This window comes from Ahaetulla prasina, chromosome 2, assembly GCF_028640845.1.
Source record: "Ahaetulla prasina isolate Xishuangbanna chromosome 2, ASM2864084v1, whole genome shotgun sequence".
In the NCBI taxonomy this organism is placed as follows: Eukaryota; Metazoa; Chordata; class Lepidosauria; order Squamata; family Colubridae; genus Ahaetulla; species Ahaetulla prasina.
In genome coordinates, this window is record NC_080540.1 from 104,013,222 (window position 1) to 104,157,400 (window position 144,179).

The following is a 144,179-nucleotide window of genomic DNA, read 5'->3' on the forward strand; positions in this document are numbered from 1 at the left end:
ACCTCCTATTAGCCTGTAGCATAATTTTTGCTTGTAATGAGAATTCATTAGCATTGCTGAACTATGCAGACCTGACTAGAAAAATGTCTATTGGTTATAACGGTCATTTTAATCATTTTGCCTTAACAATAAGGATCCGACAAAGTGGGTGGAGGGAGAAGAAAAATATTGACTGAAGTTATTCTTTGCATTTTTTCCCCCCAGTGATCCAAAATTATCAGCTATCTGAAAGGAAAACTATACAGAAAGTAGTCCAATTTAAATCTCTCATCACAAAAAACAAAAAGAAAAAGCACACTGCTATGAGGGTGAAGGTTCGTTCTCCGAGCTCGTGGGTTGGTTTCCGAATGTTTCATTACCAGGTGAGGTAACATCTTCAGTGGAGTTTAGGGGATGCATGTGTCTGTGTTCTTCTGAAATGCTGAAGTTGTTACCTAGCCTGGTAATGAATCGTTTGGAAATCAACCCACAAACTCAGAGAACGAACCTTCCCCCTCATCCTACACCTGAGCTACAGATATTCGTCACTATTGCAAAACATACTGCTATTTCCTTTGGTATACAATGGACAAATATAAACTTATCACCAACCTTTTACTAACATTTTTTTCAATTGTAAAATAAAGGTTAATCGTATCAATTTTCAAAGTGGTCATGTTGTAATCCCACTTAATCTGCAGAAGAAAGTTTATCAATTCTGAGTCTAACACTGAACCATTCAGATGGGCCTTAGGCAAGAGAGGAACATATAGAAATATACCCATACCTGTGGGAGGAACATATAGAAATATACCCATGCCTGTGGGAGGAACTTATAGAAATATACACATACCTGTCCTTTTCATACTGCGGCTGTCCTTGGTTTGAAGAAGTGTCCAATCCAGACTTCTGTAGAATGAACTTGAAGAGGGTCTTGGAGAATGGTTCTACCTACATGAATGAGAGTGCACACACATATGTACATGTAGAAGGTTTAACAGTAATAGAGTTAGAAGGGACCTTGGAGATCATCTAGTCCAACCCCCTGCTCATGCAGGAGACCTGTACTAGGGATTCGAACCACCAAACTGCCAACCTTTCTGATCGACAAGCTCAGTGTCTTAGCCACCGAGCCACCTAGTCAGGTGAGATGTGTTCAGGTCAGCGGAGAGAAAAATCCATTCCATTAGTTGATTTCCTATGGGTCTTTCCATCCTTGAGCTGCATGAGACTAAGGCTGCGTTTTATAATATTCTCCTGACTGAAAGTCATGCATATAAGAATACAAGGAAAATGTTGACTTCCTCTAAGGCAATCTGATCTTAAAACTAGTTTGTAATCAAGTGTTAGAAGATAGGATGTGCTACAGAGTGCAAAAGAAAGAGATAAAGGTGTCTGAAGTTAAACCGCTTGGACCCAATGGGTGAAAAAAATAGAAATATTTTAATAGCCCTTCTAAACCGAGAAGGGTAATCCCAAGAAGCAGAGAAATAGAAAACAAAATTTAAGAGTTAGGAATGGTATTAAAGGGAGATGTGAAGCTGGGAGCAAAATAGCTTCTCCTCAAACTTCTCCTTGGGCGTATCTGTGCATCCCATTAGGTCAAATAGAGTGGGCGCGCTCCAGGTCTCTTTGTTTAAATGCCGCCATCTAGTGGGACCTAGAAAATGTGTTTTTCCTCAGCAGCTCCCAAGTCTGTGGACATCCTTTCCTTGGAACCAGCAGGCCCCTACCCAGGGGTGAAATCTAAAAATTTTCCCTACCGGTTCTGTGGGCGTGGCTTAATTGGTGGGCATGGCTTGGTGGTCAGATGACTGGGTGGGCGTGGCCAATAACAATAAATAATAAAAATAATAAATAAAGTATACAAAACAATAAACCAACTTTCACACTTTACACACACACACAATACAACACAACTGATTCACACACAATGTAAAAGCAGCTGCACTTCACCAAAATGGCCCCTGCAACAAGCAGGAACCTCACACTTTCACACTTTACACACACACAACACAACTGACTCTCTCTATCTCTCTCTCTCTCACACACACACACACACAATGCCACATACATTTGTGAGATTTTGTGTGTTTGTGCAGTTAGAGTGAAACACTACAGAAACACACCAAATCTCAGAAAGCTGCACAAATATTTTATTTTATTATTTTTATTTATTTATTTAGATCAGGGGTCTCCAACCTTAGTAACTTAGTTCGTGGACTTCAACTCCCAGAGTTCCTCATTCAGAAAATCAGGAAGTCAAAGCAAGCTGTAATCAGTAGCTGAAGAAAAGTATGCCGTTGCTAGCCTGAAAGGAGCAGTAATTATAGGTAAGTGAGGAGGGGGCATTGGGTGGGCATGGGTGGGGGCTCTTGTAAGTGGGGGCTGTTAAAAAGTGAGTTTAAAAGCCTGTGGGGATCAAGAAACTCCTCTGAGATCGCCAAAGGAGGCTTTTAAAACCTCTTTTTTTTCCCTTTTCCCCCCCCTTCGGCTAAAGAGTTTTTTAAAAAAAACTTTTATAGAGTTTTGATGATCTCTCCTCAGCCCCGCGATCATCAGAGGGTTTTTTTACTCTTCAAGGCATATTTCAGCTGAAGAAAAACTGCTTTTAAAAGTAAAAAAAAAAAAACAACCTCTGCTGATGGTGCAGCTCAACAGGGGCAGGGGGCAGGGACCAGGGATTTTTGCTACCAGTCCTCTGAACCAGCAGCTGCCATCACTACCGGATTGGCCGAGCTGGTCCGAACTGGGAGCATTTCACCCCTGCCCCAACCCTTTTAGCCAGAAAGCCAGAAAAAGCTGGCTCTTTCCTAAAGCACTTTACCTGAGGTAAAGTGAACTGGGAGCCTCTGGATGGTTCTGTGGGATGCATCCAAGAAGGATGAAGGAGGAGGCTGATTTTTGTTTTAATTGTTTTCTGATGTTTTTCTCTCTTTCTCTCTTTCTCTCTTTCTTTCTCTTTTCTCTCTTTCTTTCTTTCTTTCTTTCTTTCTTTCTTTCTCTTTCTTTCTTTCTTTCTTTCTTTCTTTCTTTCTTTCTTTCTTTCTTTCTTTCTTTCTTTCTTTCTCCCTCTCCCTCTCCCTCTCCCTCTCTCTCTTTCTTTCATGGTTGTGATGGATGGCTGTCTTATAAATAAAAAATAAAAATGCCTGAAAGAAGAATAGAGTGGGAAAGGTTTAGTTTGACATGATAGCTAATGGAAAAAAATAAATAAAAAGCAAGGACAGAAAAAAAGGAAAGATTAAAAACAGGCAGCCCAGAGAGATAATGGAATTAAAGATTAGGCTGGTGACTTTCTGCTCCCTGAAATAAGAGAGAAAGGGGGAGTATTCATGAGAGAGAGAAAAGTAGAAAACGTAAGACATTTTCTCTTTCTCGCCAGCTCACTCCAGACAGGATTTCTCTTCTTAATGTAACAGGAAAAAAGGAACAGTTTGGGGAAAAAACAAGGAGTAAGGAGATTCAGTTGACTGTGCTTAGTCAATAGAAAAGAGAGAGGCTGGCAGCTTCATTAATAAGGGAATTGCCCAGTGAGACAACTGGAAGAGAATGAAGGCTTGCAAGAGCCAAGATGAGCAGAAGGAGAAGTGAGATGGACCGGATCAGACAGATGGAAGGGATCCAGCTCAGGAGCAGGCAGAGGAGAGTGAGAAAACAGCTGTCACCTTGGCCATTTTGCAATGGAAGGGGAGAGAGTAGGTTTCTTTTTTTAAAAAAATGCTACAAAAATATTCTGTGCCAAAATGTCTGTTCAGTTGACAGATGGAAGAGAGATGGTCAGATGGGGAGGCTGCTTGTTTCAATAAGCCATCCCTGCAGGGCAGTATCTTTTACTGTAGTGAGTCCATAACTTAATGTTGTTTGGAGCTATTTTATGTTTGTGTGCGATCTTACTTGTATGCTCCTGTGTTGTCTCTTAATACTGGCAGTAAAAAAAGTATAACTATTCACAAAATGATAGAAATATCCTGGAACTGCAAAGAAGGGGAGGAGAGATATTGCTTTCCGTCTCCCAAAACTTATTTATTTTATTTATTTATTGAATTTATATTGCCGCCTATTCGCCCATGGCGACTCAAGGCGGCTTACAGAATATAAAATCTCATTTAAAACAATAAACCAAATAAAAAAGAACCAAATAAATTAATATAATATAATAAAATCACACACACACACACACACACACACACACACACACACACACACACACCCTCTGCCCCGTTGACAGCAGATCACACAAGTCATTTAATGGGCTCCATCCCGCTCTGGATTCCCCAGGCCTGCTGGCATAACTAGGTCTTCAGTGTCTTCTGGAAAAGTATTAGAGTGGAGGCCATTCTAATCTCTGCGGGAATGATGTTCCAGAGAGAGGAAGCCACCACAGAGAAGGCCCTTCCTCTGGTCCCACCAGGTGTATCTCCCTAGGGGATGGGATCGCAGCATTCCTAGCTCTGATGGGCTCGGTAGATGTGATCGGCAAGAGATGGTCCCTCAGAGAACCTGATCCCAAGCCATGAAGGGCTTTAAAGGTGACAACCAGCACGTTGAATTGCACCCGGAAGCAAATCAGCAGCCAATGCAGCTCCCGCAGGAGAGGTCATACATGTCCACACCAGGGTCTGCACAAAACCATGTGGGCCGCTGCATTTTGCACCACCTGGAGGTTCCGGATGCTCTTCAAATGCCAAGCTTTTTAAAAACAAACTGCAAAAATGCTGCAGAGGTCTAATTTGCAGATCTTGGGAACATCCATTTCACGAAAGCAAGACAAAACATTATGTGGATCAAAACAATGGCTACACAGATTAAAAAATATACAGTATATCCTTATTTCCTTATCTGTGATGGATCTAATGCAACAGTCTAATTCATGGCCATCACCAAGTATCTACATCTATCCTAAACAGAATATAATAATACAATTATATAATATAATTATATAATTATATATTATTCATAATAATAATAATATAAAATATAATTTTGAATGAGAAACCCCCTCAGAAAATGTCTTTTTGGGGGGGGAAAAAGAAAGAAACCCTGCTTTATTTATGTATCAAATTTCTACATCTAAGTGACTCTGTGTAGAGTTATAGATATGAATATGATAATACATATAATTGCAAGGATCAGGCAGATTAATAAAACTTCCCCATCCCTGAAACTTTGATCATAAGCCTGTGGCCAGAGATTTGAGATTTCCACATTTCACACAGTGCCTAGTTATTTTATATGCTTAATTAATAAGAAAAATGATCCTTTTATAAGAGTTATGATTGTTATATAAGAGTTAGGGGAATGTGCTAATACCAAGAAAGAGTATGTATGAGAGAGTTGCTGATGATAAAGAACTGGTCTCAACTGATTTTCCATGCAAAGCATACATACTCAATTGTATTCCTCTGATAACTGCACTTGGGACTTATTATTATACCGCAGTGTTCCATAATAGCGATCATAAATTTTAAAACGATGCCCTTTATGTGGTAATACACCAGGAAAGCAATCCCTTGTTTAGAATTAGTAATATAGACCACTCTATTTTAGATACCACATACAGAAAGAATGCAAACCTGCTTGAAAATCCTGTCAGCCTGAACTATCCTCTGCTAACACAGAAGAGGCTGGGTATGTGAATTTTCTCAGCCCCGCCAAGGTGTAGCTGTTTGTTGCCTTGAGTTACTTATAACTTAATATAAGGGGACTTTAAAAATTTAAATAAATAAGGGGATGTTCCTACCATATGCCTTTTGAGAGAGAAAAAATCGTGGGATAGACAGTGCTGCGTTTGAGTCAGGGGATGGATGAATTTTATTGTTATGGAAGGTAAGTGGGGTCATTGTTTATTCTTGGGCTTCAGAAGGGAGCGGTTACTTGTTAAAGTCATTTGTGTGAGATGAGCGCTATTTAAATTATTAAAATAAACTAAGGTTAAGGCCTGAGTTGAAGTCCAGACTCAGTCATAGATATTAGTCACATATTTCTATAATTAAATTATACTTCTATTATTATATTATATGAATATATAATATTAATGGTCATATTTCTATGACCAACATATTGATCACCATATCCTGTCTCACAATGTTGTGGTTGAGGACAAAAAATAGAGGAAATAATATTCTGCATGCCATCTTGAGCTCCAGAACAAAAGGAGGCCTATAAATTTACCAAATAAGCAAAAATGCACCTAAAATATAGGAAACAATATTCATTCGTTCGTTCGTTCGTTCATTCTTTCAGTCATTCATTTTCTTCTGACGATCTTACCTCATTCTCCATTTTACACATTCAGACATGCTTACGGAAAAGTTCATTTTGTATTAAATCACATCCACGCACTTCCATGCCCCAATCTTTTACAATGCATTACTAATGGGAAAAGAGTCTGCTCATAAAAGCTCCAGTCATGGCAATTCATAGAAGGATTGAATTCAGTGCTGTGATTTTTGAATAAATTAGAACAGTCAGAAACTGGAATGAACAAAGTTCCCTAAAGTAGAACAATTGGATTCCACAGTGGTATGGAAATGTCCTTAGAAACTTCTATAAATCCAGTTGGCTGCAGCTGATGTTACATAACCAAGAAGTGGGTAAAATGTAGCCTTGTCAGCAGTCCTGTACATGCTAAGAATTACATCTAAATATGCAGAGATATAAGTGAACTCTTGTGGTCTTGATGTAATGTCTTAAGGAAAACTCACAGAGCCTCCCCTAACCTCCTTGACCACCTAATTTGTCATTTATCAAATGATGTTTTTCAACCAACCAATCAATCAATCAGTCAGAATAGAGCTGGAAGGGACCTAGAAGATCTTCTTGTCCAACCCTCTGCTCAAGCAGGAGACTCTATACCAATGATGGAGAATCTTTTAGGCAATGAACGCACAGCCCACGCCCCGCCCAAACTGCAAGGCATAGGCACATGTGTGCGCATGCCCTGTGCATGTGCGGCAGCGATCTAAAAACCAGCTGGCCGACAGGAGGCACACGTGCATGCATGGCAGAGACCCAAAACAGAGCTGGGGCAAAAGCAAATCCATTTTACCCAATGGGCTTTTTTACTAAAAATTAGAAGCAAGGGCCAGAAACTGGTAAAAACATAGCAAATCACGGTCATGTGATCGTGGGATACTATAAATGTCCATACAGCCAGTTGGCAAGCACCCAAAATGTGATCACATGAGAGTATACATGTGTGTCTGTTGTAACTCCATAAACAGGGCTTAAGTATTACAATCTATTACAATCTATTAGAATGTCCTTCCTGTCGAAGACTACTTCAGCTTCAATTGCAACAATACACGAGCACACAACAGATTTAAGCTTAATGTTTTTTGTTTTTATTTATTTGAATTTATATCCCGCCCTTCTCCGAAGACTCAGGGCGGCTTACACTGTGTTAAGCAATAGTCTTCATGCATTTGTATATTATATACAAAGTCAACTTTTTATTGCCCCCAATAATCTGGGTCCTCATTTTACCTACCTTATAAAGGATGGAAGGCTGAGTCAACCTTGGGCCTGGTGGGACTTGAACTTGCAGTAATTGCAAGCAGCTGTGTTAATAACAGACTGTCTTAGTCTGCTGAGCCACCAGAGGCCCTTTGGAGAAAAAATGTTAACCGCTACAATCTTGATTGTAGAAAATATGACTTCAGTAACAGAGTTGTTAATGCTTGGACCACACTACCTGACTCTGTGGTCTCTTCCCAAAATCCCAAAAGCTTCGATCAAAAACTGTCTACTATTGACCTCACCCCATTTCTAAGAGGTCTGTAAGGGGCGTGCATAAGAGCACAAGCATGCCTACTCTTCCTGTCCTATTGTTTCCTTTCGTTATATCCAGTTAATATAGTTATTACATACTCATATACTGTATAATTATTTCATGCTTATGCTTATATATACTGTGTGACAAAATAAAATAAATAAAAATAAATAAAATAAAAGTAGCTCTGGGAAGATCTGTCATAACATTGAACAGTTGTTGAGCAACCAATCGTAAGCGGAGTTTATACTTTATTCAACTTGAATGCTGCGCAATTCAGAAAAACAGAGTTGAAAGGGACTTTGGTCCAACCCACTGCTCAACCCCCTGCTCAAGCCAACTGCCAGTTATCTCAGATTTTAGGTGAAGACTCAAAAGAATAGAATTTTTAATTGACCAAGTGTGATTGGAAACACAAGGAATTTGTCTTGGTGCATATGCTCTCAGTGTACATAAAAGAAAAGATATGTTCATTAAGAATCATAAAGTACAACACTTAATGATAGTCTTAGGGTACAAATAAGCAATCAGGAAACAATCAATATCAATATAAATCGTAAGGATACAAGCAACAAAGTTACAGTCATACAATCATAAGTGGAGAGGAGATGGGTGGTGGGAACGATGGGAAGATTAATAGTAGTGCAGACTAACAGTTTGACAGTATTGAGAGAATTATTTGTTTAGCAGAGTGATGGCGTTTGGGAAAAAACTGTTCTTGTGTCTAGTTGTTCTGGTGTGCAGTGCTCTATAGCATTGTTTTGAGGGTAGGAGTTGAAACAATTTATGTCCAGGATGTGAGGGGTCTGTAAATATTTTCACAGCCCTCTTTGTGACTCGTGCAGTATACAGGTCCTCAATGGAAGGCAGTTGGTAGCAATTGTTTTTTCTTTTATTATCTATAGATAATATTCATTCATTCATTTCATTCATTTATTTGATTTTTATACCGCCCTTCTCCCAAAGGACTCAGGGCGGTGTACAGGCAGATAAAAACAGACAAGACAATAATCTATAAAATGCAAAATTAAAAAACTTATTATACTTTGCCTAAAATTTTAAAATATATAGAAATTAAAACCCCGTTTAAAATTAATAATAAAACTATACAATCCATAAAATTTAAGCCAGCCCAGCGAATAAAAGATGCGTCTTCAGTTCGTGGCGAAAGGTCCAAGGTCAGGTATTTGGCGTAAACCGGGAAGTTCGTTCCAGAGTGTGGAGCCCCACAGAGAAGGACCTTCCTGGGGCCGCCAGCCGACATTGCTTGGCGGACGGCACCCTGAGAAGTCCTCTCTGTGAGAGCGCACGGGTCGGTGGGAGGCATATGGTAACAGTAGGCGGTCCCGTAAGTACCCAGGCCCTAAGCCATGGGCGCTTTAAAGGTCAAACCAAAACCTTAAAGTGCACCCAGCGACAGGCAGCCAGTGCAGTCTGCGCAGGAGGGTGTTACATGGGAGGTACGAGACCCTCCTCTATCACCCGCGCAGCTGCATTCTGGACTAGCTGAAGCCTTGGTGCACCTTAAGGAGCCCCATGTGAGAGCATTACAATAATCCAAGCGAGAGGTAACGAGTGCATGAGTGACTGTGCACAAGGCATCCCGATCAAGGAAGGCGCAACTGCCGAACCAGGCGGACCTGGTGGAAGGCCCCCTGGAGCGGCCGCCAAATGGTCTTCAACGGACAGCCCCTCACCCAGGAGGCCACCTAAGTTGCGCCCCCTACCCTTTGGGGCCAATACCTCGCCCCCAACAGTCAGCTGCAGCTGCAGCTGACTGAATCGAGATGCCGGCATCCACAGCCACTCCGTCTTGGAGGGATTGAGCTTGAGCCTGTTTCTCCCCATCCAGACCCGTACGGCTTCCAAGCACCGGGACAGCACTTGACAACTTCATTGGGGTGACCTGGGGTGGAAGTACAGCTGAGTGTCATCAGCGTACTGATGGTACTTCACCCCAAAGCCACTGATGATCTCACCCAGCGGCTTCATGTAGATGTTGAACAGAAGGCGAGAGAATCGACCCCTGCGGCACCCCACAAGTGAGGGCCCTCGCGGTCGACCTCTGCCCCCTGTCAACACCGTCTGCGACGGTCGGAGAGATAGGAGGAGAACCACCGATAACGGTGCCTCCACTCCCAATCCCCCAGCCGGCGCAGCAAGATACCATGGTCGATGGTATCAAAAGCCGCTGAGAGGTCTAATAGGACCAGGGCAGAGGAATAACCCCTGTCCTTGGCCCTCCAGAGATCATCCACCAATGCGACCAAAGCTGTCTCCGTGCTGTAACCGGGTCGGAATCCGAACTGGAGCAGGTCTAGATAGACGGATTCTTCCAGGTATTGGGGTAGCTGACGCGCCACAGCACTCTCTACAACCTTCGCAACAAAGCGAAGGTTGGAGACTAACGATAGTTTCCCAAAATAGCGGGTCCAAAGAGGGCTTCTTAAGGAGGGTCTCACCACCGCCTCTTTCAAGGCGGCAGGAAAACCCTTCCAACAAAGAAGCATTTATAATCCTCTGGAGCCAGCCTCGTGTCACCTCCTGAGTAGCCAGCACCATCCAGGAGGACACCTAAGTTGCGCACCCTATCCTTTGGGGCCAATAACTCGCCTCCAACAGTCAGCTGCGGCTGCAGCTGACTGAATCGAGATGCCGGCATCCACAGCCACTCCGTCTTGGAGGGATTGAGCTTGGGCCTGTTTCTCCCCATCCAGACCCGTACGGCTTCCAAGCACCGGGACAGCACTTCGACAACTTCATTGGGGTGACCTGGGGTGGAGAAGTACAGCTGAGTGTCATCAGCGTACTGATGGTACTTCACCCCAAAGCCACTGATGATCTCACCCAACGGCTTCATGTAGATGTTGAACAGAAGGGGCGAGAGAATCGACCCCTGCGGCACCCCACAAGTGAGGGCCCTCGCGGTCGACCTCTGCCCCCCTGTCAACACCGTCTGCGACCGGTCGGAGAGATAGGAGGAGAACCACCGATAAACGGTGCCTCCACTCCCAATCCCCCAGCCGGCGCAGCAGATACCATGGTCGATGGTATCAAAAGCCGCTGAGAGGTCTAATAGGACCAGGGCAGAGGAATAACCCCTGTCCTGGCCTCCAGAGATCATCCACCAATGCGACCAAAGCTGTCTCCGTGCTGTAACGGGTCGGAAGCCGGACTGGAGCAGGTCTAGATAGACGGATTCTTCCAGGTATTGGGGTAGCTGACGCGCCACAGCACTCTCTACAACCTTCGCAACAAAGCGAAGGTTGGAGACTAACGATAGTTTCCCAAAATAGCGGGTCCAAGAGGGCTTCTTAAGGAGGGGTCTCACCACCGCCTCTTTCAAGGCGGCAGGGAAAACCCCTTCCAACAAAGAAGCATTTATAATCCTCTGGAGCCAGCCTCGTGTCACCTCCTGAGTAGCCAGCACCAGCCAGGAAGGACACGGATCCAATAAACATGTAGTGGCGCGGAGCCTCCCCAACAACCTGTCCACGTCCTCGGGAGCCACAGGGTCAAACCCATCCCAAAACAGGCTCAACAAGACGTGCCTCCTCTCCCTCGCTTGGATCATCCCAATTTCGGTCCAGACCATCCCGGAGCTGAGCGATTTTGTCGTATAGATAACCACTAAACTCCTCGGCACGTCCCTGTAACGGGTCATCCCGCACCTCCTGATGAAGGAGGCGGGTCACCAAACAGGGCGGCCGGGTGGTTATCTGCCGACGCAATGAGGGTGGAGGCATAGGAGCGCCTCGCCTCCCTCATTGCCACTAGGTAGGTCCTAGAATAGGACCTAACTAGTGTCCGATCAGCTTCGGAACGGCTGGACCTCCAAGTGCTCTCTAGGCGTCTTCTTCGGCGTTTCATCTCTCTCAGCCTCGGAGAACCAAGGGGCGGTCGAGATCTGCGCCGGGTCAGAGGTCGCAAAGGCACGACACGGTCCAAGGCCCCAGCCGCGGCCTGTTCCCAGGCCGCAACTAGTTCCTCAGTCGTGCCGCGGGCCAGATCCTCAGGAATGGCCCAAGCTCCGTCAGGAACCTCTCAGGGTCCATCAGGCGCCTGGGACGGAACCAACGTAGAGGCTCCGTCTCCCTGCGATGGTGGGCGGCGGTTCGGAAGTCTAGGCGAAGGAGAAAATGATCAGACCATGACATTGGTTCTGTTACTAAATCGTCTAGTATCAGATCATTTAACCACTGACCAGAGATATAAATCAGGTCCAGCGTGCCTCCCCCCATGTGCGTAGGGCCATCATTTACTCGTATCAGGTCCAAGGCCGTCATGGAAGCCTGGAACTCCCGAGCTGCAGTCGATGATAAGCCAGCTGATGGCAAGTTGAAATCCCCCATAACTATAAGTTTGGGGGTCTCAACTGCCACAGTGGCAAATAACTCCAGCAGCTCGGGCAGGGCTGTGGTCACGCAGCAAGGAGCCAGGTACGTGATCAACAAGCCCAACTGATTCCTATGGCCCCACCTCACATAAAGGGATTCACAGCCGGCAATCTGAGGAACAGTGGCCTCCTCGGCTCTAGATCTACCTTAGTGACAACCGCCACCCCTCCACCCCTACCCTGGGCCCGCGGCTGATGGAATGCTCGGAAACCTGGGGGGCATAGTTCAACGAGGGGCACCCCCCCTCAGGCCCCAACCAGGTCTCCGTAATGCCCATAAGGTCCGCGGACTCCCCCTGAATAAGATCACAGATCAAGGGGGCTTTATTTACCACGGACCGGGCATTACATAACATCAGCCGAAGATCCAGGCTCTGGGGGTCACGGCCGCCCGAGGCAGGTAGGGACTAAGGGCGGAGCACGTGATCGCTTTTAGACATCGCGCACGTGCACCCCAACCTCGATACGGCCCCCCCCTCCGCCATATCCGCCTCTCCCACTTACCGTACAGATTGAACCACCCTCTAGTCCTGGAACAAACCCCTCCCCCCCTGCCTTCAGACCAGATGTAGTAATGCCGCGAACTGGCACCGGGGCTGGATCCCTCCCCGACGGGTTCTCCCCCCCACCCGTCTTGTCCCTCCCCCCCTTTAAAAAACCCTTTTTTAAAAATCTATTTAAAAAACCCCATACATTCTTCTTAGCAGCATGCCACCTCTCTGGGTCCCAAAACCCTTCGTTGAGGTAGGCCCTCGATAACTTGGAGGGCCATTCCTGCGAGGTGGGGGAACCCCGCAGTTGTAATAGGTCGGTGGACGAATATCTCATGAGAATGTCAAGTTCAAGACAGCAGAAAGTGTACATCCCAAGCCGGCATAGATGTTAAGCAAGTTCTAGGCCCGCAGACTTAGCCACTTCGTCCCTGTCCTCATCACAGACGGAGAAAGGGGGCTGAAATGTCAAACCCACAATCTGTTGAAATCCGGGGAACATAACCGGCCCAAGTCCAGATGATCCAGGAAACAGCCAAGGGGACCAGAGGTCCGGCCAAATCCAATGGCCTCCCTCCTAATAGTTGGTACAATAATATCCTCCTCGGTTGCTGACCGCTAAGATGACATAAAGTCCCCCGGAGACCCGGACTGAGGAAGGGGCTCGTACAGTTCGGTGGTCAGATGGAAAGCCACACGTAATACCGTTGCCGCTAATGTTGCCACTGCCGCCACCGTTCCTATGGCCGCCATTATTCACGCTGGATCTATGTTAAGTTCATGATCCAGCCTGCCGCAGGTGGAAATCCTGAGCATGCCGCCAGTGATGAAACAAAAAAGCCTAGGCCGTTGATAGATGTTACGGCGCAGGCTAGGCCTAGCCAAGAGTCAGCTGAAATGGCGATCTTGGGCCCTCAGAACCCAAGCCCGCACGGCCCACCACACTGCCGCCAACATTATGCGCGGCCAGGATCAAACCAGGGCCTGTCCGGCGGCTACCCCACCCGAGATGGCGCCGCCATCCGCTGACTCACCGGTCGATGGAAATGCGGCCCAAGATCTTGCCGCTGCTGGAAACTGCGGCAGGGGCTAAACATGCCGAAAGTCAGCTGGGGGGGGGAGAAACGGCCGATCTTCGGGCCCTCCAAAACTCCGGCCCGGACGGCCCACCACACTGCCGCCAGCATTCTGCTCACGGCCGGGGATCTCCAAGCCAGTCCGGGACGGCCGCCCCAACCCCAAAATGGCCGCCGCCATCATCCGCTGCTCACCCAGGACTCCGACCCCGCTCTCGGCAGCCGAGACCCCACCGAGGCCCAAAGACCTCGCTCTCGGCTGCCGGCATGTTGATCGACCTGGGGCCGAAGTCCATGCAGCCCGGCAAGCGGCACAGCGGCATCACGGCCGGGAGCACCGGCCGCTGCCCTCATGAGCCTCAAAACGCTGCCGCCGCCATTACACGCATGCGCAGAAGAAAAAAAAAAAGAAAAAAAGAAAAAAAAAAAGAAAAAAAAATTAGAATTATCTAATAATAATATTATAAAATAAAATAATATATTTTATTATCTATATAATTTATTATTTATAGAATTTTTATTATCCAGTTGACTGGAAGATACAGAGTCACACTTAAAGGTGTGAGAATAGAAGAACCACTCTAAGCTTTTTTATATATAAAAAAACTTTAAAAAATGGATCAAGAAAAGGTTTTCTATCAGAGGAGAACAGGATTTCATTTCCAGATGGTTGGCTAATTGTTCTTGGGGAAAAATGTTTTCTACCCTATTCGTCCAATTATGGGCTCTTCCAAGGCATGTTATTACTGTGTATCAGCTCAGATAAATGAACGTGTCTTTTCCAGTTGCATCCTTTAGTTATGGAGAGAGGGGGAAGAGGAAAATTGCCCTCTTTTCTAACACTGTTTTCCTAACACTGCTTGAAATGTCACATTGAGAAGTGCTTGTGTGCCATGTAGTAACTAAATAAACTAAATATGCATTTTTAGGAGAAGTGATGTCAAATTAAAAATTCTGTATTTTTTTTTGTCTTGCGGCAGAAGAGACAGCTAAATATACCCTTAATAAATGAGATAATTTGATATGGTGTGCATGATAGGGAATTTTATTATCTCAATCTTTTGAAGGACAAGCATAGTAGACACACTTACAATTTAAATAATCTGTAGGAGGGGAAAAGAGATATTTTTATTTGAATTCATTGCAAGGAATATAGTTATGCTGGATTTAGCACCAGTATAAAATTAACTGTAAGTTCATCCATCTTTTCCGCTCTGACACCAGATTTCAAATCCATTTGTTCTCAACAACATAGGATTGCTTCAAAGCTTTCAGAGAAAAGCTGTATCAAACTAGTAGTAATGGAAATAATGCCTTATAACCAAAGTCAAGGGGAAAAAAATATACAAAATTAAATAGAAGTTAGGTATCCTGCAGAATGTGTGCATGTATGTGTGCATAAAATAAATGAAAGTGAAATAAAAAGTACAAAATAATACTTGGAGACAGGTGCTCTTCTCTGAAAAATGAAATTAAGAACTTACATTGAGAAAAAAAACCCTGAATGTTTGATCTGTCTATATATGGAGCTAGATGGGGGAAAAAACAGTATGCAAAGGAATTAGAGGGGAATCACCATACTAATTCTAACTAAATCTCTTTTCCCTTGTGGCCAATAGAAAATGCAATGAAGCAATGGAATCAGAAGGGAATGTTCCAAGAACTTTGCCTTAGAGGTAATATCCTATTCATCAATGGCTTTAAAGAGTGGTGCAGTGGCTAAACTGCAGTATTGCAGGCAAACTCTGCCCATAGCCTGGAGTTTGATCTTGATGGGGCTCAAGGTTAATTCAGCTTTTCCGTTCTTCTAAGGTTGATAAAATGAGGATCCAAATTGTTGGGCGCAATATGCAAATAATGCTTCTGTAAAAGAAAGTGCCGTAAAGAACTACCAGACGGTATATAAGCCTAAATGCTATTACTATTACTGTTTATTTGCCACTTCGCTTAAAATGATTCACATGTGATGATTATTGTCAGTAAGCACTGTGTACTGGACTCAGAGACATCTGCAGCAATATAATGACAAAAAAGTGAAGACATTCATGCAGGGATGTCATCACACACAAATTGACACCCTTATGTACTTCAGCCCAAGGTCAAATGCAAGTGTATGATGACATAAAATCCATGACTGGACTTAAACTTTGTACTATGGACACTGATACATAGGCTCACCTTAATGTTAAGAGTCTGGATTTTCTGAGACTATAATATTACCAAATTAGTTTCCTTGCAGTCCCATAGAGACAGAGCTCTTTAGTTGTCACATGCAGATGCAGTTGGCATAAAGTTATGTCTAATCCCCACAGTGCCACCAGTTTTACACTGGCATATTTGCACTACTGTTTATTTTTCTTAAACAATAGTTCATAGACAAGATTTTTAAATTGTTTTTTAAAATTTTAAAATTTTAAAATAATAAGGAAAAGATATTACATATTTCTGAAGAACTATGGAGAACTGGCCCAGTTGCCAACTCTATTCTGTTTACGAGCGATTGCGTGCTCCGGCCCCCCAGGATTTTCCCGTGACCCGAGTGGCCAGAGTACTTGGGACTTGGGCCTTTGGCTGATGTTATGTAATGCCAGGTCCGCGGTTAATAAAGCCCCCCTGATTTCAGATCTTATTCAGGAAGGGACCGCGGACGTTATGGGCATTACGGAGACCTGGTTGGGCACCGAAGGGGGGGTTCCCCTAGTGGAGGTGTGCCCACCAGGTTTCTGAGCATTCCATCAGCCGAGGGCTCAGGGTAGGGGTGGTAGGGTGGCGGTTATTATTAAGGAGAGTCTTGAGCCGAGGGAGACCACTGTGCCTCAGATAGCTGGGTATGAATCCCTCTACGTGAAGTGGGGTCGTAGGACTCAGGTGGGCTTGCTGATCACGTACCTGGCTCCTTGCTGCGTGACAACAGCCCTGCCTGAGCTGCTGGAGTTGCTGGCCGGGTTGGCAGTTGAAACCCCTAGACTGTTGGTCATGGGGGATTTCAATTTGCCATCAACCGGCGTGGCATCCTCGGCGGCTCAGGAGTTCATGGCTTCCATGACGGCCATGGACCTGATTCAATTAATTGACAACCCTACCCACGTCGGGGGAGGCACCCTAGACCTGATTTTTATCTCTGGCCAGTGGTTGAATGATCTGGTTTTAAATGATTTAGTTGTCGAACCTTTGTCATGGTCAGATCATTTTCTCCTTTGTCTAGATTTTCTGACCGCTACCCACCACCACAGGGAGACGGAACCAATGCGCTGGTTCCGTCCCAGGCGCCTGATGGACCCGGAGAGGTTCCTGACGGAGCTTGGGCCGTTTCCCGAGCACTTGGCCCACGACACGACTGAAGAACTAGTTGCGGCCTGGGAACAGGCCGTGGCTGGAGCTTTGGACCGTGTCGTGCCTTTGCGGCCTCTGACCCGGCGTCGGTCTCAACCAGCTCCTTGGTTCTCCGAGGAGCTGAGGGAGATGAAACGCTGGAGAAGACGCCTAGAGGGTGTCTGGAGATCCAGCCGTTCAGAGGCTGACCGGACACTAGTTAGGTCCTATAGCAGGACCTACCTAGTGGCACTGAGGGATGCGAAACGTTCCTACATTTCCTCCCTCATTGCGTCGGCAGATAACCGCCCGGCCGCCCTGTTTCGGGTTACCCGCTCTCTCCTTCAACAGGAGGGGCGGGAGGACCCCCTACAAGGGCGTGCCGAGGAGTTTAACGGTTATCTATACGATAAAATCGTTCAGCTTCGGGATGGATTGGATCAAAATTGGGTAGATCCAGGCGAGGGTTCCGAGACCCGTCTTGTTGAGGTGGTTTGGGATGACTTTGATCCTGTGACTCCCGAGGACATGGACAGGTTGCTGGGTAGGCTGAATGCCACTACATGTTTACTGGATCCGTGCCCCTCCTGGTTAGTACTGGCTACTCAGGAGGTGACACGAGGCTGGCTCCGGGGGATTACAAATGCTTCTTTGCGGGAGGGGGTCTTTCCCGCTGCCTTGAAAGAGGCGGTGGTGAGACCTCTCCTCAAGAAGCCTTCCCTGGACCCAGCTGTTTTAGGGAATTACCGGCCAGTCTCCAATCTTCGCTTCACGGCGAAGGTTGTAGAGAGTGCAGTGGCATGTCAGCTACCCCAGTACCTGGATGAAGTTGTCTATCTAGACCCGTTCCAGTCCGGCTTCCGGCCCGGATACAGTATGGAGACAGCTTTGGTCGCACTGGTGGATGATCTCTGGAGGGCCAGGGATAAGGGTTACTCCTCTGCCCTAGGTCTCTCAGCGGCTTTTGATACCATCGACCATGGTATCCTGCTGCGCCGGTTGGAGGGGTTGGGAGTGGGAGGCACCGTTTATCGGTGGTTCTCCTCCTACCTCTCTGACCGGACGCAGACGGTGTTGACAAGGGGGCAGAGATCGACTCCGAGGTGCCTCATGTGTGGGGTGCCGCAGGGGTCGATTCTCTCACCCCTCCTGTTCAACGTCTATATGAAGCCACTGCGTGAGATCATCAGTGGCTTTGGGGTGAGATACCAACTGTACGCTGATGACACTCAGCTGTACTTTTCCACCCCGGGCCACCCCAGTGAAGCTGTCGAAGTACTGTCCCGGTGTTTGGAAGCCGTACGGGTCTGGATGGGGAGGAACAGGCTCAAACTTAATCCCTCCAAGACGGAGTGGCTGTGGATGCCGGCACCTCGGTACAGTCAGCTGCAGATGCGGCTGTCTGTCGGGGGTGAGTCACTGGCCCCGATGGAGAAGGTACGCAACTTGGGCATGCTCCTGGATGGTCGGTTGTCCTTTGAAGATCAATTGGCGACTGTCTCCAGGAGAGCTTTTTATCAGGTTCGCCTGATCCGCCAGTTGCATCCCTTCCTGGCCTTATGCACGGTCACTCATGCTCTCGTAACTTCTCGCCTGGACTACTGCAATGCTCTCTACATGGGGCTCCCCTTGAAGAGCACCCAGAGACTTCAGCTAGTTCAGAATGCGGCTGCGCGGGTTATTGAGGGAGCAGTTCGGAGCTCCCACATAACACCTATCCTGCGCAGACTGCACTGGCTACCTGTTGTTTTCCGGGTGCGCTTCAAGGTATTGGTTACCACCTTTAAAGCGCTCCATGGCTTAGGACCGGGCTACTTACGGGACCGTCTACTGCCGGCCTCTATCTCCCATCGTCCGGTGCGTTCCCACAGAGAGGGACTCCTCAGGGTGCCGTCAGCCAAACAGTGTCGACTGGCGGCCCCCAGGGGGAGGGCCTTCTCTGTGGGGGCTCCGACCCTGTGGAACGAACTTCCCCTCGGGCTTCGACAACTACCTGACCTTAGGACCTTTCGCCGCGAACTTAAAACCTATTTATTTCGTATGGCTGGACTAGCTTGATTTTACTTTTAAATTTTAATTGAATTTGATGGGTTTTTAAATTTTTGTAATTTTATGGGGTGTATTGTTATTTTAAATTTTTGGGCAAATTTAAATCAGTTTTTTAAGGGTTGTTTTAACTATTGTGTATGTTTGTATTTTATCTGCCTGTTCACCGCCCTGAGTCCTTCGGGAGAAGGGCGGTATACAAATTAAAACATCATCATCATCATCATCATCATCATCATCATCATCATCATCATCATCATCATTATTATTATTATTCTAATTTTCTCATTCTTCTACAAGCTGCTTCAGGCTGTCCTTTGTTCCTGGGGCCGATCTCCCATGATTTAATATTTCACTCAAAAAACACATGACACACACTTTAACCTGTGTCTTTATGGCAGAATATTTGGGTGAACATGGACTGCTAAATGGAATGGATTCCAACTTGTAGCACTACAACTTGTGCTTAGGTGATGATTTCAAGATCTAATTGCATTGAGGAGCAAAAGGAAGATGGGGTTTACAGACTGGAATACTGTTTTTTTAAAGCACAGGTGTCAAACTTGATTATGTCACACGATGTATCGCGACGTATTGCGATGTTTTTTGCCTTTGCGGAGCCATGGTGGGTATCCTGTGCATGAAGCATCCAGCCCATTAGGTGCCAGTTCGACACCTCTGTGAAGGTTTGCTTTTTTTTGAAAAAAAAATTCATTTATTTGCCAGTATCCAGCAATAATGACATGCAGATATAAATGGTTGACAAATAGTTCTTGGTTGTGGGTTTTGATTTTTTTTAATTGATGCAGTGCTATGTATTGTTAAGAAAACATTTAAGGGATAGAAACATTATTATTGTAGCTTGCAAAATAGGGCTGTCTGCATTTCAGAAGTGATTTGAAAGAAAAGCTTTGACCCCCCCATAAGAACAGAACACCCTTCCTATTCATTAAAAGAGCCAAAATGTATTTAGGCCTTTATGCAAGACTAAAAATGGTGGTGTTGCTACATTAAGACCTTTAAATGATTAGATTCTCTACACGCTTGCATCTGCATACAGATTTAAAGCTTTGTTATATCAAAATCTCTTATATTCTGGCAGATAGTTAATGATTAATGGTCCACATCAATATATGGCTGGTTTCAACTGTTCTTGCCCATCCTGGGAAAAGTCTGTCAGTGATTACTGCTCCTGGCAACCTTAGGACTTGTTTATGATGAGCCCAGATTTCTGGTTTGCTTTTTGCAAATTAAGCCTGTTATTAGGATTATGGAAATTAGTTCTAAACTGCTGTAGCATTTAAGTCAAATCATAAAATAAGACCGTGGCAAACAAGTTATATTGGATTATGCTACAGTTTTAATCCCAAACCTAGTAGGGTTTTTTGTTTTTTGCCTCTTGGGGAAAGGGAAGTGGATGGTCTCCCAGAATTTTGCAGGCAGATCATGTAACTATTAGCACTCCTTTGCTGTTGATCTCCAATATATTAGAGCAGATTGCCTCTTTGGAGAGAATTTCCATGTAGTTGTTGTGAATAACAGTTGGTAATAAATGTAGCAGCATGTAAAGGGAGGCCTGTTAATTCTCCAGATCTTGCTGGACTACAAAACCCATGGCCACTAAACACTGCATACCCTTTAAATGAGTTAGAATCTCACAGTTTCATACATTTTAATATATTGTATTAAACAAGTCTAGGTTTATAAATGTTTATTATCATATCCTGTCATCCACGGGGACTGGCTTTTCTCCCAGGTTTTTAGCCTCTGTCTAACTTGGCTCACATGCCTGTTTTGTTTTGTTTTTTCAAATAAACTGATCTTGTATTATCTTTGACTTTTATTTGATTTCCTCCCACACACAACTTGAAAACATCAAAATGCTTCCTTAGCCTTCCAATTAATACAAAATAAGGAACAACACACACTCACACACCCTTAAGTATCTCCTTAAGTTATAGGTGGTCATTTGAAAACAAAACATGAGCTGAAAGTCCAATGAGTATTTTTGCCTTCTGTCAGGTGCAAACAACCAGACCCATATATACAGAATTCAGTTAGCTGTTTTATTGCTCAAGCCTATATGCAGGAATCTTTTCAGACTAACTGTTTGCAACTTGGTGAGACTAGATAAGTTTAAATGGCATTCAAGGAGGATCAGACTTTGCCCTCTTGGGCCCACATAACGATTCCAGACTAAGTCCCTGTTTGACTCTTTCCCCTGGCTCAGCTAGTCTTTCTCCAACACCTTCTCCCTTTCATACAGGATATGGTTATTATTTAAAATAAATATTTTACAGCATAATTGAATATATGATTACCAAGTAGCCTTCCTAAATATAGGGTACCTTATTTCAAATAAATATGTACAGAGGGGACAAAAATCCATAGCCTGCTGGACTACATTTCCAAGGATCTTTTATTAGTAATCACATTGTCTTTGGCTGCTGAGATTAGATCATCCAAGTAGGCATGTAAGAACAAAAGATTCTCTGCCTCTAGTGTAAGTGACTGCAACTGTGCACTCTTTCTTTTGTATGTCCCTGTTGCAATCCCTTTATAAGTCTGAGCTTTTCCCCATGGTTTCTTCAGCACATCCTTAGACTAACAGGAGCTCTTTTTTCATCAGAGTGCAGAGCTTACTCCTTTAACTTGTATAGCCAGTTTAGTGCATAAAGATATGTTTAGGTATAATTTCCAGCTAATATTTACTTGGTGAGAATTCTGGCAGAAGGAGGAAGAGGAGGAGGAAGAGGGGGGGGAGGAGGAGGAGGAGGAGAAGAAGGAGAAGGAGAAGAAGAAGAAGAAGAAGAAGAAGAAGAAGAAGAAGAAGAAGAAGAAGAAGAAGAAGAAGAAGAAGAAGAAGAAGAAGAAGAAGAAGAAGAAGAAGAAGAAGAAGAAGAAGAAGAAACAACCCCAATTATCTAGAAAAGAACAAAAATATGGAAGGGTGAAGTGACTACTTTTAGTTTTTCACAATTCTCTGTTACCTCTTCATATTCTCTATTTCCTCCCCCATAAAATCTCAGGTTGTTAAAGAAAAGAAACTAAAGATAATATTTGTTTTGCTGGCTTGTAATGACAATGGTCGCAGTGTCCCATAGTCACGTGAGTGTCATTTGTGTCCTACTCTGCTGACTCAAAAAGTCAATGGGGAAAATGGCAGGAGGTTGCAAGTTGCTTCTGCAAGTCACTCCTGCTCCCACCCACTTTTCACCCACCCACCCTTACTCTATAGCACCCATCTATAGCATTCATCTTAGTGCCTGCCTACAGCATCTGCTGGTCTACATTCCACAGCACCACTGTGCAGCACCCATTGACCCACACTCCATAGTGCCCATCCACAGCACCTACCCACCTGCCTGTGGGCCCATGACATCTACTTGCCAATCTGCTTGTTTGGATTGTAACTGCTAAGTGATGCAGTTACACGAGTTTGCAATTTGCAAGCAAATTGCTTACCATAGTAACTGGAAATTCCAATTCCAATTGTCATCGTAACCCAGGGTTTACCTGTATTGCTTTGCAGATGTCCTCTTAGGAGACAAGCCATTGTTTTAGAGCAGTCCACTTTGAAACTAAATTCCTCAAAAGACAGTTGGCTTACATGCTGTTGCATTGCATTCTTGAGTTTATTCTTAGGTACATATTAATATGATTGGATCAGTGACAAATCCAACAGGCCTAGCCAGAAATAGACATAAACTAACTGTGCATCACAGAGTATAACCCAACACTGCAGTGGGTATTCTGTTCAGCTGTTTAGGAGTTACTTGCCATAAAAGAAAGGATTCCTTGAAGAACGACATTCATAAAGTGCTGATTGAATAACTATCATGGGCCAGATAGAATGCCATTAGGAAGTACCGGTGCTTCTATAGATTTCAAGATGCCAATAGATCTAAGGAGAAGCTAAGAAGAAAGTCAGAACATTGATTCACTTCAGTCACCATAAGAGAACACAATCAATATCTCCAGGCAGAGAAATGTTTTGGAAAAGCATAGAGAAATTTTATAATGTTCTTTCTGATGTGAACTTTCAAGTTAGTCATTACTTGTATTACATGGCCTTTTTCAGAGTTCTCAGGAGTAATAATTCTGCCTTGATACATTGAGCATACACAAAACACTACTTCTGTTCAGTAGATATGGTTGTGATATTTCTTTATGAACATTTGTAGAAATATAAATTTTGAAAATCCAGTTCCAGAGGGTTTTCCCCCAAAAAATATCGCCCAACCTTTGTTTTCTTACAGTTTATTTTATGATGTCAAGCATAAGGGATTCCAACTAGATTGCAACAATAACAGAAAAAGAAGAAGAAAGCCCTATAAGATATAGATAGAAAGATAGGTAGATACTTAGATAGAAAGATAGGTAGGTAGGCAGATGATAGATAGATATAGGTAGGTAGGTAGTAGGTAGTAAGGTAGATAGCTAGATAGGTTGATAGGTAGGTAGATAGGTAGATATAGATAGAAAGATAGATGATAGATAGATAGATAGATAGATAGAGAGAGAGAGAGAGAGAGAGAGAGAGAGAGAGAGAGAGAGAGATAGACAGACAGACAGACACAGACACATATACATATATACATACACACACACATACCCAAAAATGATTATGAGAAATCATTAATGGCTTCAGGCCCAAATTCAGATAGTGAAGAAGTCACTTTACCTGTCTCATATCATTCCAATATTATTTTTCCTTTTTTATCTTTTTCCCTTCTTTCCTTCTTTGATCAGAGGTCAAAGTTTGGACAGCGGGATGGATAGTATATAAATTAAATAAATGACTAAATAAATAAATAAATACATAAATTGAATTGAATTTAAATTGATTGATTGATTGATTGACTAAATGAATGAATGAATGAATGAATGACCTGGTCATACACAGTTGCCATTATCACCAGTCACTGGACAGAGAGTCAGTCAAGAGAACAGTCTACACTGTTACAATGAAGAAGAATCTCCAGTTCACTTTTATACCTCTTGGGGAAAAAAAAAACAATCTCAAAAAGCTTTGCTCTCCTCTTTCTTTCAGAATAAGGATGGGAGTTGTTGCTCTACATAGCTGGAGAGTATCAAGTTATGGAAGGCTGCTCCAGTCAAATTTTATCTTCTGCACATAATCTTGTGATATATGAAGTGCTGACAAATTCAGCTTTAGGGAACCATGTGAAGAGGTGGCAGCACTTCATTAACTGGTCAAATCATGTGTAGAGATAAAATGCAAATGCTTCTTTTAGAAAGTAATTAATTATTGAGTGATTCAGTTTTAATCTGAATTAATGTTTTCATACCAACTCTAGCACCAGTACAGTAATGACAAGGACAGTGGTGCATTTCTAATTTCGGCTTCCACCTTCAGTCATCTGAAGTCTTAGTTATAGAAAAATAGAATTGAGAGCCTAAAGAAAATAAATATTATTTAAAGCATATAAAGAGTTTGAAAATAGAATTTATCTTCCATAAGAGATTAATTGAGATGCATTGATGTTTATTTTTAACTAAAATTTGCGGAATCTAAGGAAATCAATTATTGTGGTTGTCTTTTCTTCCCTTTCTACCCAACCAGGGGAATCAAGTGCACTCTGAAAGAAGAACTGAAGAAATGGAATAAAATATTACACAGATCTGGTACTGGATAATTTATGTCAGTGGATCTGTGAAGCTATGGTCTGTGGAGCACTAGGGGGGTCCATGATGTTGTATCGGGGTCCACAAAGGCTTGAAGAAAATGTTAGGATTTAAATCTTGAGTTAAGTCTTGGGGATCCATGGCCATGATCCATGACCTAAGCCTAAACCCAAACCTAAGCCTAAACCTAAGCCTAAGCCTAAGCCTAAGCCTAAACCTAAGCCTAAGCCTAAGCCTAACCCTAACCCTAACCAGACCGGCTGCGCATGTATTTAAATATTTTTGGGGAGAACTTATTTTTAGGGGGAGGGCTTATTTTTTGGGGGGGTTCTTATTTTTGGGGGAGGGCTTATTTTTGAGAAAACATGGTAATAAATTAGTAGCCTCTATAAATTTGTACTATTATGAAACTTGAATTCTGATCATTCCCCATGTCAGCATGCAAAGTGGTGTTCATTTTGTTTCATTCTTCCAATACCAAGGCCCCCTCTTTCAAATGTAAGACATCCATTAGAGAATCCTTAGTATGCAGCATAAATCATATCAATGCATCTCCCACCTGGATGAAGAGATATGGCTTTTACAAACTGTTCATTCATTTCCTGGAACATATTACCCCATAAAACTAGGCTAAAGGTAGACTTTTAAAGAAAAAAAATGAAAATAGTCCTTTTTCTCCTGTTAACCATTGGAGGAAGGATTTGGACCTTTTAACTCATTAAGAACTATCTCCTTTCCAGCCCATCATTGGTATCTCCTAGATAAATTTTTATTAACAATGTATAGTCCAAACAAAGACGATATTTTATTCTAAGGTCTTTGAGAAAAGAGATAATACTAAGAAAAGTTATTGCAAATTCCCAGCTGGTTGCCACATAAACTAATCCAATCAAATAATAAATATTTTAGCGGTGTCCTATTAAAATGTATAAGAGCAGGCCACCTGCTGTCCCTGAGGAATTGTTTGCACTGAAGAGTTAGAGGTCTACCAAATTGCTAAATGGAGCAAGAGCTTTTATTTTTCAGTGCAATTAGTCAAAATGATGAACCCTCATTATGTGTACAAGAGAGCACTCTTTTCTGGAGGAATCGGGTTTGTTTACATTATTGTGTTAAGTCTCCCGCAGAGTTATTCCAAAATCAATAATAGAAAAAGAAATCTTAAGATGAATTTTGCCTACTTAGTTGTGAAGAACTTTATAAAATTGAAAAGAAAGCAAATATTTATAAACAGGCTATCAGATTAAGGGTGAAGTAAGAAAACCAAAAACGGAGAGACAGAGAGTCAATAAAGGTAGAAACACGGAAGAAAGGAGAAAAAGCTTGGGTTTCAACTTCCAACCTCAACAAATGCCCTCAGCCACAGATAATGACTTAATTGTGTAAAAATCTTACGGTGGAAATTACATACATAAGTACAATACTTTACAGAAAGATGATGATGATGATAATGATGATGACAAATAAGAATGATGACTGATTTATCTCACTCTATCATCAAATCTGTTATAATATGTATTCAACGAGTAGTCCTTAATGGTGCTACATCTACATGGAAGGAAGGAAGCAGTAGTGTACCCCTAAGGTTCCGTCTTAGACCTACTACTCTTCAATATCTTCATTATTGAGAGAATAGAAAGGGGAACTCATCAAATTTACAGATGACACCAAGCTGGCAGGACTAACCAAAATCCTGGAAGAGAAACTCGGGATCCAAAAAGATCTCAACACACTTGAATTTATTTATTTATTTATTTATTTATTTATTTATTTATTTATTTATTTATTTATTTATTTATTTATTTATTTATTTATCATATTTGTATCCCGCCCTTCTCCTGAAGGACTCAGAATTCTCCCGAAGGAATTCTGGGCCCTATCCAACAAAATGAAATTTAATGTGGAGAAAAGCTAGGTTTTACACCTGGGCAGGAAACACCAAAGGTACAAGTACAGATTAGGTGAAACCTGGCTCAAAAACAGTAAAAGGAACAGTGAAAGGTGTTATGTCTGTAGGCTCTGACAAAGTCCTCGTGGTTACGACCTGATTAAACCTTAACAACAGCCAGGCGGTCCCTGATTGGTTTAGACGTGCCTGGATAAAAAGAGGGAGTTTTAGAGCCCTGTCATTGGAGAAGCTTCTTAGGCAGCAAGTATTTAAGGGCTGTCAAAGGAGTCTTCGGTTGTTACTGTTCCTCACGATACTTATGTTAGCCTCGGCAGAGTTGAATAAAGGTTGTGTTCATTACAACCTCTGTGTGGACTCATTCTGTACCCACTAACAACAAACCCAATAAAAGGAACCTTGGAGTCCCAGTGGATGATCACTTAAACATGAGTCAGCAGTGTGCAGCAGCCGCCAAAAAAACTAATACACTCCTTGGTTGTATAAACAGAGGCATATAATCATAATCATGAGAAGTTTTAGTACTGTTCTATAAAGACCACACCTGGAATACTGCATCCAGTTTTGGTCGCCAGATTACAAAAAAGATTAGAGACTTTGGGAAAAAGGTGCAAAGAAGAGCAACTATGATGTTTAACAGCCTGGAGACTAAAACATATGAAGAAAGGTTGCAGGATTTGGGTTTGGCTAGTCTAGGGAAAAGAAGGACTAGGGGGGACATATTCCAGTATTTAAGAGGCTGCCACAAAGAAGAGGGGATCAATTTATTTTCCACAGCACCAGAGGGCAGGACAATAAACAATGGATGAAAAATTATCAAGGAGAGAAGCAACCTGGAATTAAGGAGAAACTTCCTAACAGTGAGAACAATTAACTAGTGGAACAGCTTGCCTTCAGAAGTTGTGGGTGCTTCATCACTGGAGGTTTTTAAGAAGAGATTGGACAGTCTTTTCTCTGAAATGGTATCATATCTTCTCTTGAGCAGGGGGATGGACTAGAAGGCCTCCAAAGTCCCTTTTAGCTCTATTCTGATTCTGATTCAGTTCTAATGGAGATAAAAAAAAATGCACATGTGCTGAACTATTCAACTGAACTGAACTCATTAGTTTTCCTTGGGAGGGTACCTCAAACTTCAACTGCCTCCTATGTGCTGTAATCCAAGAAATCCAAAATATAGATATTAGAGATCAAATGCAAAGACCATTGTTAAAATATATGCAGTAAGATGCTACATTGTCTATATGCTGAAGGCTTAATGAATTATACAGGATGTCATAAATTCCTTCAATCTAAAACATATGGATGTATAGAAAGCAAAACAAAAGTACTCTCAGAATTCATCTATTTACACTTTTAAATATGGTGCACTCCGGTCTAATATCATTAGCAGCTCAGCATATTTACAACCATTATGTAGCTTGACAACTCCAGACCTCAAGGCAGCCTTGCCAAATGCCACTGTTGATTTGCTGCAAATGTTAAGCAAGCAGACACTGCAATTATTTGTCAGCAATATAACTTTCTCCACTTGCCCCTGGTCATCGGATACATACGGAGACGCGTGAGCTTCATTGGAAATAGTGCCATTCTGAGCCAGGAAACAGTGAACTGCAATAGCCTAAGTCCAAATAGTTAAATAGCAAACAAGTATTAGCAAGAGGTGATTGCCAATGAAGGAAACCTCTCCATCTGGTGGTGTGTACAACTGCAATTTCCCAGCTTTATATTATGAGCAGGCATTAATATTCATGGTAATTGAAGAGTCTTCCTGAGTTATCTTCTAAGCAAAAACTTCAGGAAGTGTTGGACAGACCCTTGGACAGATGGGACCTGGTTTCAAGGAACAGATGTATGATGGGGAAAGGAGGTACATGTTTGGAGAAGATTCCTGCTCTAATTGCTTAGAAGTTCCTTCGTCTACAAAAAAGAGGTTTAGGAAAGAAAAATTGCCCACCAAACTAGGTATGTTACAGAATACGAAAGGAACACGTGCAAGAAAGAAAGTGGCATTCAAAACAAGAACAAAATACGCTCTCATTTCAAATGAAAGATTGCTGCAATTTATCAGAATAAATTCATGATTCAGTACATGCAAAGTTTGAAATGGTTTGGATTTAGACCAATACAGACGTTTCCTGTTCTGTGTGATAGGTAAAAAGCTTAAATTCCAGCGCTTGCATTTAGTCAATGAATTAGAATAATTAAAAATTTCAGGCCAATTAAAAATTAATTACCCTTAATAAATTCTACAGGTCCATTGTGGGGAAAGGCTGTGAAAACTGACACTGGGTCATACTTTTGGCAAACAGTGCCTTGGGTTATGATATGACCATTTATAGATTAGAACTGACAGACTGTCTGCTACACCTTGGTTGTTTGTGGGCAGTAAGTAGGAAGATTTTATAAGGGTTCATGCAAGCCTGGGAAAATCATAGAGTAGAAGAAAGTAACCACAGCAACCTTGAGTCAGCAGATGAGATATGAACAAGGCAACAGAAACAAATAAGTAATATACTCTCAAAATGGTTTGGAAGGTGGATATAAAGACATGTCAGCAAGGCACACTCTTAGAATGATAAAAGAAAGAATGGCAAAGAATGTCTCACAAATATTTGTCTGGAATTGTATAGGGTCCCCTGCTCAAGCAGGATGTTGGATTAAAAGACCTATAAGATCCCTTTCAACTTCATTATTCTATGTTCTATGTTTTAATAAACCACCACAAAGATAAAGTCAAAATGATTCAAAAAGCTGAAAGGATCTGCAAGGCCTACTGAAACAAATGGCAATTCCTGAAAATGTGTTGAAAACCTTGAACAGAAACAAAATGGGGGCGGGGTGGGGAATTAGAAAAGGAATTATGTGATATGGATGCGATTTTCTATATGAGGTGTCCCTGATACTCTTTGAGCTTGGTTGTTTTTTTGCTGATGTTTCATTACCAAACTAAGTAACATCATCATCATCATCATCATCTCATCCACAGAGAACACCAAGGACTGCACAGTTCAATGATGAGCTGCAAATATTCTTTTCTATCAATGTTACACACCCAAAGAAGGAGAGGCCTACAAGGAGGCAAGCAAGAAAGACAAGACTTCATTTGCAGCTCTAGAATGGACAGTGTTCCCCTCCTTTGCTTTGCCTTACTTGCTAGTCAGGTTAGCGGTGTGCATATTAATGGATGGGTACCATTTATATCTGGAATATTTTTAAGCTTGTAAGAAACTGTGCATATTTTGTACCATCTGCCTTACTTATGCTTCTGGCTGTAACTGTATGTGTTAGGCAATAAAAGTTACGTAACAATAAATAATCAGAGGTCCATCATCTTGTATTTAGATTGTGCAATCTAACTGTCAAACTTGCAATGCAGACTTGATGACTCTATCTTGCTTTGCAAAATTGTGTGTTTGACAAATGTCAGCCATACGTTCAATTAGCCCTTTGAATTGAAGGGTTTCTGAAGTCAGTAGAGGAAGAATCATGAGTCCCATTTCTCTAAAACTCTCTGCACGCCCCCCCCCCCCAATATATCATCTGGAGGGTTAGAGGGAGCACTTCTTTGGAACACATAAATATGCTGATCTTGCAGGAGACAGAAATCCTGTTGCATAAGAGGAATGTACATGCACATCGTGAAAGAGATAAGTAAGGAAAGTAAAGAAAATTAATAAGTAAGTGAAAAAAGTTCCAAAGAAAGAAATGGAGAAAAGAAAAGAAAAAATTATAGAGAAGCAGCTTCCAGTCTTCCTAACAGCCGTTACATGTACATTTCTATTTTATCCTTTGTCTCTAAATTACAGTATAATTTCCTTCTTTCCAAGGTCTACCTTTACAGAGAATGGGCAATTCACTTATTCTCCAAAGCACCTGAGGGTAGGACAAGAAGCGATGAGTGGAAACTTGTCAAAGAGAGATCCAACTTGGGTCCAACAAGAAATTTCCACACAATACAAACAATTGGTCAATGGAACAGCCTCCCGGAGTTGTGAGTGCTCCAGCACTGAAGGTTTTCAAGAAAAGATTGGAAAACCATTTGCCTGGAATTGTATAAGATTTTCCGCCTTGGGCAGAGGGTTGGTCCAGTAGATCTCCAAGGTTCCTTCCAGCCCCATAATTCTATTCTGTTATCAAAACAGGATGGGCCGGTTTAGCTCACGCTGGTAAAAGCCTGTTATTAAGAACACAGTAGCCTGCAATTACTGCAGGTTCGAGCCCGGCCCAAGGTTGACTCAGCCTTCCATCCTTTATAAGGTAGGTAAAATGAGGACCCAGATTGTTGGGGGGGCAATAAGTTGACTTTGTAAAAATATACAAATAGAATGAGACTATTGCCTTATACACTGTAAGCCGCCCTGAGTCTTCGGAGAAGGGCGGGGTATAAATGTAAAAAAAAATAAAAAAAAAATAGTCCTCCATAATTCTTTTGTTTTCTATCCATTAGTCCCAACAAGAAGAGTTCCGACTGCAGTTGAATATTCTTTTATCATTGTATGTATTTGAACCCAGAATTTCATTTTACATGACTTTCTCTTTGATCCATTGTCATATTTATTTTGGAAGTGCAAATTTTAATCTAAAATCTAGCTCTGATATGTCTTTAGTCCCCAGAATTGTAGTTAGAGGTAAAATTATTCTAAACCGCCTGGAAAAAAAAATAAAAGGTAAAGGTATAATTGTCACTTGGGTCCACTCTAGGGCACAGTGCTCATCTCCATCTCTTGCTGAGGGCCCTAGTGTTGTCCGAACACAATTTCTGTGGCCATGTGGCCAGCATAGCTATACACCAAAGGTGCATGGAATACTGAGAGCAGGAGCTGGGGCAAGTAACGGGATTCACACAGGGGTGAAATCTAAAAATTTTCCCTACTGGTTCTGTGGGCATGGCTTAATTGGTGGGCATGGCTTAATTGGTGGGCATGGCTTAATTGGTGGGCATGGCTTAATTGGTGGGCATGGCTTGGTGGTCAGATGACTGGGTGGGCGTGGCCAATAACAATAAATAATCAGAGGTCCATCATCTTGTATTTAGATTGTGCAATCTAACTGTCAAACTTGCAATGCAGACTTGATGACTCTATCTTGCTTTGCAAAATTGTGTGTTTGACAAATGTCAGCCATACGTTCAATTAGCCCTTTGAATTGAAGGGCTTCTGAAGTCAGTAGAGGAAGAATCATGAGTCCCATTTCTCTAAAACTCTGCACGCCCCAATATATCATCTGGAGGGTTAGAGGGAGCACTTCTTTGGAACACATAAATATGCTGATCTTGCAGGAGACAGAAATCCTGTTGCATAAGAGGAATGTACATGCACATCGTGAAAGAGATAAGTAAGGAAAGTAAAGAAAATTAATAAGTAAGTGAAACACTACAGAAACACACCAAATCTCAGAAAGCTGCACAAATATTTTATTTATTTATTTAGATCAGGGTCTCCAACCTTAGTAACTTAGTTTGTGGACTTCAACTCCCAGAGTTCCTCATTCAGCAAAGCAGGAACCCCACACTTTACACACACAATGCCACATACATTTGTGAGATTTTGTGTGTTTGTGCAATTAGAGTGAAACACTACAGAAACACACCAAATCTCAGAAAGCTGCACAAATATTTTATTTTATTATTTTTATTTATTTATTTAGATCAGGGGTCTCCAACCTTAGTAACTTAGTTTGTGGACTTCAATTCCCAGAGTTCCTCCTTCAGCAAATCAGGAAGTCAAAGCAAGCTGTAATCAGTAGCTGAAGAAAAGCATGCCGTTGCTAGCCCGAAAGGAGCAGTAATTATAGGTAAGTGAGGAGGGGAAATTGGGTGGGCATGGGTGGGGGCTCTTGTAAGTGGGGGCTGTTAAAAAGTGAGTTTAAAAGCCTGTGAGGATCAGGAAACTCCTCTGGGATCGCCAGAGGAAGCTTTTAAAACCTTGGGTTTTTTTTCGTTTTTTTCCCCTTCGGCTGAAGAGGGTTTTTTAAAAAAAAACTTTTAAAGGGTTTTGATGATCTCTGCTCAGCCCCGCGATCATTAGAGGTTTTTTTTTTACTTTTAAAGGCATGTTTCGGCTGAAGAAAAACTTTTAAAAGTAAAAAAAAAAACTCGGCTGATGGTGCGGCTCAGCAGAGGCAGGGGGGCGGGGCCAGGGATTTTTGCTACCGATCCTCTGAACCAGCAGCCACCATCGCTACCGGATCGGAAAAGCTGGTCCGAACCGAGAGCCTTTCACCCCTGGATTCACACCATTGCATGGTCTCGAACCAGGCTGCCAGCTCTCTAGCTGACCAGCTTAGCATCTTTAATCGTTGAGCCATCATGGCTCTTCTGAACAAAACAAGATTTTATAATATTCTTTACTCGATTTGAACTTTATTTTACTTACCAATTAATTCAAAATGCCACAATAATAATCGTTGATGATTATCTTACTGCTGATGAAAGAAAAAAAATTGCAGATTTTACTTATTAATTACAATTATGTGCCAAGGCAGTTAACTGTAATAATCATAATAAAAATAAGTAAACAATCAATTAGTCATAAGAACTGCAAGAACTGTTAAATCTAATGCAAAATGCGGAAAAAGAGTTTGATGCAATTCCTGAAAGTGGAATGAATAGAAGTTCAGCTCAACCCCTGAGAAAGCGCATTTGGCAAAGCAGCCTTGAAGTAAGTAACAGAGTTGGAAAGTACCATCGAGGTCATCTAGTCCAACCCCCTGCTCATGTAGGAGACCTGTACTAGGAATTTGAACCACCGAACTGCCAACTTTTCTGATTGACAAGCTCAGTGTCTTAGCCACTGAGCCACCTAGTCCAGTGGTGGGATTCAAAAAAATTTTACTACCGGTTTTGTGGGCATGGCTTGGTGGATGTGGCAGGGGAAGGATACTGTAAAATCTCCATTCTCACCCTACTCCAGGGGAAAGTTACTGCAAAATCCTCATTTCCTCCCGATCAGCTGGGACTTGGGAGGCAGAGAATAGATGGGGGTGGGGCCAGTCAGAGGTGGTATTTACCGGTTCTCTAAATTACTCAAAATTTCCACTACCAGAACTGGTCAGAACTGGTCTGACCAGTAACTGGTCAGAACCTGCTGAATACCACTTCTGACCTAGTCATGCACAAACCTTTCTCAAAACTAAGCACTCATTTGAAGCTCCATACAATCCTGATGTGTAGATTACTATACAGATCCCAGGACAATTGTTATCTTTTGTATTTGACTGCTCCCCAAATTTTAGGTCCGTGTTGATATTGTCACAGGATGAAAGCTGTTCCAAGTAAAGGATCCTTTTGCAATTGACTAATGATGATTTTGTCAATGCCAATGGTGTTCAGGTGGTGCTCCAGGTGTTTTAAGATTACACCCAAGGCTCTTATTACTATTCATACTGTTATTATTATCTATTCACAACAATCAGAAGTCACAGCTGCTAGTGTTGGCTTTCACACTCATCGAGTTCTTCAACTGGATAAGATGCAACAACACATCTGTGTTATTATTTCTTGTTAGTATAGTTAGTACAAAAATAACCAAAATTATAGCCATTTAATGAATATTTTACCAATATACCTTATACCTAATAGGATGGAAATACTAGAACTATTCTCTACAAATATATTTTATTTTTATTTTTCTTTACATAGGAGTACTTTTTAAAATTAATGTACACGATATTTCACTTGGATTTCCTCTAATAGGCATAATCTTTCTGGCCACTAACAAGGTCTGATTCCAAGTCTAGTTCTATTTGAAGACAAGTTCCAAGTCATTCACCATGACTTTAATTATATAATGCAATTTAGATGTAATTATTCTGCTTATGAGCAAGTGTCTTTATTACTGCCATTGCAAACACTGCCACCAAGAACAAAGCTTAGAGATAGGGATATTTATTTATTTTATGGACTCTATTTGTCTTAGGAAAAATATCATGTGAAGCATTTGTATTTCTGTGTTATGAAATATAACTATCTTATATTTCTAAGTATCACTTAAACACTGCAGGCCATATCTGATGTTTCTTCTTGATCAAGTAACCATGAATCATCTGCACATTTTAATCATTATAGTTAGAAACTGACCATGTAATGAACTAGAGATTGGGAAACCTGCCTCCAACCCTCACCCCCAGGGAGGAGTGATTGAAAGCTGGTTCACATAGCCAGCCACAACCAGCTAATTGCTGGTCATCAATTGTGTTGTAAATGTTGTACCTTGATGAACGTATCTTTTCTTTTATGTACACTGAGAGCATATGCACCAAGACAAATTCCTTGTGTGTCCAATCACACTTGGCCAATAAAATTCTATTCTATTCTATTCTATTCTAGAGGTGTATCCTATCCCATCATTCAAGAGCCATGTGTAGAGATTCCAAAACTTATCTGGTATGTGCATGTGTGCTTTTCAGTTGACAAAGCTCAAGTCAACAAGTTGAAGCTGGGCGCATATTTCAGTGACCAGACAAGGACTGAATGCTTGATTAATAATATTTATACAAGGCTTGGCCAATCCAAAGCCTTCAAACTGCTTCCTAATTTGATGAGCTGATATTTTAATGCATGACTGATGGTGTTCTGAGGTCTGGAAACACATAATTTCACAAGCTAAATTTAAGCATCAAGCAGGAGGACACTAATATGGAATGGATAAGAAATAAAACCATCTCTCATTTGTTTCCTATTTCCTAGAATAGAGTGGAGTACTAGAGGTTGCTAAATTATCTTTCTTTGGATGGCAGAATGGATTGAGAGTGTTTACCAAAAGAAAGATCCCTTGCTTCTGTCAGAAGATGCCTAGAAGATAATGTATAAAACAGAGTTATGCTGAACTTCAGCATTCAGCCAATTCCTGGTTGCATCTCCCTCTCTTCATTTTTTATTTTTTTTTACAATTGCAACTGCAAACCTGTCTCTTCTTACATACTGACAGTATCTACTTCTGAGTTCTAATTCCTGGCCTATGATTTCACCAGAAAACTGTCTATTCTGACACCTTTCTCACAGAACCATTTAAAGTTGCTTTAGAATATTCCTTTCAAATATGCCATTGAGAAAAATTTCATGATCTTTGACTCTCCCATGAGAATTGCCATTCTTCATTTCCTGTGAGAAGTGCTGAGCATCATTTTAGGTGCATCAAATGCCCTGGCAATGATAAGCTCCATCTGGCCAACTTCTGGGCTACACAGTGAAGGGTTGAAAAGAAAAACAAATGAAAGTAATGCTGGAGTTAACTTTTGAACATTATTTTCCCACCTATGCAAAATTATTCTTGAACTAACCTATGCCAACTTTGATCCCAAAGTAATTCCCTTTATTGTTAATAGAGCAAATATCTAATCTCCATGTTAAATTCAATCTTTTGGTTTTCAAAACAGTGGAGATTTATTAGGGCAGAGAAGAGGAAAAGAACAGCTTTGTTAGAAGTGTGTTTTGTTTGTTGCTCCTATTACAGCAGGCTACTAGAGCAGAAAAAACCACACACTTTTCTTTAAAAAAAAACACCACACACACACACATATATATACATACACCCACTAAGACCTTTCATGTTCTCATTCAGAATTGCTATTACCTGTTCTTCCAAACAAAGGGTGAAGGTGACTACAGGAGGCTTAATCATGCCAGTCAATTATTGGAGAAAGGTGTAATTATTACGCATTGTTCCAGAGGGCTAGCCAATGGTATCTTTCTACCTGCATTTAAAAGCAATTTTCTCTCTTCCATAAATAATCTGCACGTGTTAATTACAAGGCAGCAAAGAAGTTGAAATGGTGTGAAATTAGATGGTATGAATTATTCATACCAGTTATCTTCTGCTCTAAGAGATTTCTGTCCTTCGGCTCCCGGTAAAGGAGAGGCATATAAAAGAGAATGAACTACTCTTCTGAACCAAGTAGGAAAACAATCATGCCTTCTCCTCAGAGACCTCTTGGCCATCTTTCTTATCTGATCCACTCTTCCTTAAAGAGACAGGGACACTGTGCCTGTTTAAAAGCTCTTCCCAAGTTTTCCACTAGTGAGGATTCATAACTACCATTTCAGTGACTTCTGTTGTGGTCCGCCGGCAGCCTGCGGAGCTGGCAGCGGAGCCGTATAGCTGAGGAAGGCCTGGATGAGGACTCTGTGTCAGAGACAGAGGTGGGGCCAGGGCCATCTGGGAGTGCTGTGCGGACTTCAGAGCCTCCAGAGGCTGACAGTAGTGAGGCAGAGGAACAGGAAGAGCCTGTTCCTAATATATGCATGAGAAGAGCTGACAGAAGGCAAGAGCAGCTAAAGCAAAAAGGATGATGCGGGAGTAGGGCCAAGAGATGATAGGCCCATCTTATAACCAAATAAGGGCGGGTTTCCAAATGGCTGGTAGGCCTACCTTATTGACAAACGAGTCCCTAACACGAGGAATGACACCAGACCCACACTCACGAGGTCCACACAGGATGTCACCACCACACATCCACCCAGAAAGCAGACCCAAACCCACACTGATCATGAAGCACGACCAAGGACCAGAAGCCAGATCGCAGCTGCAACATTAGCCATTTCAAACCCCTCCAATCCATACATGCAGCAGACAGACACCCACTATGAAGATGTAGCACGACCACAAACACGAAGCCAAACAACAGCAATGCAGCTCACCAGCTCAAATCCCCCTGCACCTCAGACTAATCTGAGCACAACCAAGCCCCCACCCAAACAGGACACACCCCCAGCCAATCAGAGCACAAAAAACCCCCATCCAATCAGAGCACAGCCAAGCTCCCACCCAATCAGTTCAAACCCCCACTAGCAGTTAAAAAGGAAGAAACAGCTACAGTCACACATTGCTCCCAAAAGCACAAAGCTGAAGCCTGAAGATGACGAATGAGACTTCGTCGAAACGTCGCCAAGACACTTCCAATTTTACGCGGGAGAAAACCCAAATAACCAAAGATCTACATATATATATATATATATATATATATATATATATATATATATATATATATATATATATATATGCAGTTCAAGATACTAATTATTCATGTGTGTGTGTGTGTGTGTGTGTGTGTATTTGTGTATAAATATATGGGTTTTCTATCGAAGCAATCTGTTCTATCCAAATATGGGAAGGAGCATACTGCTTCCTTTCGCCTTTCAGCCCCAATCCAGGAGCCCTCAGGCAGTTGCTTTCATGACAAACTATTTTGTGTCTCCCTTTATTTCTTTGTCAGTATATATATATATATAAATAACACACACACACACATATGAATAATTAGTATCTTTAACTACTGGATAAAAAGTACATTTGTGGCTAATTCTTATTTGCAGTGCATTCCCTTGCTTGAAAAGTTTCAGATTTTCAGACTGAGATATTATTCATACTGATGCAAATGTCTTACCAAATCCACAAATATAGGATTAGATTTTAAATCTTCCAATTACTATAGAAAAGGAAGTGGATCTCCCCTAAAATCTAGCTAAGTCTTTATGTCTACAGACATTATGCTTACATGGATTTGTTAAGAACTGCAGAGCTTAATATGAAGCCGCTTGAAATTCTGCACCACTATTTGGAATTGCATTGGAAGGCTTGGTCCTACTACTGGTAGTCATATATTAAGCTGAAAGCAAGGTACGGTATTCAAAACAGATTTTTCCTTATGCTTTGCCAAGGCCTGAAAAAAGAAGTTGACAATGTTCCCGTAGTATTTAGTATCCACTCAAAGAAACAGTTTATATCTATATCTATCTATATCTATATATCATCTATATCTATATCTATATCTATATCTATATCTATATCTATATCTATATCTATATCTATATCTATATCTATATCTATCTATCTATCTATCTATCTATCTATCTATCTATCTATCTATCTATCTATCTATAAGTTGAGGTGGTATTATATAAGAACAATGAGTCTGCTTATAGAAAGGAAGTACAAGGGCTGACATTGTGGTGTGAAGAAAATAATCTTACACTTAACACACAAAAAAACCCCTAAAGAACTTATAATTGACTTCAGGAGGAAGAGAGATGTACATTCACCATTGTACATAAATGGTGAGGAGGTCGAGAGGGTTGGTAGTTTTAAATTTCTGGGCATTTATATGTCGGAGGACCTCTCATGGACTATGAATGCTGACATGCTTGTGAACACAGCACATAGGAGGCTGTACTTCCTGAGAATGCTCAGGAAGATAAATCTATCTCAGCATCTACTTCTGTCCTACTATCGCAGCACCATTGAAAGTGTCCTGACATATGGCATTCTTGCATGGTATGGGAGCAGCTCTGTAGCGGACATAAAAGCTCTACGGGAAATTATTGAAACTGCCCAGAATATCACTGGGCTCCAGCTACCAGCCATCTTCGCAACTCACTGTTCGAGGAAGTTGCACAATATTCTCAGAGACTCTTCCCATCCTGCTTACAATGTTTTTGGACTGTTGCCTTCTGGCAGAACATACAGAACGATTAAAACTTGGACCACAGGTCTTCTGAATAGTTTTTATTCCAGAGCTATAATTGCACTCACCAATGAACTAAAGGGTCACCATCAGTGAGCTGTTGGACAGCATTACTTGGTCTACTTTGTGGATGCTTGGGTGGTTTAGGGGTGTGGGTGTGTCTGGGGTTTGTCATGTGTGTTGGGCTTGGTCTCTGGGTGTTATGTGAATTTCATTGTATGGGTATACTGTGTATATATGTACAATGACAATAAAATTTATATATTTAGACCGGTAGAACAAAACTGTATGGAGGTGATATGGAAATTCATAAAAAGAAGGAATATAGCCATTTTCAACCAGAAACTAACATAACATAACATAACATAACATAACATAACATAACATAACATAACATCAGAGTTGGAAGGGACCTTGGAGGCCTTCTAGTCCAACCCCCTGCCCAGGCAGGAAACCCTACACCATCTCAGTCAGATGGTTATCCAACATTTTCTTAAAAATTTCCAGTGTTGGAGCATTCACAACTTCTGAAGGCAAGTCGTTCCACTTATTAATTGTTCTAACTGTCAGGAAATTTCTCCTTAGGTCTAAGTTGCTTCTTTCCTTGATCAGTTTCCACCCATTGCTTCTTGTTCTACCCTCAGGTGCTCTGGAGAACAGCCCAACTCCCACTTCTCTGTGGCAGCCCCTGAGATATTGGAACACTGCTATCATGTCTCCCCTAGTCCTTCTTTTTGTTAAACTAGACATACCCAGTTCCTGCAACCGTTCTTCATATGTTTTATCCTCCAGTCCCCTAATCATCTTTGTTGCTCTTCTCTGCACTCGTTCTAGAGTCTCAACATCTTTTTTACATCGTGGCGACCAAAACTGGATGCAATATTCCAAGTGTGGCCTTACCAAGGCATTATAAAGTGGTACTAGCACTTCACGTGATCTTGATTCTATCCCTCTGTTTATGCAGCCCAGAACTGTGTTGGCTTTTTTAACAGCTGCTGCACACTGCTGGCTCATATCTAGATGGTTATCCACTAGGACTCCAAGATCCCTCTCACAGGTACTACTATTGAGCAAGGTACCACATATACGGTACTGGTGCATTTTGTTTTATTTTATTTAGTATTTTATTTAGTATTTGCTCTCAATCTTGAAAATGAAAAACAAAAATTCAGAAATATAATTTCATAAGTAACATGTTTTCTTTAGGTTCAGTCCACACTTGGAGCAAGTAATTCGGTGGTAAAACCAGATTTCCCTCCCCTTACTTCACGAAGAAGCTCTTCAAATATTTTGAAATGCTTCGGAAAGAATAGAAAAAATCCTACTGAATGGGGGCAGGCTGTGATGTGGGGAACAAGAATTTCCTTCCACATTGACAGAAAGCATCTTTCTTCTACATTGAACTTTTTTAGCAGCTGATGGGATTCCGATGAGGAGAAAGGAGAACTCCCATTAGCCTAGATGAATTTCCCAAAACATGCCCTTTCTTTATTGATATCTGCAACAGAGATTGAAAAGCTAACTAATCTGCACACAAAGAGAAGAGAAGAGAAGAGAAGAGAAGAGAAGAGAAGAGAAGAGAAGAGAAGAGAAGAGAAGAGAAGAGAATTTTTTATTGGCCAAGTGTGATTGGACACACAAGGAATTTGTCTTGGTGCATACGCTCTCAGTGTACATAAAAGAAAAGATACGTTCATCAAGAATTCTAAGGTACAACACTTAATGATAGTCATAGGGTACAAATAAGTAGTCAGGAAACAATATCAATATCAATCGTAAGGATAAAAGTAACAAAGTTACAGTCATACAGTCATAAGTGAAAGGAGATGGGTGATGGGAACGATGAGAAGATTAATAGTGCAGATTTAGTCAATAGTTTGACAGTGTTGAGGGAATTATTTGTTTAGCAGAGTGATGGTGCTTGGGAAGAAACTATTCTTGTGTCTAATTGTTCTGGTATGCAGTGCTCTGTAGCGTCATTTTGGGGGTAGGAGTTGAAATTATTACTATCTTACTAGAATCATGCAAACCTATGTAGAATGCTTTGTGGAACTTAAAAGTACAGGACATTATATCTACTATATCCTTGCAGTCAACTCACCTAGTTACTCTGCTTAAAAAAAAAGTGTGACATGACTTTTTCTTGATAAACTAATAGTATCTTATTATCTAAAATCTCTCATGTGGCAACCTCCCATAGTATAAACCCTTACATATATGGACTTCAACTTTCCAAATTCTCATCTGTGACCTTTTGTGATTCAAAACAAAACTTTCTGCTAATCACAGTGATTTAATTCTTCCATTCTAAATTTCAGTTCAGTGTTTTCCCAAAATATTTTACACACACACACACACACACACACACACACACACACAGAGAGAGAGAGAGAGAGAGAGAGAGAGAGAGAGAGAGAGTTAAAGATCTACAAATTTATGATACCAAGATGCTGAACTTTAATTAGATGAACAATAGCTGTCCAAAATGGACTTCTAAATAAACTGCTAGGAGAACAAAAAAGTCATCTCTGAGGGAAAATATTTCAGTAACTCTCTTTTTTGCAATGGACAAACAAAAGATTACTTTTCCCATGCAACTCTACCAGGTTCATATAATATAGTATAGAAAAAAGTACCTTTTAAACTGGATTCTTTTTGTCTAATTAATTTCTATTATACTTTTATTTAGGAAATCTGCCCCATCTTGAGCTCCTATTGTCATTATTTTTTCATTTTGTGGAATTCTATTATTTGTTGGTCTCAACTTATTAAAATCTATTTTCCTTAAGTCCAAGATATACCTTTAACTACACTCGGCTTTAGTTTCTCTTAAAATCAAGAAATCCTACTAGGTTTTCCCTCAGTGTTCTGATACTTTCCCTTCATCAATTAAGTCTTCTCTGTTAGCTACATTTCAAGGATAGTTGCTTCTTATGCCTTTGTTCCCTGAAGGACAAAGTTTTCAGCAAGATAAATGAGGAATTTCTTGGAAGAACCATGCTTGGTAGAATTTGTCTTCCAACAGATGTTGAGGGACTTAAACTCCTCCTTCCTTACTATTTCATGCTTCCTCGAAAGATCCACACTTTGCTTTTGTAAGTTATCATCCATATTTCCCCTTTGGTTGGGCAGGTGATAGGAGATACTATACTCACATCAGTAATGCTTTTCTTCCATTCATTTTAACCCAGATTCCCCTTTTTTCACCAAGATCTCTGAGCAAGTATACATAGTTTTAACATACAATGCAATTTATCCTTCACTTCTGTTATTTCTATTCCTTTTGAGTGATGGTAGTATCATTTGTACCACATGTCTTTCAGTCATGGGAATTACCTTCTCGATTTTGTATTTTACCTATTAACTAGATTTGCTTTCCTTTACCATTCTTTTTCCCCAACCTCTGAACTGTACTGCTTGCGGGCTATGAAATTCACGAACTAGTTTTTTTTTCTCCAGATTTTTTCATTGAAGTGTGATAGTTGACATGACAGGTACACACAAATCTTTATTTGCTTACTTCCGAATTGATTTTCACTTCCAACCCTCAGAGGATTTAGGGTGAAAGCCTTCCTGATGAACCTCACTATGCTTTAGTGAACACATTTTTGCCAGTCTTTGTGAGGTGCAACTCATTGCTTGCCAACAATCTGTCATCCAGATTGTTCAGATTATAGTCTCAGAAATCAAATCTCTCCTGTGCCCATGATTTGTGTAGTGAGTCATTCAGTTGCAACATCATTCTTTGCTCTTTTAGTCCTCTTCCATAAACAGAACATGATATGAGCGATGGATGAAAACATAATTTGATCCCCCAGGTTTACAAGTATCATTTCTAGATCTAAAAAATCAATAGCAGCTTTAGCTATTCTTGACAAGATCATATGGCCAACATAGATGACTAAGAGGGATACTTTTTAGTATCCCTCTTCCTTATCTGTGTGAGCCATATATTGTCATATTGTCCAATATTTGAACATTGTCCAAATCTACTTTTCAGCAGATTTGGACAATGTTCAAATATTTCCCTGGTCTGTTCTTCTGGGCAACAGCGCTACCATATTCACAGACAAATGGGTCCAACTGGCACACATGTATTTCAGTTCCCTATAGCAATGAGTTACTAACTACCATGATCTTCTTGAAGGACACCACTGCATCTTCTTTGTGCTTCAGAGATGCACCATCCGACTTTCTGCTCAGAAATGTCTCTTTCTGTTACCCTGAAGGCAGACAGCCTGTAAGGATTTAAAGTGATTTCTAAGTGACTTCTGGGCTTCTTCCTTCTGACTTTTGTTCTCATTCACTCTTTAGGTTGATTCTCTTTTATTACAGAGATGATTATTTGATTAGCTCCTGTTGCTTGATGCAATCCTTATTTTATGAGTTTCTGTTTATCTATCTGCTCTTCTAAACCTCTGCTTCTGATTTATCATTCAAGCACCACAGATTTGGACTTTTTGCAAATACATGCCAGGTTGTTACCAGATAATAACTCAAAACATGTTACAGTTGCAGAATCCTGTCCATTCATTTTCTATCTATTGGGTCCCATCAATTTTTTTTTAAAAAAAGTTTTCTTTATTCCTGCTTTTTTCTTCTCAAGTGCATGGATTTTCCAAGTACATCTTTTTGATTTAGGAGACTAGGAGGAAAAAAAGGTTGATAGAGATTTACTCTTACTCTAGAACTCTTCTTCTAAATTGCTGTCCCAAACCTCTGTTTCCTTGCTTGGCTTGATCACTTTCTAAAATTTAGCTATAACTTTTGCAACAGACTATCTTCTGCAGAATGAAGCAGTCATTCTGTCTCCACATTGCACAATTAGTAGTTCTCAGAACTACACCCCATGCTAACAGCAGCTCTTCACAAATTATATTTTCATTCCTCTCAGCTCAGCACACTGTCTCTCAAGAATTTTTCAGAGACTCCATTCTTTCCTCTCCCCCCTCCCCGTGTTGATCTACAAAGCTACTGTTAGGGCTCTCTGTTCCCTTATTCAGTTCCCTTTCTTAAAGCAGAACATCTTGTGATTCTGCTGAAGCACTTTTTCTAGAAATATTTCAGTGGAAGCTAGATGCCGCTGTAATAAATCAAAATCCCTAGAACAGGGACGTCAAACTCAAGGTCCAGGGGCTCGATCTAGCCCACGGGGTGCTTAGATCTGGCCTGTGGGGCCACCCTGGAAACGGTGATGGATCGGCCTGCGGTGCCTCTGCCAGTGAAAATGGAGCTCAGGACGGCTGCCCATGTTGCCTTGCAGGAGGCCATTGCAGCCAAAAACGGAGCTTGGGAGCCTGTTTTCACTGGCAAAGTGCTCAGGCCCCCACAGGCGGCCCCGACACGACTGACACTGAGTTGGCCACACCCACCCTGGCCACGCCCACCTAGCCCACCAAGGTCAAACACAACCCTGATGCTGCCCTCAATGAAATCAAGTTTGACACCCCTACTCTAGAGTAATGTCTGATCTATCATTTAATATTGTGTCTACCAAACTAAGTAACAAACTGCCCATCAGATAATGCATGTACCAAAATAGATATTCTTCACTCTTTCCTTGCCAGCCACCACTCCCCAAATAAAACTTTTGGATTATTCAAATCGGAGATTATTCAAATTTTGATAATTGTGGAGAAGAAGTATATTTAATTACAATGGGGTAGAACAAGATTGCTGTTAATGTTTGTTATGGCTGTTTTGACTTTCTCCCCCATGGAACTGAATAAGAAACGTGACTGGGTGAAAATCTGAGCTAGAGTTTGTGGGTTGCATAAATGCCCTCTATCTTTTATATTATATATTCAAGGACTATATTCAGAATGAAATATACAATCCTTAACTATTATTTCAAGGAAATATTTAATTGGTGACTGGATCAATGATTTAGTCTGATCTAACAAGGATTATACTGTATCACAGTATGCCATGGATTATTTATTAATCTCTGTTTATAACAGTAGCATTAAGGATAGACTAAAGATTTGACTTTTACTGAATGCTGATGAGCAAGCAATAGTTTATAATCATTTTCAGAAAAGCACGCTATATCATAAAGACGGAGACTAAAGACCTTGGATATTGTCTCAGGAGGTCTATTGAAAAATCAGGTTTTCACACTTGTTCACAATTACAGAATAGGATTAAATCTAGGGGAGCAGGGAAGTTTTCTCCAAAGCATAACATAGCCACCTTGAAATTAAGCAAGGGGATAAATCAGAGGTAAGAATCTGCATACACATTGCAATCAATGTTTGAAGAGGAATTGTCCTTTGAAAAAATCCATGAAACTGAGGCATACATAGAAAAATAGCAGAGAGGAAGCAATAAAACAGTATATGGTGTTTTATTGCTGGTGACCCCCAGGGGGAGAGCCCTCTCTGTGGCAGCACCGACTCTATGGAATGAGTTACCTCCAGGGCTGCATCAACTTCCTGACCTCCGAACCTTCAAACGGAAACTGAAGACTCTATTATTTAATCGGGCGGGACTAGCCTAAGTATTTTAAGTATTTTAATTTAATTTTATCTTAATTTTAATTAAATTTTAATGTATTAATCTATTTATAATTTTAAAATTTTAAAGGTTTATATCGGGTTTGACCGTTTTAGTAAATTTGGCCTGTTAAATATTTCGTTTTAAATGTATTTTAAATCTGGGAGTTTGTATTTATGTGTTTTAAATAAGGCTGTACACCGCCCTGAGTCCTTCGGGAGAAAGGCGGTATAAAAATTTAATAAATAAATAAATAAATAAATATGTTCAATTCATATTCCTTCCTGCTTCTTTTAAGCTGACATCCCAAAATATGAAGATCTGAATATGATGAAGGGCTGGATAGCTACTACCTGAGAATTATTTAGATTAATAAGAACTTTGCTGATGCCTTTTCCTATGTTTTTATGCTTAGCATAAAAGACGTATAATCGGAATTCAGTGATCTAAAACCTATTCTCTCATGAATCCTCATTCGATCTAATAGATGGATCAAGTCAACGGCTTGGCTGCAATTGATTATATAGTCTAGAACAGGGTGTCAAATTCGTGGTCCGGATGCATAATGTGCTGGCCACACCCACCCCACTTTAGAGAAGGGGGGAAAAGTTGTGATACGTCATGTGATGACAACATGAGAACACAAGTTTCACACCCCTGGTCTAGAATATAAAGTTCTCAAGACAACCTGAGTCCTGGGAACAAAATATGGATGAGAAACATCATATAACAAATAACAAGCTCTTCAAAAAGCATAGAAGAGGGTTAAAATCCCTTTACAGTGGCATGATATAACTATGTTGTTGTTATACTTGATGGCTGGACTGTTTCGACATAATGTGTAATGTTGCACAACTATAATAACTTTTTGCTTAGTGCAGATATCCAAAGAAGGATAGAAGTAAACAGATAATGATGGAGCTACTGGTATATGTTCATCAAACATGTACTGGTATGTATGTATATGTATGTGTGTGTATATATATATATGTATGTATTTGTTTTCTGAGGTTTTCGCGGGTGTTTGTATGTAGGTCTTTGGTTATTCGGGTTTTCTCCCGCGTAAAATTGACCAGAACTATCGCCAAAACTGACCAGAACTATTGACCAGAACTATCGCCAAAACTGAACACTTTAACAATAGAATAATCAGAGAAGCCATCGAGATAGAAAAACGCCCACACAGCATGAACAAACGAGATGATACCTCCCGCCTACCAGCCATTTGGAAACCCGCCCTTATTGACAAACGAGTCCTTAACACGAGGAATGACACCAGACCCACACTCACGAGGTCCACACAGGATGTCACCACCACACATCCACCCAGAAAGCAGACCCAAACCCACACTGATCAGGAAGCACACCCAAGGACCAGAAGCCAGACCGCAGCTGCAACATTAGCCATTTCAAACCCCTCCAATCCATACATGCAGCAGACTGACACCCACTACGAAGATGTAGCACGACCACGAACACGAAGCCAAACAGCAGCAGTGCAGCTCACCAGCTCAAATCCCCCTGCAACTCAGACTAATCTGAGCACAACCAAGCCCCCACCCAAACAGGACACACCCCCATCCAATCAGAGCACAGCCAAGCTCCCACCCAATCAGTTCAAACCCCCACTAGCAGTTAAAAAGGAAGAAACAGCTGCAATCACACATTGCTCCCAGAAGCACGAAGCTGAAGCCTGAAGATGACGAATGAGACTTCGTCGAAACGTCGCCAAGACACTTCCAATTTTACGCGGGAGAAAACCCGAATAACCAAAGACCTACATATGTATGTATGTATATATATAATTATTATTATTAAAAAAGTTTTTACAAAAAAAATTTCACCCCCTTTCCCCCCTCCCCCCTCCATCCCCTCCCCCCTCCCTTCAAAACCACCCTCCTCCCTCCCCCCACCTGACTTCCCAGAACAAACACAAAGTATAGTTCAGAAGAAAAAACAATCATTCACTAAATTTTCCCTAACACAAATTATAATCCTCACCTTCTTCTCAAATCCTAACTTCTCCCATACAAATCAAAGATAAATACATCCTAATCATTCAAAAGCAATCTGATATCTCTTAATCTGATATCTCTTTTACATATATTCAATCCATTTTTTCCATTCAGTTAGATATTTTTCTTGTGTAGTGTCTTTCCAAAAGGCTGAGATTTTAGCCATCTCAGCCAAATTAGCAACTTTCAATATCCATTCTTCTATTGTAGGTAACTCTTTTTTCTTCCAGTATTGTCCTATCAGTAGTCTTGCCGTTGTTATTAAATTTAAAATCAACTTAGTCTCAATTACTGTACAGTCTGTAATAATTCCCAATAAGAAAAATTGCAGTAGGAACTTTATCTTCTTTTTCAAAACATTTTGTATAATTCACCAGATCCTTATCCAAAAAACCTTAATCTTCTTACAAGTCCATCAAATATGAAAATATGTAGCATCATCACAATTACATCTCCAACATTTCGCTTGTATATCTGGATGCATACATGATAATTTCTTAGGGACTAAGTGCCACCTATAAAACATTTTATAAAAATTTCCCCTCAAATTCTGTGCTTCCGTAAATTTAACATTTCTAACCCAAATTTTTTCCCAGGTTTTCAAAAATATTGGTTCTTGAATATTTTGTGCCCATTTTATCATACAATCCTTTATTAAATCCCTTTCAGTGTCTATTTCTATCAACACATTATACAATCTCTTTATATGCGCCTGAGTTTGATTTATAATTTGTTTTACCAAGTTTTCTTCATTCTGCATGATACCAATTTTCTGATCTTCTTTCCACCTAGCTCGTAATTGCCCATATTGGAACCAAGTATAATTTCTCCCTTCTTCTTTTAATTGTTGCAAGAATTTTAATTGTAAATTACCTCTCTCAAAATATAAAAGTTCTTTATAAGTAATCATTTCCTGTTTCTGTTCTATATTTATATTCTCTATTGCATGCCTCGGGTTTGCCCAAATAGGAATTTTATAGTTCAACTTGTAATAGTATTTCTTCCAGACACGCAGAAGAACAATTCTTGGTTCTTAAAGGCTCTATCCACTTTTTTATCATACAATAAATATGCATGCCATCCATATAATAAATCATAACCTTCTATATTCAAAATCCTTTCCTCCGTTAAATTAAACCAATCACTTATTACAGAAAGAGCAGCTGTTTCATAATATAATTTAAAGTTGGGCATTTTTAAACCTCCTCTTTCCCGTATGTCTTGAATTATTTTCATTTTAACTCTCGCTTTTTTACCTTCCCATATAAATTTATTAATTCCAATCTGCCATTCTTCCAAATTTTTATCTTTCTTAATTATTGGGATCATCTGAAACAAAAATAAAAATCTAGGTAAAACATTCATTTTAATAGCTGCTATTCTCCCCAATAATGATAATTGTAATTTTTTTCCAACTGAGCATTTCCTTCTGAACTTTTTGCCATAACACCTCATAGTTATTCTTATACAATTTCACATTTGAAGAAGTAATATAAACCCCTAGGTATTTGACCTTTTTTACAATTTCAAATCCTGTTGTTTCCTCTAATTTTTCTTTCTGTTGTCTAGTCATATTTTTTGTTATCACTTTTGTTTATTCTGATTTACTTTAAACCCTGACATTTTTCCATATTGATGAATTATTCCCAACAAACATACACTTGAATTTATAGGATTTGACAAAATAATCACCAAATCATCAGCAAACGCTCTCACTTTATATTCACGTTGTCTAATTTTAATTCCCTCTATCTCCTTTACCTCTCTTATTTTATCCAATAATGGCTCCAGAGTTATACCTCTCTTATTTTATCTAATAATGGCTCCAGAGTTAAAATAAACAATAATGGTGATAAGGGGCACCTCGTCTTGTTCCTTTCGCAATCTTAAAAACTTCTGTCAAACTACCATTAACTATTATCTGGGCTGTTTGCTCTCCATAAATCGTTCTAATTATTCTCATAAAACAATCTCCAAATTGCATTTTATCTATTAATTTAAATAAAAATTCCCAATGCAGTCAATCAAAGGCTTTCTCTGCATCCAAAAAAATTAATGCTGCAGAAATCTGATTGTTGTTTTCTAAATATTCCAATAAATTTAGGATCTATCTAACATTATTCCTCATCTGTCTCCCCTTTATAAATCCAGATTGATCAGTATGAATTCTTTGTTGCAGAACTAACATTAATCTATTCGCTATTATTTTAGCAAAAATCTTATAATCATTATTCAAAAGTGAAATCGGCCTATAATTCCCAGGTTTAGAGCAATCCTGTTCTTTTGGTATCAATGAGATAAAAGTAGTTCTCCATGATGGGGGTATTCCCCCTCCTAATTGTATCTGATTAAATAATTCCTTAAGTGGACCTACTATCTCATTCTGTAAATTTTTATAATAAATTGCTGTAAGTCCATCTGTATCGGGGTTTTTTCCCATTTTTAATTGTTTTATTGTCAAAATAATTTCTTCATAAGTTATAGGCCGATTCAATTCTTCCCTTTGTTCTAAGGCCTTTAGCCTTGTACTCTTTCAAATATTTATCAATATCTATGTTCAAGATTGTATCTTTAGCATATCAAGTTGTATAATATTCTAAAAAAGCTTTTTTAATTTTATCCTGTTGATATCTCTCTTTACCTTTATATTCTATTTTTTCTATAATATTTTTTCTATAATATCTATAATACACTGTACTGGTATATATTCATAAAAAAAATTCTTCTAAATGAGCAACCCTACAAAACACTCTTTTTTTCTTTCATCTTCCACATCGGCCTTCCTTAACTTGGCTGCAGCTCTGATAATTCCTACACTGGGTAGTCATGGATGGCCAATAAGTATAGACCTATAGTCCAATACTACTACAGGCTAGAAGGAAGTTGGTCTTGGAAATCCGCAAACAGACAAGAAAATGCCCATTTTCTGGTAGTAATAGGATTTTGAATGTTCACACTCATCTCTGTACACACACACACACACAAACATACACACACCAAGCATACTTTCTTTCAACTGTGGCAGTGGTGTACCTGGTAATTAGAGCTGAGAGTCACCAGAAGAAAGAGCTGATATTCCTTAATCCAACAAGCATCACTAGCAATGCTGTAGAAAGTTACCAGGTTGGGGCGGGGGTGGGTGGGTGTAGGACAAATAGAAAGCTTCTACCACTGGGCTGAATGAATGTACAACTGTACTTTCCAAGCAAAATGATTATGAGTTGGTTTGAGATCAGTGGAGAGTGACTTCATAGAGACTGAGAACAGAATGGGAACAGACTGGTTGAACAGACTATCTTTATTACTCTTCTGTTCTTGGCCTGTTTTAGCTTTCTGATACTGAACAGGTCTTAGCTGTTGATTTTAAGTATTGGTTTAAGTAATGGTTCAGTGAAAAACAATAGGAAGCAGCTCTCTGAACAGCAAAGTGACTTTATAGGGCTTTTAAAGTCTTGATCAAGCCATATGTGGGAACTGACACTTTATAACAGATTCGTGTCACCATAGTAGTCACATCTGGTGAGATTTAGTGCTTTTATGAACATTTAATGCAGTTGTTTTGAATCGGAATAACTCTGAGATTCATTGCATATTCAAAAAGAACCTTTCCGTTACCAAAATTTGTGCAGATCAGGAATCTGTTATTATCCTTTCAATGTATTTGATTTGCAAAAAAAGTGTATTCTCACGAGGCTCAAGGCTGACTCAGTCTTCCATTGTTCTGAGGTGGATAAAATGAGGACTCAAATTGTTGGGGGTAATAGGCTGATTCTGTAAATTTCTTAGAGAGGTCTGTAAAAGCACTATAAAGCAGTATATAAGTCTAAGTGCTATTGCTATTTCAAAAATGATTGGATAGTTTCTGAGTCATTCTGAGCACAAAGTGTTATTCTATTTCTTTAATTATTATTTTGGGGTTCTTTTATTTTTTTACTAGTTATTAGCTACCCAAAATTGCATGCAGAGCAGGTCATCACATACATTGAATTGATAATAAATAATTTCTCTTTCCTTAACTTGACAACTAGCTCTCTGCTAAAATAATTCAGAAGCTATTTCCAAATTTGAATCTGCAACTAGATTGCTGCAATGGTATGTGAGGCAAAATTGCAAAAAAAAAAAAAGGCAATTTAGAGACTGAATTTTATTTTGCTATCTTTGCAATTCATCAAAGAGAAAGAACATGAAAAATGATTGAATAGCAAAAAAAGAGTGTTATTCTCTTTATCAGAAAGCTTCTACATGATTAGGATAAATCCAAACTGTCACTAGAATGGTGCTGATTAGCAGAAATGAGTAACAGGCAGGAGAAAATGTATGTTTATTTAGATGGAAATGCTCATATTTATCTAAAACTGATATAAATACTTAACAGAAATACAGAAAAGGAGGCTGTTTCCAGTATATTTTGGCTCCATTGCCTTAATTGCTCAGAAATGCTAATGAAGGTGTTTTCTTTCTTTCTTTCTTTTTTTCAAATTCAGCAAAATGACATTTTGTGGATGTAGTCTGCTCTATTGACTGCGGGAAGATCTGGCTATAAAATCTGGAAATCCTTTTGGCCTGTGAGTCTTGAGAAAGAAGATGGAATGCTCTCCTGGCTGGTCCTCCAGATATGTGTGGGTTTAATCCATGGTCCTTATTATTTTTTAAGTTCTAACCTACCTGTTGAATTTAGGATCAACAGGAAAATATTTTTGGAAGATGCCCCTGTTGCCCAAAACAAATCTTGAGAAAAGGACTTTTCCTGTATAATGATTTTGATACCCATTCTTACAGTATTTGGGGAAATTCTTCTTCTGAGCTTTTAACTGTTAGCTAATTTACACATTGATTCTTCTTATATTGGTTTTACAATTCATGTTTTAAATTTGGCGTTTTATTTTTTATTGTTGTTAAGCTGCCAGTGAGCCTTTGTATAAGCAGAAAGGCAAAGTTAAAAATAATAAAAAATTTATCAGACTGACAAATTTAATAACATTGGAAAATGATAATTGCAATCTGTTTCAAACACTTTAAACGATGCTGTTATATCAGTAACTGAAATTGAAGTTATGCTAGGATATATGGCTTTTGTCTGAACACAAATTATACTAATTTTTGCAAGAAAATGTTTTCTTGAGAAGTCGTCTCAACAACTACTTTCACTGTAATCTAAACACAAAACAAGGGATCGAAATGGAGCATGTAGTAGCTCCCTGCTGAGTTTGTGATAAGCTATCAAATTGTGTGTCTTCCGTCCTCAAATTAAGGCTTTATTTTATGTCTCCAATCTTCCTTTCTGCTCAGCAGATTTCAGGCAGGGTCTATACAATCCCTTTTGGAAGGAGATCAATTTTTCACTCTGTTTACTATAGTGTACAATAAAGGATGGTTCGCTGTACATTTTTGGAAATGTTCGAGTTGCCTCGCTCACCCAAGGATCAAGCATTGGAATGAATAATGAGATAACGATGATTTGCACCTTCAAGTATCATTGATCAAAGGGATAGCTACAGCAATGAATAGCACAGTGTTAGTGTACCTTTGGCGTTCCTGTGTGCTGGCCTGCATGCCAGAAGTGGCATGCAAAACCATCCCACAAGGTATGCATGGCTGTGCTGGCCTTCGCGAGCATGGGAGTAGCAATACCCAGAAGAGTGGCGGTCCATTGCACATGCGTGAGCCGGCACCCAAATACCTGGATACCAGCATGGAAGCGTGCCCGATGAACAGCTAGCCATTGCACTTGCACACGATGTCAACCCGGATGGTCAGGTGCCAGCCTGCGCATGTGTGCCAGAACACCACTCTTCCGGGGTCCGCCGCTCCCGCGTGCGGCCCGGCCAGCTGACTGGCATGCGTTTGAGCACAGGAATGCAGAAGAGGAGCTGGGGAGGCCACACATTCATCATGGGATGTTTTCGTGTGCCGTTTCTGGTATGCGTGCCATAGGTTTGCCGACACTGGAATAGCATATTCCAGTGAATGCTCTTTAATGAACAGGTAATCGTTAAGCCTAACCATTACATTTGTCAGTCATGATGATCATAAAGCAGTTATCATGTGTCCAACCTGGTTTCATGACCATTTTTTTCCTGTGGCTGTCAATAAGCTAATCGCCAAGGTTGTTAAAATGAATCTATGGTTGTTATGTGAATCTATTGTTCGTTAGGAGGCATTTTTTTGCAGGAAACCAATTGGGTTGGCGGGAAAATGCAAATGCAAATTGTGAACACATGACTGATCATAAAAATGTGGGCTTGTTTATTTATTTATTTATTTATTTAATCATATTTATATACCGCCCTATCTCCCAAGGGACTCAGGGCGGTTTACAGGCACTAAAAACAGATAAATAGAATATAAATACAATATAAAACATTTAAAAAACTTATTCTAAAGCCCGTCCAATTAATAATAGAAATAAAACCCAATTTAAAACCCAAAATTTAAAATCTAGCTTAGTCCTGCACAATTAAATAAGTATGTTTTAAGCCCATGAGAAGGTCCGAAGGTCCAGCTGACGAAGTCCGGGGTAGATCGTTCCAGAGGGTGGGAGCCCCACAGAGAAGGCCCTTCCTGGGCGTCGCCAGGCGACATTGCCTCGCTGACGGCACCCTGAGGAGACCCTCTCTGTGAGAGCGCACGGACGGTGGGAGGTATTCGGTCGCAGTAGGCGGTCCCGTAAATAACCCGGCCCAATGCCATGGGCGCTTTAAAGGTGGTCACCAAAACCTTGAAGCGCACCCGAAGGCCACAGGAAGCCAGTGCAGTCTGCGCAGGATAGGTGTCATATGGGAGCCACGAGGGCTCCATCTATCACCAGCGCAGCTGCATTCTGGACTAACTGTAGCCTCCGGATGCCCCTCAAGGGAGCCCCATGTAGAGAGCATTGCAGTAATCCAGGTGAGACGTCACGAGTGCGTGAGTAACCGTGGATAGGGCATCCCGGTCCAGAAAGGCGCAACTGGCGTACCAGGCGAACCTGGTAGAACGCTCTCCTGGAGCGGCCGTCAAATGCTCTTCTAGAGACAGCCGTTCATCCAGGAGGGCGCCTAAGTTGCGGACCCTCTCCATCGGGGCCAATGACTCGCCACCGATGTTCAGCCGCGATTTAGCTGACTGTACCGGGATGCCGGCATCCACAGCCACTCTGTCTTGGCGGGATTGAGCTTGAGCCTGTTTCTCCCCATCCAGACCCGTCGGCCTCCAGACACCGGGACAGCACTTGATAGCTTCGTTGGGGTGGTTCGGTGTGAAAAATACAGCTGAGTATCATCCGCATACAGCTGATACTTCACACGAAACCACTGATGATCTCACCCAGCGGTTTCATGTAGATGTTAAACAGAAGGCGAGAGAATCGACCCTGCGGCACCCACAAGTGAGGCGCCTCGGGGCGACCTCTGCCCCCTGTCAACACCGACTGCGACGGTCGGAGAGATAGGAGGAGAACCACCGATAAACGGTGCCTCCACTCCCAATCCCCAACCGGCGCAGCAGGATACCATGGTCGATGGTATCGAAAGCCGCTGAGAGGTCTAATAGGACCAGGGCAGAGGAACAACCCCTATCCTGGCCCTCCAGAGATCATCTACCAGCGACCAAAGCCGTCTCCGTGCTGTAACCGGGTCGGAAACCGGACTGGAACGGGTCTAGATAGACAGTTTCATCCAGGTGCAAGGGAAGCTGATATGCCACCATACTCTCTACAACCTTCGCCGCAGCGAAGGTTGGAGACCGACGATAATTACCTAAAACAGCCGGGTCCAGGAAGGCTTCTTGAGGAGGGCCTCACCACCGCCTCTTTCAAGGCGGCCGGAAGACACCCTCCACCAAAGAAGCGATCGTAATCGCCTGGAGCCAGCCTCGTGTCACCTCCGGTGGCCAGCACCAGCCAGGAGGGCACGGGTCCAGTAAACACGTGGTGGCATTCAACCTACCCAGCAACCTGTCCATGTCCTCGGAGCCACAGGGTCAAACTCATCCCAAATAATGTCGCCAAGTCCACCCTCGAGCGTCTCACCCGCATCACCGCAATCTTGGTCCAGGCCATCCCCGAGCTGAACGATTTTATCGTATAGATAACCGTTAAACTCCTCAGCCCGTCCCTGCAACGGGTCATCCCGCTCCCCCTGATGAAGGAGGGAGCGAGTCACCCGAAACAGGGCGGCCGGGCGGTTATCTGCCGATGCAATGAGGGAGGAGGCGTAGCTACGCCTCGCTTCCCTCAATGCCACTAGGTAAGTCCTAGTATAGGACTTCACTAGTGTCCGATCAGCTTCCGAACGGCTAGACCTCCAGGAACTCTCTAGGCGTCTTCTCCGGCGCTTCATCCCCCTCAGCTCCTCGGAGAACCAAGGAGCCGGTTGGGCCCTGCGCCGGGTCAGAGGCCGCAAAGGCACGACTCGGTCTAAGGCCCCCGCCGCGGCCCGTTCCCAGGCCGCAACAAGTTCCTCGGCCGAGCCGTGAGCCAGACCCTCAGGAAATGGCCCAAGCTCCGTCCGGAACCCATCCGGGTCCATCAGGCGCCTGGGACGGAACCAACATGTCGGCTCCGTCTCCCTGCGGTGGTGAATGGCGGTCAGAAAGTCCAGGCGAAGAAGAGAGTGATCTGACCATGACAAAGGTTCAGTGACTATTTCCTTTAAGTCCAGATCTCTCAACCACTGACCAGAGAAAAATCAGGTCCAGAGTGCCACCCCAATGTGAGTAGGGCCATCAATTACCTGGGTCAGGTCCAAGGCCGTCATGGAAGCCGTGAACTCCCGAGCCGCTGTCGATGACGGGCGGAAGATGGCAAGTTAAAGTCCCCATGACTAAAAGTCTGGGGTCTCAACTGCCACCCGGCCAGCACCTCCAGGAGCTCGGGCAGGGCAGCTGTCACGTAGCAAGGAGCCAGGTACGCGATCAGCAAACCCATCTGACACCTATGACCCCATCTCACAAAGAGGATTCGCACCCGGCAATCTGAGGCACAGTGGTCTCCCTCGGCTCTAGACTCTCTCTAATCACAAACGCCACCCCACCAACCCTACCCTGGGCCCTCGGTTGATGGAATGCAAGGAAAACCGGGCACATCTCCACGAGGGCACACCCCTTCCGTGCCCAACCAGGTCTCCGTAATGCCTATAAGGTCCGGAACCCCTGAATAAGATCACAAACAAGGGGGCTTTGTTCACCACGGACCGAGCATTGCACAACATCAACCAAGGCCGGGCTCTGAGGATCCTGACCATCCGGGAACGGAGAAGTCCAAGGTCGGAGCGTGATCGCTTTCAGACATCGAGCACGCGCCCCAAACTTGGTATGACCCTCGCCCGCCATATCTGCCTCTCCCACTTACCGTGTCAATAGAACCACCCTCATCAATAGGAACACCTCCACCCCATAACCTCCGAACCTGATAAAGAAAGACCGAGCATGTGCAGAGACTGGCCTCACCCGACGGGTTACCCCATTGCCCGCCCTTACCCTCCCACCCCTTAAAAGTTCCCTCTAAAACCCCACAAGCTCTTCTTTTCGCATGCCACCTCTGTGGGTCCCAAGACCCGTCATGGAGGCCGGCCCTCGGTAGTGAGGAGGCCATTCCTGCGGCGGGGCACCTGCAGGCGCAAGAGTTCCTCATGAGTATAGTGCGAGCAGCTGAGACTAAGAATCGGCAAAAACAAAAGCTCCATCTCCGAATGGCAGGTGGTAGCAGATGGTACTAGTCCAGAATGAGGACGGACGCAGAATGGGACAGCGATAGGCACCAAATGACAGTCTAGGTGGTATTCTGTCGAGTGTATAGTCCAAAACATCCTGGAACCGGGGTGAGGGAGATGGCACTCAGTCCTTGGGCACATCCTCCTCCGTCTTCCTCTGTCCCCAAATAAGTCCCATTGTCTCCCCCAAAAAGTCCTAATAGGACCAAAAACGGCCAAAGAAGTCCCAAAAAGGCCGAGGGGGCATGGATGATGTTATCACAGTCACAACCACAGACTGGTTACAGGGGAACCGCCCGAATGCCTCCATCATCTCCCAAACCTCCAACAACCCCCTCCAGACATGGCCAGGAATAAATCCTAACCACCCCAGAGGCCAGGTCTCTCCAGCCTTATCCCCCCAAGAGGCCAGGCCCATATAAAAGGCTGAACTTCTCCGAGAGGCTGGAGGATATGAAGGCTGCCAAGTCCACAATCCGGCAGCAGGGAGAAAGCCAACAAACCGTGGCACAAGAGGCAGATGGCAGTAGTAAGGGTAGATGTAATACCTCCGCTCTCATCCAAGTTGCAGAGGCTGAAACCCCCAAAGTCCGAAGTCGATGGTCAGAAGAGGGCCGGAAGACGAGTCCAATGGCTAGAGGCCCGCCAGCGAAACGAATTGGCCGAAAACGGCCGGCTAGAAAACGCCGACTCATCGCCCACCTCCGAGCCTCAGAACATGGCCTCCGAATCCACCGCCAGCCTACCGGCCTCGTTCTCGGCAGCCATGTATCAGAGAAGGTCCAGACCTCTCCATGGCTGCTCGAAAGAGATCTCCCGGGCGGGGCAGCGGCAGCCGCCAGGACATTGCCAGCATCGGAGGGGCCTTTTTCTTCGCCGGAGCCGAGTCTTCAGAACAGCGCCATCTTGCGCATGCGCAGAGCTAGTTGTTGCTGAGTGCCCAAAATGCAGTCATATGATCATTGGGGAGCAGCCATCACAACCAAGTTATAAATACATTTTGCAGGTACTGTCATAATTTGAATGGTTATAAATTGAGGACTACCTGTACTCTACTCCATTTCTTTGCTTTTATGTTCCAGTACATATTTGCCTATAAAGCTATAGGCACTATATTCTATTGTAGTAACTGAAATATCTTCTTCAGGTCATTCTCAATTCCTGACAGCTACAAGGACACATGTTGATTTCTTGGCAACAATATGAAGGTATTTTGCCATCATTTTCTTTTGTTTGGGCTTTTTTCTTATCTCCTTTCCAGTTTCCTAATCTAGCCTACAGCCCTGAAGTTCTCTGGTGGTCTGTCAACAAAGCATTTTCCAGGTCCATTGACACTTAATTTTCTGTGGTCATCCAAGGTCAACTAAGTTCCCTGAGGATCTGGCCCACGGCATGGCTGAAGAACTAGTTGCAGCCTGGGAACAGGCCGTGGCTGGGGCTTTAGACCAGGTCGTGCCTTTGCTGTCTCTGACCCGGCGTAGATCTCAACCAGCCCCTTGGTTCTCCGAGGAGCTGAGGGAGATGAAACGCTGGAGAAGACGCCTAGAGAGTTCCTGGAGATCCAGCCGTTCCGAAGCTGACCGGACACTAGTTAAGTCTTATTCTAAGACTTACCTAGTGGCACTGAGGGAAGCGAAGCATTCCTAAATTCCTCCCTCATTGCGTCGGCAGATAACCGCCCAGCCGCCCTGTTTCGGGTGACCCGCTTTCTCCTTCATCAGGAGGTGTGGGATGACCCCTTACAGGGAAGGGCCGAGGACTTTAGTGGTTATCTGTACGATAAAATCGTTCAGCTTCGGGATGGTCTGGATCAAAATTGAGATGATCCAGGTGAGAGGGCGGAGACTCATCTTGTTGAGATTGTTTGGGATGAATTTGACCCTGTGGCTCTCGAGGACGTGGACAGGTTGATGGGGATGTCACATGCCACCACATGTTTACTGGACCCGTGCCCCTCCTGGCTGGTGCTGGCCACACAGGAGGTGACACGAGGCTGGCTCCGGGGGATTATCAATGCTTCTCTGTTGGAAGGGGTTTTCCCTGCCGCCTTGAAAGAGGCGGTGGTGAGGCCCCTCCTCAAGAAGCCTTCCCTGGACCCAGCTGTTTTGGGAAATTATCGTCCGGTCTCCAACCTTCGCTTTGTCGCGAAGGTTGTTGAGAGTGTGGTGGCGCGTCAACTACCCCAATACCTGGATGAAGCTGTCTATCTAGACCCATTCCAGTCCGGCTTCCGACCCAGATATAGCACGGAGACAGCTTTGGTCGTGTTGGTGGATGATCTCTGGAGGGCCAGGGACAGGGGCTGCTCCTCTGCCCTGGTCCTATTAGATCTCTCAGCGGCTTTTGATACCATCGACCATGGTATCTTGCTGCACCGTTTGGAGGGTTTGGGAGTGGGAGACACCGTTTATCGGTGGTTCTCCTATCTCTCTGACCAGTCACAGATGGTGTTGACAGGGGGGCTGAGATCGATCGCGAGGCGCCTCACTTGTGGGGTGCCACAGGGGTCGATTCTCTCGCCTCTCCTGTTCATCATCTATATGAAGCCGCTGAGTGAGATCATCAGTGGTTTTGGGGTCAGGTACCAACTGTACGCTGATGACATGCAGCTGTACTTTTCCACCCCAGGCCACCCCAACGAAGCTATCGAAGTGCTGTCCCAGTGTCTGGAAGCCGTACAGGTCTGGATGGGGAGAAACAGGCTCAATCCCTCCAAGACAGAGTGGCTGTGGATGCCGGCACCCCGGTACAGCCAGCTGCAGTTGCAGCTGACTGTTGGGGGCAAAACATTGCCCCAATGGAAAGGGTGCGCAACTTGGGCGTTCTCCTGGATGAACGGCTGTCATTTGAAGATCACTTGACGGCCGTCTCCAGGAGAGCTTTTCATCAGGTTCGCCTGATTCTCCAGTTGCACCCCTTCCTTGACTGGGATGCCCTATGCATGGTCACTCACGCTCTTGTTACCTCCCGCCTGGATTATTGCAATGCTCTCTACATGGGGCTCCCCTTGAAGAGCACCCGGAGGCTGCAGTTAGTTCAGAATGTGGCTGCGCGGGTGATAGAAGGAGCCACACGTGGCTCCCATGTAATACTACTCCTGCGCAGACTGAACTGGCTACCTGTGATCTCTCGGGTGCACTTCAAGGTGTTGGTTACTACCTTTAAAGAGCTCTATGGCTTAGGGCCAGGGTACTTACGGGACCGCCTTCTGCTACCAAATACCTCCCACCACCCCGTACGCTCACACAGAGAGGGGCTTCTCAGGGTGCCGTCCGCCAAGCAATGTCGGCTGGTGGCCCCCAGGGGAAGGTCTTTCTCTGTGGGGGCTCCTACCCTCTGGAACGAACTTCCCCCTGGACTACGTCAACTGCCTGACCTTCGGACCTTCCGCCGCGAGCTGAAGACCTATTTGTTTATTCGTGCAGGACTGGCTTCGTAATTTTTTAAATTTTATAATTTTATAAGTTGTAGAGAGTTTAAGTTTAATGAGATATTGTTTTAAATTTTAGCCAATATAGAATAAGTTTTTTAATCTTTGTTTTATTTGTATATTGTCTATTTTTATTATGGCTGTGAACCGCCCTGAGTCCTTCAGGAGAAGGGCGGTATAAAAATCTAATAAATAATAATAATAATAATAAAAAAGTGCTCATATCTTCTTGATCCATTACATACAATATGAATGCCACCTATTAACTCAAAGTACCGGGCTTTCTCCATTGCTAGGTTGTACTATGCTGTACTACACTATTCCATTCTAGGAACTGCCCACTCTGTTAGGATTCTTATGCAATGTACATAATTCTTTTCTTTTCTTCTGTTCAATCATGTCCAATTCCTAGAGACATCCTGAACAAATTGTCTGGGCAGTTTTCTTGCCTCCTTCCTAGGGCTTAGATTGGCCCTAAGGTCATTCTGCTAGCACCTAAAGTGGGACTAGAATTTATAATCTCCCATTTTTTAGCCTGATGCTCTAATCACTACACCAAACTGGCTCTCAGACATCATTCATCCTCAACCTCTACTTTGCCTGGGGAACCTTTGACACAGTCAGATGGTTCTAATGCCTAACTACTTATTCTTTTCCAATCATGGTGGCGCAGTGGTTAGAGTGCAGTACTGCAGGCTACTTCTGCTGACTGCCTACAGTTTGGCAGGTTGAATCTCACCAGGCTCAAGGTTGACTCAGCCTTCCATCCTTCCAAGATGGGTAAAATGAAGACCCAAATTGTTGGGGGAAATATGCTGACTCTGTAAACCATGTAGAGAGGGCTGTAAGTCACTGTATATAAGTCTAAGTTCTAGTGCCCTTCAGATAAGTTGAACGGTAATTCCCATCATTCTTAACTAGATATCTTAGACTTTATCTAAATCTATGTGAAAGGTAAAGTTTTCATTGATTTAAGCTCAACTTTATTTCAAATGATTTCATTATGAATTATAAATGAAAAGAATAAACTACAACACAATACAAACAGAAAAATATAAAAAAAGGAAAAAGGGAAGGAGAAAAAAAATAACTTTCAATTTGAGCTGAACTTCTGAGAACTGCACAGATGCCTCTATGTTGTTGTTTTCACAATACTGAAATGGTTTGTCATGCCTTTCTTCTGGGATGGTTTTGATGGTTCCCAGTCTATCCTACAGCAATGGATTTCTGATTATCTCCCATCAAGGATTAACCAATTAGCTTTGTCAAGGTGATGCCATAACTAAACAATTACATCACTAAGAACCCCCACTTTGTCAAGGACCTAAGAGTACTTAAACAATTTAAGTCCCAGACCCCATTATAACAGCATTGCCAAAAAGGCATTAAGAGTTGTTAACCTAATTTTGCAAAGCTTCTTCTCTGCTAACGTATTGCTAACTAGAGCATGCAAAACCTTTGCCAGACCAATTCTCAAATACAGCTCCATCTGCCTGGAATCCACACCGTATATCGGACATTAATATGATTGAGCGGATCCAGAGGTACTTCACAAGAAGAGTACTCCACTCCTCTACTCACAATATGCCACCAGACTTGAAATTTTGGGCTTGGACAATCTGGAACTGCGCTGCCTGCGGTATGATCTAAGCACAGTACACAAAATTATCTGCTACAATGTCCTACCTGTCAATGACTACTTCAGCTTCAATCGGAATAATACATGAGCAATCAATAGATACGAACTCAAGGTAAACCGCTCCAAACTCGATTGCAAAAAATATTACTTTAGCAATAGAGTGGTTAACACCCAGAATGCTCTACTTGAGTCCATTGTTATATCCTCTAACTCTCACAGCTTCAACCATAAACTGTCTACCATGGACCTCATCCCATTCCTAAGAGGTCCATAAAAGGGGCGTGCATAAGCGCACCAGCGTGCCTACCATCCCTGTCCTACTGTCCCCGTTTATTTATATTCATTTATTTCGTTCATATCCATATTTATATTTATACCTGCTATCTTGTACATAGTTGACAAACCAATAATAAATAAATAAATATAGCTATATAACTTTATATCTTAACTATATTACTAGATACATAACTAATAAATCTAATTAAGAATTTGTTAGATATACTATATGCAAAATAAACCACTACAAATTTCACTGCCACTTAAAACAAATATATCCACAATTGCCCATGAAGAGAGAACTGGCAAATTTTTGGAAATCATATATGTGGCTTCCAAATGAACATGGAAAATATGTAGCTGTCTTTCCTAAATTATGCATAGTCCCCTGGGTTTGAGATTATGCCAATGGATCAAAATATTTTTACTTCATACATACATTCATAGTCTGTAGTCAAACTGTTCTCTTTTGATAGTCTGTTCATGTGCACATTCACTGATAAAATAATGTATACATTAGGAGTATTATTATTCAGTGACTGACATGTATAATCGTTGTGCACATTTCTTAGGCTACATGAAGTCTCATGAATGTGCACAATGGTTAATTGCTGTTAGTCATTCAATTCCTGATATTCTTAATCAGAGCCATCTGCAAAATGGACTGTAATGGAATCAGAATGATAATATGTATACAATGATGTCATTCCACAAATGGCTTGATGTAATGACTCTATGCTGCCCCATTCAAAGAGATAAGCTGTATCATTTTCACAATGACACCATCCAGTATGCCTCAACATTTACCATCCCCCCTTGCTACCTGCTCTGGATGATCATACAGTATCCACTGTGCTTTCTATCGATTATTCATTTTAAAGATGCCTGATACGTTTGTTGCTTATTGTCTCTGCTTTAGGAAAGAACTGAACAAAGATATGACTGCATCATCTTGCTAGGTGTTTATTTGTATTAATTTGCAACATCACAACTGAAAACAGCCAAAAGAGTTTCATTATGTAGAAGTACATAATTGCATTACTGCACAGTAAACATTTGTTCACTATTTACATAGAATGGTTTGAAGTAAAAGTAGCCTGCAGTACTGTACTCTAACCACTGCGCCACCGTGGCTCATTATATGATGATTATTTCACTTAAAATAGTCATATACTCTATCTCTGTTTACAGAAAATTAGTACGCCATTGTAACTGGATCCTTCTCTCTGTCTTTCATTACTGAAATATTTTAATTTTCAAACATGCTACTCTCACCTTCCCCATGAAAGCTTTTCAGTATAGTTGTGAAAGTTAGTTCTCAGAGTCAAAAGTAAATGGTATAGTGCTAAATCAGGTTATACCAGGAATAAGGAACAGATGAAATTATATTTCCCACATAGGAAAAAAATGTTCTAGTCTTATATGTACAGTGGAGGGAGAAAAAGGTGGAATAAATATGCACATTGATTGTGGTTATAAGCAGAACTCACATTTAATGCATAATATTTGCTGGAATAGTTTTGTAATATCTTCCTACTTTTGCTACTTATCTAAGTCTTCCTGCACTGGGAAATCTATTTTTGCCAAGTTATATCTTACCAGCTGAGAGACAGTTGATTATACTGCAGTGAAAGGAACTAAAGGAATAAAGAAACTAAAATGTGAGACCCTGCTCCTAATCTAATCAGAGTTTTAGTTTGTGAATAAAATGTTCAGGCTGATATATGGGTAGAAGTGCAATTCGTATATCTTTACTATTGTAATGAAACTCTAAGATCTTCAAGCCAGTGATTTTTTTAAAAAAAATAAATGAATCTATTTAAAATGTCTCAACTTTATCATGCACTTTTCTCACTGATGTTAATGTCATTAATTATACCAGCCCTTTCTGATATCTCATACATGTTTGAAAATCGAAAGAAAGAAAGAAAGAAAGAAAGAAAGAAAGAAAGAAAGAAAGAAAGAAAGAAAGAAAAGTCATGAAATGGGACAAAATTCACTTAATAAATTTCTCTTTAGCAACATAAATTTTGGGCTCAGTTGTGGTTGTAAGTCAAGGAGAGGTAAGGCCAGGCATGACAAGGAGTGGTTGGGAGGAGAGGGGTGAGGCAGAGTCGGGCAAGGAAAGGCTAGGTGAGGCAAGGCACCCATCAATATGAGTGATGTTGAATTGGCCATGCCCACCCAGTCACATGCCCATCCAGTCATGCCTACCCAGCTGGTCATTAGGGCAGAGAATCGGTTGTTAAATTATTTGAATCCCACCACTGATGAGAAGGGAAACATCTTCAAAGAAAAACCCGGAAGTCCAGTTGCCTCTTGAAAAAGCATCTTTGGGACACCCAACACCTGGATGACTGAGAATCTCCATAGAAAATGCACGCAGGCGATCGCGTGCCCCGATCCCTCTGACTTCTCCCGTTCCCTGGATGGTCAAGACCCTCAGAGCCTGGGCCTTCGTCTGATGTTATGCAACGCACGGTCCGTGGCCAATAAGGCCCCCCTACTACATGATCTTATTCAGGGGGGTGCCGCGGATATTATAGGCGTTACGGAAACCTGGTTGGGCACTGAAGGGGGCGTGCCCCTGGTTGAGATGTGCCCACCGGGTTTCCGTGCATTCCATCAGCCAAGGGCCCAGGGTAGGGGTGGGGGGTGGTGGTCGTTATTAAAGAGAGTCTAGAGCCGAGGGAGACCACTGTACCTCAGATTGCCGGGTGTGAATCCCTCTTTGTGAGGTGGGGTCATAGGTGTCAGATGGGCTTGCTGGTCACGTACCTGGCTCCTTGCTGCGTGACAGCCGCCCTGCCCGAGCTCCTGGAGGTGCTTGCCGGGGTGGCAGTGGAGACCCCCAGACTTTTAGTCATGGGGGACTTTAACTTGCCATCTGCCGGCTCGTCATCGACAGTAGCTCGGGAGTTCATGGCTTCCATGACGGCCCTGGACCTGACTCAAGTAGTGGATGGCCCCACTCACATCGGGGGAGGCACATTGGACCTTATTTTTATCTCTGGTCAGTGGTTGAAGGATCTGGATTTGAGAGATGTAGTCACAGAACCTTTGTCATGGTCAGATCACTCTCTCCTTCGCCTGGACTTTCTGACCGCTACTCAACACCGCGGGAGGCGGAACCACGTTGGTTCCGTCCCAGGCGCCTGATGGACCCGGAGAGGTTCGGACGGAGCTTGGGCCATTTCCTGAGGTCTGGCCCACGGCACGGCGGAGGAACTAGCCGCAGCCTGGGAGCGGGCTGCGGCTGGGGCCTTAGACCGTGTCGTGCCTCTGCGACCTCTGACCCGGCGCAGATCCCAACCGCTCCCTGGTTCTCCGAGGAGCTGAGGGGATGAAGCGCGGAGAAGGCGCCTAGAGAGCTCTTGGAGGTCTAGCCGTTTAGAGGCTGATCGGACACTAGTTAGGTCCTATACTAGACCTACCTAGTGGCACTGAGGGAAGCGAGGCGTTGCTCGCCTCCTCCCTCATTGCGTCGGCAGATAACCGCCCGGCCGCCCTGTTTCGGGTGACCCGCTCCCTCCTTCACCAGGGAGGGCGGGAAGACCCGGTGCAGGGACGGGCTGAGGAGTTTAACGGTTATCTATACGATAAAATCGTCCAGCTCGGAGACGGTCTGGACCAAAATTGCGGCGATTCAGACGGGGCATCTGAGGACGGTCTTGGTGATATTGTCTGGGATGAGTTTGACCCTGTGGCTCCTGAGGACATGGACAGGTTGTTGGGTAGGTTGAATGCCACCACGTGTTTACTGGACCCGTGCCCTCCTGGTTGGTGCTGGCCACTCGGGAGGTGACACGAGGCTGGCTCAGGCGATTACGAGTGCTTCTTTGTTGGAGGAGTCTTTCCGGCCGCCTTGAAAGAGGCGGTGGTGAGGCCCTCCTCAAGAAGCCTCCTGACCCGCTGTTTTAGGTAATTATCGTCCGGTCTCCAACCTTCGCTTTGTGGCGAAGGTTGTAGAAATATGGTGGCATATCAGTTTCCCTGCACCTGGATGAAACTGTCTATCTAGACCCGTTCCAGTCCGGTTTCCGGCCGGTTACAGCACTGAGGCGGCTTTGGTCGCATTGGTGGATGATCTCTGGAGGGCCAGGGATAGGGGTTGTTCCTCTGCCCTGGTCCTATTAGACCTCTCAGCGGCTTTTGATACCATCGACCATGGTATCCTGCTGCGCCGGTTGGAGGATTGGGAGTGGGAGGCACCGTTTATCGGTGGTTCTCCTCCTATCTCTCCGACCGGTCGCAGACGGTGGTGACAGGGGGGCAGAGGTCGGCCCGAGGCGCCTCATGTGTGGGGTGCCGCGGGGTCGATTCTCTCACCCTTCTGTTCAACATCTATATGAAGCCGCTGGGTGAGATCATCAGTGGTTTCGTGTGAGGTACCAGCTGTCGCTGATGACACCCAGCTGTACTTTTCCACACGGACCACCCCAATGAAGCTATCAGTGCTGTCCCGGTGTTTGGAAGCCGTCAGGTCTGGATGGGGAGAAACAGGCTCAAGCTCAATCCCTCCAAGACAGAGTGGCTGTGGATGCGGCATCCCGGTACAGTCAGCTGAGTCCACGGCTGACTGTTGGGGCGAGTCATTGGCCCCGATGGAGAGGTGCGCAACTTGGCGTGTCCTCCTGGATGAGCGGCTGTCTTTTGAAGATCACTTGACGGCCGCCTCCAGGAGAGCTTTCCACCAGGTTCGCCTGGTGCGCCAGTTGCGCCTTTCTAGACCGGGATGCCTTATGCACAGTCACTCACGCCTCGTGGCGTCTCGTCTGGATTACTGCAATGCTCTCTACATGGGGCTCCCTTGAGGGGCATCCGGAGGCTCAGTTAGTCAGAATGCGGCTGCGCTGGTGATAGAGGAGCCCTCGTGGCTCCCGTGTGACACCTATCCTGCGCAGACTGCACTGGCTACCTGTGGCCTTCGGGTGCGCTTCAAGGTTTTGGTGACAATCTTTAAAGCGCTCCATGGCATAGGGCGGGTTACTTACGGGACCGCCTGCTGCTACCAGTACCTCTCACCGACCCGTCCGCTCTCACAGAGGGACTCCTCAGGGTGCCGTCGGCTAGGCAGTGCCGTCTGGCGACACCAGGGAAGGGCCTTCTCTGTGGGGCTCCCACCTCTGAACGAACTCCCTCCAGGACTTCGTCAACTTCCGGACCTCCGAACCTTTCGTCGCGAGCTCAAAACACACCTATTTATTTGCGCGGGGCTGAGTTAGTTTTTAAATTTATTGGTTTTAATTGGGTTCTTAGTATTTATATTGTTTTTTATCAATCTGGCTATTGAATAAGTTTTTTATGTCTGATTTTAAATTGTATTTATATGTTTGTTTTTAATTGCCTGTGAACCCCCCTGAGTCCCTAGGGAGATAGGGCGGTATATAAATCTGAAAAATAAATAAATAAATAAAATAAAAATTCCCATACACATTTTTTTTTCTTTACAGTAATTCCATTTGCTCTTTTCACCTTCATGGTTTTTGTTTGTTTAGGTCTCCACTTGCTTTCAAACTTTCGTTTCCATTAAAATCACTCTGCATTTTCGCTGTCTTTTTTGTAACAATTTCTTCATCTCCTTGGTATGTTTTATTTGCAACTAACTAAAAACACAATATTTTTAATCTTCACATTATGCAGCAAGCTCTTATGAGCAATTTTTCTTCACATTGTTTTTTACTTCATTTCATAAAGCATCATTTTTCATACTTCCTGTTATACTTCTATTGCACTCTAACATAATTTTTCTAACTGTTATGAATATTTTTTTGATTTTAGGATACTCATTACTGTGGCTTCTAGTTTTTTAAGTTTAATATTGGCTGTTTTATTGTGCACCACTCAGAATCCCCTTTGGGAGAAATGGGTAGCTGTATAAATTTGATAAACAAACAAATAGGTTTCATATCTTTCTTTGTTTATTTTCCATTTGTACTATTATGAAATTAATTAACCTTCTAATACTTTTTCATACAAGTTTCATCATTTCTTTTCCTGTAGATGTTCTACTTTTAGTATAGTTTCTTTCACTTCTTTGTCCCACTTTCATATTTTCCCAAAATTCAGTCTTGGCACTAATGGAAAAAAATGACTTATTCCTCATTCAGACTTGGAACTTGGCTTTCTAACTCAAAGTTGGATAGCTATCAGAAATACTCCTGGTGAGTTCTGACACTAGATTGATGCTTGAGGAAAATGTTGCCATCTAAAACCTTACTTTTCCAACTGCCTTTTTAAAAATTGATTTTATTTTGTTAAATGAATTAAAGAAAATCTATAGAACAATATTAATAACATTCTATTCTATTAGAATGTTATTCTATTCTATAGAATAGAATAGAATAGAATAGAATAGAATAGAATAGAATAGAATAGAATAGAATAGAATAGAATAGAATAATAAGAGTTGTTAACCTAATCTTGCAAAGCTTCTTCTCCAGTAACGTTGTATTACAAACTAGGGCATACAAAACCTTTGCTAGACCAATTCTTGAATACAGCTCATCTGCCTGCCTGGAATCCGCACTGTATATCAGACATTAATACAATTGATCGAGTCCAGAAGTATTTCACAAGAAGAGTACTCCACTCGTCTGCTCACAATAGAATATGCCACCAGGCTTGACATTTTGGGATTGGACAACCTAGAACTATGCCGCCTATGGTCTGACCTAAGCGTAGTACACAAAATTGCCTGCTACAATGTCCTACCTGTCAATAACACATGGGTTACATAGATACAAACTCAAGGTAAACCACTCCAAAAAATACGACTTCAGCAATAGAGTGGTCAATGCCTGGAATGCACTACCTGACTCTGTTGTTACATCCTCAAACCTCCATAACTTTAACCTTAAACTGTCTACTGTGGACCTCACACCATTCCTAAGACATCTGTAACTGTCTATTTTGGACCTCACCTCATTCCTAAGAGGTCTGTAAGGGGCATGCATAAGCGCACCAGCATGCCTACCATCCCTGTCCTACTGTCCCCATTTATTCATACCTATTTCCTGTGTTCATATCCATGTTTATATGTATATCTGTTATCTCATACATGTTTGAAAATTGAAAGGAAGGAAGGAAGGAAGGAAGGAAGGAAGGAAGGAAGAAAGAAAGAAAGAAAGAAAGAAAGAAAGAAAGAAAGAAAGAAAGAAAGAAAGAAAGAAAAGTCATGAAATGGGACAAAATTCACTTAATAAATTTCTCTTTAGCAACATAAATTTTGAGCTCAATTGTGGTTGTAAGTCAAGGAGAGGTAAGGCCAGGCATGACAAGGAGTGGTTGGGAGGAGAGGGATGAGGCAGAGCCGGGCAAGGAAAGGCTAGGTGAGGCAAGGCACCCATCAATATGAGTGATGTTGAATTGGCCATGCCCACCCAGTCACATGCCCACCCAGTCATGCCTACCCAGCTGGTCATTAGGGCAGAGAATCGGTTATTAAATTATTTGAATCCCACCACTGATGAGAAGGGAAACATCTTCAAAGAAAAACCCGAAAGTCCAGTTGCCTCTTGAAAAAGCATCTTTGGGACACCCAAGACCTGGATGACTGAGAATCTCCATAGAAAATTCCCATACACATTTTTTTTTCTTTACAGTAATTCCATTTGCTCTTTTCACTTTCATGCTTTTTGTTTGTTTAGGTCTCCACTTGCTTTCAAACCAACTTTCGTTTCCATTAAAATCACTCTGCATTTTCGCTGTCTTTTTTGTAACAATTTCTTCATCTCCTTGGTATGTTTTATTTGCAACTAACTAAAAACACAATATTTTTAATCTTCACATTATGCAGCAAGCTCTTATGAGCAATTTTTCTTCACATTGTTTTTTACTTCATTTCATAAAGCATCATTTTTCATACTTCCTGTTATACTTCTATTGCACTCTAACATAATTTTTCTCACTGTTCCGAATATTTTTTTTATTTTAGGATACTCATTACTGTAGCTTCTAGTTTTTTAAGTTTAATATTGGCTGTTTTATTGTTCACCACTCAAAATCCCCTTTGGGAGAAATGGGTAGCTGTATAAATTTGATAAACAAGCAAACAAATAGGTTTCATATCTTTCTTTGTTTATTTTCCATTTGTACTATTATGAAATTAATTTTTTTTATTTGCATTTATATCCCGCCCTTCTCCGAAGACTCAGGGCGTTTTACATTATGTCAAGCAATAGTCTTCATCCATTTGTATATTATATACAAAGTCAACTTATTGCCCCCAACAATCTGGGTCCTCATTTTACCTACCTTATAAAGGATAGAAGGCTGAGTCAACCTTGGGCCTGGTGGGACTTGAACCTGCAGTAATTGCAAGCAGCTGCTGTTAATAACAGACTGCATTAGTCTGTTGAGCCCCCAGAGGCCCTTCTAATTTACCTTCTAATACTTTTTCATACAAGTTTCATCATTTCTTTTCCTGTAGATGTTCTACTTTTAGTATAGTTTCTTTCACTTCTTTATCCCACTTTCATATTTTCCCAAAATTCAGTCTTGGCACTACTGGAAAAAAATGACTTATTCCTCATTCAGATTTAGAACTTGGCTTTCTAACTCGAAGTTGGATAGCTATCAGAAATACTCCTGGTGAGTTCTGACACTAGGTTGATGCTTGAGGAAAATGTTGCCATCTAAAACCTTACTTTTCCAACTGCCTTTTTAAAAATTGATTTTATTTTGTTAAATGAATTAAAGAAAATCTATAGAACAATATTAATAATACATTATACATTTCGAACTGCTTACTACTGTAAACTGGGGAAAGGCAGGGAAAATTATGTTATAAAAAGGTTTCCCCTCTTCCCATTTTGACCAAATTTTTCCTTGCCCTTTGTCAAAAACCCTAAGCAAAAAAAATTACCTCCTGTCTTTCAAATAATGAGAACCAACATATGGCAGCCATTATTCCTGCAGATTGGATGCAGATTTCTCCTTTGGGTGTTGTGTGATAATCATTTCTAACTGTCCAGAGCCTCTCTCCAACCTCCTGAGCCACCCAAGACTGATGCAGCTAAAGCAGCTGTTAGGGAATAGATGAACATCAGTTTTGCCCTTAATCTAGCCACGTAAAATAGTGGCACTTAAAATGGGCACTTAGTTCAAAATCACCTGTTGAACGTCTTTGACCAAGTGGGGATTTGAACCTGTATTTCCTCAGGCCTATTCAAAAAGTATACCATACAGGTCTGTATGGCTCAGGGAAGAAAAAAAAAAGATACACAGGTGCTTAAGTCAATTTCTCTTCTGGTTGCGCTCCTATTTCAGAAATTCTTGTAGAGCTTTTCAAGTAGGAAGATGCACTGACAAAGAGCTACTCCTGTTGAACTCCTGCAGGTGCTGGCACTTTGAAAAGAAAACATTCACAGACGGAGGGAAAGCAAATAAAACTGGAATAAAGCCCAGCATTCAAAAAACCGGAATTCTGTCAACCACAGCCAGTTAACTGCAAAAAGGTCCTTCAAATATATACAATTGTACAGTAAGTGAATAGAGCAATGTTCAATGTCACTGGTGCTATTACATCTTATTTAGAAGGGACAAAGTCTCCAGAATCTTACTTCATGGTGGATGTCATTTTCAGTGATATGCTCAAAGTTTTGGTATAAATAACAGACAAAGCCAATTAAAGAGGGGAGGACCAGCATCACTTTCATTATCTTCTTTCATAACTCTTCGGACAGTTCAAAATGTTGATTTTATATTCCTGTTTTATTTAATAAACTGAATGAATATTCATGCTGAAAATAATTGCCTGTGATCCTGTCTATAAAATGTGTTTTGACAGAAACAAGGAGCTGTAAGACTGAAGAGAACAGTAACAGTATATTAAAAAGCACAGAAAATAAAGTTGCTGCTCTATTTTTCCCCCCACGGAGCTTATTTATTTTAAGTCATTTCTAATAAGCTTTCACCTGAGCTTCTGAAGCAAATCCATTTGTCCACCTGGAAAGCTCAATCAAACAGCCACATCAATTTGATGGCTCAAATGTGCTTATGTCCGTATCCCAAAGCCATCTTTTTCCTTGAAATGAAATCAGCTAAACTCGGTTTCCTAAGTCAGTTTGGAACATGAAATCAAGTCACATCAACTGTCTAAATAAAATAGGTTTGAATCACAATGATTTGTTCTCCTCTACATTATAGGCTTCCTTTAAGATCGCAAGTCCTTCTGTGCAGAGCTGGTATTCTGCCGGTTTGGACCGGTTTGGGAAAACCGATAGCAGAAATCATGGGTAGCCCCCTGCTCCCCCTGCCCCGGCTCTATACCGTCCTATTTAGGCACGTTTCTGAGACCGGGCGCATGCACGGAAGGTGCACGAGCAAAGTGCATGCATGGAAAGCCATGTGCATGTGTGGAAGGCAGGCCCACCAGTGAACCAGGCGCACGTGGGTGGCGAACCAGTAGTAACAAAATGTGAAACCCACTGCTGCTTCAGTGGTAGTTTCATAATCCTGTGCAATATAAGCAGTGGTGGGATTCAGCCAGTTCGCAGCACTTCTGGAGAACCGGCTATTAACTTTCTGAGCACTTTGGTGAACTGGTTGTTGGAAGAAATCATTAGGGCAGAGAACCGGTTGTTAAATTATTTGAATCCCACCACTGAATATAAGCCATTCAGTAATTAAAAATAGCCAGCAACACAGTAAACCATGAGCTCAGGTAGTATAAAGTACAGTATAAATAGAATAGAATAGAATAGAATTTTTATTGGCCAAGTGTGATTGGACACACAAGGAATTTGTCTTGGTGCATATGCTCTCAGTGTACATAAAAGAAAAGATACGTTCATCAAGGTACAACATTTACAACACAATTGATGGTCAATATATCAATATAAATCATAAGGATTGCCAGCAACAAGTTATAGTCATACAGTCATAAGTGGAAAGAGATTGGTGATGGGAACTATGAAACGATTAATAGTAGTGCAGATTCAGTAAATAGTCTGACAGTGTTGAGGGAATTATTTGTTTAGCAGAGTGATGGCCTTGGGAAAAAACTGTTCTTGTGTCTAGTTGTTCTGGTGTGCAGTGCTCTATAGCGTCGTTTTGAGGGTAGGAGTTGAAACAGTTTATGTCCAGGATGCGAGGGATCTGCAAATATTTTCACGGCCCTCTTCTTGATTCGTGCAGTATACAGGTCCTCAATGGAAGGCAGGTTGGTAGCAATTATTTTTTCTGCAGTTCTAATTATCCTCTGAAGTCTGTGTTTTTCTTGTTGGGTTGCAGAACCGAACCAGACAGTTATAGAGGTGCAAATGACAGACTCAATAATTCCTCTGTAGAATTGGATCAGCAGCTCCTTGGGCAGTTTGAGCTTACTGAGTTGGTGCAGAAAGAACATTCTTTGTTGTCCTTTTTTAATGATGTTTTTGATGTTAGCTGTCCATTTGAGATCTTGCGATATGATAGAACCCAGAAATTTGAAGGTTTCTACTGTTGATACTGTGTTGTCAAGTATTGTGAGAGGTGGAAGTAAAGTAACTGAAACTTAAAATGGTTCAGGAACAGTCATTTGGCCAGAGAGAAAGAGGACAGAAATGATATTTTATGTTCCATTTCTCCATAAATTGGGGAAAGATGATCCTCATTTGGAACTAGGAGTAGACAATATTTCCGGCCTCTAAATAGCGACTAGATAATAATCTGAAGTTTCCTTATGTACATACATGGGTGGATTGATGTTTATTAAGCGCCTCCCTTAATTGGCTAAATGTCATTTTCTATTTCAAATTCCTCCTCCTTTTTAAAAAAATCCAAATAGTTCAATCTTACTCTATGAAACAAAGAACAAGAGAAATACTTACAGGAAAGGAAATTAGTAATTAGAGCTTCACCCCTCACATAGAAACTGAATGAAAATTGACATGGGGGCAATTAATAGACTATTAATCACTTATCTCCCATCCCCGTTCATCAAGAAGCAATAAAACAGTCTGGCTATAGAAGGGGATCTTTTTAAACATTGCTGGGAATCATTTCTGAATAGTATTTTCTTATGAATCAATACAGAAGGATTATGGGTAGGGCGAAAGGAATTGCCACATAGTATTTTATAGGTTTTTTTAAGAACATACAAAATAGAATCATAGGGCTGGAAGGGACCATGGAGGTCTTCTAGTCCAGGGGTCTCCAACCTGGGCAACTTTAAGACTTGTGGACTTCAAACTCCCAGAATTCTTCAGACAGCTTTGCTAATGAGAAGGAAGCTTTTCTGGCTGAGGAATTCTGGGAGTTGAAGTCCACAACTCTTAAAGTTGCCCAGGTTGGAGACTCCTGTTGTAGTCCAACCTCCTGCTACTGAATGCCATGGAGATACATGTTTTTCTAATAAATACATCTTTGTATTATTTGCACAGTCTTCATTTTGATTCTGATCCAAGATAATTGAGGAAAACATTGTACTAGACGTGCCTACCATTCCTGTCCTATTGTTTCCTTTCATTATATCCAATTAATATAGTTATTACATACTTATGCTTATATATATGCTTATATATTATATACTTGCTTTCATGCTTATGCTTATATATATACCGTTGTGACAAAATAAATAAATAAATAAATAAATAAATAAATAAAAATAAGCCAGCTCTCCGAAGGATGTCATCATCTAAGGACAAGATGGTGGGGGAGAGGGGAGATGGCCCGGGAGCAAGCAATTTACAGTTGGCAGGAGGAAATAGGCAGACTGAGGTTGTGAAAAGGTGTCATAGCCTTTTCTTAGGTTCTCCAAGAATCTATTCTTGATATTGGTTTTCATCCCATTTGGACTATAAAAAATGAATGAATGGGTCTTGAGTGCTGCATGTGTAGTGTAAGAAAATTTATTTCAATAGAAATCCCCAAGTGGTTTGCATTTTGTGACTCTACTCTCCCCTGAACTTTATTGTTAGGCTCAGTGGTGAAATGTAAGATTTGTTACTACAGATTATGTGGGCGTGGCTTGATGGGGGGGATAATGTGCCTGGGTGGGCCTGGCCAACTTTTTTTTTTTACTTTTAAAAGCATTTTATCTACAACCTCTTTGGCCAAAGAGGTTGTAAAAAAATGCTTTTAAAAGGCTCCACTGACAATCCCAACTGAGTCGCCTGATTGTCAGAGCTTTTCTTTTCTTTTAAAAGCATTATTTTCCCTTTAAAAGAAAAAAAAAGCCTCTGAGGTTCTGGCGATCAGGCAACTCATCTGGGATCGCCAGAGCCTTTTAAAAACATTTTTTCTACAACCTCTTCAGCTGAAGAGGTTGTTAAAAATGCTTTTAAAAGCCTCTGATGAACCCAGCTGAGCTGCGCAATCATCAGAGGCTATTTTTGTTTACTTTTAAAAGCATTTTTTCGGCTGAGTTAAAATAAAACTCTCTAATGATCGTGCGGCATGCGGGGGGGGGAAGGGGGGAAGGGATTTTTGCTACCGGTTCTCCAAACCACCTGCAACCATCGCTACCAGATAGGGTGATCCGGTCTGAACCGGGAGCATTTCACTCCTGGTTAGGCTTCTATATCACTTCAATGCGAGCTGTATAAACTTATGATATATTGTGGTTTGTCACACAGTCAGCAGATGTTCAGACTGGATTTGGCATTTTTAATCCAGCTGCTGTGGATGTTTGAGGCAGTGGTGAAATCCAATTTTTTTTACTATCGGTTCTGTGGGCGATGCTTGGTGGACATGGTGTGGCTTGGTGGGCGTGGCAGGGGAAGAATATTGCAAAATCTCCATTCCTACCCTACTCTGTGGCCAGCCAGAGGTGGTATTTGCCGGTTCTCCAAACTACTCAAAACGTCCGCTATTGATTCTCCAGAACCTGTCAGAACTTGCTGCATTTCACCCCTAGTTTGAGGGTGTTAGAAATATCATCACAGAATATAAACTGTTCCTATTAAAGCTCCTTTTTGCAATTGACTAGTGGTGAATTTGTCAATGCCAATGATTTCTTTGCTGGACTTGGCCTGTAATCACAGATCATCACTTCTTTGTTTTTAATCTCCTTATATTTGTGATGGGTAAACATCTTTCCTTCCATTAGTTCTGCAGCTGCTGGCCTGGTTGCACACCCAGCAGTCCTGAGACATTTATCCACGAACTCCAACACGTAACATTGTCCTTGTTGACCCAGGTCATGCCTGAGCTGGTATGAGTTTCTATAATTTACATTTCCCTTTATTTTTTTATGGGAGAGATATTTTTTGTCTGACTCATCTGTCTGACTTTGTTAGATAGATCAGAGGAGTCACTTCTGATAAGACCTCGCAAATAAGGTTGAACCTCTGGCACAGTTCTCATCTTTTCAGAACACACAAAGCCCCAAAACCATGTTAATATACTGCCTCACTGGAGGTTGATATATTACATTCATCACACAATCAGCCAGATATTTAGACTGGATTTGGCATTTTTATCCACAGTCTTTATTATTTATTAAATGGCCATACTGTCCAATTCCCAGCCTTTCGATGAAGAATGGCATAAAAATATGGTAATAAGCAGGGGTGAAATGCTACCGGTTCCCACCAGTTCGGATGAACCAGTAGTGATAAAAGCTACTGGTTTGGGTGAATCAGTAATAAAAAAAAAGCTATCAGTTCATCCAAACCGGTATTTCCGATGATCAGCTGTGCCGCACGATTCATATTTGCTAGAAAGCAGGAAATTCTGATTTCTAGTGAATCCAAATTGTGCGGCACAGCTATTCCCTCCCTCGCTGGTCTACTTACCTTCTTAAGCCTCCTTTTTCTTTGGTGCACACTGCGCATGTGTGCCATTTCACCCGCACTGTGCATGTGTGCACACAGCATGCGTTTGGCGCACCCTGTACATGCAAAGGCAGCAAACTGGTTGCAAACCACGGAGTATTTTCACCACTGGTAATAACGATATATAACAAACAGTAACATCACCTAAAACACAGTGCATTTTTAATAGTGGACTAGTTACTGGCCTTTTTAATATAAATTTTGTATTGCTTTTAAAATAACAACAGAAAAAAAAACTTATATTCATACAAAACATAATAGGTTTAAAAAACCAGTATAGTTATATAAGTATTAGAATATATACTATATATAAACACATACACATTTACATAATGTTCCCGTTAGATAATTATATAGACAATTGTAATTATTGTTATAATGATATACCATATTCTTTATATTTTTTCTGTTCTATTTTTTCACTTATTTTTCAAGCTCGTTGTGTATCTCCCCATCTTCATTAAAAAAAAATAACTAATGAATTTGTTTCTGTGCTTGGAAGCTCATATACAATATCTGCCATTGATCCAGATACTTATATATAATTTCATTGTTTTGCCCAGGGAGAAGATAAGTGTTTCTTTGACTTGGCTTCACCTACCTCTGTGGCAGCACCTCTGACATGTTTTCAAATTGCTATGTTTGACCCATGGTCAAAAAATTTGACCCATGATGAAGCTATGCTATGGGGAAAAACACTGAAGAGAGACAAACAAAACACGAAGGATTATTAGGAGCAAGCTGGACACTTAAGGACTGGATGAAGTTTCCTATCTGTAAGAATAACCCTGTTTTAGTTTAATCAATAGAAGAAGCCAATTAATTTCTGACCCTTCTATACCCATCCTGGAACATTCTTCTCATTTGTGGCAGGCTTCAAGCCTTCAAGATTTTCTTTACAAAATGGATTCTTTAGTCGTGATGCCAGAGTGATATCAATAAAAAAAAATACCCATGTGCAGAAATCTCATGCTCATCTGCAAAATGCATACCTATATGGGCATCCTGAAGAGATGGATCAGCATGCATGTCCCCGGGAATGGTCCATGAGAGACTGTAGTTCCCAGGAGGGGTCTCCATGAAGAATGGCATAAAAATATGGTAATAACCAGGGGTGAAATGCTACCGGTTCCCACCGGTTCGGATGAACCAGTAGTGATAAAAGCTACTGGTTTGGGTGAATCAGTAATAAAAAAAAGCTATCAGTTCGTCCAAACCGGTATTTCCGATGATCAGCTGTGCCGCACGATTCATATTTGCTAGAAAGCAGGAAATTCTGATTTCTAGTGAATCCAAATTGTGCGGCACAGCTATTCCCTCCCTCGCTGGTCTACTTACCTTCTTAAGCCTCCTTTTTCTTTGGTGCACACTGCGCATGTGTGCGGAGTGTGCATTTCACCCGCACTGTGCATGTGTGCACACAGCATGCGTTTGGCGCACCCTGTACATGCAAAGGCAGCAAACTGGTTGCAAACCACGGAGTATTTTCACCACTGGTAATAACAATATATAACAAACAGTAACATCACCTAAAACACAGTGAATTTTTAATAGTGGACTAGTTACTGGCCTTTTTAATATAAATTTTGTATTGCTTTTAAAATAACAACAGAAAAAAAAACTTATATTCATACAAAACATAATAGGTTTAAAAAACCAGTATAGTTATATAAGTATTAGAATATATACTATATATAAACACATACACATTTACATAATGTTCCCGTTAGATAATTATATAGACAATTGTAATTATTGTTATAATGATATACCATATTCTTTATATTTTTTCTGTTCTATTTTTTCACTTATTTTTCAAGCTCGTTGTGTATCTCCCCATCTTCATTAAAAAAAAATAACTAATGAATTTGTTTCTGTGCTTGGAAGCTCATATCCAATATCTGCCATTGATCCAGATACTTATATATAATTTCATTGTTTTGCCCAGGGAGAAGATAAGTGTTTCTTTGACTTGGCTTCACCTACCTCTGTGGCAGCACCTCTGACACGTTTTCAAATTGCTATGTTTGACCCATGGTCAAAAAATTTGACCCATGATGAAGCTATGCTATGGGGAAAAACACTGAAGAGAGACAAACAAAACACGAAGGATTATTAGGAGCAAGCTGGACACTTAAGGACTGGATGAAGTTTCCTATCTGTAAGAATAACCCTGTTTTAGTTTAATCAATAGAAGAAGCCAATTAATTTCTGACCCTTCTATACCCATCCTGGAACATTCTTCTCATTTGTGGCAGGCTTCAAGCCTTCAAGATTTTCTTTACAAAATGGATTCTTTAGTCGTGATGCCAGAGTGATATCAATAAAAAAAAATACCCATGTGCAGAAATCTCACGCTCATCTGCAAAATGCATACCTATATGGGCATCCTGAAGAGATGGATCAGCATGCATGTCCCCAGGAATGGTCCATGAGAGACTGTAGTTCCCAGGAGGGGTCTCCATGCAGATTCATTGCATGGTTCAGAAAGCCCAGCTGAAGAATGTTCAATTCAGCTGCCAGCCATTTCCAGCAATAAAGCAGTCCTAATCACACATTTTCCTCCCTTTTCCAATTCCAGCAGGCCTCTTGATTTCCCAAGCAGTCTTCTGCATTCTAGCCACATGCCAGGTGGCCAGGCCTCAAACCTGCTTGAAACGGATTTCTCTTTGGAGAGCAGTTTTCATCAAATTGCTGCTGTTTGGTGGAAAGTGACATGTTCCCTAATGGAAAATCTTTGCCTCCTTCCAGCATGTATTGCCTGAGTTGGTGCCCACCTGCACTTGTCTTTGTGCCTACACAAACACTATATGAGCCCACAGGGTATACAAAAGAGGAAACATGATTGCTAAGATGAAACAGCACAATCACACTGATAATTTCCTCTGCTTTTTCCCTCAAAACCTGAACGGAATTTTACAGCCGTATGTGTTAGAATTGCAAGCAACAAGCTATAACACCTCTGTGGCCTGAGCAGAATTGGACTGAGCTACTCAGTTCCCTCTTCTTCCCCTTCTATGCTCTGCAAATATAATGGAAAGACACTGAATTTTACTAATGAAAAGAGATTTTACTGGGAGATGCTTTAATCTGAAAAATCCACATCTTCACAGAGAATTTTCAACAAAGGATATCTGGGGCAAATTTTAACAATAAAAATGCAACATGAGGGATTTTTATTTTACTATTTTTATGAACCAGTTATATCTGTTAGCTATATGTTTAATTAATTCCTCTTAATGTAACTTGAAAGTGTAAAAATTCTGTAAAAATTGAAGATTTGAAGAGAAGGGAAAAGTCCTGCTGTACTAAAGAAAGAAATCTATTCAGTTTTCAAGCCTAAAGGAGTGGAAGCCAAGTTTGATCAAGTGTGACCAAGTCACAGACTTAAACTGGGAAAAGATTGAACAACAACATTTTCCTAAACCTGCATATAGCAGTCAGACAAAATGATTTCTTAATAAATGGTTAATTCCAATTCCCTCACAGTACAATATCTAAGTCAGTGTTTCTCAATCTTGGCAATTGTAAGATGTGTGGACTTCAACTCCCACAATTCATAGCTGACTGAGGAATTCTAGAAGTTGAAGTCCACACATCTTAAAATTGCCAAGACTGAGAAACATTGGTGTAGGCCAAGGCTGTCAAACTCCCAGCCCATGGGCCAGATGCGTCCCACACTGGCCACGCCCACACCCGGTTTAGCAAACGGGGGGAAAGTCCCAATACGTCACGTGATGACGACGTGACAATGTGAGTTTGACACCCCTGGCCTAGGCACTGGGAGATGGTATTGGATCAAAGAAGAACATCATCCTCTTCTTTCAACACACAAACCTTCAGTGCAAGGCTGAAACATGAATGAAGAATGAATCTTTCTAGAATAGCCAGAAGAAATGTAGCAATTCCCACTAATCCATAGGAAAAACCCCTTCTCACTCTCCTGGGAAGTCAGGGATCAGCTTTAGCTATCAGAAAAGAACATATCTTGTTCTTCCCAGCCACCAGCTATCATTTACAACCAGAAATTTAAGGAAAGAAGAAAGAGACTCCATTTGTGACAGCCTAGTTGAACACTACAATACTCCTTTCTTTCATAGCAATGGAGACAGTCTGAAATGATTCAATCCCCTTTAATTCAAAAATTTCACTAGGTCTGCATTATTTGCACTTCCAAGACTAATGGCACTTCTAGACAAGGGGTGCATGCCACATAGCCCCTGTATGATCTCACGCTTCCATCTCTGTTTGGCAGCTGAGCCAATCTATTTCTGGCTCAATGTAGCATGTCTGGGATTGCACAAAAGTGTCATTTGCAGAGATGAAGCTGTGCAATGGATCATTTTCCTATTTTTAGGGACTTGCCTCTTCTTGATCCCGGGTTCCAGGTCAACCTCTCTCATCTCCCTTTCAAGGTTGTGCTGCAATATCGCAAAAAACATCGCCAAAAAGGCTTAAGAGTTGTAAACTTAATCTTGCGTAGCTTCTTCTCCAGAAAGATTACACTACTAACCAGAGCATATAAAATATTTGCTAGACCAATTCTTGAATACAGCTCACCTGTCTGGAACCCATACCTCATTTCGGACATTAATACAATTGAATGTGTCCAGAAATATTTTACAAGAAGAGTTCTCCACTCCTCTGAATACAACAAAATACCTTATGCCAATAGATTTGAAATCCTGGGTTTAGAAAATTTAGAACTCTGCCACCTTCGACATGACCTGAGTTTAACTCATAGAATCATGTGTTACAATGTCCTTCCTGTTGAAGACTACTTCAGCTTCAATCGCAACATACACGAGCACACAATAGATTTAAGTTTAATGTGAACTGCTCCAATCTTGATTGCAGAAAATATGACTTCAGTAACAGAGTTGTTAATGCCTGGAATACACCACCTGACTCTGTGGTCTCTTCCCAAAATCCCCAAAGCTTTAACCAAAGACTATCTACTATTGACCTTATCCCATTCCTAAGAAGTCTGTAAGGGGCGTGCATAAGAGCACCAGCATGCCTACTGTTCCTGTCCCAATGTCCCTTTTGATTGTATCCAATTCATATAGTTATTTCATGCTTATGCTTATATATATGCTTATATATCGTATAGTTATTTCTTGCTTACGCTTATATATACTGTTGTGACAAATAAATAAATAAAATAAAATAAATACATGATGTCTCTTCTTATATTAGCCAGTGATGATGACTTGAAATCATTAGGCAAATGCCACAAATATTAAAGTCAGAGAATCTCCATGTGTGCCTCAGTGGTGGGTTTCAAAATTTTCTACTAGTTCTGTGGGTGTGGCATGGCTTGGTGGGTGTGGCAGGGGAAGGATACTGTAAAATCTCCATTCCCTCCCCAATCTAGGGGAAGGTTACTGCAAACTCCCCATTCCTCCCAAGTCAGCTGGGACTTGGGAGGCAGAGAATAGATGGGGGCTGGGCCAGTCAGAATTTTTACTACCGGTTCTCCGAATTACTCAAAAATTTCCACTACCGGTTCTCCAGAACTGGTCAGAACCTGCTGAAACCTACCTCTAGTGTGCATTAGCTGACATTAGCATAAGAAGTTCCAGAACAGGCTGTTTGCTTCTCCTTCTAATAATCTAAATATCTAAAAAATGCTTTAAAGAATAGATTACTCTAGCCTTTTAGAGAGGACTTTTGGGTGAATTCTAAGCCATATTTAAAGAAAGCTGCAAGTTGTCAGAATAAAATGAACTGATTAACACTAATGTACCCATTCAGCAAACAGATTCAGCTTACCTTCTAAAAGACTTTGGCATCCCCACTATGTGAACAAAAGAATGAAGCAACAACAAGTAACTGTTATTAATCTGTTCAAAAGTCTCCTCACAAAAGCAAAATTTTCTGCAGAGTTATTATTCAGAGTAATTATTTTGAAAAATACACGGATCCTTTCATAGGTTGGATGCACCTATACATTGATAATGTAATATGTAGGTCTAATTACAGTATCTACAAAACAGGAACACACCATACAAGCACAACAATAGATGGACTGTTATCATTATTTCAATAACATGATGATAAAGCAGCTATTCCTCACCAATTGTTCACTTTTAATAAGATTAATCAGCTTAAATCAGCACTTACAGTTACAGATATGTGTTTCAATACAGCACTTATAATACAGATAGGTATTTCTATTTATCTGATAAATGCCAAGGCAAAACTTGCATCTGCATTTTACCTGGAACAAATTCCTTACTATTTAACATTCTAACTTGTAAACAAAGAACACTGCATGCTCAAGAGTATGTGGTACCAGCTCCTGCTAATGTGAAGATTTGCATTTTTAGAAAGATTTGGAAGGATGGCAGCATTGATACCCCTTCAGCTTTGGTGCCCTAGGCCAGAGCCTTAGCCTAAAGACAGCCCTGAAGAGAAATACACATATTAATGCCTTCCAGGGATACTGCATTTGATCACTTCCAAGCTGAGATAGCATAATGGCAAACAATCCATAAGAATTATTATTTAAAACATTTGAAGCACACAAACTTGTCTACTCATTATTTAGACTTCTGATTTTGCAAGTTTCATGTATGACTTTTACTAGCTGCTATTTATAAACTATTATGTAATAGTATATATTTTACATGCCAGCCATCAGTCCTCTCAACTATACAATTATGATATATGAATGATTATTAAAATATTTGGGGGGGTTTGTTCTGGGGAAGCCATGTCTTCTTGAAACTAATGGGGAGAAAAACTAATCATTGCCTCATTTTTCACTTTCTTTTTGCAAACTATTAGAATATTTGGATGTTCCTCCCTGAATAAAACAATATTCATCACTTGCCTAAACAGTTTTAAATAAAGACAAGTATAAAAGGTCACATGAAGCAGAATAGCTGAATCTTATGGAAATTAAAGATAAGCAAAATCATATTATTTGCTGTTCAGAAAACTCTAAGCACAATGTTAACTGTTAATTGAATTTCATTATGATTTCTATAAGCCATAGTCAGGAAATTATTTTTGGTTTGTTCATACATTTTAAAGTTGCTAAAATATATAGATTTGCATGTAAACTTTTAATGATTTCTAGAAAGCAGTTTGTTGTTTGACCACTTTTAGATAATCTGTTTGTGGTATAACATAATTTCCATAAAGGACTGGAGCCTCAGAAGAAATCCTTCTTGCAGTGTTAGTTCTTCATTTGCAAATAAAGTTTAAACTAGAAGAGAAATATTAGATAGGTTAGAGGCAGTAGTAAAATTAGTCCCTTGATAATCCCTAATCAGCACTTGCTCTGGAGATAGGAAATAGCAGCAGAAAAGATGCTATAAATCACAACTTTCTTCTTCTCTGTTTTGGATTTCAGATTATAGTTTCATTTTTCATGTTATTTATTCCAAAACTATCAGTGGCAGAAATACTGGAATCCCACAGATTTGTTAAGATTGTGCAAAAAAGGCATTGTGATTGTGAAAGTTGTAGAAGGATTACAACTCATGAACACCTGCTAAATTAATTCTTCAAGTGCCTTAAAAAAGTATTTCTATGTAAATTAGAACGGGATGATCTGATCTTTCTGTACTTCAGATTTGATATTATTCTCTCTAATTACATACTTATGTTTTGCAACATTGAGCAAACAGATATGCAGGTCAGACATAAGAGGCTAATCATCACTTCAGTAAACCCACAACAGTTTACACCCAAGGTCATAGTGACCGCAACAGTTTTCCAAAATGTTCAGAATAGCCCTATTTTTAGAAATGGACTGTTCCGGTTACAAATAGCTTTTGTTTTCCCGCCAATAAGAGTGTATGCAGCATCGCACTTGCATGAGTTATTTGGTGTTTTCTGTAGTGGCATTTCAATTTGAGTTGCGGTCATTTTGACCGCAGATCTTTGTTAACGTGTACTTTTTTTAAATAATGTCGGGGCCACGTTTTCTGCCAAAAAGAGTGTGATTTATTTATTTATTTTATTTATTTATTTATTTTGTCAATCATATATAAGATAACAGGTAAAAGTATAAACCATAATTTGGATACATGAAAAGAGTAAGTAAAAAGGAATATTAGGACAGGGACAGTAGGCACGCAGGTGTACTTATGCACGCCCCTTACAGGCCTCATAGGAATGGGGTTAGGTCAATAGTAGACAGTTTAAGCTTAAAATTTTGGGGGTTTGGGGAAGGAACTACAGAGTCAGGTAGTGCATTCCAGGCATTGACCACTCTGTTACTGAAGTCATATTTTCTACAATCGAGTTTGGAGTGGTTTACCTTGAGTTTGTATCTATTATTTGCTTGTGTATTGTTGTGGTTGAAGCTGAAGTAGTCATTGACAGGTAGGACATTGTGGTAGATAGTTTTATGTACTATGCTTAGGTCAGACTGAAGTCAGCATAGTTCTCTGTCTAAGCCCAAAATTTGAAGTCTGGTGGCATAAGATATTTTATTGTGGGTAGAGGAGTGGAGAATTCTTCTCATAAAATATCTCTGGTAAAATATATTTGAAGTTTGGTGATCCAAACTTTAAAGAAACTATTCTAACATGCTATGAAGAAGCAGAGAGTGATATGAGTGAAGTGGAATCAGATTGCAACGAAAATTTTGCAATGGATGATGAGGAACCTGCCCTCACCACCGATTCTGACATCAGCAGCGATGAAGCTCCCAATGCAATTGACGACCAGGTACAATCTGTATCGTGCAATAATTTATATGGCAAGAACAAATTCAAATGATCTTCTGCACCTTTTGGAAACAAGAGATCCAGAACCACTAATCACAATATTGTAGTGCAATTACCTGGACTATGTCCAGCAGCTAGAGCAATCATTATGACTTCATGTCTGTAATAGCATAGCCGAAATAGTATGTCTGTGGTTAAGGGTTAAGTAATGTCAGAAAAAAGGGACACGGTGGCTCAGGGGCTAGGACGTTGAGCTTGTTGATCGAAAGGTCGGCAGCTCAGCGGTTCGAATCCCTAGTGCTGCTGTGTAACGGGGTGAGCTCCCGTTACTTGTCCCAGCTTCTGCCAACCTAGCAGTTTCGAAAGCATGTAAAAATGCAAGTAGAAAAAATAGGGACCATCTTTGGTGGGAAGGTAACAGCATTCCGTGCGCCTTTGGTGTCTAGTCATGCCGGCCACATGACCACGGAGAAGTCTTTGGACAGCGCTGGCTCTTCAGCTTTGAAACGGAGATGAGCACCGCCCCCTAGAGTCGGCAACGACTAGCATGTATGTGTGAGGGGAACCTTTACCTTTAATGTCAGAAAGACTTGTTTTTTGGGGTTGCTGAAAATATCAGTGGTACTTGGGTGATCAAATATTATATATACCTGGTTATCTGAAAACAGTTTATAGCAATGTTGCTGATTTTCAAATTTAGTTCAGGTTTGTAAGGTGAGTGTAAGGTAAATTATGCATATTAGTTATTCACAATGCATTCAAAAAATATTCAGACCACTTTCACTTTTGTCAATTTTCCTATGCTGATTTTACAATTGTTGAAATTCATTTTTTTCCTCATTAATCTACACTAACTAGACCATAATGACAGAACAGAAAATAGAATTTTAGAAATTTATTTTTTTTTAAAAAAAAACCTGAAATATCACATTGACATAAGTACCTTATAGATGACCCTCACTCTGTCAAGGACCTTGGAGTAGTCATTTCTAAAGATCTAAGTGCCAGAGCCCACTGTAACAACATTGCCAAAAAGGCACTAAGAGTTGTTAACCTACTCTTGTGTAGCTTCTTCTCTGGTAATATTGTACTACTAACTAGAGCATACAAAACATTTGCTAGACCAATTCTTGAATACAGCTCATCTATCTGGAACCTGCACTGCTCACAATAAAATACCTTATGCCACCAGACTCCAAATTTTGGGCTTAGATAACTTAGAACTAAACCGACTTCAGCCTGACCTAAGCATAGTACAGGTGAGACGCTCGAGGGTGGTCTTGGTAACATTGTTTGGGATGAGTTTGACCCTGTGGCTCCCGAGGACATGGACAGGTTGTTGGGTAGGTTGAATGCCACCACGTGTTTACTGGACCCGTGCCCCTCCTGGCTGGTGCTGGCCACTCAGGAGGTGACACGAGGCTGGCTCCAGGCGATTACGACCGCTTCTTTGGTGGAGGGTGTCTTTCCGGCCGCCTTGAAAGAGGCGGTGGTGAGGCCCCTCCTTAAAGCCTTCCTGGACCCGGCTGTTTTAGGTAATTATCGTCCGGTCTCCAACCTTCGCTTCGCGGCGAAGGTTGTAGAGAGTATGGTGGCATATCAGTTTCCCTTGCACCTGGATGAAACTGTCTATCTAGACCCGTTCCAGTCCGGTTTCCGGCCCGGTTACAGCACGGAGACAGCTTTGGTCGCGTTGGTGGATGATCTCTGGAGGGCCAGGGATAGGGGTTGTTCCTCTGCCCTGGTCCTATTAGACCTCTCAGCGGCTTTCGATACCATCGACCATGGTATCCTGCTGCGCCGGTTGGAGGGATTGGGAGTGGGAGGCACCGTTTATCGGTGGTTCTCCTCCTATCTCTCCGACCGGTCGCAGTCGGTGTTGACAGGGGGGCAGAGGTCGGCCCGGGCGCCTCACTTGTGGGGTGCCGCGGGGTCGATCTCTCGCCTTCTGTTCTTTATCTACATGAAGCCGCTGGGTGAGATCATCAGTGGTTTCGGTGTGAAGTACCAGCTGTATGCGGATGACACCCAGCTGTACTTTTCACACGGACCACTAGCAAGCTATCGAAGTGCTGTCCCGGTGTCTGGAGGCCGTCTGGTCTGGATGGGGAGAAACAGGCTCAAGCTCAATCCCTCCAAGACAGAGTGGCTGTGGATGCGGCATCCCGGTACAGTCAGCTAAATCCAGCTGACCATCGGTGGCGAGTCATTGGCCCCGATGGAGAGGGTCCGCAACAAGCGTCCTCCTGGATGAGCGGCTGTCTCTAGAAGATCATTTGTGGCCGTCTCCAGGAGGCGTTCTACCAGGTTCGCCTGATGCGCCAGTTGCGCCTTTCTGGACCGGGATGCCCTATGCACGGTCACTCACGCACTCGTATCGTCTCGCCTGGATTACTGCAATGCTCTCTACATGGGGCTCCCCTTGAAGGGCATCCGGAGGCTGCAGTTAGTCCAGAATGCGGCTGCGCGGGTGATAGATGGAGCCCCGTGGCTCCGCATAACACCCATCCTCGCAGACTGCACTGGCTACCTGTGGCCTTCGGGTGCGCTTCAAGGTTTAGTGACCACCTTTAAAGCGCTCCATGGCATAGGGCCGGGTTATTCTGGGACCGCCTACTGCTACCGAATACCTCTCACCGACCCGTGCGCTCTCACAGAGAGGGACTCCTCAGGGTGCCGTCAGCGAGGCAATGTCGTCTGGCGGCGCCCAGGAAGGGCCTTCTCTGTGGGGCTCCCACCCTCTGGAGCGAACTACCCCCGGACTTCGTCAGCTTCGGACCTTGGACCTTCCGCGGGCTTAAAACATACTTATTTAATTGCAGGACTGAGTTAGATTTTAAATTTAGGGGTTTTAAATTGGGTTTTATGTCTATATTTTTAATTATTGGGCTTTTAGAATAAGTTTTTAATTGCTTTTATATTGTATTTATGTGTTTTTAAGTGCCTGTAAACCGCCCTGAGTCCTTCGGGAGATAGGGCGGTATATAAATATGATCAAATAAATAAATAAATAAATAAATAAAATTATCTACCACAATGTCCTACCTGTCAATGACTACTTCAGCTTCAACCACAACAATACACGAGCAAATAATAGAAACAAACTCAAGGTAAACAGCTCCAAACTCGATTGCAGAAAATATGACTTCAGTAACAGAGTGGTCAATGCCTGGTATGCACTACCTGACTGTGGTTTCTTCCCCAAACCCCTAAAACTTTAAGCTTAAACTGTCTACAGTTGACCTCACCCCATTCTTAAGAGGTCTGTAAGGGGCGTACATAAGTGCACCTGCGTGCCTACCATCCTTGTCCTAATATTCCTTTTTACTTACTCTTTTCATGTATCCAAATTATGTTTATACTTTTACCTGTTATCTTATATATGATTGACAAATAAATAAATAAAAATAAATAAAGTATTCAGACCCTTTGCAACAACACTTGAAATTTAGCTTTGATGCCTCCCGTGTTTTTTTTATCACTGCTGACATGTTTCTACACCTTGATTGGAGTCAACCTTTGATAAAATTGACAAAAGTGAAGGGGGTCGGAATACTTTCTCAATGCACTGTACTGTTAGTTGTCAATATCTACATACAAACCCCCATTATTCCTTTCAGAATAAACAGTGCTACATGAAGGGCATAGGAAGAGGAAAACTTATAAACTGGAAAAATAAATACATAAAACAAATGAGAGTCATGAGTTACAAAAAGAAATAATAAACATAGCTAAAGCTAGCTTACCTAAACTCTGTTTCCTATGCTGATTTTACAATTGTTGAAATTCATTTTTCCTCATTAATCTACACTAACTAGACCATAATGACAGAACAGAAAATAGAATTTTAGAAATTTATTATTTTTTTAAAAAAACCTGAAATATCACATTGACATAAGTACCTTATAGATGACCCTCACTCTGTCAAGGACCTTGGAGTAGTCATTTCTAAAGATCTAAGTGCCAGAGCCCACTGTAACAACATTGCCAAAAAGGCACTAAGAGTTGTTAACCTACTCTTGTGTAGCTTCTTCTCTGGTAATATTGTACTACTAACTAGAGCATACAAAACATTTGCTAGACCAATTCTTGAATACAGCTCATCTATCTGGAACCTGCACTGCTCACAATAAAATACCTTATGCCACCAGACTCCAAATTTTGGGCTTAGATAACTTAGAACTAAACCGACTTCAGCCTGACCTAAGCATAGTACATAAAATTATCTACCACAATGTCCTACCTGTCAATGACTACTTCAGCTTCAACCACAACAATACACGAGCAAATAATAGATAATATAGCACTCCCATGGCATTCAACAACCAACCTTTAGCTCCATAATTGCACAAAACTTTCCATAATTCAAACCTACCCATTCTATCATACATTTTCTTCAGATACAACAATACACGAGCAAATAATAGAAACAAACTCAAGGTAAACAGCTCCAAACTCGATTGCAGAAAATATGACTTCAGTAACAGAGTGGTCAATGCCTGGTATGCACTACCTGACTGTGGTTTCTTCCCCAAACCCCTAAAACTTTAAGCTTAAACTGTCTACAGTTGACCTCACCCCATTCTTAAGAGGTCTGTAAGGGGCGTACATAAGTGCACCTGCGTGCCTACCATCCTTGTCCTAATATTCCTTTTTACTTACTCTTTTCATGTATCCAAATTATGTTTATACTTTTACCTGTTATCTTATATATGATTGACAAATAAATAAATAAAAATAAATAAAGTATTCAGACCCTTTGCAACAACACTTGAAATTTAGCTTTGGTGCCTCCCGTGTTTTTTTTATCACTGCTGACATGTTTCTACACCTTGATTGGAGTCAACCTTTGATAAAATTGACAAAAGTGAAGGGGGTCGGAATACTTTCTCAATGCACTGTACTGTTAGTTGTCAATATCTACATACAAACCCCCATTATTCCCTTTCAGAATAAACAGTGCTACGCAGAGGGCATAGGAAGAGGAAAACTTATAAACTGGAAAAATAAATACATAAAAACAAATGAGAGTCATGAGTTACAAAAAAAGAAATAATAAACATAGCTAAAGCTAGCTTACCTAAACTCTGTTTACTATGCTTCTCCATGTCTTTCCATCACTGCAAAGTGCAAACTGTTATTTTCACCATGTCTATAAATCCCTTTATATATTGCATTTTGTACAGAACCTCTTACGTCTCTACTTTTAAAGGTCTCATCAGCTTTAGTTTATAATTCTCTCAACGTCCTCCTTTCTCATGATACTTCCATTCTTCCTTCATATATTTGTTTTTGCTGCAACACCAAATCACGTCAGTAAACTTCCATCACTCATTCTTTTCTTACACCCACTCCTTGTTTAGCAACTGAATTCCCTATGCACGGTCACTCACGCACTCGTGACGTCTCGCCTGGATTACTGCAATGCTCTCTACATGGGGCTCCCCTTGAAGGGCATCCGGAGGCTACAGTTAGTCAGAATGCGGCTGCGGGTGATAGATGGAGCCCCGTGGCTCCGCATAACACCCATCCTCGCAGACTGCACTGGCTACCTGTGGCCTTCGGGTGCGCTTCAAGGTTTAGTGACCACCTTTAAAGCGCTCCATGGCATAGGGCCGGGTTATTCTGGGACCGCCTACTGCTACGAATACCTCTCACCGACCCGTGCGCTCTCATAGAGAGGGACTCCTCAGGGTGCCGTCAGCGAGGCAATGTCGTCTGGCGGCGCCCAGGGGAGGGGCCCTCTCTGTAGGGGCTCCCACCCTCTGGAACGAACTACCCCCGGACTTCGTCAGCTTCCGGACCTTCGGACCTTCCGCCGCGGGCTTAAAACATACTTATTTAATTGCGCAGGACTGAGTTAGATTTTAAATTTATGGGTTTTAAATTGGGTTTTATTTCTATATTTTTAATTATTGGGCTTTTAGAATAAGTTTTTTAATTGCTTTTATATTGTATTTATGTGTTTTTAAGTGCCTGTAAACCGCCCTGAGTCCTTCGGGAGATAGGGCGGTATATAAATATGATCAAATAAATAAATAAATAAATAAATAAAATTATCTACCACAATGTCCTACCTGTCAATGACTACTTCAGCTTCAACCACAACAATACACGAGCAAATAATAGAAACAAACTCAAGGTAAACAGCTCCAAACTCGATTGCAGAAAATATGACTTCAGTAACAGAGTGGTCAATGCCTGGTATGCACTACCTGACTGTGGTTTCTTCCCCAAACCCCTAAAACTTTAAGCTTAAACTGTCTACAGTTGACCTCACCCCATTCTTAAGAGGTCTGTAAGGGGCGTGCATAAGTGCACCTGCGTGCCTACCATCCTTGTCCTAATATTCCTTTTTACTTACTCTTTTCATGTATCCAAATTATGTTTATACTTTTACCTGTTATCTTATATATGATTGACAAATAAATAAATAAAAATAAATAAATAAAGTATTCAGACCATTTGCAACAACACTTGAAATTTAGCTTTGGTGCCTCCCGTTTCTTTTGATCGCTGCTGACATGTTTCTACACCTTGATTGGAGTCAACCTTTGGTAAAATTGACAAAAGTGAAGGGGGTCGGAATACTTTCTGAATGCACTGTACTGTTAGTTGTCAATATCTACATACAAACCCCCATTATTCCCTTTCAGAATAAACAGTGCTACGCAGAGGGCATAGGAAGAGGAAAACTTATAAACTGGAAAAATAAATACATAAAAACAAATGAGAGTCATGAGTTACAAAAAAAGAAATAATAAACATAGCTAAAGCTAGCTTACCTAAACTCTGTTTCCTATGCTTCTCCATGTCTTTCCATCACTGCAAAGTGCAAACTGTTATTTTCACCATGTCTATAAATCCCTTTATATATTGCATTTTGTACAGAACCTCTTACGTCTCTACTTTTAAAGGTCTCATCAGCTTTAGTTTATAATTCTCTCAACGTCCTCCTTTCTCATGATACTTCCATTCTTCCTTCATATATTTGTTTTTGCTGCAACACCAAATCACCTCAGTAAACTTCCATCACTCATTCTTTTCTTACACCCACTCCTTGTTTAGCAACTGAATTCCATTCCAGCAACCAGGTCATTAACTGAAATGGCCACTCACTGAACACATGACTTAAGAGACAAAATAGATGCTTCAAATATTGCTGGTTGCTGCCATCTCAGTCAGATAAAATTCTTTTGTGCAGCAACCCCAATCTTACTCTCATCCTGTCATGGATTGTTGTCAGATGCACAAAATTTAGTCATAAATACTCTCATTGGTTGGAACATTAACTTTTTGTTATTGCTTATTCCCACTGTATTGTGAATGGTTGCTAAATGAGGAATGGGTATACTTATTCAGTTCTTGAATTCCACTCCATTCACTGTCACATGTTTTAGTTCCATTGTTGTTGCTGCACCTGCCCTGGAGATCCACACAGCCTGCCTTCAAGAAAACCCTGAAAATGTGGGTCCTTCAATAGGAACTGAGCTTGAGTGCTGGAAATACCCAAAAGTGAGGCTGAATGTTATCTAATAGCTTGATTCCCCACTTCAACCTCTCCCCACATATAACCACTGACATTTTCTTTAACTGAACCGTGGTGATGCAGTGTTAACAATGCAGGATTGTGGGCTAATTCTGCTGACTGCCAGCTGCCAGCAGTTTGGCAATTCGATTCTCACTGGCTCAAGGTTGACTCAGTCTTCCATCCTTTTGAGATTGGTAAATGAGGACCCAGATTGTTGGGGGCAATATGTCGACTCTGTAAACCGCTTAGAGAGGGATGTAAAACACTGTGAAGCAGTATATAAGCCTCAATGCTATTGCTATTCCTACTCACTGTTGATTTTTGCTAGCTGACTAGAATTTTGTACAAGTGGCTGGCTGTAAAAGTTTAAAATATAAAATAATAGATAATATAGCACTCCCATGGCATTCAACAACCAACCTTTAGCTCCATAATTGCACAAAAACTTTCCATAATTCAAACCTACCCATTCTATCATACATTTTCTTCAGATCAACAAGTAATACACTTTAATTATCACATATCTTTCTCAATAAGAGAATCACAAAGATGAGTTAGGATAAAATTTCAAAGTTACAACAACATGTGTGCCTTAAGCCAAAGAAAACTTTAGGAAGAAACTCACACTGACTCAGTCCTAATTACTGGGGTATAGGGAAGTGAAAATGTAATCAGAGTTTTACTTATTTATTAAATTTGTTTGCCACCCATCTTACCACAAGGTGACTCTTCATGACTGATCTCAGGCCCTTAAGATAGACCAAACCAAGGAATCAACTCCACAAGTGACTGGAACTGTGTTTATTGACATGAGCTATTATAAAATAATCTTGACAATTCTGATTGAAATTCTCATTAAGGTGAAGCTATTGTCATTTCCTGTCACACATAAACAATGAAAGTGTTCTTATCCAATTTTCTTTCCTCATGTGATAGAAGACAAATAGTGTGCATTAAGCATGTTTTAAGAGAGAGGAATAGATGAAAGGGAAGAGGTGTCAAGCGCGAAAGGTCAGGACCACATATGAAGTTCCAACTGAACTGATTTATTATTAATCATGTCTATGCACAAGAATCTACTCAACAAATGTTTAGCACTATCTTGGTATTAGATAAGGGCCAACAGAATTCATGGGGAGGTTGAACTCCATTCGTTGGCTATGTAGAAATTCTAGGCTGATTCTTCTTTTGACTCTGCCCCAATGGTCTGTCACTCCTTCTCCTTAAGTTTTTCCAATAGTAGGTGATCACCATCTCTCTAATCTCAATTATCTGATAATGTTGCATCAGGAAGGAGAGACAGAAGACCTTGAAAGAACTCTGCTAAAATCATGAAACTGCAATGGTGATGGAGACATGGGGATGGGGGAGAAAAAGCTATTTCACTTTTCTTTGCACTCTACTTCTCAGCCAATTTCCATCTAAGCCAAATGTACTTGGCTTACAACTTTTCAATTCACATACTATTCATCTTCGCAACAGAGAGTTCCATAAAGGAAATTTTCTATTAAGATCTAATTCAAATAACCTCTGCCTTTTGGTCAGGGTGGGAAAGATATCTCTGATTGCTTGTGCCTGCATTTTGATGTTATTCCGAACCTTAGTTATATTGCAGTGATGTGTATCAAAGTTTCAAAGCTAGAGATACTCCAGGGGAAAAAATATGTGACTTTGGATGAATGCTTTTTTTAAAAAAATTAAAGCCATGATCTGTTCGAATAGATTACATTTCCTGAGATTTACCTTTCTTTTTTCACTGACAATATATCAGTAGTTCATAAATGAACCTCATCTCTCAACTTCATTGTTACCAAATTCTCATATGGCTACAACCCTTGCTGGATACAAATTTGGCAAAAAAATAATAATGCTGCATTATGATTATTATGTATTTTCAAGCAGTTTTCCTCATGCATAAATATCTGCGCGTATTACACTTTTCCTAGTTATCACAGTTAGGGCAAAGAGTTTTTCCATAAAAAATTACCTTGTGCCTATTTTTTTCCCCATTATGATACAAGTCCCAAATAGACAGCCCTCCATCTTGTTGTCTTACAAAAGGTAAAAATTATATTGCAGTTTTTGAACAAGGCTGATTTTCACAAACGTGTGTATTCCTGGGTCTTCTTTATTTGATAGTTCTAAAATCAATATAGGTGATCCTCAACCTACAGCCGCAATTGGGCCTGGAATTTTGGTCATGAATCGGTGCGGCTGTTAATCCCAGCTGTCCCAGTTGTGGTCATTAAATGATCAAGCAGGTGATTAAGCAGATGGAGTGAAAGAGCTGCCTGCCAAAGGAGACAGACACCTCCCCTCCATGTGTGGAAAGGAACTGCTGTGTTCGGCAAGAGAGAAGAAGCTTAGATCTTCAGGATCTGAGCTTCTTTCTTACAGCCACTGCTGGAGTTCACCTCCCCTCCTTATGCTAAGTTTTCTACCCTTCAGAAATATTGGGTTCATTAGTTTTCTGGACAGAAAGTTAACAAGTACAATGTTTATGAAGGATAGGAAGGCTGGAAAGGTTGGTGCTCTCCAAATAATTATTCTGAAGGTTAGAAAGTGCCTCTTTCTGTCTAGAAAGCTAGCAAACTTGATGTTTCTGAAGGCAAGAATGGCTTTTTCCAGCTGTTCTATACCCTTCAGAAACATTGTGTTCATTAGCTGTCTGGCTCTGCCTTGCATCTACCAGAGCTCTGTGCATCTGCATAAAAAGAAAAAGGTAAGTGGACCCAACGCGTTCTAGGAAGAAAAACTGAGCCTTCCAGCTGTGGTGGGCAGGGTGGGTGGCTGAAATAGGAATGGGGAAGTAGGCACGAAGCTGGCTGAGGCCTCCAGATCTGCAGCAGCTTTGTGCATGCTGGTGGATCAGATGGAGGGAGGGAGAATATGGCATGTGGGGTGCCACTTCAGTCCAAGAGCCTGAATTTTGATCATGTAACTGGGGGGAGGGGTCACTGCATTGACCACAACTTCAGGCAGGGATCATAACTTCCTTTGTTCAATGCCACCATAATTGTGAATGGTCACTAAAAGAACAGGTGTAAATTGAAGACAACCTGTATTTTTCTGTATCAAATTTCCCATGGTTCACTGTTCAAGTTAAAATCAATATATTCATCAGTATAAGTACAGTGTTAAAATTTTTAGGTTGAAAAGGAATGTATCCCCATAAAAGAAACCAATGTAGAGAAGATGGGATATCTGGGTCCAACATAAAAAACATATATTTGTTTTCCCAACCATGTAGCGATTGCTTTCATAATTAGTATATGAATTAACCTGCCATGGTACTCCAGGAATTAATGTATAGATCTTAACTTATTTGTCTACTTTTTGCATTTCCCAGATATTCACAGCTCAACAATGGACAGTCCAAATAATGTTTTAAATATATATTTCAAGAGACAATATAATTTTAAAATCATGGTTAGTGAGGGAAAAAATGAAAATATATAACTGTATATGTTAATGAGGAAAAAATGAAGCATGTAGCTATATATATAAGACATGTTTCTTTTACTTTTCTATGTTAAGGCAGACTTTAGTCAAAATGAATGAATGAATATACATAAAAATGACATGAAGTGGAAATAAATGGCATTGTTGACCCTCAATATTTACTGTGCAGCCTGCTTATCTCTTATGTAAATATGGGGGAAAGGAAACTGCATGCAGCTCCAAGCTCTATATTAAATTTAATTAAATATTTCTGAAACTCTGCTAATGAAAAAGCTAAAGAGATAAGCAGCAAATAATAAATAAATGCATTTTTATCACATAAATTCAAAGAGTGTGAATTATGATGTTCCTTCTTCAAACAACAACAACAACAAAAATATTCAAACAGCACAGCTTTTAAAGCCTCAACAGTGGTGCAGCTTGGGCAAGATCTAAATGAAATGTGGAGACTCAATAAGGAATTATTTGTGAATCAAATAAAAGTAACATTAGAAGGCAGTGGTAATATTATTTGAATAGTATTGCAGTATCAACAACAAAAGTTCATATAATGCTATGATAACACACTTTAGTGTGAAAAATTATGATTGTATCCTCCTATTAAATTTAACTTTTTTAATGTTCATGTTATCCATTCAAATATGTACTGCTCTGAATTTTGCCTAGCAATTATTCAGAGAAGGGTCCTCTTATTTTCTATATGGTATTGTTGCTTTTGCCCAGGAGAGGAGTAGAAATCTTTTATTCTCACTGAAAACCACAATTTAACAAAGGTACGGTTGCTAGCCAGGTTTGCAACTTTTTATATGCAGTGTTTTTAATGAGTATTATCATCACCTCTGTTATACGTTTTATTTTCAAAATCATTATTTAAAAAGTCATCAAGAAAGAGAACAGGTTTTCTAAATATTTGTCGTGGAAAAGAGCACAACACTGAGAAAAAAGAATCATGGTTCAAAGAATCATTACAAGAAAGAGGATTCTTCCCAAAATAAAAAAGCAAAACATTTTATAGAAGTTAGGGGCTAGAAGGCAGGAAATTCTAAGGATCTGATTTGATGGCTTGTTTGTAGAAACTAGGCAGGTCCTTATCTCTGTACCTGGTGTTAGCTCAAGTACAGGTCACACAGTCAGTTAGTTATTTACATTGGAATTAGCATGTTTGTCCACCTATTGAGTTCTTCCCAAGGATCTGGGATAGACTGATGTTGCTTACTAATATAAAAGGTATTATTGTAGAATGTAAGCTGTTCCATATAAAGCTGGTCACTGATGGTGAATTTGACAATTTGCCAATGGTGTTCAAGTGGTTCTTCTCTCCTCCTCCTCCTCCTCCTCCTCCTCCTCCTCCTCCTCCTCATCATCATCATCATCATCATCATCATCATCCAAATTATTAAGCTGCCCTAGAGTTATAATGTGAGTGGACCAGTGAGGTTTCTATTTTTTGGTTCACATGGAATTGCAGTGGGGGGGGGGTGGAATTGTCTGGGTTCAGGAAGAGTCAGTGTGGGTCTGGTAGGATAGGCAAAAGGAGGAACTTGGTTTGACCCTGTCAAAAAGACAGGGAGGAAAAGGGGAAAAAATATATTATTCTCTTAATTTTCATTGTCTTTTGCTGCTGAAATACCCTTTCTGGGACAATTCATGTCATTAACTTATATATGATCTAACCTCCCTGGAAGTTAATAAAATACTAGTTAGTTGGTTATACCTAGTTGTCTTAAATTAGTGAACTGGAAGGTGTGAAGTCCAGCCAACTACACTGAAATATTGTTTCAAAAGTCAGCCCATTTCCGATCATGATTCAGAGGGAATTTCAGTAGCGAAATAGAGTTTTAGGGAGACATGTACAAAATCATACATATAGAGTAAAGAAACAACAGTGCACATGACATAGGGGAGAAAAATAATTTTTTCTTTTTAAAAATCAGTCTTGGAAACACGTTCCATAGCTGATCTTTGGCACCGAAATATTTTATGAAACCAAAATAAACTGATAGTCGGCATGGTGCAGCAGTTAAAGTATGAGAACTGGATTGAGCAGACCTGGGTTAACATCCACCTCCAACTATGCAGCTCTGTAGATCAGGGGTCTCCAACTTTGGCAATTTTAAGACTTGTGGACTTCAACTCCCAGAATTCTGGGAGTTGAAGTCCATAAGTCTTAAAGTTGCCAAGGTTGGAGACCTCTGCTCTAGATGATTTGGAGTGAGTCACTCACTCTGTCTCATCAACACAGGGGATGGTTTTTTTTGGTGGGGGGGGCTGATAAAAAATGAAGAATGATCTCCATATATTCTGACCTGAACTCTTAGAAGAAAAGGATTAAAAAAATGTGATGCTGATGCACACATACACATCCTCCATAGTAAATCATTTTGTGAGTTAACAGAGATTTAATCTAGATGAGAGAGAAGAACAGGTCATTCAGCTTGTGCATTCATTAATATGTTTACTCCCTTGAAAACAGAGGCTTGTATTGGATGGCAAGGAGATGGCAGTAGAGTAATTAGGAACATTTTGCACCAATGCACCTATTTCTGGAGAAAGATACTTGTGTGTGGTATCAACTTATAGTAGATTTGAATCATTGTTATTTACTCAATTAGGCACGGGCGTCAAACTCACGGCCATTGGGCTGGATGTTTCACGAGCTGCCTATCACATCCCTGTTTTAGTGAAAGGGGGGAAAGTTGCAATACGTCATGTGATGACAACATGTCATTGTGAGTTTGACACCCCTGCTATAAGGGATCAACTTAGAAATCTGAATAGGTTCTGAATACAGAAGGTAGAAGAATCCTCTGGGTAGTGATGTGTTTCTCAGAGTATATGACTTACAATGATGCTACCTTTATTGGCTTATCTCCAGATTCATACAAAGTTCTGGTTTTTACTTTCTAAGCCCCCAAAAGTTTGGAAAATGAATCCCCTAAAAGCATGAAGTTCCTTACCTGCTCAGATTATTATAAAGGCCCAACCTTTCCTTCTTTCATTAGGAATGATACATTTACACAGCAAGGAAAACTTTATATGTTATTTTGTAACACAGCGATGGTATCTCAGTCTATTTTATTCGGTATATTTAAAAAAAGACTTTTAAACATTTTTTTACTTGCTATTTTAGTAACTTTTTAAAAAATAATTCTGTTTTTAGATACTATGTACATCTTGGCAATATATAAACATTTTTAGTTGCATATAAACATTTTAAGTTGAAAAGTACCTGCAGATTCTTCTACCCTCTTGATTTTCAATGCAGTAATTCTCTAGATTGCTTTGATATTTGGAGCAGAGAATGGAGCCTTGAAATATGCAAACATTCCATTACAAAAGTACTAAAACCCTATTTGGTGCTTTGGCAGAAATTGAACCATGGATTTTTGGCTGCTGAGAATTATATTACAGAACCTAGAAGTTTTTTGCAGCCAAGAACCTGGAAACCAGGTATTAATCATAATAAACCTTTGCCTTTATAGTGCAAATTCTATTCATTCACACTGATGACTTAGGATAGTGTCTATTTTATTTGTCAACTCTTCACATTGTTGATAAAATAATCCATAACAACCTTTGCAACTTTCCTGCTTCCACATCATGCTGCCAATTCATTTCCACTTGACAAGTTGTCTATCTGGTATTTCTGGAAAGAAGGGTAAACCATAAGTATTGATTGGCCTTTCACAAGGAAAAAAAAATAAGAGAAAGTAGAAACAGGCCAACAAACAGATCCTTTTCACTTTGGAAATGCCTAGAACAATTAGTCTGTGTGGAGCATTGGCATACAGAAGAAATTTGTATGAAGCAATGAACTGCACTATATATTACACTTTTAAAAAGATTAAAATAAATTTTAAATTTATTTTTTATTACTTTTAAAAAATAACACAAAAAGAAAAGTAACCAAACAAATAATAACTGTGATGCAAATACACACAAAAATTTTGAATAAAAAGCTTTAAGAAGTTAAAAATAGGAAAAAAAAACTATACATTTCACAAAATTTTAATTTTAAAATAATTAAATTTTTTAGCTTATTTATTGATAAAGCTGAATAGTTTCACTATTGTGGCAAAAGACAAATTTGTCTGCAGTATACCTTTCTTCTTCAGATCAATACATAAACTTTTTCTCAGTACAATGTTTAAGATAGCTAAGTCCCTTTATTTAATAAGGTCCCTTAATTCATTGTGCAGTCTTTTAGGTGTAGCAGAGCATTCCACAGAGTTTGTTTCTGCAAAAGGCAAGAATTGTTGGATGCTGCTTTAAATGTTTTATTTCTCAAAACTTCAAGATCTGCAGTGGCGCAGTGGTTAGAATGAAGTACTGCAAGCTACTTCTGCTGACTGCCGGCAATTTGGCAGATTGAATCTCACCAGGCTCAAGGTTATAAGTAACTGCATTCTCTTTGCCAATGATGTAAAACTATTTAACACTACCAAAATGCTGCTACCCTTCAAAAAGACCTTGACTTTGTGTCAGAATGGTCAAAAAATTGGCAACTCCAAATCTCAACCAACAAATGCTCTGTCTTACACATTGGCAAAAGAAATCAGAACACAAAATACAAATTGAGTGGACATGATCTTGTAGATGACCTTCACTCTGTCAAGGACCTTGGAGTACTCATATCAAATGATCTAAGTGCCAAGCCCACTGTAACAATATTGCCAAAAAGGCATTAAGGGTTGTAAACCTAATCTTGCGTAGCTTCTTCTCCAGTAATATTACACTACTAACCAGAGTATACAAAACATTTGCTAGACCAATTCTTGAATACAGCTCATATGTCTGGAACCCACACTGCATATCAGACATTAATATAGTCCATAAATATTTCACAAAAAGAGTCCTCCACTTCTTCACTCTCAACAAAATACCTTATGCCACCAGACTTGAAATTTTGGCCTTAAAAAATTTAGAACTATGCTGCCTTCAGTATGACCTAAGCATAGCTCATAAATTCATCTGCTACAATGAAGTAGACCTGTCAATGTCTACTTCAGCTTCAACCACAACAAGACATGGGCAAATAATAGATACAAACTTAAGGTAAACCACACTAAACTCGACTGCAGAAAATATGACTTCAGCAACAGAGTGGTCAATGCCTGGAATGTACTACCTGACTTTGTGGTTTCACCCCAAAACCCCCAAAATTTTAACCTTAGACTGGCTATTGTAGACCTCATCCCATTCCTAAGAGGTCTGTAAAGGGCATGCATAAGAGCACCAGCGTGCCTACCATCCCTGTCCTAATGTTCCCTTTAACTGTATTCATTTTATGTATTCAATTCATGCTTATACTTATATATATATTATCTAATACATACTCGATAAATAAATAAATAAATAAATAAATATAAATGAAAAGATTGACTCAGCTTTCCATCCTTCCGAGGTGGGTAAAATGTGGACCCAGATTGTTGGGGGCAATAGGTTGACTCTGTAAACCGCTTAGAGAGGGCTGTAAAGCACTGTGAAGCAGTATATGTCTAAATGTTATTGCTATTCTGTAAATTTCACTCATTTTTAATCATATTCTAAGCTATTGTGATTAGGATTAAAGCTAGACAGATTTTCCAAAGTATTAAAAACTACAATCCTAAATCCAATTTCAGACAGAAAAGTAACAGTCAACAATCCAAATCTGCCCAGGTCAATCTTAATAATGTACTGGAGAACTTGCAAAGTGGGAGGCCTATCTGATACTATAAGGGATACTATTCCATACTGTTCTTGTTTTAAATTAAAAGAAAACCTCCATATCCTGGTTTCTACTCTTTTGATTTCAGAAAGATTTGAGCATATATTTCCAATCAGCCAAGAGCTTCTCTTCAGGGGGATGACTGATACTGGATGGAGAAGGTGATCCTGAAGATATTGTGGTGCAATATATGTACAGTTCTAGATGTATTCTGAATTTTACTCAAAAGCTCACCAGTAACCAGTGCAAGTTGCTAAGTACTAATGTCAGGTGTTTCAAGGGGCGTACACCTTATCAAAAGGTGGTCCACTAAATTTTCTTTATCAACTGTAGCTTTTGGATAATCATCAAGTGAGCTCCAAATAGTGACCATGTAGAAATCTATATGCACAGTAATAAGGGCATGATTTATTATTGTAAACCTGGTCAATACCCTCAATCATCACCTCCATTGAGCAGCAACCATAATATTTATTTATTTTGTTTTATTTATTTAGTTGAAATAATGTCAAACATGTATAAGATAACAGATATAAGTATAAACATGATTATGAATACAGGAAATGGATATAAATAAATGGGGACAGTAGGACAGGGACCGTACACACGTTGGTGCACTTATGCATGCCCCTTACAGACCTCTTAAGAATGGGGTGAGGTCCACAGTAGACAGCTTAAGGTTAAAGTTTTGGGGGTTTGAGGATGTAACAACAGAGTCAGATAGTGCATTCCTGGCATTAACCACTCTGTTGCTGAAGTCGTATTTTCTGGAGTGGTTTACCTTGAGTTTGTATCTATTATTTACCCGTGTATTATTGCAGTTGAAGCTGAAGAAGTCATTGACAGGTTGGACATTGTAGCAGACAATTTTGTGTACTACTCTTAGGTCAGACCTCTGGCGGCATAATTCTAGGTTGTCCAATCCCAAAATGTCAAGCCTGGTGGCATATTCTATTGTGAGCAGACGAGTGGAGTACTCTTCTTGTGAAATACCTCTGGACTCACTCAGTTGTATTAATGTCTGATATACAGTGTGGATTCCAGGCAGATGAGCTGTATTCAAGAACTGGTCTAGCAAAAGTTTTGTATGCCCTAGTTTGCAGTATAATATTACCGGAGAAGACGCTACGCAAGATTAGGTTATCAACTCTTAATGCCTTTTTAGCAATGCTCAGTGAGCTCTGGGGCTTAGATTGTTTGAGGTGAGTACTCCAATATCCTTGACAGAGTGAGGGTTGCCTATGAGGTCGTAGCTGCCCAGCTTGTATTTGGTGTTCTGATTTTTTTTTTTTTTTGCCAATGTCTAAGACAGAGCATTTGTTGGTTGAGATTTGGAGTTGCCAATTGTTTGAAGTCCTTCAAATTGCAGATCAACTACCTTACAAATACTGCCTCCCCCTACCCCAGGGACAACCCTGAAGCAAACTAGAATCTCAGTAAAAAAGAGCAATTCCACATGTTTCTTCCTGTGCAAACTATCCTTGATTCTATTGTAGCCATAGAATCTATTCATCTATTGCTCCTCGGTTGCTTTATGAAGATCCAGCTATCCCAGTGATAGCTAATCTTTTTGCCATCATGTTCCAAAAGCAGGGGGGACTGGGGGGGGGGTTGCGTGCGCATGTGCCCACACTCATAATTCTATGTGCCCCACCTCCCTGCACATGTGCGCGTGAACCCCACCGCGCTCCCCCTGCTTATGGCCCAGTGGGCACTTTAGGCCCGTTTTTCACCCTCCCCAGGTTCCAGAGTTTTTCTAGGAGCCTGAGGAGGGGCAAAAACAGTCTCCCCCCCCCGGAGGCCTTCCAGTGGCCAGAAACAGACCATTTGCCAACTTCCGGTAGGACCGGAAGGCCCATTTTTTTGCTCTCCCCAGGTTCCAGAATCTTTCTAAGAGCCTGAGGAGGGCAAAAATGGCCTTCCCCAGCCCCCCCGGAAGCCATCCGGAGGCTGGAAATGGCCCATTTGCCAACTTCCGGTCCCATGCTGAACTCACGTGCCCATTGATATGCCTCCATGTGCCACCTGTAGCACACGTGCCATAGGTTTACCATCACAGAGCTATACAGTCCAATCACAGGTTTTTAGGGCTTCTTTTTCTTTTGAGCCATTCACTTTCATTTATATATTTATCTCATGATTAAATTCTATCCGTTCCTGCCCCCTCTTGTTTTACCACACAATTTCTTAAATAATCATTTCCCGGTGAATTTAACATGTTTGTATTAGTTCTCCTGACACACCTGATATATTCCTTGTACTGTAACAAAACAAAGGGTAGCACACTCTTAGATAGAGCCGTGTGTGTTTCATTAAACATTTTTTTTTCTTCACACAAGACCACACACCATCATTTGCATGTCTTAAATTTTTCCATCCATTTCCTCATTTTCAGCACCCTGGGTATATCAGTGCACCAAAAGTACTTTCTAATTAGTGTAATGTGCAATATGTTGCCATATAAAGTAGTCTTTAGAGATCTTAGTTTGCACACAATGGTATAACATGCTTGAGGTAAATTTGGCCTTTGGTTGTTCTTGTGGGAAAAAATGACCGATACTGTGTCCTTAACATTAACAATCAATGCTGCGTATCACAAGGGTATGACTAAGACTAATAACCTAACTTACTATTTCTACTTTACCTGAATATATGAGTATATAGTTCTTCTTTTAAAAAATCAATAATATAAACTGAATCAAAGATCAAAACGTCTTTTGCTATTTAGTTTTTTTTAAAAAAACAGTCACATTAGCATCCACAATGGGATTAATTAGACTCCACCGGAAGCTTTTCAAACAGTAAACATCTAGCTAGTTCACTTATAATTACAGCTTATTCTTAAGGATTAAAAAAAAGGGAACCAGAAAAGAAAGACACCAAATAAGCGTTATTACCACTTTCCCTAAAAACTTACATTTTCTTTTGTGATGTGGACAAGAAAAGATGGTGTGTATGTGTGTGAAGAGCAGTCAGGCTGAAAACCCAAGCTGTGTAAACCACAGATAAGGGATGAGTTTTTCTCTGACATCCATTTCATACACAGTGGAAGGCCAAGATAACAGCTGTGCAAATCATTCACAATAGATCTGGCTTATGAGGTCTTGATAAAGACTGCAGAACCCTCTCAGGGCCATAACTGTGAGGATCTTTCACTCCAGAAGGAAATGGGGGTGGCCTCTGCTTTCTTACTTTTTCTCAAGGAGGCACTTGAACATTAATTCTTCTAAATGACTGACAGCATTTTTCTCACGCGTCTTTTTTTTCCAGAACTTTACTAAGGTTAATAATGCATTGAGATATTTGCTGCTCTTGCTGTTATGTCTTCCTAACCCATTGAGGAAATAGTCCCCTTTATAACATTTCAATACAGAAACAATCAAGAGGAGGGAGAGGAAGGGACATGTTTCAAGATGCCACCCTGGGCATGAATGGCAGCTCCTGATATCATGTCATTCATCTGAAAGGCAGAATCTGAAAAGGAAAGCTTGCTCTTTTTCTTATTTAAGACATTTTTAGAAGAGAAGAGAAGAGAAGAGTTGGAAGGGACCTTGGAGGTCTTCTAGTCCAACCCTCTCCTTAGGCAGAAAACTCTACACCACTTCAGACAAATGTTTATCCAATGTCTTCTTAAAAACTTCCAGTGTTGGAGCATTCACAACTTCTGGCGGCAAGTTGTTCCACTTATTAAATGTTCTGTCAGAAATTTCTCCTTAGTTCTAAGTTGCTTCTCTCCATGATTAATTTCTACCCATTGCTTCTTGTCCTGCCCTCAGGTGCTTTGGAGAATAGTTTGACTCCCTCTTCTTTGTGGCAACTCCTGAAAACTGCTATCATGTCTCCCCTAGTCCTTCTTTTTATAAGACTAGACATACCCAGTTCCTGCAACCGTTCTTCATATGATTTTGCCTCCAGTCCCCTAATCATCTTTGTTGCTCTTCTCTGCACTCTTTCTAGAGTCTCAGCATCTTTTTTACACCTTGGTGACCAAAACTGAATGCAGTATTCCAAGTGTGGCTTTACCAAGGCATTATAAAGTGGTATTAACACTTCACTTTTACTGGGATCACCAATTCTTCACAGCTTTAACTCTTGAGAACCCAAAGTAGAGGGCTGAATACAAGAGATTACAACTTCTTTAAGTTTAAAACATGCATCTTAGGTTTTGAAAAAGAGGAGCCAACAGAACTTCTGTCAACATGCATTGGGCTGGATTCAGCATTCCTATGTTCTACTCACAATACATAGAGAAAGGTTAACTTGTTATCTGGTCTCTTTCCTGCAATGTAGGCCCATATGCACCTTAAAAAACTTACAGTATCAGAAAGTTGGAAATTTGAAAGAGGGAAGGATATGATGTGGAAATGTATAGTGAAGGAGGAAAACCACATTCCCTCCTCCCTTGATAGGAGTTTCTCAAAAGGCACTCTTCCTGGACAAATACAAATTCAGTTCAAAAGCTTTTAGTCTAAGTAATTGAGATTAAGCTTTTGTTAAATGTCTTATCCGTCTACAGTGGAAAGATAACATTTTGATTCTAATTAGTGCATTGAAGATCTGATGTTACTACTTTTATGAATGATCTTGCAACTTATGAATGAGTTGCATGTAGAAGTAGATTATGATTGGATACTTACAGTAAAATATGTGGTCTTTATTGAAACTGTTGTTTAAATATAATATATGAACGTGTATATAAAACACATTGAGAGGTATCTATCTATCTATCTATCTATCTATCTATCTATCTATCTATCTATCCATCCATCCACCCATCCATCCATCATCTATCTATCATCTATCTATCTATCTATCTATCATCTATCTATCTATCTATCTATCTATCTATCTATCTATCATCTATCTATCAATCTATCTATCTATCTATCATCTATCTATCTATCTATCTTTCTATCATCTGTCATGATAGTTGTATTGCTAAACATTTACACTTTTCTTTCAAAGTAATTTTATTTGCTTTTCTTTGTTCTGACCAGTTAATGTAGTTTATTAGTCTGTATCTCCTGCCAGGTAAAACCTGATTCATATGAGAACATATTTAATATCTAGATACCAAACATAAAAAGGGAAAAAAGAAAATTAGGAACATGCTCTTGTGAGTCTATGTGACTTTTGGATTTTTTAAAAGCCATTCTTCTGTCTGCATCATTTTGGTTGCAACAGATGCACTTCTGAGCAACCACAGTTCTAAGAAGCAGTTGACATGTTTGAATGTCCACAAAAGTTCAGTGGAGGTGATTGCAATGTATGTGATGATGTAATTGTGCAAAAGTGATGGCTTATGTAGTTGAGAAATTGGTGTTCTCTGAGCATGTTTGATTGCTTACAGACAGTGGTAAGATTCAGATAATTTAACAACCAGTTTTTTTTTTATTTGCATTTATATCCCGCCCTTCTCCGAAGACTTAGGGCGGCTTACACTATGTTAGCAATAGTCTTCATTCTATTTGTATATTTATATACAAAGTCAACTTATTGCCCCCAACAATCTGGGTCCTCATTTTACCTACCTTATAAAGGATGGAAGGCTGAGTCAACCTTGGGCCTGGTGGGACTAGAACCTGCAGTAATTGCAGGCAGCTGCTGTTAATAACAGACTGCATTAGCAGCCTGAGCCACAGAGGCCCCTGTTCTCTGCCCTAATGATTTCTTCCGTCAACCATTTCACCAAACTGCTCAGAAAGTTAACAACCGGTTCTCTCGAAGTGCTGCGAACCAGCTGAATCCCATCACTGCTTACAGACATTTACCCAATTAGGTAATATCAGTGCTACTGAGTCTGAGCTTTACTTCCTGTTTATAAACAATTCCTTGCCTTGCGAGGTTAATTGGGGGGGGCATTGCTTTCTCCTTGGTAATTCCTTGACTAGGGTATTGTGTTATGCTTCATTGTGTATCTGCATTCATCTCTGTCTATCTGGGCATTGATTGCTAGAGAGGATGTGTTCTGGTCTTTTTGTTTTTGTCTTTATCTTGTTATATAGTTGAGTCAGATGAGACACAAATGTGTCTTGGCATTATCATAGTTTGTAATTGATGTCACTGTTTGTATGTTAGGTGTAGTGGAAATGAAGCCCCCAAACCTTACATATATATAGTCTGAATTTGGTATTGAATTTATAAGCTTATAAATGGAAGTATTCCTGCTAGTTACATAGCACTGCGTGCTTGATTCAGAATAGTATGTTAATAATTTTAGACCTGTTTTTTCATATTACTATTCACTTTATTGATCATAAAATTTATCATACCTTGATGTAGAATCTGGCCACCTTCAGCTCACGTAAGGATGTGGCCAATTCCCATATCCTTGTGACTGGGGAGAGGCATAAGGAGTTTTGTCTTCTCTAAATGGACAGCTTCCCCTCACCCTTGTAACCATACTCCTCTCCCTATTAGTATACAAGAAGAGCAGCATCTACTGGTTTGAAAAATCAAGATGGCAGGGGCATCCAGGTGATTAAATTTCTGCTCCATTGATTCATGTGTTAATGTCACACCCTAAGGGGCAGATCACAACCATCATCTTAACTTTTAGACCTTCCCACCCACAGATGGTATGTGTTGAGTCTGCGCCCCCTGAGCCGGGCCTGCTGCCAGAAAGTGACTTGGACAATGAGGGGGAAGAGTCATCAGGACTTACCTCGGAAGCACCGGCTTGCCTGGCTCAGCTCCAGGAGCCAGAAACAGGCCAAGCGAAAGAGATAATGAGGCCTCCTTCTCCTGACTCTTCCCCCCCCCGCCACGCCTGCAGACCCAGCTGACGGCAATCAGGCTTGGTTTCATAGGCAGGAGAGGCGGGAACAACAGAAGCAGAGGTGGGACAGGCCTAGGAAGTGCTGAGTCATGGAGCCACACCCCACAGGATATAAAAGGCAGCCAGAGCTGCTGTGTCTCTTTGTAACAGGCAAATCCACTGATTAAGAGCTGAAGTTTGTTTCTAGGTGACTCAGTAGCACCGTGGAAGATAATGGAGGCTCTTGGCAGACACTGGCTATTCTGCTGCCAGAGCTGATAGTGACGGCTAATTAAGCCATCATTCCGACGAAGGCAAGGGAGGACAAAACAGTATGGTTCAAGAGCAAAATGAAAATATGTGCCCTTCACCAAGCTTTTGTTTCATAATTTATTGGGAAGTTGATAGGACTATGTTACTTTATGCCTTTGATGTATTTTTCACTTTTATCATATGGCTTTTACCATTAAGTGCTTTGTTTTATAATGTTATTGTTGTGTTTTGATCTTTGTCAAGTAATTAGAAGTTGGCAACTGAAGCAACCTAGACATTTTGAAAGATAAATAAATAAGCTCATCCAGCTATACCTCTGGAAATAAGCTCATCCAGCTATACCTCTGGAACAACAACCTTCATTTTCAGCATTTCCCTTTTCCAGCAAACCGTATCTTGATTGCGTTTGCACATTTCTCAGCAGATTTACCATTGGTCTAGGCCAGGGCTGTCAAACTCCGGCCCACGGGCTGGATGTGTCATGCGCTGGCCATGCCAACACCCGGTTTAGCGAAGGGGGGAAAGTCCCAATACATCACACGCCGCCACTGTAACGAAGTAAGTTTGACAAATTTGATTTGCCTGGCCAAGGCAAATCATTCAGCAAAGAGCAAAGTGCAAAGCTGTTGCAGCTGCCAAAAAACTCAGTGGAGCTGTCCTCAGTCCTTGTTTCTTCAAGGATAGTGTAGCCTCATTGAGTTTATGCTTTGAAAGAATTCACAGCAGTCTGTGGATTAAAATGCAATCTGCAAAAAGGCTTTTTAGAAAATATTAATACCAGTACCCTCTTTGTTTAAAACATTAATGTCCTTCTGAAGATAATTTAGGACATAATCTGATAACTGTGGGATCATAGTCCAGGGACTACAAAGCTGTAGACTGCACTCTCCTTCAATAGACAAAAGCTCTTTCAGTAATCTGGGAAAGGTACATAGCTACAGCTTTCTTCAACACACACAGAATTCAAGGAATGTGTCAGTGGGAGGCAGGTGGTGAGGTGCAAATTAAATCCAATATCCATGAGATGTAACTGAAGATTTTCCATTTTTCCTTCCAGCTGCCTTTCATCTTTAGCTTTATTTTTGCGTTTCCTTCACTCTATATCTTTCTCGCTTCAGTATTGCTGGGTTCCTCAAATGACAGAAAAAGTCCCACTGCAATCTCCAGGATTTTCCTTCGAAAAATTTATATAGGCTTCCTATGCAGTCCTGTATCTGCCTGCTGAAAACAATGTCTAGTTGCAGTCAGTAAAGGTTACTGGATATTTGCAGCCTTAAAGACCATTAGTTGCAAAAACTCTGTAATAAAACTGCCAATGTTTGGGCAATGAATTTCCCTGAAGAGGCTATTCTAAATATTATATTACCTTGCTTTCTTACTTAGCTTTCCACTTATATCTTGACCTACCTCTCATTTTATACTCCACTGTGGAATAAAGCCAAGGGTATTGCTTAAATGCAGTGCTTTGCAGTTTCAGTCCATAAGGATATGAGCAAAGGGGAACATAAGGTTAGATCTATATTTAGACAAGCTTAAAACCCTGGTGTTAGGACTGGGGAGATATTAATGTCACCCAGTGTTTAGTAAAACCCCTCCATATCTTGCCCTTAAGATCATATTTATTACTAGTTCCTCTACGGCAGTCCCAAAGGTGCTTTTTTTCAAGAGGCAGCTGGACTTTCTGGTTTTTCTTTGAAGACGTTTCACTTCTCATCCGGGAAGTTTCTTCAGCTCTAATTGGATGGTGGGGAATAGAAGGATTTATACTCCTTGCAGACAGCTTTTGGACAACCATAACCTAGATGATTGAGAATCTCCATAGACCTCTATGGCAGTGTTTCTCAATTATGGCATCTCTATGATGTGTGGACTTCAATTCCCAGAATTCCTCAGTGAGCATGCTGGATTCAGAAGACTGAGAAACACTGTTTTATGGAATTCTGCTGGACTTAGTATGCTAACTTGCACTATATATTATATAACTTTATGTTGATGCTCTTAGTAAATGCCTGGGTGAGATCAGAAAAAAGGCTGTTTTCAGCATGTGTCCTAAATGGGGATCCTTTGCTTCACATTTCTGTTATCCTGACATGACATACAGGGACTCTCTGCAAGAAGTTATCAAGTTTTTTACCTTGCCTACATTTATTTATGTCTACACTGTTAGATAAGGCTAATTGTATCACTCCTTATGTTAGCACATTAGTTTCTTATACTAGTATGTTAGTGAGTCATATATCACGAGAATATAAAAATGTTAATTAATTAGGTCTCCTGCAAATGGTAGAGGCCAGGGAGGGTTGTGATATTCGGATCCTCAGCCCATTTTTTCTGACCCTGTCTCATTTCTACTCTGCCCTCACAGAGGTTTTGACCCTGGGATTATTAAAAAGCAAAAAGAGTAAACTTGAAGCAGGGGTGGGATTCAGCCGGTTCATACTGGTTCAGGCAAACCAGTAGCTGTGACCTGCAAGTGGGCCTGCCCACCCACCCCAGCACTCTGCTGTCCTATTTAGCTGTGTTTTTTAAGCCATGTGCATGCATGCAAGTGTGTGCAAGTCTGCACGAGAGCAAGTGCATGCACACACTCACATTTTTGGTGCTTGGGCGAACCAGTTAACAGATTAACAGAGTTGGAAGGGACCTTATAGGTCATCTAGTCCAATCCCCCACTCAAGCAGGAGACCCTACATCATTTCTGACAAATGGCAGTCCAATCTTTTCTTGAAAGTCTCAAGTGATGAAGCTCCCACAACTTCCAAAGGCAAGCTGTTCCATTGGTTGATTGTTCTCACTGTCAGAAAAGTTATTATTATTTCTAGGTTGAATCTCTCCTTGGTCATTTTCCATCCATTATTTGTTGTCTGGCCTTCAGGTGCTTTGGAAAACAGCTTGACCCCCTCCTCTCTGTGGCAGCTTCTCAAGTATTGGAAGATGGCTATCATGTCTCCCCTGGTCCTTCTCTTCACTAGACTAGCCATGCCCAGTTCATATAACTGTTCTTTATATGTTTTAGTCTCCAGTCCCCTAATCATCCTGGTTGCTCTCCTCTGCACTTTTTCTAGAGTCTCAACATCTTTTTTATAGTGTGGTGACCAAAACTGGATGCAGTATTCTAGGTGTGGTCTTATTACAGTGTTATTAGTACCTCACTTGATCTTGATTGTATCCTTCTGTTAATGCAATTTAAGATTGCGTTGGCTTTTTTAGCTGCTGCTGCAGCTGTTAAATTATGTGAAGCCCATCTCTGGCTTAAAGGGTAAAGGGGAAGTAAGTAAGGAAATTCAATGTTAGACTCTGTTTTTTTAAGGCTTAAATCTTGGATATAAAGTCCTTGACTTACAATGATAATTGACCCTGACAATTACGGCTGTAAGCCATGATAATTGTAAAGAGGAACATCACTAGCGGAACCTGATTTTATGACTAGAGAAAATCAGATCCAGTTGGTCCAATTTTTTATTGTGGTCATTAAATGAATCTGGCGGTCATAAAACAAACCCATTGTTCACTTGCTATTAGGTGGTTGTTTTTCTAGAAACTGGATGACAATCACATGACTGTGGGGTGCTGAGAACAGCTGTAAATACGAGTCGGTGGTCAAGCACCCAAAATATGGTCCCGTGATGGCAGGGGGAGCTAGATCACAAGTAGGTGCTTTTTTTGGGTGGGTGGGGGGGTCCTTCATAACTTTAAATGGTCACTAAACAAACAATTGTAAGTTGAAGACTACCTGCAATGAAATTCAAGGAATGTTAAAGGATACTCTTAGGGTAGCAATTTTAAGTGAAATTCCAACAAATGTAATCTAGCTAGTCTAGGACTTCAAATTTGTTGGGTGAACGCTTTTGAACTTCAAAGCGGACATGAAGACCGAGCCAGTTGGGAGTTTGCAGACGGTGGCGGCCATGGTGCGGACGGTTGGGGCGACAGGTGGAAGGACACGGCCCACGCCCGCGTTTGTCTATCGGCGCCTGGTCTGCTAAGTTTTACATCTACGCCCACCCTCATCATCAGTGTTGGAAGTTTGGACGAGACCGCGGCATGGAAATAAGGCCGCGGGGGGTAAGCTTTGAGAACGGCATCCTTCTCGGCCCCATATACTATTCTCCTTGTTGGTCATTGTTGTTTCGACGGGTTTTGAACCCCCCACCCTGTTTGAAGAGGTGGGGGAGGGGATTCCACCCAGTTTTGTGAGATCCTTCCGGGGATTCCCTTTCCGGGAATTGACAGTGCCAGCAATGGTGGGGATGATGACGCTTCTCACCTATTTGCCATATGGGTTTGTTGGCCTATTTTTGACTTTGACTTTCCATCGGACAAAGGGGCCTCCCATTGGTTGGACCATCTATTCTTGCCTTGTCCATTCTGAGGATATGACTCTCTCTCGCTGTCTCTACTTTTCAACATGCGATACTCCGCACATGAACTCCTCTGCCTGCGAGGTGCCCCCGCCTCGCAGGAATGGCCCACTGCATTACCAAGGGCCGGCCTCAATGACGGGTCTTGGGACCCACAGAGGTGGCATGCGTCGAGGAAGAGCCTTTGGGGATTTTTAAATAGGGAATTTTTAAAGGGGGGGAGGGCAAGGGCGGGTGTTGGGGGAAACCCGTCGGGGAGGGTATGTCCAGTCCTAGCGCATGCTCACGACACTATTTTAGCTGGTCCGAAGACAGGGGGGAGGGGTCTGAACAGAGCAAAGAGTATCATCCCATCTGTACGGTAAGTGGGAGGGGCAGATATGGCGGAGGCAGGGGGCCGTATCGTTCTTTGGACGCACGTGGCCGATGTTTAAAGGCGATCACGTGCTCCGGCCCCCCAGTCCTCACTCGTTCCCCGGATGGTCAGGATCCTCAGAGCTTGGGTCTACGGCTGATGCTCTGCAATGCCCGGTCTGTGGTTAATAAAGCTCCCCTGATTTACAATCTGATTCAGAGGGAATCCGCGGACCTTATGGGCATTACGGAGACCTGGCTGGGCACAGAAGGGGGCGTACCCCTGGTTGAACTGTGCCCTCCGGGTTTCCATGCATTCCATCAGCCGAGGGCCCAGGGTAAGGGTGGGGGGGTGGCGGTTGTGATTAGAGAAAGTCTGGAGCCGAGGGAGTCCACTGTTCCTCAGATAGCTGGCTGTGAATCCCTCCTTGTGAAGTGGGGCCATCGCAATCAGATGGGGTTGTTGATCACGTACCTGGCTCCTTGCTGCGTGACTACAGCCCTACCTGAACTACTGGAGGTACTTGCTGGCGTGGCGGTTGAGATTCCCAGACTTTTGGTCTTGGGAGATTTCAACTTGCCATCGGCCGGCTTGTCATCAACAGTGGTTCAGGAGTTCCAGGCCTCCATGGTGGCCTTGGACCTGATTCAAGTAACTGATGGCCCTACACACATCGGGGGCGGCACGCTAGACTTGATTTTTATCTCTGGTCAGTGGGTAAATGATCTGGTTTTAGGAGATATAGTGAAAGAACCGTTGTCATGGTCAGATCATTTTCTCCTTCGCCTAGACTTTCGAACCGCTGCTCACCACCGCAGGGAGACGGAGCCGATGCGTTGGTTCCGTCCCAGGTGCCTGATGGACCCGGAGAGGTTCCTGACGGAGCTTGAGCTGTTTCCTGAGGATCTTACCCACAGCACGACTGAAGAACTGGTTGCGGCTTGGGAACGGGCCGTGGCTGGGGCTTTGGACCGTGGCTGGGGCTTTGGACGTGTCATGCCTTTGCGGCCTCTGACCCGGCGTAGATCTCAATTGGCTCCCTGGTTCTCCGGGGAGCTGAGAGAGATGAAACGCCGGAGAAGACGCCTAGAGAGTGTTTGGAGGTCCAGCCGTTCCGAGGCTGATCGGACAATAGTGAGGTCCTTTACTAGGACCTACCTAGTGGCAATGAGGGAGGCGAAGCGTTCCTACGTTTCCACCCTCATTGCATCGGCAGATAACTGCCCGGCCGCCCTGTTTCGGGTGACCCGTTCCCTCCTTTAACAGGAGGGACGGGATGACCCCTTGCAGGGGCGAGCCGAGGAGTTTAACGGGTATCTATACGATAAAAACGTTCAGCTTCGTGATGGCTTGGACCATGATTGCGATGATTCAGCCGAGGTGGCAGAGACTCGTCTTGTTGAGGTTATTTGGGATGAGTTTGAGTCTGTGGCTCTCGAGGACGTGGACAGGTTGCTGGGGAGGTTGCATGCAACTACATGTTTACTGGACCCGTGTCCTTCCTGGTTAGTACTGGCTGCTCAGGAAGTGACACGAGGCTGGCTCCAGGGGATTATAAATGCTTCTTTGGTTGAAGGGGTTTTCCCCGCCGCCTTGAAGAAGGCGGTGGTGAGACCTCTCCTGAAGAAGCCTTCCCTGGACCCAGCTATTTTGGGAAATTATCGTCCAGTCTCCAACCTTCGCTTCTTAGTGAAGGTTGTAGAGAGTGTGGTTGCATGGCAGCTTCCCCGGCACCTGGAGGAAGCTGTCTATCTAGACCCGTTCCAGTCCGGCTTCCGACCCGGTTACAGCACAGAGACGGCTTTGGTCGCGTTGGTGGATGACCTCTGGAGGGCCAGGGACAGGGGTTGTTCCTCTGCCTTGGTCCTATTAGATCTCTCAGCGGCTTTTGATACCATCGACCATGGTATCCTGCTGCACCGGTTGGAGGGATTGGGAGTGGGAGGCACCGTTTATTGGTGGTTCTCCTCCTATCTCTCTGACCGGTCGCAGATGGTGTTGACAGGGGGGCAGAGGTCGTCCTCGAGGGGCCTCACTTGTGGGGTACCTCAGGGGTCGATTCTCTCACCTACCCTGTTCAACATCTACATGAAGCCGCTGGGTGAGGTCATCAGTGGTTTCGGGGTGAGTTATCATCTGTACGCTGATGATACTCAGCTGTACTTTTCCACCCTGGACCACCCCAACGAAGCGGTCGAAGTGCTGTCCCGGTGCCTGGAAGCCGTACGGGTCTGGATGGGGAGAAACAGACTCAAGCTCAATCCCTCCAAGACGGAGTGGCTGTGGATGCCGGCACCCCGGTACAGTCAGCTGCTCCCACAGCTGACTGTTGGGGGCAAGTTAGTCGCCCTAAGGGAGGTGGTTTGCAACTTGGGCGTCCTCCTGGATGGTCGGCTGTCCTTTGATGAACATCTGGCGGCCGTCACCAGGAGGGCCTTTTACCAAGTTCACTTGGTTCGCCAGTTGCGTCCCTTCCTTGACCGGGAGGCCTTATGCACAGTCACTCATGCTCTGGTTACGTCTCGGCTGGATTATTGCAATGCTCTCTACATGGGGCTGCCCTTGAGGTGCACCCGGAGGCTGCAGTTAGTCCAGAATGCAGCTGCGCGAGTGGTAATGGGAGCCGCTCGTGGCTCCCACGTAACACCACTGCTCCGTAGTCTGCACTGGCTTCCTGTAGTCTTTCGGGTGCGCTTCAAGATCCTGGTTACCACCTTTAAAGCGCTCCATGGCTTAGGACCCGGGTACTTACGAGACCGCCTGCTGTTACCTTATGCCTCCCATCGACCCATACGCTCTCACAGAGAGGGCCTTCTCAGGGTGCCATCCGCCAAACAATGTCGGCTGGCGGCCCCCAGGAATAGGGCCTTCTCTGTGGGAGCACTGACGCTCTGGAACGAACTCCCCCCTGGCTTACGTCAAGTGCCTGATCTTCGGACCTTTCGTCGTGAGCTAAAAACATATTTATTCATTCAAGGAGGACTGGCATAAATAGTTGATTTTAAATTGGGGTTTTAGGAATATTTTAAATTTTTAAATCTTTTAAATTACCGGCCGTTTAGTAATAGTTTATTTTAATTTCTTTTAATTGTATATATTCTGTATTTTATTCCGGCTGTACACCGCCCTGAGTCCTTCGGGAGAAGGGCGGTATAAAAATTTAATAAAATAAAATAAATAAATAAATAAAATAAATAAATAAAAGCACCTCTATGTCTCCAGCATGCTGTAGTTGTGGCTTTATTCTGAAAGTTCTACATAGTATTGATAATATATGTGACCTCTAACCTAAGCAAGAAACCAAAAAAGCCCACAGGTTATATATGGAATATGACAGCATGACTGCAAACTGCAAAGTTTCAAAATTTCAGAGTGCATATATAAATGCCCCTCCCTTCCCAGTGAAAATTATATATGCAACATTACCTTGAAGATGGACCTTCTGAAACAGGTCCAGCTGTTATATTCTCATTTTGGGGATTCATTGCTAATTTGAAACCTAGATTGAATCTACTGAAATGTAACAAGAACTGTAAAGGCACAGACCTGAAGGACTTTAAATTGCAAATTAAATTCAACTTATTGACAATGCTGGCAAGAAAGCGACATGACTTATGCAGCATCATTAACATTTCTTAAGAATTATCTTAAGATAATTATCTGAGCAAAAGTACAAAATCCAGGGCTTCTGCCAAGACATTTATAATAATATTCTAAAGTTTTATTGGAGAGATTTTGTAAAACCTTTCCCAGAGACCCAATTTTGTGTAGTATTTAAGGCATCAGGCTAGAAAAGAGGAGATTGTGAGAGACCGTTTTAGGCCAGTCACTTTCCCTCAGCCCTAGAAAGCAGGCAATGACAAATTACTTCTGAAAAACCTCCAAAAATGAAAAGTGCAAGGACTTGTCCAGGAAATCTCTGAGAATCAGGCACAACGAAGCAGAGGGGGGAGGGGATCCTTTCCCATTATTTCCCACTTCCACCATGTAATCATAGAAATATTAAGCTTCTCAGCACCATAAGCAGGTACATTTTTTTTATTTTACAGATGAAAACATTAATTGTGCCTTGGCCAACAGTGTGGAACTGGACATTACATCTGCTGCTTTCTTAAGTCTGAATACTTTAGCCGAGCACTCTGCGTTAATCCTTTCACCATCTTTGTCTACCAGTCGTTTAATGACTCAGAAAAGATTATGTTTTGGGTTTGGCTTTGCACTGAGGCAATAAATTGTCAGTCCTTAGCATTCTTTTCAATCTACTTCCCATGTTTATTTCTCAGTCCACAGTTGGAGTTTTGGAACAGTACAGGTAGTTCTCTCCTCATGACTGGCCATTTAGCAACTGTTCAAAGTTACAACAGATCCTCCCCCAACTACTTATGAGCTACTTTCAAAGTTCTGACAGCTGCCCCCATGGTCACATGATCACATTTTGGGAGCTTGGCAAGAAGCTTACATTTTTGGCTATTTGCAGCCCTCTAACCATCATAAGACTCCAATTTAGGACATTTTCTTTTTTGCCAGAAGTTAGTTTATGTCTAAACCATGTTTATGGTTTTTTGGGGGCAAAAAAACCCCCAGGTACAATGGATTTACTTAAGGACCACAGTGTTGCTTAATGACAGCTGCAAAAATATTATAAAATTGGGCAGCTGCAAAAATATCATATAATTACAAAAGTCATGTGGTGTCCCACTTAATGACTGCCACAACTTACAACCAATTACAGTCGTAAATCAAGGACTATTCAAAAAGTAACACTTTAAACAGAACCAAGTGAGTAATTTAGTCATCCTTCATGTGATCTATATTAGAATACCAACTCAATGCACGATCATGTTCTCTTGGCAACTATTAATTCTTTATATCAAAAATTCCCACACTGCTAGAATTATTTAAGCTAATTACTTAGCATAGCTGATTGCCCATATTTAATATCATTATATTCAAGGTTTCCCTCTTTCTTTCTCATATTCTTTCTCATATGGATTGTTTGTATATAGTGATCATGCTATATTCAATTCCGATGCTTTGTAGTATTTTTCCTTCTTCTTAAAATATTTATTTTTCAGTCTTCTTATGTAAATGCATTATAAGATTGTGAAAGCTGATGTTTCCATTCCCTTTAATACTACTTAGAGGAGGCGCTGGTGAATATTTCTGCTTAATGGTGGGAATCTGTTTCTGCTTACAGCTAGAGTGCTATAACCTTGTAGTTCACACAACATTGATACTTCAGTAAGTCTGATGGAGGGGCAATATAATGCTGGGAGCCATGTACAATCTCTCCCAAGCTTCAAAATCTAAGGAACTGGGTTCGGACAAAACTCAGCAGCACTTTTTCATGCGGCTGTTGGTAAAAATAGGATCACCAACATGATTGCCAACGTCTGATGATGGATATGGCACAAGAAGAAGAAGAAGAAGAAGCTTATCTTCCTTAGGACATGTTGGAGTCCCAGTCTTTGGCCAGGTTCCTAGGGATTCTGAGAACTGTCATCCACCCCATCTGGAGGGCACCAGATTGGGGAAGGTTTGATTAAGTACATGTATCATAATCAACCCCATTCTATCTCCATCTGAGAAGAACTTGTTCTCTTCATTATCTTAATCCTCATTTGACTAATGTATGCGATTTCCTAAATCAGGAAAGGAGATCTTAACAGAAAATTGCTGCAGGGGACACGCTTCTATTTTCATGCTCAATTTTTAAAATATATACTTTGCCTTGCTTTCTATTCCTCCAGGAATATGACACTGCATGAGGCTACCGTTATATGATTTGCAGCCATTTTGCTTCTTTTTACATGAGGTATTGCTGTATGGGTTTTATCTTGTTGCATATAATAATGTATTCATTTTGGTTAGGCTAGTCATTTAGGAATGGTTTGTGTGTCATGGGCATAGAAATATTTGAAATAAGTATGGTAAATGAAACCACTGGTTTAGGGAGTAAATCACTAGCTTAGGGAATTAAAAGAAATCTTTATGTTTTGACACTATTTAAAATTATAGGACAGATTTATTTATTTGCTTATTTGCTGAAGTTCCAAGACATGGTCATTTCCTCAGGTCTTCTTGCTCTTGGAAGTGCAAATACTCTTTGCATTATCAAATTTTCCTCTGCCTACCTAATTATCTTTCCCCCCCTTATTCTTATGCATAATATTTGAAGACAAAACAATACACTGCTTAGTCATGTTGAACTGTTCCACCAGCCTTTCTTTTGATGATAATGACCCAAATTAGCTATGCTTCATTTAAAATTCCATCCACAGATTGCCTCCAGTCCCCCCATCCCTCCCTCCCAGGCCAGTACTTTGAAATATGGCTTACTAGAGGTTTAAGGTAAAGTACTTCTGTTCTGAGCCCTTGCCAAAACCATTAAAAATATTTGCAGCATAGTTATAGCTTGTGTTGTCTCCCTGGAGAAATGATATAAAAGTAAATTACATGGAAGTGTTGCATGAAAAGGACTTTATTAACCAATTCTTCCTCTACCAGCATTTCTTTAAATTGCTTACTGGGGACAGCAGACAATTAGACATGTGTTTGGACTGAAATGTAATAAGTGTCTAACATTCCCAGTAAATGAAGCAAGTGGTATTTTAATATGCAAATGCATGTGTTTTGTAAATTAGTTAGGAGGGAGAACTGGCCATCGTCTGAGGCCCAAGTACCTCATGAAAAATGCAACACTAACCTTGGATCCTCCCCACCAAACTACAATAAGCAGACGCCAGGGGTCAGATTTAAGAGCCATGATACATTAAGGTGGCAAATACGTGAATTTCTATGAATTACCCACAGATTGTTGAAGGTAGTTGAGACATACTGTGGAGGCTGAAACAGAGGATTGGAGGCTAAAACATATGAAGAACAGTAGCAGGAAGTGGATATGTCTAATTTAATGAAAATAAGGACTAAGATTGACAGGATAGCAATATCTAAGGAGCCACCAGAAAAAAGAGGAGGTCAACCTATTCTCCAAAGCACCTGAGGGCAGGACAAGAAGCAATGGATGGAAACTAATCAATGAGAGAAACAATCTAGAACTAAGGAAAAAATTAATCAGTGGAACGACTTGCCTCCAGAAGTTGTGAATGCTCCAACACTGGAAGTTTTTAAGAAGAGACTGGACAACCATTTGTCTGAAATGGTATAAGGGTTGAGCAGGGGTTGAACTAGAAGACTCTGTTTTTCTTTTATTCTATTTGGGGAGCCTAAACTGCATGAGGGAATTGAATAGAAGAGGAGAAAATGATCCTGCTAGGGATTTTAGTAGTTTGTAAGTATGATGTGTGTATGTGCGTGTAAAGCTTACAGGGTGGGCATTCTGCATGGGCATCCACTGGTTGGGGACTGGGAGAGCAGGGCTAAATGATCTTGTTGAGCCTTACATTTACAAATAATGGCATTTGTAAAATTATGTAATTTGCTTCATGCATACAGTGACATCACATGGATGATATCACCATGCCTTTTACTGAACACCTTTGGGAATACGTATCCTGAAATTAACAATTCACTTTCCTGTAGTATCTGATGAAGTTTCAAGAAGGAAAAGGGAGAAAGAATAATAGTCCTCTCCCCCCACCATTCTGCCAAAGGTTTTCATCTACAACTCAAATACTTTAAAAATGTGTTTGCATGTTTATTTCCAAGATTCCCATTATATCAGAAGAAAGAAAAAGAAACTTTAGAGTCATCTTGGGGGCTTTCCGTATAGTCTAGATTTCTTCTCCATGTGCCAAATTGGGGAAGCAATCTTAGTTAGCCTGGTAAGCAGTGTTGGGTTGCCCCCGGTTTGGACCGGTTCTATAGAACCGGTAATAAAACCGGCAGGAAGCTCTGCCCACTGACCCAAACGTCATCAAAACTCTTCTGCGCATGCACGGGCATAATGCAAACTGGTAGTAAAGGTAAGTAGAACTCACACCTGCTGGTAAGGTATTCCAAACAACAAGCATGGACAGGACTTCTAGCTCGATCTTTATTATAAGGTTACATTAGCAGTATCTTGCAAAAGCAGAGATATTTATCTCCTCCTTTACTCTCTGGCAAACTAGGGAGGGTCCCCTCTGAAACATCCCCCCTTCTATGGGATGAGATACCTTTTGCATGCTGGTTGTCCCATCTGTGGCTCTCCTTGCTGATTCTCAAAAATCATTCCCACAGGCCATTACATAATCACTCACGTTAACTCCAACCCAGCCTCCATCTTTCCATAGACTAATGCATGTGTAACCCACCAGGCAAACATAGCACTAGCAATAGCACTTAGACCTATATACCACTTCACAGTGCTTTTACAGCCCTCTTTAAGCAATTTACAGAGTCAGCCTATTGCCCCCAACAATCTGGGTCCACATTTTACCCACCTCAGAAGGGTGGAAGGCTGAGTCAACCTTGAGTCTGGTGAGATTTGAACGGGCAAATTGCAGGCAGCCGGCAGGCAGCAGAAGTAGCCTGCAGTACTGAACTCTAACCACTGAGCCGCTGTGGCTCAATATGCACGTGTTTATTTTACCATCCAAAAGATGTGCAGATTTTGTAATTGTGGACTATGTGCTTTGAAGACAAAATAGCTCACGTCTCAGTGAAAACAGTAACCAAGCACGAATATTAAGACAATCATGCCTGGATACAGGCACAACCACACATTTGGTTTCCAGATTCTTCATATGTGTAGAGGAGCCTAATCTGGCATTACAGTCTTTGTAACTGTCATATACTAGTATCTCATCTAGATGTAGAATTCAGAACTTCAAGGTCAACAAAATGGAGAGGGCTGGGTTAGAAAAGACTGGGTGCTTTTCAAAACGTCCAGTATGTGACAAACTTTGTAAAATTTTATTTTACAGCTGTCAAGAAATTTTAACTACAGCCTCTGTTTCTCGTTAAATAGGAAGATTCTTACTTGGCCAGCAACACCCTTGCCTCTAATCATGTGATACTAGAAGCCTTGATTAAAAAAAATGTGACATTTTTGAGATTGAGGGTTCCATTAAAAAGCTGCCCTGACAAATCGATCTACTATCTTGTTGAACAGGCTTACTAATCTGCCCTCCAGATGTGATTGATTTCAATTTATTATGAGAATTAAAGGCCCAATGCATTTTGGAAGCTGGTAAAAGCTGCCAAAGAAGAGCATAAGGTTTAAAACATGGGCTCTTTCTTAATTAGTTCTTTTTAGTACAAATTTGTCAGTAAATTATGCAAGTAATGTGAATGCGTGTTGAAAAATCCTGGGGACCTGATTTGGTTTCCTGTCCTACTCTCCTCTTTGTGTTTTCTATCATGCTGAACCCCTGCTGGAAGCAGCCTCTCCCTGCCTGTCAATCAAACAACGCTGCCTGAGATAGCATTTTTTTTTCTCAAAACGCAGAGCTTCCTTCAAAGCCACCATTCTAATCCTAGTTCTTCATCATTTTTTTAAAATGTCTTGTAATCGCTATCTGTGGTATGGCTGTGAAAGTTGGACCATAAAAAAGGCTGAGCTCCAAAGAATTGAGGCTTTTGAACTATGGTGTTGGAGAAGACCCCTGCAAGTCCCTAGGACTGCAAGATGATCAAACCAGTCAGTCCTAGAAGAGATCAACCCTGACTGCTCTTTAGAAGGCCAGATCCTGAAGATAAAACTGAATTACTTTGGTCACTTAATGAGAAGGAAGAACACACTGGAGAAGAGCCTAATGTAAAATATTTACAGACCCCTCACATCCTGGACATAAACTGTTTCAACTCCTACCCTCAAAACGACGCTGTAGAGCACTGCAAACCAGAACAACTAGATACAAGAACAGTTTCTTCCCGAATGCCATCACTCTGCTAAACAAATAATTACCTCAACACTGTCAAACTATTTACTAAATCTGCACTACTATTAATCTTCTCATCATTCCAATCACCCATCTCCTTCCACTTATGACTGTATGACTGTAGCTTTGTTGCTTGTATCCTTATGATTTATATTGATATTGATTGTTTCCTGATTGCTTATTTGTACCCTATTACTATCATTAAGTGTTGTACCTTATGATTCTTGATGAACATATCTTTTTTTTTATGTTCACTGAGAGCATATGCATGAAGACAAATTCCTTGTGTGTCCAATTACATTTGGTCAATAAAAAATTCTATTCTATTCTATTCTAATACTGGGAAAGACTGAGGGCAAAAGAAGAAGAGGACGACAGAGAATGAGGTGGCTGGATGGAGTCACTGAAGCAGTCGGTGTGAGCTTAAATAGACTCCAGAGGGTGGTAGAGGACAGGAAGGCCTGGAGGAATATTGTCCATGGGTTCATGATGGGTCAGACATGATTTTGCAACTAAGAACAACAACAAACCACTATATATATTTCATCATTCCTCTTCCTTATTCACTTTCTATCAGATCTAGATGGGCTGACTAGATTTCCAAGAATAAAAATCAGGACACATTAATTCATCTCATTTTACATGCGTCCTGAGCAAAAATTACAAAGGATGGGAGAAAGAGAAAAGAGAATGAGCGTTCAGGTATGGGAGGGCTGCTTTGTAGTAAATGGACTTTCAAAAATTCCAACTACTTCTTCCTCCCTATTGTGTTCTCACATTGGGTAAAATTTATTTTCCAGGGGAAATCAAGTAAATTGACTGATAACAAGCAGTAAAAGACTGGTTCATGTATGATCAGGAAGGAGAAATTGGAGACATTTCTTTTCCATCCTCACCTCTCATCACATCAGGAGATACTGCGAAGCTTGATGAATGAAGGAAAACCGAAGCACCATCTAAAAAGTCTGATTACCTATTGCTATTTATATGATTGTTGCTTTCCAAGCTACATTCAAACTTAAGCTAGTTTTATCATATCTGGGCTGCAAAAATGTGCATGATCATGAGAGGGCAGCAGCAGAAACACAGACTACTATTTTTGCTCCCATCTAGTGGACATGTATATTTTTACAGGCCTGACAATGGAACACTAAATTTATTATTTATTTATTTATTTATTTATTTAGATTTTTATACCGCCCTTCTCCCGAAGGACTCAGGGTGGTTCACAGCCAGATAAAATAAACAATAATATTACAATATAAATACTATTAAAATACAATTAAAGAACTTATTCAATTGGCCAGAATTAAAAATTTAAAATGATAAAACCCATATAAAATTAAAAACCATATAAATCTAAAATCCTATGCCAGTCCTGCGCAAGTGAACAAGAATTTGTAGATGCAATGAATGGTTGTATCTGTTTAAAGGCAAATCGCAAACTATTGGCTGAGACGGATTCTTGGAAACTATGGTATTTTCCTGGTTTTTAAGAGTGTGTTGTGCCCAGGGCCTAAATCCTTGTACTTTTGGTTTTGGGATCTGAAACACTTGTGCATTCATTTAAATGGCAAAGAAACATGACAGAGTGAAACTAGCTCAAAAAGCCGCAGGAGTGAGAAACTAACTTGAATTTGATGAATATGATATAAATTAGGAAAGAAGTTCATCTGCGGTTCTTTTTTTCCTGAGGGCTGTTAATCCAATTTTAATATTACATTTATTAATTGTACACCAACTCAGTTGTCACTTTTTATTCCCAAGATACAGAGGTTTAAGGAACAGCCACATTTGGTCTTTAGTTAAACTGTATTTATAGAGACTGGAGGGAAGAGTAGGTAAAAATATAACTCTCATTCTCTCTCTTTGGTTTCCTAGCGGCCAAGAACGTTGATTAAGAGTTATTCATGTGCTAAAGGGCAACTCATTTGGACACAAGGAGAAGTCTCCATTGCAGCTGGACTCCATGTTCATCAGGTTTCCAATCACATTCTTTTGATAGTGATATCAAAACAAATGAAAGCCTGAGTCCCTGTAGAACCTTCTATGGAAGAATTGTGAACTTTGGCTGAGTCTTGTATCCCTTTTAACTTAGTCTGTTAATAAGCCTATTACAGATCTCCCATTAAATGTGGCAACATCAAAAGGATGCAAAATGGATTAGCAGCCTTGTGGTTCTATCCCCATTCCTTATCACTACTTGCCCTATTTAGGAGTAATGTCTCAATATGACAATGGTTTGGTTTGAATCCTGCAAGCCAAAATTAATTTTTACAGACAAAAAGTGGGCCACCATAGCCTGGAAGTTGCATGTGACTTCCAGCTGCATTTTAATAGATCCCCAAGTTTCCCAAGATAGAACTCTAAAATTTGGCAGCTATCTACCATTTATAAAAGATTATTTAAATATGAACTGTATTTGAATTAATCACTTTTATCTAAATTACTGCCCCTAAATCACCATCCTTTGCCATACATACATGTGCACAGAGATATGCACAAATTCATTTGTTAATAAAATAAAATTTGGAGGATAGGAAAAGAAAGCCATTGTGCATTGGGATAGTGATGGGGAGTGGTTGCTTATATATGTCCTGAGACAGGTCCTTGATAAATTTGTTTGTTTGTTTAATTTATTTGCCTCCTGCCTCACTAACTACAGCAATTGTAATAAATAAATTAAATCACTCGCCTTCAATATATTTAGCTTATTATCAGGAGTAATAGGTCAAAAAGAAGTGGGTTCCCCAAATTAAAATAGTGAACCACACCTTTTTTTTTTTGCTTTATATGATGGATTGTAGAGTTTGTTGAGGAAGTGGCAATTTAATTCTATTCCTTTATTTCTGAACTCAACCTGAGTTCCTTCAAGACATACAAATATGATCTGGAAGAAAATGGTAGAGGTGCTTTTGTTTTGTTTGTTTTGATTGTTGCCTCTTATAAATTTTGACTTAAATGAAAGAAATCTGGCCAAATTCATGTTTGTTTGTTTTTTAAAGTATATTTTAGGAACCTGGTTGCATTTAAAAACCATAGGAAGTAACATGCAGATAGTAGTCCCAGTCTAATCTCAGTCACCATAATTGTCTTCGGATTTACAGTGGAAGACTGTATTATATTATACATTAAATATTATACATTAATGATCTCTGTGACCAAATTACAAGTAATTATGTTCTCTTTGCTGACAAAGTTAAACGATTTAACACCACCAACAATACAGCTACCCTTCAAAAAGACCTTGACTTTGTATCTGAATGGTCTAAAACTTGGCAACTCCAAATCTCTACCAGCAAATGTTCAGTCTTACATATTGGAAAAAAGAACCTAAACACTAAGTACAAGCTTGATGGACATTATCTTACAGATGACCCCACTCTGTTAAAGACCTTGGAGTTTTCATATCAAATGATTTAAGTGCCAAAGCCCACTGCAACTACATCGCAAAAAAAGCTTTAAGAGTTGTAAACTTAATCTTGCGTAGCTTCTTCTCCAAAAACACTACACTAACTAGAGCATATAAAACATTTGCTAGACCAATTCTTGAATACAGCTCGACTGTCTGGAAACCACATTTCTGACATCAATACAATTGAACATGTCCAGAAATATTTTACAAGAAGAGTTCTCCACTCCTCTGACAAAATATCTTATGCCACCAGACTTGAAATCCTGGGTTTAGAAAATTTAGAACTCCGCCGTCTTCGACATGACCTGAGTTTAACTCATAGAATCATCTATTACAATGTCCTTCCTGTCAAAGACTACTTCAGCTTCAATTGCAACAATACACGAGCACACAATAGATTTAAGCTTAATGTTAACCGCTCCAATCTTGATTGCAGAAAATATGACTTCAATAACAGAGTTGTTAATGCTTGGAATACACTACCTGACTCTGTGGTCTCTTCCCAAAATCCACAAAGCTTCAACCAAAAACTGTCTACTATTGACCTCACCCCATTCCTGGCGTGCATAAGAGCACAATCGTGCCTACCGTTCCTGTCCTATTGGTTCCTTTCGTTATATACAATTAATATAGTTATTACATACTCATACTTATATATATACTTATATATTGTATAGTTATTTCATGCCTACGTTTATATACTGTGTGACAAATAAATAAATAAATAAATAAAAGACGTCTTCAATCCGATATCAGAGTACTGTCATCAATAGCCAAAGGAAGAATTTGATTGCTTTTGAGATTGCCACCTTAAAGACACTACAGATGCATAGAAAAATAACATTACTATCCCCCAGAAATACCATATGGACAATATGTTCACAAATATCAGTCTTTCTGTTTACTACAATCTAATATTTGTATAGCAAAAATGATCAAAGTTGTACATAGACTATTGTTTGTCAGAATGGAACATGTGTAAGGAATTGCCAGCAGCAAAGCAGCCAATGAATATTGTAATCCATGTACCGTTTGCTCATAGACATACACCACAGAGGATTGTAACCAGTCTGTTTCACTTTTAAATGTGCTCCAATTTAAGTCCACTCTATCACATTCCCACATGATTGTGAAATTTTTAAAATGCAACAAATACCCTTTTTTATACATACAGATATTTTATAAGTGTGTCCATTATATGCATTTGGTACATTATTTTTATACTTTCATACATATCTTTATCAAATATATTTTAATGCACTATGGAATGAAGAGTTATATCAGACAATCCAAAGAAGTTTGGAATTTGAAGGATGCTATGGTATGTTCTAGAAAGTGCAGTGAAGGTTTTTAGAAGATGGTTCAAATGACAATTTCTGACATCCCTATGATCAGATCACTGGTTTGACTGCTTCTGGTGGGAACTGGGAAATTAACTGCATAATTACATGTCACACAGTAAACGTTAATGGACATATGAAAAAGCATTTCTATCTATCATTTATCTTTTATCTGTTCGCTGAGAGTTGAAGACTTGACAGCTCATAACGAATGAGAAACAAGGCAAAGGTGATTGCCATTGTTGGCTATCAGTAGTACTTTAATGTTTTGATCATTGATGTATTGCTTATCTAGGAGGGAACTGATTGGAATGGTGCCCCTTAATCTGTGGAGAACTGAGGTGTGAAAGAATGTATTTTAGTGAAATGAGCAATATGCCCCATTTGCTCTGGGTTAACAATAGGTTAAAGATAGCAAGATTCCAGGCAGTAGAAGCAAAAATAAAAGAACAAGCAAGAACCATAATATCAAATTGCCTGAAATACCAAAAGTCCAAAATGTCTTAGGGATGTGTGTGTGTGTGTGTGTGTGTGTGTGTGTGTGTGTGTGTAAAGCACTTGGCCTTATTTTCGGGGAGGTCTTATTCTTTTTGGGTGCAAAAGATGGGGGCTCCTCTTGCCATCTTATCTGATTTTTAGATCTGTCTCCCTAACCCTAACCCCGAGGAAATGGCAGGGACCGGCTGCACATCATAAGCTTCCTAACAGACAGGAAGCAGCAGGAGAAGATAGGCAAAATCACATCAGATACCTGCACAATTAGCTCAGGAGCCCCCCAGGGCTATGTGTTTTCTCCACTACTCTTCTCTCTATACACTAATGACTGCATCTCAAAAGATCCCTCTGTTAAAATACTGAAGTTTGCAGATGATACAACAGTGATTGGTCTCATTCAAGACAATGCTGAATCTGCATATAGATGGGAGGTTGAACAACTAGCCTTGTGGTGCAACGGAACAATCTGGAACTAAATACACTCAAACAGTGGTGGGATTCAGCCAGTTAGCACCACTTCGGGAGAACCGGTTGTTAACTTTCTGAGCAGTTTGGCAAACTGGATGTTGGAAGAAATCATTAGGGCAGAGAACCAGTTGTTAAATTACTTGAATCCCACCATTGTACTCAACACCGTAGAAATGGTGGTGATTTTAGAAGAAAACTTCCTATACTACCACATCTTACAATACCAGACAACACAATATCAACAGTAGAGTCCTTCAAGTTTCTAGGTTCTATATAGCTAAGACTTAAAATGGACACTAACATAAAAAACATCATCAAAGAAGCACAAAAAAGAATATTCTTTCTGCACCAACTCAGTAAGCTCAAACTGCCCAAAGAGCTGCTGATCCAGTTCTACAGAAGAATTATTGAGTCTGTCATCTGCACCTCGACAACTGTCTGGTTTGGCTCTGCAACCAAACAAGACAGAAACAGACTTCAACTGATAATTAGAACTGCAGAAAAAACAATTGCTACCAACCTGCCTTCCAGTTGAAGATCTGTATACTGCAGGAGTCAAAAAGAAGGCTGTGAAAATATCTACAGACCCCTCACATCCTGGACATAAATTGTGTCAACTTCTACCCTCAAAATGATGCTATAGGGCACTGCACACCAGAACAACTAGACACAAGAACAGTTTTTTTCCCGAATGCCATCACTCTGCTTAACAACTAATTCCCACAACACTGTCAAATAATTTACTGACTGTATTACTATTATTATTCTCTTCGTTGCTAGTATCTCTCTTCCCACTTATTACTATAACCATGTCACTTTTATCTTTCAATTTATATTGTTTTTATTTGTTTCCTAGTGTGATTTGATAGCTTATTAGTAACCTTGACTACCACTAAGTGTTGTATCTTTTTATTCTTGATGAATGTATTTTATTCTCCTTATGTACACTGAGAGTATATACACCAAAGACAAATTCCTTGTGTGTCCGATCACACTTGGCCAATAAAGTATCATATTATATTATATTATATTATATTATATTATATTATATTATATTATATTATATTATATTATATTATATTATATTATATTATATTATATTATATTATATTATATTATATTATATTATATTATATTATATTATATTATATTATATTATTCTTTATTGGCCAAGTGTGATCGGACACACAAGGAATTTGTATTCCTATATAAGCCCCAGAGTCTACCTACGATTATGGTGAACTACTATTCCACCTATAGAAGTGAAATAAATATCAATACATCTCTTACAATTGCTAAGATGCAAGCAATGTGAAACCACAGAATTTATAAAATGTATTTTGCCCCCAGTTGTTCCTTTTAGTTGAAGAGTATCAAGATCAGATAAGAACCTTTCCTCTGAAGCTGAATTTCACCACAGCTTTTTAGTAGCTATTCTGGTAAAGCAGATTGTAGTGAATCAAGTTGACTTGATGCATTAGCAGTGTTGTGTTGATCCCTTTAAGAAAGTAATAGTATTATGTACAACATAAAGCAAAGCTTTGCGGGCATCCAATTATGTACCGCTTGGTATGGATGGCCTGTCCTAGTGAGACCATTTTCCCCCCTTTGGGCAGCAATGTTAACAAACAAACAGGCTTTGTTCCCAGGCCATTTCTGTGGGGAACATTTGGCTCGTGATTCACTATAGAGAGAACTATCCTTGTTTGTTCATCCATAAAAACAAAACTCTTCTTCTAGAAGTTGCTGGCAAAACCTTCTCTCTGGCATCCCTCAGGCTATTCAAACTGGAACGGTATAATTCTTGCTAGGAAAAAAATCCCAGAGCCAGAGCAAAGGAAGTAAAATCTTTATGAGAAGCAGCCAAGGTGTAACAAATTGGAAAGAAACTTCATGATTTTAAGAAGTGTTTTTTTATATTAGCTACTGAGAAAGGGAGACAAAAGCAAAGGATTCAAATATATTAATTGTTTGCTCTGGTCTTTAAAAGTCTGTCTTTATTTTCATTTCCTGCCTCAAAACAGGAGAATGTATGTTCCATTGATCGTTGAAAATAGATGCTAATATCTGCAAATTATTGCTTTTTTCATTTTTGTTTCCTATTGCTGCCTAACAGGATACAATCTCTGCTCTGCACTCTGTTGTAAGTCCCAGGTTTCAGGTCCTAAGTTTCATATTTGAGAGAGAGAGGGGTGGGGGGACTGACTCTGTCATATAAACAGACACTTAAACTTTTGTGCATCTTGTTGAGAAATCTAGGTATTTGTTCTCCAGGTTCTATGAAAGGCATGATACTCATCTCAAACAAATATACACCATCTTTTCAGAGAATTTTAAAATGAATTGTTAATATATGGGTTTTAGTAGATAGAATAATGTACAGGATAAGTTGACAGAAAGTTTAAACTGAGCACCTGCATGAAGGGAAGGGAAGGAAAAGGAAGGTGCAAGGCACAAGACAAGGTGCAAGGCACAGCAAAATGCAACACAAGGCAAGGTGCAAGGCAAGGTGCAAGGCAAGGTGCGGGGCAAAGCACAAGGCATAAGGCAAGGCAAGGCAAGGCAAGGCAAGGCAAGGCAAGGCAAGGCAAGGCAAGGCAAGGTGCAAGGACAAGTACAAGGTACAAGGCAAGGTGCAAGGACAAGTACAAGTTACAAGGCAAGATGCAAGGAAGGTGCAAGGCAATACCCAAGGAAAGGAAAGGTGCAAGACAAAGCATAAGTGCAAGGCAAAAAACGGCCAAAAGGCCAAAAAAGGTAGAAGGTGGAGGGTGGAAGGCAGCAAAAGGGAAGATACTATAGTGTCCAGATAATGCTAATACTGTATATCAGATTTCTTGGAATAGCTTGATTTGTGGAAGGCTAACATGAAAATGACCTTTAATTGATTGATTGATTGAATGAATGAATGTCATCAAGTTCTTATTGAGTGTTAGCACCCACATAAATATATTTTCTCCATTATTAAAGGAAAACTAATAATATATCTTAATTGGGTTTTATCAAATATATATGTGGTTTCATGTTACACCAGAACGTCCACCAAATATTGTTATAAAGAAAAAATAAAGAAATATTTGTTAGGTCTCAATTTTTGTAAACATAAATTCCAGCTATTCAAAATGTTTTTTTTCTGCACATCTCCCATTTGTATTTTTTTAAAAAAATCTAATTATTCAATGTATTAAGGTAATCCATTTTCAACAGATCTTTGTTATTATACTGCTTTCCTCCCCTATGAGTTTTACCATCTTGCTTGAGAAAAAAATCTTGGGAACTTATAAAGTTTACAAATATTTGGAATAATAGCTGATCCATAAAGGTATTATATTGGATTATTGCTATGGAAATTGGTCTTTTTGTTCTTTAACAAACTATTTTGTTAAATATTTACACTTTTTGAGCGTAGGGTATGTCTTGTTCCAATTCTTCCTACTCCAAATATAATCCATTAAAAATAGAAAAGGCAATAAGCTGCCCAAATAAATCCATAAATAATTAATAGAAAATTTAGATTTTTTTCCCCCATCAGAGGTGTTTGACACCGTTGGACTTCTGTTTTCTCCTGTCTTTGAACTCTTAGTTTTCCTAGCTAAATGTTCCGTTTCTTTGAAAGAAAATTATCCTAGGCAATGAAAATGGGTTCAGCTTTTCATGGCTGAAAGTTTCATTCATGGTTTAATCTCTGAGAGAAAATGCATCTTGAAAATGGGACAAGAAGTAGACCAGCCTTGAACAATTTGAATGAAGTCTGAAACTTCTGAAATCCTTCCATAACAGATTGCATAGGTATATATTTCTCTCTTGATTTCATGTTTGTTACACTAAGAGTCTTGTCAGGAGCATGAAATTAGACTTCCCACGAAATTTGGAAAAATGCACCAAATTTCATATATGCCAACCGATTTATCTTCAGTGCATGCTTTACTCTATATATTTTTTAATCTAAATTATCAAAGCAGTTAAGAAAGCTATTATGTTACTCTTGGGCTTGTTACACTTACAAAAATAAATAGCATATGCTCAAGCACCATGGGAAACATTACTATTACCTGCCTTGGATTCCAGGAGTTAAAGTGCTTTAGTTTATATGTGAAAACACAGAAAGGCAAATGATATTCTATCGCTTAGAGACCACATTATAAAGCTGACAGCTCTAAAAGATGACGCTCAGTGCCTCATTTTTATAGAATTGACAACATTCACAATTAAAAACTCTCCACAGTTTTCTGAGGGGACAAACTGGGAATACAAAGTCTAACCGATAAGACTATTTTATAAGACTATGAATTCTAAGCAGGAGTTTCAATAGGAAAAAAATAAGGGCATATATCAGATTATCAGGGCAATCTTATGGGTCCTCAAAAGAGATCCATAAGATTGTATTTGTCTTCTCCACCAGCCTCTATACCTGGCAGTTCTAAGGAGTGGAAATTCCAACCATGGGAAAATCTGGATTCAGATTGTAGTGGAAAGTAGATAAGAAGTAGGATGGGGAGGCTGAGGATATGGAGAGTTGAGGAAGGCTCTTCTTACTAAAAGAACAGCCAAATTTGGAGAAAAGAGGAGAAACTGGGGTCCCTTGCAGGGGTGCTATTCAGCAGGTTCTGACAGGTTCTGTAGAAATTTTGAGTAGTATGGAGAACCAGCAAATACCACCTCTGGCTGGCCCCAGAGTAGGGTGGGAGTGGAGATTTTGCAGTATCCTTCCCCCAGGAATAGGGAGGGAATGGGGATTTTGCAGTATCCTTCTCCTGGAGTGGGGTGGGAATGGAGATTTTGCAGGATTTTGCAGGAGTGTGGACAAAATGGGGATTTTGCAGTGTCCTTCCCCTGCCACGCCCACCAAACCACGTCCACCATGCCCACCAAGCCACACCCACAGAACCGGTAGTAAAAAAAATTGAATTCCACCACTGGACCGTTGTCAGTATTTGTCTGAAGTTATTTCATGGTTGGATGGCAAAGGATGATAATCAGATGCTATCTCCTTTGTATCCCTTCTTATTATTTTCAGAATATCTAGAATTGCTTTTTTTATGAACTCTCAAATAATTTAGCTTCCCAATTCTTCTGGAAAAGCTGGGTCTTAAGCAGTCTAAATGAAAACGCTTGGAGCAGTAACATATATATTACACACACACACACACACACACACACACACGTTTAGTACTCTCTTTCATGAAACTTCTGGTTGCTCATTTTGTGTGGGATAAAATATGCAAATTGCATTTTAATATGTAAAGCCCCTCGCTTAGTAGCTAATCTTGTTGGTAGGCTTCCTCCCTCCCTCGTTTCCTCCTTTCTGTTATGTCTCCTCTTCAAGCTGTTGGGGGCAAACATTATTTTTGTCTTTTGGGGAATGATTTCATTATAAACCCTGTATTAGATGTTTCAAAAGTTACACTGTGATGTCGTAAACAAATAAACATGGGCATTCTAACCAAAGCATGAACAGGTTGGTGAAGGGTTGCATTTGCGTGATTTCTCCTGTAAAGACGAATAATGTTGGCATCTTAACACTTCAACTAAATTCAGCGGGATGGAGGGAGGGAAGGAAGGAAGGAAGGAAGGAAGGAAGGAAGGAAGGACTTCTACCAAATCTGTTGTTAATTATATCCCTTTGAAGCGATTACCAACTTTGCTGTATATTCTCTAGCTATTTTTATTTCTATACTTAACATTTGGCAGCTTGACATACTGAGCAATAAGAGAAATTGACATTTGATAGCTGAAATAGAAAAGTTCCTTATTGATAGCAAGCTGTCCATATGTCCTACATTAACATAACATAACATAACATAACATCAGAGTTGGAAGGGACCTTGGAGGCCTTCTAGTCCAACCCCCTGCCCAGGCAGGAAACCCTACACCATCTCAGTCAGATGGTTATCCAACATTTTCTTACAAATTTCCAGTGTTGGAGCATTCACAACTTCTGAAGGCAAGTCGTTCCACTTATTAATTGTTCTAACTGTCAGGAAATTTCTCCTTAGTTCTAAGTTGCTTCTTTCTTTGACCAGTTTCCACCCATTGCTTCTTGTTCTACCCTCAGGTGCTTTGGTGAACAGCCTGACTCCCTCTTCTTTGTGGCAGCCCCTAAGATATTGGAACACAGCTATCATGTCTCCCCTAGTCCTTCTTTTTGTTAAACTAGACATACCCAGTTCCTGCAACCGTTCTTCATATGTTTTATCCTCCAGTCCCCTAATCATCTTTGTTGCTCTTCTCTCCACTCTTTCTAGAGTCTCAACATCTTTTTACATCGTGGCGACCAAAACTGGATGCAATATTCCAAGTGTGGCCTTACCAAGGCATTATAAAGTGGCACTAACACTTCACGTGATCTTGATTCTATCCTCTGTTTATGCAGCCCAGAACTGTGTTGGCTTTTTAACAGCTGCTGCACACTGCTGGCTCATATCTAAATGGTTATCCACTAGGACTCCAAGATCCCTCTCACAGGTACTACTATTGAGCAAGGTACCACATATACGGTACTGTTGCATTTTGTTTTTTTGGCCTAAATGTAGAACCTTACTTTTTTCACTGTTGAATTTCATTTTGTTAGATAGCGCCCAATGTCCAAGTCTGTCAAGATCTTTCTGTAACTTGAGCCTATCTTCTGAAGTGTTGGCTATTCCTGCCAGCTTGGTGTCATCTGCAAATTTGATGAGTTCCCCATCTATCCCCTCGTCCAAGTCATTGATGAAGATGTTGAAGAGTACTGGGCCTAAAACAGAGCCTTGGGGTACTCCACTGCATACTTCCCTCCATGTGGATGTAGTTCCGTTGAGGACTACACGTTGAGTGCGGTTGGTCAGCCAGTTACGAATCCATCTGGTGGTGGTGCTGTCTAACCCACATTTTTCTACTTTATCTAGTAGTAGGTTATGGTCTACTTTATCAAATGCTTTACTGAAGTCCAAGTAAATTATATCGACAGCATTCCTCTGGTCTACTAATTTTGTCATTTTGTCAAAGAATGCGATAAGATTAGTCTGGCATGATCTGTTTTTGACAAACCCATGTTGGCTTTTGGTTATTACTTTGTTTGCTTCTAGGTGTTCGGTGATTCGTTGCTTGATTATCTTTTCCAGGATCTTCCCGGTATTGAGGTCAGACTGATAGGTCTGTAGTTTCCTGGATCTGTTTTTCCTTTTTGAAGATGGGAACTACATCACCTCTTTTCCAGTCCTCTGGCAGCTGCCCTGTGCTCCAGGATCTTTGAAAGATATAGTTCAGTGGTTCTGAGATCACGTCTGCCAGTTCCTTCAGAACCTTGGGGTGTAATCCATCCGGTCCTGGTGATTTGAACTCGTCTAGGGTAGACAGGTGTTCACTTACCATTTTCTTCCCTATTTTAACTTGTGTTTCTAATCTGTTTTTGTAGTGCTGTTTTGATAGGTTGGATTGTTTTTCCTTTTGTGTAAAGACAGATGCAAAATATGAGTTAAGTAGATCTGCTTTCTCCTGTTGCTTGTCATCTTCTTGCCACTTTCTCCCAGCAATGGGCCAATTGTTTCCTTGACTTTTTCTTGTTTTTAACATGTTGGAAGAAGCTTTTTGTTATTTTTACTTTTGTCGCTAGCCTTTGTTCATTGTGAGCCTTAGCTTTCCTCACTTCATCTTTACAGGCTCGGGCTGTTGCTGATATTCTGCCTTAGTTATTTGCCCCTCTTTCCACTTTTTATATTTGTCCTTTTGTCTTTCAATTTGTCAGATAGTTCTTTATGCATCCATGCTGGTTTCTTTTGAGATCTACTATTTTTCTTCTTCATTGATATTGTGTTAGACTGTGCTTTTATAATCTCACTTTTCAAAATTTCCCAAGCTTCTTGAGTTGTTTTCCCCCTGAGGATTCTCATCCATTGAATCCTTCTCAAGCTCTCTCTAAGTTTATTGAAATTAGCTCTCTTAAAGTCCAAGACTCTAGTTTGACTTTGTTCTACTACTTGTATTTGCTTAATGTCGAATTCCAATATTGCGTGGTCACTTGCCCCAAGGTTCCTGTAGCTTCAACACCTTCTATCATTTCATCTCTGTTAGTGAGAATTAAGTCCAATATGGCTGATCCTTGTCGCCTTCTCTATTTTTTGGGAAAAAAGTTGTCTGCTAGGTTTGTTAGGAACCTGTTGGATCTTCCACTTGGTGCAGAGTTTGTTTCCCAGTTGATGTCAGGGTAGTTAAAATCCCCCATTACTACTGTGATGTGCTTCCTACATACCTTAGTTAGCTGACTAGCAAAAAGTTCATCTACTTCCTCTGTTTGGTTGGGTGGCCTATAGTATAGACCTATGGCAATATCGTTTTTCACCCCTTTTATATTGACTCAAATACATTCAAGATGATTTTCATCATTGTTGTGCTCTATTTCTGTAGAGATGTAGTTATTTCTTGTATATAGTGCAACTCCACCTCCTCTTTTATTTGGTCTATTTCTTTTAAATAATTTATATCCTTCTAGCTGTATGTTCCATTTGTCAGTTTCATCCCACCAAGTTTCCGTAATGGCAACAATATCATATCTACCCTCATTTACTTGGATTTCTAATTCACCCTGTTTATACTCTGTGCATTGGTATATAGACATTTGAGTCCATTTGGACTGATCTTGTGTTTACTGTCTACATAACCTGTGTTGACTGCCCCTACTTTCTTGCCACCTGTTGGTTTAGTGCACATGGCACGGCACTCACTGTTAAATGCTTGGTTTTGCTTGATAGCATGGTTGATAGTCTTACCCATACAGATATCTATGTTACATGCACTGATAACCCTTTTAGTTTTCGATTGCTGGGGACAGAAATTTTCTATATCAGTTAATTCTCTGTCCCCACTGTCCAGTTTAAATTACATTACATTACATTAGAGTGGCCATCTTGGCTAGTATCCAAACAGGACTTTGAAGCAACCTATCAATACTTAACACTTGGTCAGCAGATATTAGAGTCACAAGATATTTTGCAACTGTCCTGATATTTACTCTTTAATAGTTTTCTCTGAAAAGAAAAAAAAATCACAAAATTAGTGGAATTTCAAGTGTCATTGTAAAATACTATGATAGAATGTCCATATCTTCTAAAAATAAAGCAAAGCTGTCATATGGTTTCTGTTCATTATTGCTCCTTGGCTTTAGTTGGCAATTGCAATAGCTAGAGGGGCTTCTGCTAAGCAAAGGGTATGACCAATTCATCACCATTTTCCCCTTTTTTTTTTGCCCAAATGCCATTCACTGAAAAAGAATATATACTACCCATTACTTTCTACAAACACTAATACGCCTTAAAATTTCTTCATCTATTATTCTACTTTTAGTAAACATTCTACCAAATTCATTCACTTGCTCTATCTTTTTTTAACCAGTTATATATTATTTGCAACCTGTTTGTTCCATTTTTTCTAATCAAATGTAAATACTTTGGGCTTTGATATGATAATTTTCAGATTTAAACTTCTCATTGCATTTTAAATCTATATGTCACTCACTTCAAATCATTTGACTTTTCATTCAGTAGCACAGCATTACCTGCATACCATGTACGCATACAGTACTTTCATAGCCTCTAGCACTGTAATTTCACCACAAGTATACAGTATATATTTATGCCTAAATACAAGAGGGCATCACACAGTCTTCTATTTCCTGTTCAGTGTTCTGCATGTCTTCTATTCTCACACTTGCTTCATTTGCATTGTATGCTGCTCTTACCTCATTCAGAAGTCTCCAATTCCATTTTTGTTTGGAATGTTCCATAATTCATGGAATTTCTGTAAACAAACAAGCATGCAATAAATATTACTCTTTAGCTGCAAACGTATCTCAATGAACAAAAATCTGATTTGTACTTGCCGTGCCTGTCATAAAGCCACACAACACTTATTTATTTATTTATTTATTTGATAGATAGACAGATTGATAGATTGATAGAAAGAGAGAGAGCAGAAATTATGGGATAGAAATTATATATTAACAATGTCTACTGCATACAAAGAAAATCTTTATAAAATGTTTTATAGATGGCATTTTCCACCCTCAAGGTTAGCAAAGATGTTTAAGGATAAATTTGCAAAATGTTGGAAATGTCACCAGATACCTGGTTCATACTATCATATGTGGTGGACATGTCAAAAAGGGAAAAAAATATTGGACAAAAATATAATACATGGCTGGAAAAAATGATAAAACAACATATAGATTTGAAACCAGAGACATTTTTGTTGGGCATTTTAGCAGACAAGTATAACGAAGGGAAAGTAAATATGATTTTGCATGTATTGACTGCAGTGAGAATAGTATTTGCACAAAAATGGAAGTGAAGAGATCCCATGAAGATGTGATTAGAAAAATATTAGAATGTGCAGAAATGGATAAGCTTACACTTACAATTAAGGAAAAGAAAGAAACTGAATATTTTTTGACTTGAGACTTACTGTACTTTTTGGAAAGACACGCTCCCCCCCCCCCCAAAAGTGGGTGAAAATTGTGGTGTGTCATATACACCAAATGTTACTGAAGCTTCACCCACCCTTCGGCTGTTTTCAGCCTCTGTGCATTGCATTTTTGGCCTCCGCACACTCCATTTTAGACCTGTTCCAGGCTGCAGGGATTGCCACAGCACATCACAGCCGATCGCCACCTCTGCACACACCATTTTTGGCCTCTGTGCATCTCATTTTCGGCCAGTTCTAGGTGGCAGGGATTGGTGGTGGTGGCAATCCCAGCTGCCTGGGACCGGTGGAAAATGCGACGTGCAGAAGCGGCGGTGGGTTGTGGCAATCCCTGCAGCCTGGAACAGCTGATTGGTGGTATTCTGGGAGGCCGATCCAACCACAAATCAGCTGCTCATGCTGAATCTGGCTGTGATAATGTGCTGGAGCTGACCAAACTGTTTGTTGTTTGCTGCAAGGATGCTAGCCAGATGAATACTTCGTCCTTCGACAGGACCTATGTTTAACTCATAGAATCATCTATTGCAATGTTCTTCCTGTTGAAAACTTCTTCAGCTTCAATCACAACAATACAAGAGCAAACAATAGATTTAAACTTAATATTAACTGCTTCAATCTTGATTGCAGAAAATATGACTTCTGTAACAGAGTTATTAATGCTTGGAACACATTACCTGACTCTGTGGTCTCTTCTCAAAATCCCAAAATCTTTAACTACTATTGACCTCACCCCATTCCTAAGAGGTCTATAAGGGGCGTGCATAAGAGCACAAACGTGCCTACCGTTCCTTGTCCTATTGTTCCTCTTCATTATATCCAATTAATATAGTTATTACATACTTTTATTACATACAATTAATATAGTTATTACATACTTATGCTCATGTATATGCTTATATATTATATAGTTATTTCATGTTAATGCTTATATATACTGTTATGACAAAATAAAAAAAAAATACCAATCGATGATGGTAGGCAGAGGCAGATTTTTTTCTTATTTTCCTCCCCAAAAACTAATGTGCATCTTATACTCTGGAGCATCTTATATTCTGAAAAGTACAATATTTTATCAATGGATAGCTGACAAAAACGGGAGCTAGAAACAGAGAAATATATGGAAGGATCAGTGATATAAGGAAAATATGTTAACTTAGTTAAACAAATATGATTATTATTACTATCAGTATTAATATAATTGATATTAATGCAATGAATATTGTTGTAAACACTTCGATTACTATTTCCTAAAATGATTTGTACATGGACGACACACTGTTCAATTGAAATTGGAATTTTTGTATGTTATAAAATAAAATAAAAACTTGTTACAAAAAAAAAGGAAGAGAGAGAGGGAGGGAGAGAGGGAGAGAGAGAAGGCAGAAAATGAGGTAGACACAAACATACAAACATATCCATCTCGCATAAGTGATTCGAAGTGGTTTACAAAAAAGTTGGTCATCTCTTCTAACACTTTCAGTAAAAAGTTGGTGAAGCTGTTTCCCAGACATACTTAATGAACTGGTGAACTGAAATGGAAACCTTTTAGTTTTTAGCAATTGAAAAGCTATAGTCTAGTCATAATTATAGCAACTCAATCAATTAGTTCAAAAGGATGTCAGTGGGATTAAATAACGGAGTCAATGAAGTGGACTGCTATTTGAAATCAGAGCCTGTTTACAATCAATCTGGTAAATTTCTCTTTCATATATTGTTTTCAGTAGCTGTAATAAAATGTGGGAAAGACCTTGGGGGAACTGAGCCAAAGACATGCTGCCTAGGAAATGGTCAGATAAGAGAAAGCATAGCCCACAGTTAGATAGCGGGTAGGGCAAGAGAAAAGACCCATCCTAGTTTCTCAGGCTGTAGAAGAGATGGGGGTGGGGACATGCAAGATTGTAGCATTACAAACTATTATTTACTCATCTGGTTGTGATTCCTAACTGATTTACCCCATGAGGTGGACAGCAGCCAATATATAACAGCCAATCAAAAACAGAACCATAAGAAACAGAACAAGTATGCAAGTCACCATAGGCAAGAAAATGGTAAGAAAATATTTGTCCTCTCTAGGCTAATTCAAATCTCCAGGATTAGATGGATTATATCCCAGGTCTGTCAGATGTGATCTTAGAACCACTGAGCAATATCTTTCCAAGCTTCTGGATCATACAGAAACTACCAGAGGGCTGGAAAAGAGGTGATGTGGTTCCAATCTTCAAAAAGGGAGGTGGGAAGGGAAAACAAAACTACAGACCAATTAGCCTGACATCAATACTTGGAAAAAGTCATGGGAAAAAACCCAAGCAGCAGATTTGTGAGGACTATAAGGTAAGGAAATAACTAGACTCCAGCATGGGTTTGTTAAAAACAGCTGATGCCAGACAAACCTTATTTCTTTCTTTGACAAAATGACTAAATGAGTGGATCAGGGAAATGCTGTGGTCATAGTATACTTGGACTTTAATAAGACAATTGACAAAGTAGACTATAGCCTACTTCTTGAAAAGTCAACATAGGTAAAGAAATGGTAGGAAAATAACAATGGGGGGTAGACAATACTGCCACCAGAGGGATTTGCAATTGTTTGACATTTGCATTCAGCATGTAGTCCTCACAGAACTACATCTACATGGATGGAAGCATATAGTGGGGTACTTCAAGGTTCTGTCTTAGGCCCAGGACTCTTCAACATCTTTCATAAATGATCTAGAAAAGGGGATAGAAAAGAAACCTATCAAATTTTCAGATGACACCAAACTAAAAGAAATAGCTAACACTTTCAAAGATAAACTCAAGATTCAGAAGGATCCTGGCAAACTTCAACACAGGGCCCCATCCAACAAAATGAAATTCAGTGGTGAGAAAAGTAAGGTGCTGTACTTAGGTAAGAAAAATCAAATGCAATAGTATAACAATAGGCAGTGTCTGGCTCAACAGCAATAATTGTGATAGGAATCTAGTGCATCCAGTTCTGATCACCACGATACAAAAATAAGATGCTAAGAGTCTGGAAAGGGTACAGAAAAGAGCAACAAAGACAATAAGAGATCTGGAGCTAAACCATATAATCAACAATTGAGGGAACTAGGTATGTATAGACTAACAAGGAGGGACAATTAAGGTTGACATGATAGAAGTCTTCTACTTGAAGAGGTCAAAAGGTTGACTATTCTCCAAAGCACCAGAGGACAAGAAGTAACAGGTAGAAGATCATTAAAGAAAGATCTAACCAAGAACTAAGAAGCAATTTGTGGAAATGAGAACAGTTAATCAGTGGAATGACTTGCCTCCAGAAACTGTGGAAACTCCATCGCTGGAAATTTTCAAGAAAAGATTGGACAACCATTTGTCTGAATAATATAAAGTGTCCTGCTCAAGAAGAGAGTTGGGCTAGAAGACATTAAGGGGCCCTTCCAGCTCTGTTATTCCATGTTCTGTGTTCTATGTACACTTGAACAAAAGATGTGCTTCTTTACATCCGATGCACAAATTCCTGAAACTCTGCAAGGGGCATAGTCCAAACATGTGGACAAGGCTACGTTCTTCTTCCTTTTTCATACTGTTGGCTGCTGGTGTTAAAACATGAACATTTTTTCATCTCCAGGATGTTTACATGAATAGATAGAAAAATTCCCAAATGTTTTGTAATTTAGAT